Source organism: Bos indicus x Bos taurus, chromosome 29, assembly GCF_003369695.1.
Source record: "Bos indicus x Bos taurus breed Angus x Brahman F1 hybrid chromosome 29, Bos_hybrid_MaternalHap_v2.0, whole genome shotgun sequence".
Lineage (NCBI taxonomy): Eukaryota > Metazoa > Chordata > Mammalia > Artiodactyla > Bovidae > Bos > Bos indicus x Bos taurus.
Window position 1 is genome coordinate 1499008 of NC_040104.1, and position 135868 is coordinate 1634875.

The 135868-nt window shown below is 60.6% G+C and overlaps 7 protein-coding genes and 1 long non-coding RNA gene across 46 annotated transcripts; 5 read left to right on the plus strand and 3 right to left on the minus strand.

Moving 5' to 3' along the window:
- The first annotated feature begins 5528 nt into the window (after window positions 1–5528).
- Window positions 5529–12236, plus strand: SYT8 (synaptotagmin 8). Its single transcript, XM_027532961.1, is given in 12 exon segments — window positions 5529–5723; window positions 6960–7034; window positions 7169–7263; window positions 10002–10126; window positions 10211–10377; window positions 10723–10777; window positions 10780–10820; window positions 10931–11284; window positions 11370–11475; window positions 11570–11703; window positions 11813–11870; window positions 11873–12236. Coding segments are annotated over 12 exon segments (1680 nt in total). The 3' UTR covers window positions 12148–12236.
- A 1208-nt stretch (window positions 12237–13444) lies between these two features.
- TNNI2 (troponin I2, fast skeletal type) lies at window positions 13445–16068 on the plus strand. The gene is made up of 8 exons (XM_027532431.1): window positions 13445–13520; window positions 14083–14112; window positions 14286–14292; window positions 14820–14861; window positions 14953–15081; window positions 15226–15315; window positions 15591–15767; window positions 15879–16068. Exons 2-8 carry the CDS (start codon window positions 14105–14107, stop codon window positions 15972–15974), a joined length of 549 nt encoding a protein of 182 aa, XP_027388232.1. The 5' UTR covers window positions 13445–13520; window positions 14083–14104; the 3' UTR covers window positions 15975–16068.
- Window positions 16069–24880: 8812 nt separating this feature from the next.
- Window positions 24881–63690, plus strand: LSP1 (lymphocyte specific protein 1). Of its 6 annotated transcripts, none has more exons than XM_027531260.1 (11): window positions 24881–25005; window positions 50235–50372; window positions 53092–53262; window positions 54839–55034; window positions 55387–55476; window positions 55681–55724; window positions 57728–57809; window positions 58550–58684; window positions 58961–59038; window positions 59133–59235; window positions 63266–63690. In XM_027531260.1, exons 1-10 carry the CDS (start codon window positions 24938–24940, stop codon window positions 59220–59222), a joined length of 1092 nt encoding a protein of 363 aa, XP_027387061.1. In that variant the 5' UTR covers window positions 24881–24937; the 3' UTR covers window positions 59223–59235; window positions 63266–63690. The 6 variants fall into 6 exon arrangements, with proteins under 6 accessions (XP_027387061.1, XP_027387062.1, XP_027387059.1 ...); XM_027531261.1 differs by lacking the exon at window positions 24881–25005 and adding an exon at window positions 37657–38269; XM_027531258.1 differs by lacking the exon at window positions 24881–25005 and adding an exon at window positions 41490–41551.
- LOC113885709 (proline-rich protein 33-like) lies at window positions 59672–66159 on the minus strand. The gene is made up of 2 exons (XM_027531257.1): window positions 65934–66159; window positions 59672–62327 (listed from the first exon to the last, which is right to left on the minus strand). Exons 1-2 carry the CDS (start codon window positions 66096–66098, stop codon window positions 60723–60725), a joined length of 1770 nt encoding a protein of 589 aa, XP_027387058.1. The 5' UTR covers window positions 66099–66159; the 3' UTR covers window positions 59672–60722.
- Window positions 66160–67883: 1724 nt separating this feature from the next.
- TNNT3 (troponin T3, fast skeletal type) lies at window positions 67884–83554 on the plus strand. 34 transcript variants are annotated; one of them, XM_027531265.1, is made up of 18 exons: window positions 67892–67970; window positions 71037–71069; window positions 71180–71193; window positions 71599–71616; window positions 72714–72731; window positions 72869–72910; window positions 73889–73909; window positions 74111–74125; window positions 75633–75665; window positions 76269–76287; window positions 78802–78847; window positions 79449–79565; window positions 79683–79760; window positions 80008–80121; window positions 80199–80308; window positions 80395–80485; window positions 81375–81415; window positions 83355–83554. In XM_027531265.1, exons 2-18 carry the CDS (start codon window positions 71053–71055, stop codon window positions 83407–83409), a joined length of 849 nt encoding a protein of 282 aa, XP_027387066.1. In that variant the 5' UTR covers window positions 67892–67970; window positions 71037–71052; the 3' UTR covers window positions 83410–83554. The 34 variants fall into 34 exon arrangements, with proteins under 34 accessions (XP_027387086.1, XP_027387068.1, XP_027387066.1 ...); XM_027531264.1 differs by lacking the exon at window positions 81375–81415 and adding an exon at window positions 82020–82060 and having other exon boundaries at window positions 67895–67970; XM_027531267.1 differs by lacking the exon at window positions 74111–74125 and having other exon boundaries at window positions 67889–67970.
- An 18422-nt stretch (window positions 83555–101976) lies between these two features.
- Window positions 101977–111826, minus strand: LOC113885903. Its single transcript, XR_003509344.1, has 3 exons — window positions 107214–111826; window positions 106848–107090; window positions 101977–103003 (listed from the first exon to the last, which is right to left on the minus strand). It is a non-coding gene; the product is annotated as an uncharacterized LOC113885903 (long non-coding RNA).
- Window positions 111827–118005: 6179 nt separating this feature from the next.
- Window positions 118006–121259, minus strand: LOC113885902 (ataxin-2-like). The gene is made up of 5 exons (XM_027531702.1): window positions 121173–121259; window positions 119935–120106; window positions 119200–119243; window positions 118776–118816; window positions 118006–118102 (listed from the first exon to the last, which is right to left on the minus strand). The coding sequence occupies exons 1-5, from the start codon at window positions 121243–121245 to the stop codon at window positions 118097–118099; spliced, it is 336 nt and encodes a 111-aa protein (XP_027387503.1). The 5' UTR covers window positions 121246–121259; the 3' UTR covers window positions 118006–118096.
- MRPL23 (mitochondrial ribosomal protein L23) lies at window positions 120211–126780 on the plus strand. The gene is made up of 5 exons (XM_027531701.1): window positions 120211–120298; window positions 121956–122078; window positions 122901–122983; window positions 123547–123620; window positions 126567–126780. The coding sequence occupies exons 1-5, from the start codon at window positions 120282–120284 to the stop codon at window positions 126729–126731; spliced, it is 462 nt and encodes a 153-aa protein (XP_027387502.1). The 5' UTR covers window positions 120211–120281; the 3' UTR covers window positions 126732–126780.
- The last annotated feature ends 9088 nt before the right edge of the window (window positions 126781–135868 follow it).

The window sequence follows — 135868 nt, forward strand, 5'->3', positions numbered from 1 at the left end:
GCAGGGGACCCGCGTGTAAACATCCTGCAGGACGGTGAGGGAGCGTGGGAGCCAGTGGCCATCGCGGGGCCAAGACGTCCCTGCCCCACAAAGTGTGGCCGAGGTGGACAGTGCGGGGCAGCAGGGCACGCCGCCTGGGGGTGCGGGGTCCTGGGGGCCAAGGTGGCCTCTGGACAGTCAGGTCTCGGGAGCTGCGTGTGCACACGTGGGCGTAATGTGCACCGTGGGTACGGATATACATGTGTGTGTAGGTGTGCTGGGGTGTGCACTTGCCCACACATGGAGCTGGGGGCCCCCTGCACGTCCCGGGGGAAGCTGCAGGCTCCGAGGCCCCAGCGGGTGCAGGGCGGTGGTTTCAGGACCGAGGGGAAGGGCCGCTCCACAGCCTCCCAGCCGGGCCCACCAGAGCCTGAGGCCCGTGCTCCCCTCCAGCCCGCCCCGAGGTGCCCAGGCGAGCTCCCCCTTCTCTGCCTCCCCCCGCCCAGCCCTTGCGTCCTCACAGCTCCTCCTGCCCATCCCATCCGTTGTTCCATCTCGCCTCGCGCCCCCCAGGGCTGCTGTTTGCCCCTCTGTCTGTGGGCCGGTGGGACGAGCTGAGATCAGGGAGATGGATCTCTTTCCCAGGTGATCCCAGACCCCCTTGGGGGCCCAGTGAGCCCACACAGAGCGTGTTTGGGGAGGGGGTGTCCAGGGTGGAGAGCTGCTCACAAGGGGCCTCAGTTAAGGCGTTCTGCACAAACCAGGCCCTCAGGTAGCGAAGCCTTTTATCTGGGAGGAGGGTTCTGTGCAGAGGGGTCTGGGATGGGGCGTCTCAAACTCAGGGTCCCGAGGCCGGCCTCTGGGAGAAGGAGGGTTAGGACAGCGGAGGGGGGCCCAGCATGAGGCCTGTGTACGGAAGGGGGCGCCCACACGCCTGCCTGCTAGGCAGCCTGCCCAGGGCTGGGCAGCAGGCTGCAGGCGGAGCTGGGCAGGCTCTGGGGAGGGAGCTGGGGTCCGGCGGGGGTAGGAGGTCAGGCCGCCTCCAGGAGCGGCCAGCGGACAGCAGGGGGAGCTTGGAACCCGGCTGATCTTAGCCCGACCACCTTGGCCCTGGCCCTGCCGTCAGGCCTCCCAGGGAAGCTGTTGATGGGCACCCCCGCTGCCCTGGGGGTGACTGCCTGGGAGGCCGAGAGCAGGCGGCATCTGTGGGAGCCCCAGGCCTTCCGGCCTCACCTGGAGACCGAGCAGGAGACCCTGGCAGGGGCCGGAGGGACCAGCTGCCCATGGGGAGGGAGGCAGGGAGACCATGGCCGGCCTCGGGGGTCCCCCGGCCCAGAGTGAGGACAGAAGGGTGGGTGGCGCCTTCCAGGGCGCCTCAAGCCCCCAGGCCCGGATCAGAGGCCCTCTCTGCAGCTGCTCCCCAGTCTCCCGCTGTGAGTCATCACGACCCGGTGGGGTCCCTGCCAGCTGCGAGATGGGCAGTCACCGCGGGCTCGGGAGGTGTCCCTGGAGGACACCCTCACAGCAGGGGCCTCCCCGCAGCCCAGGGACTGAGAGGCCATGAAGGAGGCGGAAGTGACCTGTCTGCACGCCATCCCCAGGCCCTGTCCACACTCCCAGCTCGGGCCCAGAAATGGGGTATGGGCCTCGGGGCCCACCTGGCTGACCTCAGGGCTGCCCACCCACTGGCCGATTGGGAGGAAGGCCTCAGATGCCCCCACCGACCTCCAGACCTGAGTGAAGGGGCTCCTGTGCATATTGCCAGAAATGGGGGTGGGTCCACAGTAGCCCTGGGAGCCTGGGGAAGGGTCAGGGGCTGGCGCCCGGCCCACAGAGAGCTGGAGTGGCCTGGATGGCAGTGGTGGGGGGGAGGCCAGGACCCTCCAACCAGGGGGATGCCTGGACCTCTGGATCCTGAGAGAGGAGACCCCCACCCAGCAGGCCTGCCCAGAGAATACACCGACCCTCACCCAGAGCTTGGATCAGGCCCTCATGTGGGGCCCTAGAAAGTGGGGCTCAGGTCCTGGCCCCCGTGGAGACTTCTGGGAAGCTAGCACGCTCCCTGACCCCCAGGAAGCCCCTGGGCAGGACATGTCACATGCACACCCCTTTACATCCTGATGTGAGGTGGGAAGAGTGGGGTCAGCCCCAACCGGGGCCTGATGGGCCCCATCCCCCTGGGGCTGTTAGCCCTAGAGCCATGGCGGGCAGTGGCCAGGGTCATGGTGGGGGCTCAGGGGTCTGTGGCCCCCAGAGGTGGCATTCCCCTGCACCCGCTCAGCCTGGGCCCCTGGGCCTGCCTGGAGGCTCCCCCCTTCCCAGGCAGGCAGTGGCGGGTGGGCCGGGGGTAGCCTGGGCAGGAAATGTCAGCTCCAAGGAGGGGTCTGGAATGCACGCTCAGCCGCTGGCAGCCCGTCCAGGACACGCACGGTGGAGGGAAGGCTCCGCTGGCCTGCTCCCAAACCGAGGGTCCACACTCTCCCTCCATGGCCATTCCCCACCCCTGCCCCCACGGCTCCCGGTGCCAGCGATACCGGGGTTTGCATTGGCTTCCAGCCAAACCCCGGAATGCGCCTGCTGGCTGCGCGGCAGCTGTTCCTGGAATTGGGGCGACAAAGCACCGCCTGTCTCGGAGTCGGGGCGGACGGGGCGAGCCCGCCCAGCGCCACGCATGAATAGGGCACAGAGCCCCGGGCCGAGAATGAATGGGCTCACAGACGCCCAGACACCCGTGAATGGGCCCCAGGCGTCCAAAGACGCAGTGGAACTTGGAACCGGCCGTGGGGCCCGGAGACCTGGGATGTGGGGTGCAAACCTCTCAGGATCCATACTGGTGAAATCCTTGGTGAAAGGAGAACAGAGCCCCCCAACACCCAGACTCACGGCACGTGGGACTCGGGCACTTGGGAGCGGGGTGCAGGGCCCTGACACCCGGGCGAGTGCTGGACACTCGCCATCAAAGGTGCCCGGAGACTCGGAGGTGCAGGGGCCGAGGCACCGCTGTCTCAGTCCCAGGGTGTAAGGCCACGGCCTTCTGTGAACAGGGTTCCTGCCCCTCATGTGCTCCAGGGACGGCGGAGGGTCCAGACCCCCCAGAAGGAGCCTGGAATCCCTGGACCCTTGCACAGCAGGGAGCCGCCTGCCTGGAGTCACGGGTTAGCCCAGTGGAGACACCAGGCCAGGATGAACGGACTCACAGAGGCCCAGACATCCGTGAATGGGCACCGGGCATTCCAGTGGGATTTGGAACCAGCCACTGGGGGCCCGAGATCTGGGACGTGGGCCTCTGCGAGAGGCAGGCAGTGGGGTCCTGGGTCCCCGAGACCTTGATGAATGGAGATTCAGGCAACTGGAGATAAGGCCTTGGGAACTGGAGGATGGACGTCACCTAGCACTTCCAAGAATGGCCTGGCCGAGGAGGGGAACGATGGTGGGGACGACGGGAGGGACGATGGTGGGGACGACGGGGGGGACGACAGGGGGGACGATGGGGGGATGATAAGGGGGAAGATGGGGGACGATGGGGGGGATGACAGGGGGGACGATGGGGGGACGATGGAGGGGACGATGGGGGGGATGACAGTGGGGACGATGGGGGGACGATAAGGGGGAAGATGGGGGACGATGGGGGCGGATGATGGAGGGGACGATGGAGGGTGAACAGTGAGGGGGCTGGACGGTGGGGGTGGATGGCCCAGAGGTCCTGGAGACAGGGGTGGCAGGGTACCCTTCAGGTTGATGGTTGGAGTCCTTGTTACCAAGGTGATCAAAGGAGTGGGATATAGGCCACCCAGATACTCAGAAAACTGTGGGTCAGAACATAACGGCAGGAGCCGTGGGTTCCTGGGGCCTGAGGCTTCATGGGAAGAGCGGACAGACTGCAGCTACACCCAGAGGGTGGTAGGGCGGGTGGGTGAGTGGTCTGGACTCAAAACAGAGGAAAGGGTGGGGAGAGTCAGAAAATGAGGCTCATGGTAAAAAAAGCAGTGGATGTGTCAGTCGCTCACTGGCCGACTCTTTGGGGCCCCATGGATCACAGCCCCCGCCAGGCTCCTCTGTCCATGGGATTCTCCAGGCAGGAGTACTGGGGTGGGTCGCTGTGCCCTCCTCCAGGGGATCTTCCTAGCCCAGGGACCAAACCCAGGTTTCCTGCATTGCAAGCAGATTCTTTACCATCTGAGCCACTAGGGAAGCCTGAGGTGATGGTACCTGGCCTGATCTATCTGGATAAACGAATAGACCGGCCGGCCTAGGTGAGCTGGTGCAGACACAGGCAAAGGTACCAGTCCCCCAAGGATGTGGAGACACACCGTGCTGAGTTTAGGCGCTGGGCTGCCAGCTGAGGCTCTGGGACAGGGCAGCCAGACCCTCCGACGGAGGAGCAGGAGACAGCGTCTCACGGGGCTGGTGTGAGCGCCCAGGACCGTGCCCATGTCGCCCGATGCCCAGCAGGCGGGCGGCCAGGTGCCCAGTGTCCTGGTGCATTTGGTCAGGACGACCGGATGACAAGGAACACATCCTGGTTCTCCAGGGAATGGGGTGAGGCCCCAGGGCTCCAAACCAGAGCCTGCCAGGACTCGCCCCCGAGGTTCCCGCAGGCTCTCGGTCTTAAAGGGACGTGGACTGGACAGTTGAGCTCTGCAGCAGATGGGACGGGGGCCTCAGACACTCCAGTAACGGGGTAGAGGACCCAGACACTCCGACCCCTGGGGTAGAGGACCCAGACACTCCGACCCCTGGGGTAGAGGACCCAGACACCCAGACTACAGGGGTAGGACCCTGACATGTCTCTCGGGTGGCGTCCAGCTCTTGGGAAGCGTAGGTACAGCCCCGGACACCTGGCCATGTGGCGAGCACAGCCAGCATGGGAATGAATAGCGCAGAGTGGGGTCAAGGACGAGGGGGCATGCACGGGTGGGGGCTGTGAATGGGGCGCGGGGCATCCAGACCGCAGGAGCAGGGCCGCGGGGCTTGAACCGGCACTCAGGCCAATGAGAGACGTGTCTGGGGGACGGTCCAGGCACCCAGGGGGCCAACTAATGCGCACAGGCTTTCCAGGAACCAGGCGACCACGGAACAGAGAGCCCCAGTGTCCAGACCAGCAGGGAACATGCCCCCGGCACCTTGGTGTGGGAGGAGAGGCTGCCAGGAAGCGCAGAAGCTGAGTGTGTCTCCAGGAATCCCCAGGAGTGAGGAAACGATGCTCTGACGGTGGGGGTGCCCCGATGAATAGATCTCCCAAGGGAATGTGAATGGGGCCCCCAAAGCTGCAGAGGAACCATGGGTCCCAGAGGCCCTTTGGAGACGCAGCTGACGCGGGGAGGGACCGGATGCCTGGGTCACAGAGAACCCCCGTGTTCTGACATGGGTGCTGCCCTCACTGCACACGCAGCTGATGCCGGGCACAGGCTGCCTCAGTCTCCAGGAGGACGGAGTGTAGTTCACCCGGATGCCCCAGGAAGCAGGGCTTGCATCCTGGGGAGACCCAGGCTCAGAGTCAGCAGCCAGGCCCTCCGCTGGAGAGGAGCTCAAGGAACCAGCTCCACGCGATGCAGGCCTTCAGCGGAGAGGGCAGGCTCCTCGGGCGCCTGCGTGACATGTACAGGACCCCTCACACTCAGATGATGGGGTGCAGGCGTCCAGATGAAGAAGGCACAGTTAGCCCGAGTCGAGGACCATCGGGGCACCCCCAGGCTGGGACCCAGAGGATGGGCACCGGGTACCCCAGCCCACGGAGGCCCGTGGTAAGCTGAGCGCCCACCCCGCGCGGGTCGGCGAGGGTGGGGTGCACGCGTGCTGCTCCAGCACGTCTCATGGTTCCCTGCCAACAGCTCCCGGCTCCCCCACGCTGGCGACTGCCATGAGTTCCAACCTCAAACATTCCCCCAGCAACCTCAAAGGAAGCATCCCGTCCAGGAGCCCCGCCAGGGTCTCCATGTGGCTCTTGGCTGCCAAGCCGCCGTCTCGGGGCCGCGGGGCTGGCCTGGGGCTGCCAGCTCTGTTTGGTTTTCCCCTTCCTGCCCTGGAACCTCAGACGCCCGTCTGGCCGTGGAGGCGCCCAGATCCTGGGAAAGGCACAAAGGCCCTACACAGTTGGCCTGGGGAGAGCCCCTCGCGGGGCAAAGGCTGCAGGCGGCCCCGCACCCCCGCGCCCCTATCACGCCCACCCACGCACCTCGCCCCCGCAGCACAGGAGCTCCAGCAGGCCTCCTCTTGGCCCCAGAGCTGTTCCACTGCTCCTTTCGAGCCTGCATCCCCAGGTGGGACAGGCAGAGGGACCCGGACCTTATCCGGGGGAACACGTGCCCAGAAGGACATGCACGTTCCCAAGCGCCATGTGCCCCCAGAGCCACACGTGGCCAGCTGGGACACACGTGTGCCCACGCCTGCACACGCATCCCATCTGTGCTGTCCCCAAAGCGGCCTTGGCACCTGGGCCCAGTGTCCCGGAAGTCCTGCCCAACGAGCCCTGCGGGCTGGCTAAGCATTACCCAGCCCCACGTCCGGCCGTGGGTTGATAATGGGTTGGGAGACACCCTGACCTGGGTGGGCCTGTCGGAGCTGGACCCGGGGAGGGACCAGACCCGGAGTGACTGGACCAGATAAACTGGCCAGAGCAGAGTGGAGCTCCGATGACCCGCCCTGCTGGGCCCACTGAAGCAGGAGGCACGGAGGGTAGAGTGGAGCAGGACTTCCACCCGCCGCCTCCACAGCCAGGGCCAGAGGCTCGAATAGAGTGGCCTCCAGAAGGCTCCCCGGGCTCTGGAAACCAGCAACGGAAGGGCCGACAGGCCCGGGCAGTCCCCAGGGAGGGCGCCTGGCCCTGCTCACTTTGCTGGGTGCCAAGTGCCCCCGGGTTCAGCTCCAGCGGACCCAGAAAGTCGCTCGCCTCCAAACCCAGGCGTCCTCCTGACTAGGAACACATCCCCCGGTGTAGACAAACCTCATGCAGCCCGATCTCTCCACTGTCCCACCTGAAGGTCAGCCCAGAGGGCCACCGCCACCCCCGGCAGGACCTTTGGGAGGACCTGCGATGCCCCAGGGGAGTCCTGCGGGTGGGGGCCTGGGAGGGGCCCTCCTCCCAAGGGAGTTTCCTGGCCCCTGAGGGCCAGCAGTTCCGGCCCTGAGGTGGGGCTCCCCGAAGCCCTGCCTCCCACACCCCGCCACCCCCCAACCCCACCCCAAGCAGAGTTTCCAGCCACTGGAGGCTGAGCAAAGCCGCGCGCTCGGGCACTGTCTTCCAGCGCCCAGGGCCGAGGGGGAGGCCGGGAGGCCAGACGTCAGGTGAGAGTGTGTGGAGGCCGGGTGGGCCTGCCGCCCCCCGAAGTCCGGGGGAATCCTGTTCTTCTGGACGGAGGTGCACAGAAACTTTGTTTCCGGGAAGAATCAAGCATTCCAGTTAGACCAAAGGTGGAGGGGTCAGTCAGCGCAGCTTCGGTAGGTGCCCGGCCCCAGGTTGACAGGGAGGCCCTCCCCCAGGGACGGCGGGCGTGCCCCACTGGGGGAGGACACAGCGTGGAGCCCAGCGTCGCTCCTGCGGGTCCCAGGGCCCGGAGTGACGGGGAAGGCTTCCTGGAGGAGGGGGCTCACTCAGGTCTCCGAGGCCAAGCAGGATGGGGAGAGGGCGGCAGTGGGAAGGTCATGGAGCAGGAGGAAAGCTTGGCAGCTGGGGGAGCAAACGGACCTGTGCCGGGAGGTGGGGAGGAGGATGCACACTGCCCAGAGGGAGAGAGCAGGGTGGCCTGCAGGGAGCCATGGAGGAGGTGGCGGGGGCTGAGACGCCGCTGAGACACCAGCCCCCGCTTCCTGGGAAAAGCGGCCTCAGCACCCGGAGGCTTTCCCCAGCAGGGCCGCAGAAGGTACACTCCAGGAGGAACTTCCTGCCTCCTGAGTGGCTGGTCGGGGGTTGGGGGGGGGCACTGCCCAGGCAGAGAGGGCATCCAGAGGCCGATGCGGGGACAGGGAGGGCTGAGCGGGGCCCATGGGGCCGCCCCTGGGCCACCTGCCCTCCTGGGGCCCCCTCGAGTGCACCCCAGGACCCCAGGCCTGGACACAGGCTGGCGGCCCAGCCCGGCCGGTGGAGCAGACAGCGCCACCTGGTGGCCGCATGCAGGCCGGAACCTTAACCACCGCGGGAACCGGGCAGTCCAGGGGGACCCTGAGCCTGCCCAGGCCTCAGGGCCCCCATCGCTCGTGGCTGGTGTGCCCAGGGGCCCGCAGTCCTCTCGGGTCCGCTCCCAGGCCCCTCTTGCAGTTCTGGGACTCCCCTTTCTTCAAATCCCGGCGGTTCGAGGTCCATGGCTCTCCGGTCAAACAGGAGGAGGACACCAGCCAAGCGGGGTGCGGGGAGGGCACACGCATGCACACTCACGAGTATGCACATGCACCCACACACACACACAGGTACACACACAGATGGGAATTCTGGGCTGACAATGACCACCAACCCCGTATTCTCAACCATGAGAATCACGAAGGAAGCTGTCTTAACCCCAGGACGCACTTTGGCTCTGACATTTCAGCAGGTAAAGGTGGGCTTTCAGCCCCACGTGGGAGCTGGGACTCCACGTCGACCGCAGGGCTGCTCCAGGGGCCTGCGGGCCTGCGGGCCTGCGGCTCTGGCCAGCCCACCCAGGGCACTCCACCAGCCGGCACAGGAGTGGTCAGAGGGGCCGCCCGGTCCTGTGAGCACCCCGAGCGCCCCTACACTCCACCACCAGGGCCTCACCAGTGGCCCCCCAGCCAGGACCGGCTCCACAACTGTGGGGCTCACGCAGGGCTCGTGCGGCCTCTTGCTCCACACCTGAGCTCACCAAGCTGGCAGCGGCGGGAATTAGAGCAAGCCCGGCCTCCGCTCTGAGCCCCGGCTGGCCTGAGGTCCCCTCCTCATGTGGGTGGCTCCCGGACGCTGGGGCCTGCCCGCTGCGGTTGGACAGCTCTTGTGGGGACGAGACAGGCGCATTCGGGGGGAAGCGGAGACAGCCAGGCTGTGCAGCAGGACCCCCGCAGACAGGACACCCTGCTTTGACTGTGGCCCCTCCTTCAACAGGTTGGGCCGGTGCTGGCAGGGGGCGCTGAGACTGTTAGATCTCAGTGGGGCCCTCTTCCGACCTTCCCCGCACTTTGCAGCAGGGTGGGTGGGGGGCATGGTAGTGTGAGGTCCAGCTCTGATGCCTGCCTGTTCCTGGGGGGCTGGGGCTGGGCTGGGTCCTATGACGAGGCCGCCGGTGCCCCCGGAGGAGGGGAGCCCAGGACAAGCTGTTGCGGGGAGACTCTCATGGCCTGAGGTCTCAGTGTGCGGGCTGTGGAGGTCCCTGTGGGGGTCCCTGTGGGCGTGCTCCTCCTGAATGGTGGGCTGTGCCGGCCCCGCCCTCCACCCCCCCAGCAGCATAGCTGCTGAAGGGTCGGGGACAGGTAGGCGGGCAGGAATGCCGGCCGCGCCCGGCTGCACCCTGCCCTGCCTGCCCCCACCTCGCTGTGCCCCTCGTGGCACGTCCTTTGGCCCAGAGGAACCCCTGCTGACCCTGGGGGTCCGAGCCCCACTCCCACCCCTCCTGCACCCCGTGATCCTAGCACAGCCCCGGCCCCCCATTTGCTCTGGGGCTGGTGACCCACAATTGAACACGCTCCGCCCGTGTCACCAGCAAACCGTGGTGGGCTCAAGGGAGCCAGGGCCCAGGGAGAGTGGCCAGGTGGGAAGGGGCTTCCTGGAGGAAGGCGGTGGAAGGCTCTCGGGAGGCCGGTGGGGGCAGGGTTAGGCTGCCCAGGCTGGGCCTGCTTGCGGGGCTGGGGAGGGGGTGGTGGCTGGAAGGCTGGGCCCACAGGGGCGAAGCCAGCTCTTTGGCCAGGGCCCAGAGCCTCCCTCCACCTGGCGCCGCTCGGAACGCTCGCCCTGGCCACCCCAGACAGCCTCCGTGCCCGGGCAGACCGAGCTGGCTGCTGCTGGGCAGATGGGATGGTGGGCAAGGTCCCCATGGGTCACCCTCATGAGTGACCTGACCGCCCCGGCCATTTGCTCCAAGGCAGCGGGACCAGGAGATGGAGCACCCTCCAGACACCCACAGTGCCCGCACCCCGGTGGGCACCACAGCCACGCCTGGGCTCACACTGGACCTCGCTACCCCTATCCCTGTGAGTCTGGGGGCCTGTGGGGGACAGTGCAGACGGCCCAGGGGGTGGGGGGCGGTCACTGTCCACAGTGGCATCTCAGGCCGTCTCTGCGCCACCCCAGGGCTCCGCTGGGCTCTCGTGGCCGCTACCATCGTAGCGGGCGTCCTCCTCACATCCTGCCTGCTCTGCACCGTCTGCTGCTGCCGCCGTGGGCGCCACAGGAAGAGGCCCAGAGACAAGGAGGCTGTGGTCCTGGGCACCACCGGGCTCACCACCACCACCCACCTGGTGAGAGGCGGGCACCCAGCTCCCTGTGGGCCAGGGCCGGGGCAGCTCCGCCCCCAGGGTGGTCTGGTCTGCCCAGGGCAGAGGTGGGGGCCTTCCCCGCAGGGGAGGTGACGAACAAAGGTGTGAGGGGCTCGGGCCACGGGGAGCCACAGAGGTTCCGGAGGAAGGCCGTGGCCTGAGAGGTGGATTGGGGGGCATGGCGGCCAGTCTCACAGGGCTGAGAGAAGGGTGGCCTTCTAGTGGCCTGGAGGTCTGCTCCGCCGTGGACCTGCTGCCTGCGGGGCGAGGGCTCCGATGGGCACAGGGTGCCCACACAGCGGTCAGCATTCTCGTGACACCACTCAGGTGCAGCCGGAGTTGGGTAACGTGGCATCTGGACCTGGGGGTGCCCAGCAGTGGGGTGCATGCAGCTGTCCCTGGAGTATGACTCTGGAAGCCAGGAGGTAAGGGGGTCCCAGAGGATGCGTGGGATTTTGGAGGGGTGACGAGTGAAGGGCGGGCGCCCAGTGCTGGGTGGCGCAGGGCTGACCGGGGAGGGGCCCCTGCCTGCTAGATCAGGGTGGGCCTCAAGCAGGCTGCGGACCTGAGGCCCGGGACCCCGGGCAGCACAGCGGACCCCTATGCCCGCCTGAGCCTGTCCCCGGACGCCGGGCGCACACATGAGACAAAGGTGCACCCTGGCACGCTGTGCCCCGTGTTCGAGGAGACCTGCTCCTTCCACGTGAGTCCGGGCTGGGCCCGGGGGGCTGGGCGGGGTGGCCGGGCGGCTCTGCCGAGCTGCTGCTCCTGGCACAGGCGCCTCTCCCAGCACGGGACACTGGGCACGCTCAGCCTGCCACTGGGCTCCGTGGACCTGCAGCACGTGCTGGAGCTCTGGCGCCCGCTGGGCCCACCCGCCGCGGCCGAGGTGAGCCCGCCTGCCCCCGGCTCCCACCCTCCCACCCGGCTCCGCGTGCTGGGGGGCAGCTGAGGCCCTCTCGTGCCACCCGCAGCCTGAGCAGACCGAGGAGCTCTGCTTCTTGCTCCGCTACGTGCCCGGCTCCGGCCGGCTGACTGTGGTCGTGCTGGAGGCCCGAGGCCTGAGCCCGGCGCTGGCAGGTGAGAGCTGGACCCACCGCTCCACGTGGACAGAGGAAACCCAGGGCTCAGCCCTCAGACCTGGGAGGCCCTCTGACCCCTTTTGCTCTCCCAGACCCCTACGTGAAGGTCCAGCTCCTGCTGAACCAGAGAAAGTGGAAGAAGAGAAAGACATCGGCCAGGAAGGGCACGGCCACCCCTTACTACAACGAGGCCTTCACCTTCCTCGTGCCCTTCAGCCAGATCCAGGTGGGCTGCCTGGAGGAGGGGGCGGGGGGGGGGGCGGTACCTCACTCAGGGCCAGACTGACCACTGTCTCTCTCCCCTTCCTCCCACACCTCTGCCTGCTTCTACCCAGAGCGTGGATCTGGTGCTGGCCGTCTGGGCCCGGGGCCCACAGCTGCGGCCCCAGCCTGTCGCAAGGTGCTGCTGGACTCCCAGCGCTGGGCAGACATGCTGGCCCAGGCCCGGCGGCCAGTCGCCCAGTGGCACCGCCTGCAGCCAGCCAGGGAGGTGGGCCAGGCCCGGCCTTGCAGTCCCGCCTGCATCTGCCCTTGCCCGGCTGCTGAGGGCAGCCCTGGGCCTGGGTGTCCCCGTGTGCGCTGCCCCAGGGCCCGCCGTAATAAACGCCTCCCCCCTGTATCATGTGTCCTTCCTGAACTCCGCAGGCATGGCAGGGTCAGGGGCTCCTGACACCGTCACGGCCCCTCCCGTGGACAGGGAGAGGGTCTCCTCTCGTGGCTCAGCCAGGCCTTGAGGCCTCTGACTGGCGCCTGACAGCTGAGTGAGGGCAAAGGGGCCCCTCCAGGCCCACGGGGAAGACCCAGGAGATGGGGCCCCCATCTGTGACTAGACAGTTAGAGCTGGGCCCCTGGGGACACACTGGGCAAGAGGCAGACGTTTGGGGGTGGTGACAGTGGGCGGAGGGAACCCCACTTCCTGGGGCCACCCCAGTCTCCCACAAAGCCCCCAAACTGACGACGGTGGTGCGAGGCCTCCCCTGCACGCGCAGCAGGGGGCAGTAGTCGCCTGCAGAAGCCACCCTGGGGCCTTTGGGGGCTCAGCCTGGCCCAGAAAGCGGCTCTAATCCCCACACATCTGGACGGCTTTAGCTTTCCCTGACCCTCCCCATGGCCGAGAACCCCCAGCTCGGAGGATGCCAAGTCATGGTCGTCCGGATGCCTCTGCTGGGTGGGGGCCAGGGCGGGGGGCCGCAGGCCCAGGGCTGGGGTGAGGAGGGTAGAGCTGGGCCTGCCTGAGCAGCCAGGCGGGCCCTGGGCTCCTTCGGGTCAGGGAGAGGTTCCCAGGCGGGTGGCGCCGAAATCCTGAGTTTGAAGGACATATTCCGAGCAGTGCGGGGAGCCAGCCCAGGGGCAGGGTGGTCGGGCAAGGCTGCACGTCCATCTGGGGCCTCCGTCCTGTTCTGGGAGGAAGGTGGGATCCAGCCCCTGGAGGGCAGTCCCCCAACCCTAAGCCCAGAGCCCCTAGTGCTGCTGCAGGCCCCAGACACGGCCTCTGGTCCAGCCTGAGGCAGGGAGCACGTGAGCAGCTCTTGCCCAAGCCGCCCACTGGGCTAGAGGGGACTGTGGGCAGCAGAGTGTGAGCAGGCTGCTGTTTCCCGGGGGCCCAGAGGCCTGGGGAAGCCGAGGGGCCCCAGAGAGGACCCTGAATCTGGGCAGACGGGGCTGGGCCGGAGTGACCCCTCGGCTGACCTCTGAGCCGGCACCATGGCTGCTGAGGCCATCACGCTGTCCTCAGGCTCCTTGCAAGATACGAGGGAGGCAACTCGAAGTCGTCACCTCGCCCTAAATAGACCAACCCAGCCTCAGCACCCCCTCCCAAGACTTCTTGGCCTGGATGGCGGCGGCGGTGGCGGCTGGGCCAGGCCAGGCGGCTGGGCAGGTGGGGAGGTCCCTGTGCCCCCATTGGTCTGAGGAGGACTCCATGCCCTTTCTGAGCGGGGGCCCAGCCCGGGGGAGGCCATTTATAGCCCTCCCCTGGACCCACCAGCCCGACTCGCCGCTGCCGGCCTGACCTCGGTCCCAGCACCGCTGCCCAGACGCGAGGTGAGGCCGGCCCGGCCCGCCGAGGCCAGCACGGGCGTGTCTGGGGCGCGCTCGCAGAGGGACTTCTCCAGGGCTAGGGTGGGGGTCCGGGGTCTGAGGGCTTCTGCAGAGCAGAGGGCTGCAGGGAGATGCCTCTGGAGGGGGCTGGCGTGGCATGGGGTCCTGGACGGCACGGTGACAGCCAGGCCTCAGCTGTGGGCTGTGGGAAGGGGACTTCACAGTGTGAGGGACCCCAGGCCCTACCGGGGGGCAGCATCTTGTGTGCACTTGGGCCAGAAGCCGAAGGAGCAGAGTTAAAAATAACCGGCGGCTCAGGCGGCCACCTGTGCTGGCCAGACCCACCCTCCCGTGGGGACAGCTGCAGCAACTCCAGGCCCGCGGGGACATTTCGGGCACACTTTCTCCTCTTACTGCCCACCCCCCCCCCCCCCACCGCCCTGGGGAATTCCAAGACGTGGCCCTGAAGGAGGTGGGGGTGGGGGGCGGGTTGGTGCTCTCCTGGCCCCACTGGGTATAGGGCTGGCGGGCAGGGGCCCTGACCCCCCACCTTTCTCTCCCACAGGCTATCAGCTCAGGAGCGCACGATGGGGGAGTAAGTGTAACCCTCAGCCCGCTGCCCCCAGGGCCCCCACCCCCCAGTGCTGGGTGGGGGTCTCCGCATGTCCCCACCTGGCCATCCCGTGTGCCCACCCGTCCCATCACACAGCCCCATGGCCCTAACCTCTCTTCTCTCTCCCCCACCCCCTGCCCGCCCTCTGGGGACAGTGAGGAGGTGAGTACCGGCTTTGGGGTAAAACGCTGAGGGGGTGGGACCCTCAAGTCAGGACAGGCCTGAAGCTGGAGCTCCAGGGCCCAGGGAGACTGCCTGTCACCCTGCGGGTGACACTGCCCCACCCCACCCACAAAGACACTGGCAAACAGAGGAAGTGCCTCCTCTCGGGCCCCTCCCACGGGCCAGGGGAAGTGGGGCTGCGGCCTGGTCACCGGGGAGTCGCTTCTTCTTTCTCATGGCTGCACCCCGCCCCCACCCCTGGTGCCCGAGGGTCTCCCCTGCCCTCCTCTCGCCCTCCCTGTCTGAAGTCTCTTCTCCAGACCCCAGCGCTCCCCACCAGAAGGGCTGCCCCAGCAAAGGGTCACCAATGCGGCCTCGTGTCCCGGGCTGGTGTCCGCCCACCAGGCCCAGGCCCCGCCGTACCTCGGGCAGGACGCAGGGCTGGCCGGGTGGGCAGGAAGGGGTGCGGAGTGCTGGGACCCCCCACCGGCTGGCCCTGACTGCGCCTCCTCTCCCCTGCCCTGCAGAAACGCCACAGGGCCATCACGGCCCGCAGGCAGCACCTGAAGGTAGGTGCCGGCCCGGGGAGGGCGGCCCGGGGGCTCGGCGGCCTGGCCAGCTGCGCCCCTCACCGCCCGCTGCCCGCCACCCCACCCCCAGAGCGTCATGCTGCAGATCGCGGCCACCGAGCTGGAGAAGGAGGAGGGCCGCCGGGAGGCGGAGAAGCAGAACTACCTGTCGGAGCACTGCCCGCCGTTGCACCTGCCCGGCTCCATGTCTGAAGTGCAGGTACCCAGGGCCCCCCGCATCGTGGGCCCCGTCCCCAGCCTGGCCCGGCCTCCCCCTGGGTCGGGAGGACGAGCGGGGTGGTCAGAGCGGGTGGATGCCAAGCATGGGGTCGCCTGCCCACCCACCCGCGACCTCCGCCGCCAGGAGCTCTGCAGGCAGCTGCACGCCAAGATCGACGCGGCCGAGGAGGAGAAGTATGACATGGAGATAAGGGTGCAGAAGAGCACCAAGGAGGTGAGGGCAGGGACGGCGCATGGGCCCGGGGCGCGGGCGCCCTGACGGCGGGACCCAGGGGTGCGGGCACCCTGATGGCGGGGAAGGCGCGTGGGGCCTGGGGCGCGGCTGCCCTGGCGGCAGAACCCATCCCCGACGCCCGCCCGAGGGGCAGGGAAGGCGCGTGGGCCCGGGGCGTGGGCGCCCTGACGGCGGGACCCAGGGGAGCGGGGTGCCTTGGTGGCGGGACCCAGTCCCCGACACCCGCCCGCCCAGCCCTGCTGCCTGCCCTGCAGCTGGAGGACATGAACCAGAAGCTGTTCGACCTGAGGGGCAAGTTCAAGCGGCCCCCACTGCGACGCGTGCGCATGTCGGCCGATGCCATGCTGAAGGCGCTGCTGGGCTCCAAGCACAAGGTGTGCATGGACCTGAGGGCTAACCTCAAGCAGGTCAAGAAGGAGGACACTGAGAAGGTAGGGTGCCCCCGCCAGCGGCGGCAGGCTCAGCCCCGGGGGCCTGCCTGCAGGGCCGGACGTGGGGGTCAGGGAGGCGGGGCGCCGCCCTGAGCCCTGTCCCACCTGCAGGAGCGCGACCTGCGGGACGTGGGCGACTGGAGGAAGAACATCGAGGAGAAGTCGGGCATGGAGGGCCGCAAGAAGATGTTCGAGACCGAGTCCTAGGCCCCTCACCCCCGGCCACCGCCCGGCAGCCCTGCAGCCCGCGGGGGGCCCTGAGGCTGACTTGGCGCCTGTCAATAAAGGATTCCAATCCCCACGCCTGCGCCTCCCTGCCCTGGTCCGGCGCCGCCCTGGCCACAGGCCGCCCTGGGAAGGCCCTCAGACGGTGCCGGGGCTTGGCACTGGGGAGCCACACGCGGGCTTTGGGGGTCCCGGCTGTCCTGGGAGGGCCGTCTCCAGGCCAGTAGTCCTCCTCCTCGCCCTTTCAGAGCGACACCCTGAGATGAGCGTGCGTCTGTTGTTGCTGTCGTCACAGAGGCCCCCTCGGGGCCCAGAGACACTGTCCTTGAGGCCCTGGTCCACGCAGGAGCCTGGGGGGCCTCCCTCCCCGTGCACGCAGCCCATTCCTACCAGCTGCCCTTTCCCAGGCCCCAGGCCCCAGGCCCCCACAGGGGCTTGGGGGGCGGTCCTGGACCAGACTCCTGGGGGCCTCAAGGGGCTGGGGTCTGTCTCCCCCTGGAAACTGGTGACGGAACAAGCCGGCCCTCTCTAGGCCCAGCAGGAGGCCTGGCCCTCCTTCCTGCCTGCCCCGGCCCTGTCCACCCCCACATCAGGGACGATGACCCTGGCAGGCCCAGACAGGACTGTCACAGCAAGGCCGCCTTCAGCCTCCTCTTGAGGGATGACGGCGTGGTCTGCGAAGGCCCTGCACTCAGATCTCTGGTGGGGAGGCCAGGCCGCAGTGGTGATGGAGTGGCTGTCCACCCTGCCCTTGCCCTCGGGAGGCCCCCGTGACTGATGTGTAGGGCCCCGGAGCCTTGAGCCTCGAGGGAGGGACGTCAGCCCGCCCGAGGCCTTGGCCAGTCCTGCTGCCCGGCCCTGCTGCTGCAGCGCGGGGACTGGGCTCCGTCCTGCGAGCACCTTCCTGTGGGCCCTCCTGCTTGGCTACCCTGTGACTCGGGGCGGGCCCAGCGCTGGCGCTCCCGACGGCGGGAGGCTGCTCGCCGAGTGCGGAGCCCAGCACGGGCAGGTGGCAGGCAGTGGGCTCCAGGACTGGGTGGGCTGCGGTGGCCAGAGCTCCCAGGGCGGAGGCGGTACCTGCCCCCCACCCCGCGGGGCTGAGGGCGGGGCCCCCCAGGGATGCAGCCCCCACAGGTGGGACCTACTCCGGTGGGTTTGGGGAATGATCTTCTTGCAAGCAAATGCCAAACACGAGGTTCCAGAGGGTGACTCCCTGGGCTGGGGGCAGTGGGCGTGACGTGGCGCTTGGGGCAGGGCAGTAGATTTACGGGTGTGTGCGCTCACTTGGGTCCAACTCTGCGGGACCCGCTGGCGTGTAGCCCGCCAGGCTCCTCTGTTCACGGAATTCTCCAGGGAAGAATACTGGAGTGGGTAGCCATGCCCTCCTCCAGGGGGTCTTCTCAACCCAGGGATCGAAGCCACATCTGCATTGGAGGCGAACTCTTAACGGTCTGAGCCACCTGGGAAGCCCCCAGACTTATGGGTACAGAGGGCCACGGGAACTGAGCCAAACCGGCAGACACCCACCCAACGCAGCTTGGCTGGCCCCACACCCCTTGTGACCCCCTGAGGGTGGCACCCCTGGGTGACCTCACTAGCCGTGTGGACATGGGCCCAATCCAGGAAGCACATAGTCCAGCAGCGGGCAAGTATTGAGGGCTCTGCCTTCTAGAAAGTTCTCTGCAGCGTGGAGAACGGTCGAGGCAGGATGGGAGCCGCTGTCACTCCCTGGGGGCGGGGGGAGAGCGGCTTTGGGTGCAGAGAGATTCGAGAGGCAGAGCCCCCAGGACGTGGCGGACCAGGGAGACGGGGCACCCAGGCCTGTGCCCAGAGCGGCTGTGGGGCTGGCTCTGCGGGGGGGAGGACGTGGCTGCTTCCAGACAGACAGCTGGGCGCAGGGGCCCGGGCTGAAGACGGGGTCTCAGCGTCCTCAGCTCTGGGCAAGGTCCCTGGCAACGGATGGGGAGAGGCAGCGACTCCTAGAACGCCCAAGCTAGACGCTGCCCAGAAGGAGCCCCGAGGGCAGGAGGAGGGCAGCAAGACGTGCAGAGGACGTGCCCACCCGGGGGTGATGCTGGAGGTCAGGGAGGGACGCGGCCACGGCAAGTCCCGGGGGACCTGGCTCGGCTGGGCCGGGGGTCCGGGTGAGGCTGGCGGAGACTGGCTGGGTGCTCCCTGGTGGTGCGGGGTGTGTACGGGTTTGGGCCTTTAGCTTGCTCCATCCTGCCCTTGCGAGGGTGCCCAGACACCAGGGCCTCAGTCCCTACACCAGCCTCCAGGAAGTGACCAGGGCTCAGGGGCGGACGGCTGAGCCCAGGGGCCGTGGGTGCACAGAGACCCAGGACCGTCTGGGGGTCAGAAAGGAAGACGGCAGAGCGAAGACAGAGCACAGCAAGTGAGGGGAGGTGGTCGGCAGGCACGTGGTGGCCGGTCAGCGCTCGGCGGTAGACTGAGGTCGAGTCTGTGCTATGGTCAGGGGAGAGAGCTGCTCCTGTTTTAGGAAAGAGACCGTGAGTCCTCAGGAGTAGAGGAGGCTGGAAGAGGGACAGAGAGATGGCAGGTGGCGGAGCTCAGGATGCGCAGGGGCTCTGAGGGTCAGCCTTAAAACTTTTCTGCCTGCTTGAAATAATTTCCTCCCAATTAAACCGTTTAAAAAAAAAAAAAAAGTCAAACCAAGAAAACTCTTAAACAATGGCAAAATGGTTGTTCTTCAGTTGCTCTGCTGTACCTGACTCTTTGAGACCCCATGGACTGCAGCACGCCAGGCTGCCCTGCCCTTCACTGTCTCCTGGACTTTGCTCAAATTCATGTCCATCAAGTCAGTGATGCCATCCAACCATCTCGTTCTCTGTTGCCCCCTTCTCTTTCCCAGTATCAGGGTCTTTTCCAATGTGTCGGCTCTTTGCATCAGGTGACCAAAGTACTGATGCTTCAGTCCTTCCAATGAATATTCAGTATTAATTTCCTTTAGGATTGACTGGTTTGGTCTCCCTGCTGTCCAAGGGACTCTCAAAAGTCTTCTCCAACACCACAGTTTGAAAGCATCAATTGTTCGTCACTCAGCCTTCTTCATGGTCCGACTCTCACATCAGTACATGACTACTGGAAAAACCATAGCTTTGACTATATAGATCTTTGTTGAGAAAGTGATATCTCTGCTTTTTAATACCCTGTCTAGGTTTGTCTAGCTTTTCTTTCAAGGAATAAGCACCTTTCAGTTTCATGGCTGCAGTCACCATCTGCAGTGATCTTGGAGCCCAAGAAAATAAATCCGTCACCTGATGGTGGGAGGTGGGGGACCCAGACAGGGGTCTTGGGAGGGTCCCGGGCCCACCCGTCTTCAGCAGGTCGGGCGAGTGCGGTGGGCCGAGGAGACAAGGCAGGGCAGGAGGTGCCAGCCTCAGCGACAGGCGCTGCCAGGGGCCACTCGGGAGGGGACAGAGCCCTGTGGACTAGGACGGGCTGTGGCCCCTGCGTTCTCTGCACCTGAGGCAGGCTTCCCGCCCCCTTCACCTGCACCTCACCCGGCCAAGGGAAAGCAGAGGGGCGTCCACCGGGGGTCCCACGGGGCTGCACCTCCTTAGCTTAGCCCCTGGCAACCTGTCCACATCTGTCCCCCCGGCCCCCAAATAACAGCTTCATCTGCGCCCAGACCTGCTCCCCCTCCAGCTCCAGCCCTGGGCCTCCTTGTCACCCTCCTCCCTAACCTCCACTCACTCTGCCTCACAACAGCTTGGCCTCGGTTTACCCAACTATGAAATGGGTTTGCAGGTGAGTATACCTGCCTCACAGGACGGACAGGTGAGGACGGAGCTCTGACTCCTTCTGGGAGTCTTCCCAGCTTCCCCAGTCACTGCTCCATGACGCACCTGCCTCAGCGCCAGGCCGGGAGATCTCTCTGTCCTGGACTCCGCTAAGAAGCCTTCGGTGAGCCCTCGGGGCTGAGGGCACACGGTCTGGGCCATGATGACCTTGTGTAGAGGGGAGATACCCTCAGCTGGGGCAAGAATTTGCATGCCTGCTGTCCACACTGGGCCCCCAAGGCTCTGCTCATGTCTGGCCCCCACTCCCGACCACCCCATCACCAACATCCTTGCTGGACTCCTGGCCTTCGTCCTCCGTTGTCCTGGGGGGTCTGGGGAAGACCCCCAGATGGCCTTTCCTCGCTGTGAATCAAGATGTCTGGGACAAATATCAGTAACCTCAGATACGAAGATGATACCACTCTAATGGTGTTACCGTGGACCCTCCACGTGGAATCCTTCACGGCCAGCCTGGGGGCCTTCCCCCTCCTCACAGCTTCTCCTTCCAGAGGTCTGCTCCTTGAGGTTCTCGTTCCGTCGCTCAGCCATTTCCAACTCTTAGGGACCCCGTGGAGTGCAGCACGCCAGGCTCTCCTGTTCTCCTCTATCTCCTGGAGTTTGTTTAAACTCATGTCCATTGAGTTGGTGATGCCATCCAACCATCTCATCCTCTGCCCTCCCCTTCTCCTTTTGCCTTCAATCTTTCCCAGCATCAGGTCTTTTCCAACAGGATGTCTCTTTGTGTCAGGCGGCCAAAGTATTGGAGTTTTAGCTTCAGCATCACTTCTTCTAATGAACATTCAGGGTTGATTTCCAAGGGACTCTCAAGAGTTTTTCTCCAGCACCACAGTTTGAAAGCATCAGTTCTTCGGTGTTCGGCCTTCTTTATGGTCCAGCTCTCACATCCATACATGACTATTTGAAAAACCATAGCTTTGACTATTCAGATTTTCGTCAGCAAAGTGATGTCTCTGCTTTTCAATCACACTGTCTAGGTTTGTTATACGTTTGCTTTAAACAAGCAAGCGTCTTCTAATTTCATGGCTGCAGTCACCATCTGTGGTGATTTCAAGCCCAAGAAAACAAAACTGGCCACTGCTTCTCCCACCCTTCTATTTGCCATGAAGAGGTGGGGCTGGATGCCACGGTCTTCATTTTTTGATGTTGAGTTTTAAGTCAGCTTTTTTACCCTCCTCTTTCACCCTCATCAAGACACTCTTTAGCTCTTCTTCTCTTCCTGCCATTAGAGTGGTATCATCTGCATATCTGAGGTTGTTGATATTTCTCCAGGCAATCCTGATTCCAGCTTGTGCTTCATCCAGCCCAGCATTTCACATGATGTACTTAGAATATAAGTTAAATAAGGAGGGTGACAGCATACAGCCTTGATGTATCCTTTCCTGATTTTTAACCAGTCTGTTGTTCCATGTCCAGTTCTAACTGTTACTTCTTGATCTGCATGCAGGTTTCTTAGGAGACAGATAAGGTGGTCTGTTAGTTTCATCTCTTGAAGAATTTTCCACAGTTTGTTGTGATCCACACAGTCAAAGGCCTTCTTGTAGTCAATGAAGCAGAAGTAGATGTTTTTCTGGAATTCCTGTGCTTTTTCTATTATCCAACGAATGTCGGCAATTTGATCTCTGGTTCCTCTGCCTTTTCTAAAGCTCATACATCTGGAAGTTTTTGGTTTACATACTGCTAAAGCCTAGCTTGGAGGACTTGGAGCATGGCCTTGCTAGCACGTGAAATGAGTGCAACTGGACGGTGGTTTGAACATTCTTTGGCTTTCTGGCAATTCCAGGCTCACTGAAGCTGCCTCCCTTGCAGGGAGACCCAGCCAGGTGCCCAGGGGTCCCAGCCACACCCCTCGGCCTGACCCCCAGCCCCCATCAGGGGTCGCGTGCGTGCACAGACACCCTTATCTGTTCCCCTGTCTTCTCAACCCTCACCTGTCTCCGATGGCTCCTGTAGCCCACCTGCCGCTCCTGGGCCCCCACCTGACCTGGCCTCTCGGTGCAACTGCTCAGTGTGGACACACCCTATCTGCCCGACGGTCATCCTCCCTGGCCTCCCTCTGGCCTGCCCCGCTCCCGCTTGCAGACTCCCTGGCCCTTTCTGTCCCCAGGTCAGGACCCCAGGGCCCAGCTCACCTGATGTGGGAGCACGGGGTCGGGGGAGCTGCACCACCAAACCCTGAAGCCTCTCCCGAGTAAAGCCCTCCCAGCGTGCGCGAGGAAGCCTGAGAGCAGGAGGAGGTCACAGTGCAGCTGGAGACCCCGGGCCTCCCTCCGGCCTGCTCACCGCCACCCGTCTCTCTCCCAGCATCTCCCTGCTGTGCCCACACCCACACAAACCCCACAGACGCCTCTGCTGGGGTTTCTGCAGTTGGCATCCGTTCCAGATCCTCCTGAGACCCGACCTTCTCCCGCCTCCTGTCTGTGCTCACCCATGCCATGCCTGGGTCCCCAGCACCTCCAGGAGCCCCGACTTCTCAACCCCCATCCCCAGCCTCTCTCATGGTCTCTCCACTCCTCCCCTGCCAGCCGGTACTCCGAGGTCCTCAGAGGAGGGGCCTGGGGCCCCAGGATGAGTGCGGGCCCCCTCCCCTCCCACTGGATGGGGCTGAGAGTGAAGCACTCTCGGCGCTGAGCCCCGAGGTGTGGGGCTGTTTCTTACAGCCACTCCTTCCTTCCCTGGCTGGCACGTCCCTGAGTCAGCGTCCAGGGCACCGACAAAGGTGAAGCACAGCCCGGCAAGTCCAACAGCAAGACTCACGTCTCCAGGCCTGGAAGCCAGAATCCCAGATCCAGGTGCGGGCGGGGCTTGCCTCCTGAGGCCCCTCTCCTGGGTGTGCGGGTGGCCGTCCCCTCCCCGCGTCCTCCAGGGTCGCCCTCTGAATGTGTCTGAGCCCTGACCACCTCTTCCTACAAGGACACCGTCAGCACTCCCACCGGATCAGACCTGCATCACCCTCTTCTGCCTTGACCTGGCCCTCCGCCGACCACTTCCCTGATTTTGACCCCTGCTCCTCACTCTCCCCACCCACTCTCTCATTCACCACCTGCGCCCCCAGCGTCTCATCACCGGGTCATTGGAGGGTGTGGTCCTGACCCTGCTTTCCCCAGGCCTCACCTGGGCCTCAGAGGCCGCCTCGTCCGTGGCGCAGCCTCCCCGGGGCGGTCTGCCTGGGCGTCCCACAGGCAGAGTCAGCGCACCTGGGCCCTTCTGCCCCCGTCTGCCTCGCCCAGACCTCCTCCCAGCCAGCCCCTCAGGACCTGCACACCTCGGCTCAGCACCTCAGGGGCTAGAGGCCTCCCTGGTACCCACCCCACCCTCCCGCAGGACTCATTGTTGCCCCCGGTCCCTCTTTGTGTCGCTGGAGACTGCGCTGGGCTGGAAGCGAGCAGGGGCTGAACGTGGCCTCTGCCTCCTGAAGGCCCCTCTGGAGTCTGTGTGATCGACGGCATGTCTGCTTCCTGGGTGGACCCTGAGCTCTTCCGAGGAAGGCCAGCTCTCCTCACCTGCCCCCAAGTGGGGCATAGGGGCCCTCGGACTCGGACGCTGGGTCACCAGGGGTGCCGTCTGCCTCTCGCACATGGGCTGGACCTGGCAGAGTGGAGGAGGGGGTGGAGGTGTGAGGTGGGCGGGCCCGGGGCATTTCTGCCTGGCACTGTGAGGTTCTAGCACACGCACGCAGAAACGGGGTGAAGGGAGCAAGGGAGGCTGGAGGCATGGTCAGCAACTGGCCGGCCCCGGGACATGGGGGACAGCTGAACGTGGGGTCGGGCAGAACCTCAGGGCAGGAGCTGGACCTCAGGAGGGAAGAGGGTGGCAGAGCGAGATGCAGCCAAGGAGGAGAAACCTGGTGAGCGAGGGGATGCTGCCCCCATGGGCCCCAGAGCCCTGGGGCACCCTCGGGTGCGGCTGCCATGGGCCCCCACCTCCCAGGCGTGGAAGCAGGGTGTCTCTCACCCTCCGGCTTCAGCAAGTGTTGGGGCCTCTTTGCTGGACACACAGCAGGAGGCAGGGGTGTGAGCTCCTGGAGCGGCTCCCACACCTCCTGTCCTGGAGCCCGAAGGTGGGGACCCAGTTGTCACAGGGGCTCCTCCTGGCCCCTCCCCAGTGGCTGGTGGTTTCCTGGGGCTTTTCGGTTTGAGACGCACCACCCCCACCTCGCTTTCATCTTCAGTTGGCGTCTCCCGACAGGCCAGAGCCTGCCTCCAAGTTTCCCCTTTCTGTACAGACATCAGTCATCCTGAATTATGACCTAGTGACCTCATCTTAACTGACTGCATCTACAATGACCCTATTTCCAAATAAGGTCCCGTTCTAGGGTGCTGGCCAGCGGGACTCCAGCCTACAGGTTTGGGGACACAGTGCAGCCCCCCCCACAGGAGGGGTCCGCTGTTTCTGGGCCTTCGAGTGTGGGGATGAGCAGAGAGGACGCGCTGCGGAGGGCCCCAGGGTCTGGTGAAAGCTTGGTGGTGCGGGCCAGTCCCGAGTCCCCCGGCCACGGGGCCTGGCAGAGTCCAGGGGCAGCAGAGAGGCCCCGACAGTTGAGGAAAGTCAAGAAAACTGTGAGCAAACACGGGGGTGGGAGAGGGGGCACCTGTAGGCAGGGCAGCTCAGGCTGGGCCCCAGAAGTCTGGAGAGCAGGGAACGAGGGGTGAGCCAGCCGATGGCCCAAGGCTCGGGAAAGGGGACCATGCTCTGGGCGTGCACCCAGGAGATGCCACCCGGGGAGGTCAGCAGGCTTCACGTGGAGGCTTCGGGACCGGGCCCTGCCCTCTGCCTGGGAACAGCAGCCGTGCAGAGGTGGACTTCGAGGCTGGGACTGCGGGCGGGTGGGGGGTTCCCGTGCGGGGTCCCAGCCCCCACACCCTGCACCTGAGCCTCACCTCCGCCTCCGGGCCCTCCAGGCCCCTGCAACTTGCTTAACGCTTCCTGGTGACTCGTGTTTTTTTTCTCTTCTCCTCTTGCAGCAACAGATTAGAAAACAACACCCCAACCCCAGCCCCGATGCGCTCCAAACCTCAACCTGCAGCCGGAAGGGGGAAGTGAAACCTGGCTGGGGGTGGGGGCTCCAGGGCGGCCGCCCCAGGAAGCGCCTAGAGCTGCAGCTCACACGCACAGTGAGGACCGATGGCGGAGGCTCCCGGCCATCCCGGCTCCGAGGAGCGGCGGGAGCTGCTGGCGGAAGAAGACACAGGGTAAGGCCCGGCCGGGCCACACACACGCCCAGGCCTGCACAAGCCTTTGCATCTGCATGTTGTGGGGCTGCGCTTAACCCGAGGTCTGTGGCACCGCGGGTCCGGATGCGGCTCACAGGCTGCAGGGCGTCTTCCTGGGTCCCTGTCCCCACCCCGCCCGGGCAGCTAAATGCCTCTTCCGTCTAATGCTGCAGCTGGGCCTCGCTGGGAAAGGGGGGTTCACCCACCCGCCAGCGGGATGCGAACCGGGCTCCAGGCAGGCTGGACGCCCAGGGAAGAGCCCGGGCCTAGGGCAGGCAGGGCGGAGACTGTGAGGGCAGGAGGTGGGGTGGGTCCTGTCCAGGAGGCCTGGCCAAGCGGGGGTGCTCAGCCTCGGGAGCCTCGAAGCCTGTGCTGGGAGTCTGACCAGGCCCTCTCCCAGGCCGCCCTGCTCCGCTGGGGGTGAGGAGGCAGAGAGCACTGCCGTGTCTGAGTGTCCGGCAGGCGGGGCTTTGGGTGGGCTGCGCGTGGGCACAGCCGGAGATGGGAAGGGACGCTGGCAACCCAGGCATCTGCAGGAGGCCTTTGGGCTCTGTGGAGCACCCCCACCTGAGATGGGGGTAGGCAGGGTCCCTGGCTGTGGGGGTCTGACTGTCCTAGGGTGCAGGGGCTGCACACAGGAGTGGCCAGGGCTTGTGGGCGGACAAATGGTTGAGGCCTGGGCAGCCGTGTGGAGAGAGACCACGGGCCCAGCGGGAGGATGGCAGAAAGGAAGGAGCAGAGGGAAGGGGTGAGACGCTCAAAGCCACAGGACTGAAGTGGACCTGACCAGCCACCCCGACTTGCTCCAGAGCCACTGCGGGGGGTGGGCGAAGGGAGAGCCAGCCGGCCCACTAGGACCCCCGCTGGCCAAGCCACCATAGGCTGGGCTCCCCGCGGCCGCAGGGCTTCCTTGCAGAGTGGGTGCTGCCCCCAGCTCTCCCATGGGAGGCTGGAGGCAGTGGTACCCGGTTCCACGATGATGCATTTATTGAGGAGGAAGGGATGCTGGAGCTGATGGTGAGGCACACGCACAGGCAGGTGGAGGCGGTGCGAGGGCGTCTCCTCCCGGCCGAGTTCCAGGGGAGCCCTGGGTGGGGGCGTGGGGCTGAGTCCTGGGGGGCAGGGGCAGCTGGGGTCTGGGGGGGTCAGGGCGCACCTGCCCGCCCTGGGCTGTCAGGGTAGCCGGGGGATGCCGAGCAGGACCCGCCGCTTGCCATAGAGGAGGGGAGAGAGGCATGACCCAGGCTTGGCGCCCCAAGGGGGCAGCCCGTCCTCCTGCGGGGCCAGCACGCCGCATGGAGCAGGTGATAGGAACAGCTGTGTCCTCGCTCGGGAACGGCTCTTCACGTCAATGCCACCCAGCCCGGGCTCCCATGCGCCTCCGGCCGCCGCATGCCCATAGAAGGGCACGACTTGTGCGGCCTGGCAGGGGCCTGCCCACTTCTTGGCCCCATCCTTGACCCCTCTCCTCAGCTGTCGCACACGCGGAGGAGAGGGGGCAACGGAGGCAATGGCCACTAGCCCCGGGCTGGGCGGCTTGCCGGGGCCTGTCCCTGGGGCTCGGGGTCTGCCGGGCGCTTGGAGGGAGGACCAGTCCAGAGACACCCCCTGCCCAGGAGCTGGGCGCCCCCAACATCCACCCCCTGGCACGGTGCACGTCCTGACCTTTCAGAATGAAACTGAGACCCAGGGCGGGGGGGTGGGAGGGGCGGTTCTCGCTTCACAAGGTGACGAAGGGAAGCGGGGATTTTTCTGTCTGTGGTGACAGAGAAGTCCCCGACGCCTAGGCAGGGGACCTGCAGCTGGGAAGCCCCTCCCGGGAGCCCCCCGGAGGGCCAGGGTCTGCTGGGACAGAGAGCAGAGCTCAGAGATGGCCAAGGTCTGTCTCCCAGCCCCCACTGGCCGCCCACAGCAGAGCCATCAGGTCGGTGGGTCCAGGGCAAGCCGTCCCCTCAGACTGCTCTAGCACGAGACCGGCTGCCTCAAACCACCCCAGACACCTGGGAGCCCTCCCCGAGGCCAGGCCGGAGCACGCTGGTCCTCCCTGTGCCTGCCGCCACCCGCAGGCAGCATCCCGGGCCCCTCCCCACCTCCCCTGCATCCCCCAGCTGCAGCCCTGCGCCTCCCCTATTGGCTGGGACACAGGGTGGCCTGCAGACCCCTGCCCCTTCCCTGGCCACGCTCTTTGTCCACAAGCCATGGGACCATGTCCTTCCACCGGTGGAACCGTGTGCCACGGAGCAGCATGATCCATACCCTGGCGTGGCCACTGCTGCCCCGGTTGCACGGCCCTCACTGCCCCACAGCCTGGCCTTCCCAGCCCTTCCGCATTCTGGAAGGTGCCGGAATCATTGCAGGGATTTTTTGAACAGGGTCCTTTGAACAGGACCCTCCTCAACCTCCCTGGCAGCCTCACTCCCTCTCCAGGCTTCCAAAGTTTCCTCTGAGCTCCCCTCCCCGGGTGGCCCCTACCCCAGGTTCCCTTTGCATCTGCCACTGCCCACAGTGGGGGCCCACGTAGAGCTTGGGTCTGTCCCCTCCTCGGCCAGGGCTGGGATAGGGTGAGCGGGTGTGTCCCTGACCCCCAGGCCACTGTCCCCCTCCAGATAGGGTGTGACCCCCACCCAGGTGACGCTGCCCCCTCACTGCTCCGTGTGCCCAGCTCAGGGGGCAGGCGGGTGGCGGGGGGACAACCTGCAGGCCCCCTCTCTGGGCCATCTGTCTCTACAGGCCCTGTCGAGCCTGCCCTCTGCACTGCAGGATCTGCAGGACAAAGGCCGCTGGTCCCCATGAGGCAGCGTGCAGTGGAGGAAGGGTCGAGCTGGCCCGGAGGCCTCGGACATGTCCGTCCGGCCAAGGGAGCCAGGGTGGGAGGGGCCCGTGGCACCGGAGAGGCCCTGGGTGGGGACCCCCAGGCATCCCACGACTGTCCCCGTCACCCACTTGCCCTCCCGGCAGGCCCAGCACCACCTGATACAGTTGGGTACACGGCCTGGAGCAGCGAGTGGCGCCAAAGCCCGCTCAGGAAGGCGGACGGCCCCCCTCAACTGTGCGGGCTGATGGGGCGGAGGGATGGGGGCCACACACTGGGGCTCCTCTCCCGGCCTCCGGCCCAGATCCGGGGGCGGCAGTCAGAGCTGGGTCAGGCCTCAGGACCCCCAGGTGGGCCTCATCTCCTCCTCCCCCAGGTCAGGGGTCTCGGGCGCCCGGAAATTTCCCAGGGGAGTGGGAAGGCTGAGCTCAGCGCAGATGATGGATGCCTTCCTTCTGCGCCTCCTCCCGCCTCCATCTGGACCCTTCACATCCCCTCCTCGGTGCGGGGGAGGGAGAGGACCTTCTCACACACTTGGGGAAGTCACTGCAGGGCCCACCCTGCAGACTTGGGAAGCCGGAAACCCTTCCCTGCCTCCCCACCCCCTTCCTGGTCCCCATCTGCCTCCTCAGAGAACAATCCTGGAGCCGCAAGGGCAGAACCAGGGGGGTCTTGGGGCCAGGATTGGCGGCCCCTGCCAGAGGGGTACCGTGGGTCAAAGCAGAGCTGGCCTCCCCCCACGCCCCCCACCCCAGCCCGCCTCTGCAGCAGCACCCCTCGCAGGGCCCAGAGCGAGGGCCAGCCCCCTGGGCAGTGGCAAGAAGCCCCCTGGCCCACCTCTGCCGCAGCACTTCTCGGAGGGCCCAGAGCGAGGGCCAGCCCCCCTGGGCAGCGGCAAGAAGCCCCCCGGGCCAGCCCTGAGCGTTGCCTTTGCCTTCCTGGGTTCTGACCCAGGGCAGGGGCTGGGTGGGCCCCAAACCCCAGGGCAGATGGCACCAACTGCTGCACCTGGCCTGGGACTTTCTGGGGTGACTGCACCCCACCCCGAGGTCTCAGTTTCCTCAAGGGCACAGTCTTCACTCACACCCTGCACCGGCCTCGTTGAGCACTGGAAACCAAGATGCTCACTGCCCAGCCAGGCAGGCCAGTGCCAGGGCCCCCTTTCCACAGGCAGAGCTGAGGCTTGAGGGCTGCACCCACTGCTGGAGGGCATCTGGGCACCAGCTCTGAGCATCTGCTTTCCTGCCGGGGTCCAGGTCCCCTGAGATCCAGTGAGGAGTCAGGGGGACCCAGAGCTGGCTGGGATGCCCTCAGAGGCCCTCAGAAATCCCGCACACTGGTGCCTCCTGAGTTTTCTGGGACGTGGAGAGCCACCCCAAATACAGCACAATTCAGAAGACACCCTGGGGTCCATCCCCAAAGCAGAGATGGGGTTCAGCACCGGCAGGGAGAGCAGGTCCTCTCCAGGGCCCCCTGGAGAGGTGCCCACAGCTTCTCCCCCAGGCCCAGCCCCAGCCCTGTGCATCTCGGGGTCCTCTTTCCACTGGCTGCTCAAGGCCTTCTTGGAGAAGTGGGTGGGGAGGGGGCCTGGGCCACAAGGCCACCAGTGAGGGCAGTTCCCAAACCTCCCCAAGCCTGAGTCAGACTCGATGCCATGATGAGTGGAGATCCAGCAGGGAAGGCACAGGCGGGGTGCAGGCCCTGGGAAAGCTCAGCCAAAGGGAAGCCCCTCACACCTCCCCTCACACACGCGAGCCTGGAGGGAGGGGGCTGGGCCGGCCTGTGAGGGTGTGGAGTTTACAGGAGATAAGGGGATGGGGAAAATCAGGCCTCCTCACCGGCCAGCACGGCCCTGCAGTGCCAGACACAGGCAGATAAGGGGTGGGGGGTGATGGGAGAGGAAAGCCCTGGCCCTTTCCTGGGGTCAGGCCCGTCTGTCAGCTCCCCGCCTCTGAGCCAGGAAGGTGGGAGCGGGTGGGTGGAGGAGGGAGCACTGTCTGGTCCCCTGGCTGGTGGGGAGCGGCTGTCTGGGAACCTGGGAGCTGGGTGCGCCTCGCCCCGCAGGAGCCTGGAGCAGGGCCAGAGCCGGGGGCAGGAGGACACAGTGGTCAGCAGGCAGAGCTGGCAGGGAGTTCGGGGGGTGCAGCCTCAGCCTCCCCACTGTCCCCCGGGTGAGTGAAGACTGGGAGGGTCGCTGCCTGACCCTGTGCCTGGGAGGTGGGGCCTCAGACGCTGCTCCTTTCCGTCCCCTGGGGGAAAACACAGCCCCTCACTCCAAAGGGGTCTGTGCCCCTCCGGGAGAGGACCTGCTCTGCAGACGGCTTCCCTTCTGGGTCCCAAGGCTGCCCATGCACCCTCTCCTCTTTAAAACAGAAGTGGGACTTGGGACAGATGGATCCAGCCAGTTGATTCTAGCGGGGTCTGGAAAGAGCGCGGGCCTTCCTCCTGGTCCCAGCCCCTCCCCAAAGCCCAGCCTCATGGGATTCCCACCACAGCACGCGGGCCCCTCTGCCTTGCTGGACTGAGGCACACATGAGAGATGAGCTCCCAGGAACACTGCTGCACCGAAGTCACCCAGGGGCCACTGCCACTGAGACCACCAGCCCTGACCCCCCTTCACACTCCTCCCTCACGGACTCTCACTGTCTGGTACATCTTTTTTAAAAAAAGTTCACTGATCTGGCTTTACTGGGCTTAGTGGCAGCACGCAGGATCTTCAGTGATCATGTGAATCTTTCGTTCTGGCGCACGGACTCCCCAGGCAGCACATGGGCTCCGGGGCCTGGGGCTCAGTAGCTGCAGTGTGGACTTAGTTACTCTGCAGCATGTGGGATCTTAGTCCCTGGACCCGTGACCCCCGCACTGCAAGGCGGAATCTTAACCACTGGACCACCAGGGAAGTCCCCGACGCACCTTTCACTGAGATACAGCTCTGTAAGCATGCGTGTGTGTGTGTGTGCGTGTGTGTGTGTGAGAATGTCTAAACAAGAGGACAGATCCCTCCCTCCCCAGTCCCTATTTAAGTTCTGTTGTGGCACTAACCTTACTGGGGAGAGGGTATGCGCCTTTATCTTCTATAGCCACAAGTTTATGAACCACGTCTTAGTCACAGAAGAAAGAAAAAAGGATAAAAAGACTCAACAAGAGAAAAGTATAAATGAAAAGAAAGGTAGGAAGCAGGAACAACTAGCTGGTGGATGGATGAATAGATGGATAATAGGTGGACGGAGAGATGGATGGATGAGTGAGGAGTAGATGGATGGGTGGTGGGTAAGAGGATAGAGGTGTGGATGGATGGGCGGATGGATGGGTGGATAGATAAATGGTGGGTAGGTGGGTAGATGGATGGATGGATAAGTGAATGGATGAGTGAATGGGTGGATGGAAGGATGAGGGGTGGATGAATAAATGGATGATGGGTAAGCAGATGATGAGTGAATAGGTGGATGGAAGGACAGATGGACGGACGGATGAGTGAATAGGTTAATGGATGAATGAACGGCTGAGTGGATGAGTGGGGGTTGGGTAAATGGGTGGGTGGATGAACGGGTGCAGAATGGTGGGCTGGCTGGCTGGGTGGATGGTGGTTGGATGAGTGGATGAAGAGTGGGTGGATAGATGGATGTCGAGAGGAAGGATGGTGGGATGAATGGACATGTGGACGATGGGTGAATGAGGGGACGGAGAGAAGGAATAAGTGATTTATGGATGAGAGAACAGTTGGATGGGTGGGTGGATGGATGGATGGATGGATGGATGGACGGATGGATGGATGGATGAGCGAATGAGTACACTGATAAATGCATGAACGGAGGGATGTCTGGATGGATGGATGATGTGTGGATTGATTGGTGGGTAGGTAGATCGCTGGATAGCTGGATGTAAAGATGGATTGATCATGGGTGGGTGGATGGATGAATGAATAGGTGGGAAGATGGAAGTTGATTAAATGGATGGGTAAATTATGGGTGGATGGATGGGCAGATGGTGGGTGGATGAGTGTGTGGATAGATGTGTGAATGAATGGATAGGTAGATAGATGATGGGTGGATGAGTTTGCAGATAGACGTAGGAATGGCATTAGTGTATGGGTAAATAAATGTAACGTTATAGATAAATAACTGGACAGATAAATGCAGATGGATATACACAACTGGTAGATTTTTATGAGTGGCAAATTTAATTCAAATGACCGTTAGGTTTACTACTGTGGGCAAGAATCTCTAGAAGAAATGGAGTAGCCCTCATGGTCAACAAAAAAGTCTGAAATGCAGTACTTGGGTGCAATTTCAAAAATGACAGAATGATCTTGGTTCATTTCCAAGGCAAACCATTCAACATCACACTATGCCCTAACCACATCTATGCCCCAACCACTGATGCTGAAGAAGCTGAAGTTGACCAGTTAGCACTGACACCAAGAAAAGATGTCCTTTTCTTTACAGGGGATTGGAATGCAAAAGTAGGAAGCCAAAAGATACACAGACTAACAGGCAGGTTTGATCTTCAAGTACAAAATAAAGCAGGGCAGAGGCTAACAGAATTTTGTCAAAAGAATACACTGGTCATAGCAAACACCCTTTTCCAACAACGCAAGAGACAATTCTACACATGGATATCACCAAATGGTCGATACCAAAATCAGATTGGTCATATTCTTTGCAGCCAAAAATGGAGACGTTCTCTACAGTCAGCAAAACAAGACCTCAAGCTAACTGAAGCTCAGATCATTAGCTCCTTACTGCAAAATTCAGGCTTAAATTGAAGAAAGTAAGCCATGCAGCTATGACCAATAGGTCATTCAGGATTGACCTAAACCAAATCCCTTATGATTACACAGTGGAAGTGACAAATAGATTCAAGGGATTAGATCTGATAGACCGAGTGCCTAAAGAACTATGGACAGAGGTTCATAACATTGTACAGGAGGTGGTGACCAAAATCCCAAAGAAAAAGAAATCCAAGAAGGCAAATGGTAATCTGAGGACGCCTTACAAATAGCTGAGAAAAGAAGAGAAGCTAAAGGCAAAGGAGGAAAGGAAAGATATACCCATCTGAATGCGGAGTTCCAAAGAATAGCAAGGAGATAAGAAAGCCTTCTTCAGTGATCAGTACAAAGAAATAGAGGAAAACAACAGAATGGGAAAGACTGGAGATCTCCTCAAGAAAATTAGAGATACCAAGGGAACATTTCATGCAAAGATGGGCTCAATAAAGGACAGAACGGTATGGCCCTGACAGAAGCAGAAGATATTAAGAAGAGGTGGCAAGGATGCACAGAAAAACTGTACAAAAAAGTTCTTAACGACTCAGATAATCACGATGGTGTGATCACTTACCTAGAGTCAGACATCCTGGAGTGTGAAGTCAGGCGGGCCTTAGGAATCATCACTACGAACGAAGCTAGTGGAGGTGATGGAATTCCAGTTGAACTGTTTCAAATCCTAAAAGATGGTGTTGTTAAAGTGCTGCACTCAATATGCCATCAAATTTGAAAAGCTCAGCAGTGGCCACAGGACTGGAAAGGTCAGTTTTCATTCTAGTCCCAAAGAAGGACAATGCCAAAGAATGCTCGAACTACTGGACAACCGCACTCATTTCCATGACAGTGAGGTCACGCTCAAAACCTTTCAAGCTAGGGCTGAGCATTACGTGTACTGAGAACTTCCAGATGTAAAAGCTGGGTTTAGAAATGGCAGAGGAACCAGAAATCAAATTGCTACCTGTTGGATCATAGAGAAAGCAAGGAATTCCATAAGAACATCTACTTCTGCTTCATTGACTACAAAAAAGCCTTTAACTGTGTAGATCACAACCAACTGGAAAATCCTTAAAGAGATGGGAACACCAGACCACCTCATCTATCTCCTGAGAAACCTGTGTGCAGGTCAAGAAACAACAGTTAGAACCTTACATGGAACAGCTGATTGATTCAAAATTGGGAAAGAAGTATGTTAAGGCTGTTTATCGTCACCCTACTTATTTAACTTATTCAATTCAGTTCAGTCACTCAGTCGTGTCCGACTCTTTTCGACCCCATCGACTGCAGCATGCCAGGCTTCCCTGTCCATCACCAATTCCCGGAATTTACTCAAACTCATGTCCATTGAGTCAGTGATGCCATCCAACCATCTCATTCTCTGTTGTCCCCTTCTCCTCCTGCCTTCAATCTTTCCCAGCATCAGGGTCTTTTCTAATGAGTTGGCTCTTCGCATCAGGTGGCCAAAGTATTGGAGTTTCAGCTTCAGCATCAGCCCTTTCAATAAATATTCAGGACTGGTGTCCTTTAGGATTGACTCGTTGGCTCTCCTTATAGTCCAAGGGACTCTCAAGAGTCTTCTCCAACACCACAGTTCAAAAGCATCAATTCTTCTGCACTCAGCTTTCTTTATGGTCCAACTTTCATATCCATACATGATAGGCAGAGTATATCATGCAAAATGCTGGGGTTGACAAATCACAGGCTGGAATCAGGATTGCTGGAAGAAATATCAATAACCTCAGGTACGCAGATGACACCACCCTTATGGCAGAAAGTGAAGAGGAACTAAAGAGCCTCTTGATGAAAGTGAAAGAGGAGAGTGAAAAGTTTGGCTTAAAGCTCAGCATTCAGAAAACGAAGTTCATGGCATCTGGTCCCATCACTTCATGGGAAATAGATGGGGAAACAGTGGAAACAGTGGCAGACTTAATTTTGGGGGGCTCCAAAATCACTGCAGATGGTGATTGCAGCCACAAAATTAAAAGACACTTGCTCCTTGGAAGGAAAGTTATGACCAACCTAGATAACATATTGAAAAGTAGAGATATTACTTTGCCAACAAAGGTCCGTATAGTCAAGGCTATGGTTTTTCCAGTGGTCATGTATGGATGTGAGAGTTGAACTTTGAAGAAAGCTGAGCGCCGAAGAATTGATGCTTTTGATCCAACCACTGCATTCTGAAGGAGATCAGTCCTGGGTGTTCATTGGAAGGACTGATGCTGAAGCTGAAACTCCAGTACTTTGGCCACCTGATGCAAAGAGCAGACTCATTAGAAGACCCCGATGCAGGGAAAGATTGAAGGCAGGAGAAGGGGATGACAGAGCATGAGATGGCTGGACGGCATCACCGACTCGATGGACATGAGTTTGGGTAAACTCCGGGAGTTGACGATGGACAGGGAGGCCTGGCGTGCTGCGATTCATGGGGTCACAGAGTCGGACACTGATGGGGAAAATAATGGATAAATATGCGTGTGTGTGGGTGCATACTCAGTCGCTCAGTTGTGTCCAGTTCTTTGCAACCCTGATGGACTGTAGCCCACCAGGCTCCTCTGCCCATGGAGTTTTCCAGGCAAGAATGCTGGGGTAGGTTGACAGTTCCTACTCCAGGGGATCGTCCAGATCCAGGGACTGAATGCACACCTCCTGCATCTCCTGTACTGGCAGGTGGGATCTTTACCACTGTGCCACCAGGGAAGCCCAAATACGTACACGAGAGGACAAACACATATGTTCTCATGCACGAGTGGATGAGGACTTGCTAGGTGGGAGGGTGGGTGGGCATACGGATGGATGGATAGGCAGATATATAAATGGAGATACGAATGGGAAAGATAGCGAAATACTGATATTAAATGAATGTAAGTGCAATAGAATGTTTAGAGAGAGAGAAGGATGTATAACAGAATAGCAAATAGTTCACCAGCTGGGTACCAGGGCAAACGGATATACAAATTGGTGAACGCATGGATAATAGTAATTGACATATGCTCAGCAGTTATTTTGTTCAGAATGGAGGGATACCAGCTAAATGCTTCTTTTAAGGGTTTTACATGTTTACATTAAGACCTTTAAGTACATGGATGGATGGACTTATGGGGCATGGATGGATAGGTGATGGATGGATTGAGTATGGATGGATTGATGTTGAACGGAAGATGGATGGACAGATGAATAGGTAGATGATGGATGGATGATAGATGGTGGAGGATGGATGGATGGAAGGATGATGGACGGAGGACACATGGACAGGGGGACGGATGGATGGATGGAGAGAAGCGGCGAAGCTGACGTCGGGTGCTCTGCCCTGTGGTTCCTGTTGGGACGCGCCCCAGTTGTGAAACTGTGAGCCCTCGCCGCGGCATTTCAAGTTCTGCTCTTGCTATTAATCCCTCCCACCCATCAGTCCAATAAGTAATTGTGCAATTCTATTTAAGTTTCAGGGACAGGAAACTCCCACCACCCCAAGGCAGCCCTTTCCCCTGTGGAAATATTTTTCCTTCTTTTGAACCGAAATATGCTTTGGCACATTTCATTCCTGGCTGGCTGTGGCTGGGATTCCAGAACTAAGAGCAGGGGGCAAGGAGGATATGGCCAGTTGAGATGGGAACAAAACGCAAGCTTCCTTTCCCGGGGTGATCTGGCTCAGCCCGCAGCCCAGCCCTGCCGTCCCCCTCTCCCCCTTCCTCCTCGCCCCACCAGCATCTGGGGGTCTCTGCATCTCTGGCTGGGGGCTGGGACGCACAGTGGGCACAGCGGCCTCTACAGCACACCCCGCACAGTCTCCAGCCCCTCCTGGCTTGTGCAAGGGAGGCGGTGGGTCACAGGACGCAGCCTGATGCGTGGGGGCCGGTCTGAGCCCGAGGGCCCACCGCAAAGTCTCCAGCGGCCAGCACCACACCGGGTTACCGAGGACCCGTGGCCCACGTGGAGTCTCTCCGAAGGCTGCTGCTTCCTCCAACACACAGGGATTCACCCCACGTCCACCCACTCTTTGGTCTGATCCCAACCTTACTCTTCGTCCCCTCGCACATCCGCAGGAGCTCCCAGCCCCAGCAGCCCGGTGCAACCAGAGATCAGACAAGTTAGGGAGGCAGAGGCCGTGGAGTGGCGCTGGGGTGGCTGGCAGGCTCCCGGTGGGCTTGGTTCTGGCTCTGCTGGGCCCTGACCTCAGGTACCAGTCTGAGCCTTGGTCTTCCCACCTGGGGCACGGGTCTATGGTGGCATCTGCTTCTCAGGGTGGTCGAGGGCGTGGGTGAGCCTAGGGAGCTGCTGGATACGAGGCGGCCCAGCCCAGAGCTGGCCCTCGGTGACTCCCAGAGGGCGAGCTGGGTTGGGCCCTCCCCGGTCAGGCCAGTTGCCCGCTGCGCTCCGCAGTGAGTCACCAGGGGCGCCTCAGCCCAACCGGAGGAACAGTGGGCTGGGCTGCTGCTCCTGGGGCCTCGGCCAGAGCCCGGGGGGCAAGGGGGGCTGCCGGCCAGGCCACCGCGCTGACCTCGTGCCACTGGCCACTGGTGGGGAGGACGGCTGTCCCGCCCCGACGGGCGAGCCTGCAGTGGCCTCAGGAGCCTCGGTGCCCTGAGCCGCCTGGGGCCGTCTGTCAGAGGCAGGGGTGGGCAGCAGCCTCCCTACCGGGGAGCCGACGGCATTCCTGGGGTGCCCTGGCCTGCCCCTCGAGGTGATAACAGGAGCAGAGGGCTGGGAAGAAGCAAAGGGAACATGGAGACCGGGGAGGGACAGGAGGAGGGTAGGGAGGACGGACGGGAGGAGGGAGGGGGAGGAGGGAGGGAGACAGAGATTGAGAGACACCAGTGGGGAGAGAGGAGGCTGTGGGGCCAGGGGGCCGGAGGGCATCGAGCAGGAGGCGGCGGGGCCTGGCCTGGGACGGCCGGGCGGGGGGCGAGGGCAGGGAGCAGAAGGCCAGGGCCAGGCCCCGAGAGGTGGGCGAGGATGGGGGCCGGGGCACAGGGGCAGGGGGCCCCAGGAGGCGGGGGGCGGCTGGCAGGGGGGCGAGGGCAGGAGGGGGCACCAGGAGGCGGGGGGCGGCCGCCTGCCCAGCACAGGCCTCCCAGGTCTTGCTCAGGCCCCAGGCTGCCGCGTGGCGAGGGTTTCCCTCTGACATTTTTACTAGTCTCAGAAGGAGCCAGGGGATGGAGGTGGACGAGGCCGAGGCGGGTGGAGAAGGGGGCTGCGGGGGACCAACGTGAAGCAGCTGCTGAGTGTCCTGGTGCAGGAGAGAGGCCTGGAGCCCCGGAGCCCATGAGGCCGTGCAGACAGGGCCATTCGGGGTGCCTGGGGCAGCCAGCGGGCAGCCCACCCAGGTGACCCCCAGGGGCCAGAAAGGCCAGGACAGACGGATGGAGGGTCACAGACCTGCAGACAGAGAGAGGAGCAGGGAGGGGGTGTCAGAGCCGGAGGCCAGCTGGCCAGACAGAGGGAGAGACAGAGCAAGAAGGGCGTCGGGTGGGTAGAGAGAGGAGGGCAGAGGGTCCCAGGGCAGGAGGAGCCAGGGCAGCGGGAAGCAGCCTCTGAAGAAGCAGCCGCAGCCTCTGGCCCCAGGGCGGGGGTCAGGCCAGGTTGCCGGGCAGCCGGGCACCCACAAGCATCATGAGCAGCTCTGCGCTCCTGAGGAGAAGTTCTAGGAAACAGGGCCGGGAGAGCCTCCTGAGGTAGGTCCCTCCGCCCAGGCCGGGGCGTGGAGGGCAGGGCAGGGTGCCCGCGGGTGCCTCCCCGGGCGCCTGCGGCTCCGACCCGTGTGTGTGGGCACCCGCCCGCCTGCCCACCGTCTCCTCCGCCGCTGTGTCCTGCCACCAGCCCCGCACCCCCTCCGGTGACAAGCACGGCCCCAGTGAGGCATCCCCCACCTTCTCTGGTCCTGCTGGCCCCGGGGACCATCAGGTCACCCCTTACTTTGTAGAGGGTGAGGCTGGACTTGGCCCCACATCCCCCGCCCTGGCCGGCCCCTGGCGCACCTGCCCCGGGGGCAGGCACCGCAGGCCGCGTGCACGCTTGGAGTCCGGGCTCCACAGGCGGAAGCCGGGTCGGCGTCCGTGGACTTGGGGCCAGCGCCCTGCCCTCTCTGAGCCTCAGTCTCCTGCTCTGCACAGTAGGGGCATCGTGGCGCCTGCCTCACAGAGTCCTGGAGAGCAAGCAGAAGCGAAGGGCCATGGGTGGGCTCAGAGCCCCCGCAGCGCTGGGGCCTCGCCTCACGTCCCTGTGAGCCGCCCACAATGCCCTTCTCCTCCTCCACCCTTCCAGGCACCGAGGCCGGGGAAACGCGGCTTTCTCCACCTAGCCCGCCTCTGCTTCTCCCGAGCAGGGAGGGCCTCCTGCTTCCACAGGGCTGCTGGCCTGCTCCCTGCCTCCTGACAGCCTGTTCTCCCTGGGCAAACTGCTCGCTCCTGGGAACATGGGTGTTCCTCAGCACCCCAGGTCCACTGTGGCCCTGACTTGGGATGGGGCAGGGGCGAGGTGTGCGGGTGGGCTCCGCAGCCTCTGAGCGGAGCCGGGAACCCTGGCCCGTCCCGCTCCGGCTCACGGGGTCTCTGCAGACACAGGCATGGCTCTCTCCCCATCCCGCCCGGCCGGGCCTGAGGGCCACAAGGCCAGAGTTGGGGCCACGCAGAGTGCTTGCGTGCCCGCGGAGCTCGCCGAGCAGGCAGACCCTCGAGGGTCCGCCCCTGGCTTCACACCTGCCCGTTACTGGCTCTGCTGGCCTCCCTGGTGCCACTCACCAGGGGCCCCTCAGGCACGTCTCGGGGAGGACTCCTGGGCAGCTGGGAGGAGTCGCCACTGTCCTCCTGTGCCCAGCTTGCGGCCCGGGGGTGAAGGGGTGCCTGTCGGTCCTGGAGGTCCAGCAGTAACAAGCCTGTAACAAGTGGGGAAACAGGCCAGGAGGGACATTGTCCAGCCCGGTGGGGCGTGGCAGGGCCTGCCTGTATGCACACCTGTCATCCAGGTGTTTCTTTGGCTTCATCCCCAAACCCAGTGCCAGGTCGCTGCCCCGGGCATGCCGGGGCACGCTGGAGGTGCTGCTGGAGCTTGGACGGTGCAACGGGGCCGAGTGCACAGGCAGGCCTGGGTGTGAGCCCCACAGACCTAGACGGCGAAGGCGGGCCTGTGGGTGACCGGCCGGGGCGGGGACAGAGGGCAGTCTGCCTCTGAACCCCCTGGGGACGCCTGCCGTGGGGGGCGGGGAGGTCCCTTGTGAACGGTGGCGGAGATAGTCTGTCCACCCGGCCGATGGCACAGGCCTGCATGCCCTCTAGGCCCTGACCCAGTGCACGTGGGCCCTGATACCTGCACGCCCGTGTGAATGCCACTCCCAACTCCGAACCTAAGAGGCTTCTGGCTGGCAGGCCCTCGCCTTTGGAGGGCGACAGAACCAGACTCACAGAGGTTGCGACACCACAGGTGCCCCCACGAGTGGGCAGCCACCCGCCTCGCCAGGCGGGTCACCCTGGGCCCTCCCCCAGGACGCCTGGGAGCAAGGGGCGGGGCCGCAGAGGGCCCCGGACGTCGCTGTCACGAGCGCTGGGAGGGTGTGCTGGGCCAGCTGCGGCCAGGGTGCCGGGCAGCTGAATCCACCCGGATCCTCAGCGAAGCCTGGCTTGTCCTGGCTGCGGCCGCGAGGCTGTGTAGAGAGCCAGCAGGAGGCTTCAGGCTGGGGGGCCGGGACCCCGGGGCTCACCCCCTTTCCCTGCTGTGTGCCCATGCCAAGCTCTGCCCCTTCCCAGGTGGCAGGGAGTTACCCCCAACCCTCCAACAGCCCCTGGGGGTCTCAGTGCCCGCCTCAGGCCCATCTCAGGCCTGGCCCATGCGGTAGACCGTCAGGGACAGCCAGGGTCCCTGGGCCCATGCACTTCCAGAGGACTCTTGGACTCAGGGCATCCTGTGGGCCATGCAGCCATCCAGGGCCTGGCCTTGTAAGGCGAGGCTGAGCTGATACAGGGCCGGGTGGCTCCCAGTCTGCCCAGGGAGACCTGTGGGGCGGGCTGTCCGCCGCGCTCAGCGCACATCCGTCTCGGACGCGCCGGTCATTCCCACGCCCGGCTCTCCCGCCTGAGGAAGCCTGGCCCAGGAGGCCCTGAGGGGCGGCCAGAGGGCAGGGAATGTGGCCACTGCCTGCCGAGCTGGCCCGAGGGCACTGGGAAAAGCCAGGCCTGCAAACCACAGCGTGCGCGGGGCGGGGCTGCCTCAAGCCCACTCAGGGCCCCGCGTCTGGGGGTGGGCGGCCCCTGCCCTGGCAGGGCTGGGTGCCCGGGGGGTGGTGCTGTTCCGGCTGCAGGTGGTCTGGCGTTCAGAGCGAGTCCTGTCCCAGGAGCCTGGTGAGCCAGCAGGAGGGGGTACGGGGATGGAGCAGCCCAGCCCCTGGGCAGGCAGTCAGGGCCAGAGCCCAGAGTGCCGAGGCTGAGGCCAGGCTCCAGCCCTGACCTGCAGACCAGCTGGGGTCAGAGCAGCCAGTGAGCGCGGCCAGCGTGCCGGGCACCTGGGGCTGGCACCCCGTCTCCCCGGGAGCCTCAGGAGAGCGCCTCATGGCTCCTGGGTATCAGAGATGGCCAGATGGGATGTGGACCCTGGGGGCATCTCCTGGGGCTTGGAGCAGCTCAGTGCAGGTTGGTGGGGGGGGGGCTGACCCCCTGTAGGTGACGGTTCAGGACAAGAACCCCAGGCGGCCTGTGGACCGGTGGGGTGTTGGGGCCCTGGCCACGTGCAGCCGCTGAGGGGGACAGACTCTGGTCCGCCCAGGAAGGCGAGGGCATGGGGCTGTGAGGGCTGGCCGCTGCCCACGACACACGGGGCAGTTCTGAGGCCATGGAGGGGAAGCTGCAGCCAGGCGCTGTGTGCCCTGCGGTCCCAGGGCTCCTGTCCTGTTGGATGAGGGGAGCAGATAGGAGCGGAGAGATGGACCAGGCAGGGTGGGGGCAGCGGGACCTCCGTGAAGACAGAGAGTGAGTGGGAACAGGAGGGGTCAGGGGGCACAGGGCCGTGAGCAAGAGGACGGGGAGGCCGCAAAGGAGGGGCCGCTTGGGGCGGGAGACGGGGTGCTCGAGGGGTCCCAGGACCCCTGGGCCAGGCAGTGTGTGTGCGAGTGCAGGAGGTGGGGGCAGCCCTGGCCAGCCGGGAAGGCGGGCGGGGCAGGCCGGCGAGAGCAGGATGGGAGTGGGGGAGCACACAGAGAAAAGCCCACCGTGCGGAGGGTGGGGGTCGGGGGCCCCTCCCGCCCTTGAGCGAGACTGCCTGGGTGCTGAATGGGGACTGTGGAGTTGGGACCCCGGCTGTGTCTCCCGGGATGGGGGACCCCCAGTGAGTCTGCGCCTCGGTTTCCTTGCCCCTGGAGGGGTCACTTTGCCCCTCTAATGGGGCCATCCCGGCATAGCCCCCAGATCCCGGTGGAGCCCTTGGTGGGCAGAGGGCCAGGGCAGGGCCTGCAGGCTGGTGGAGGCTGGCTCCAGGCCCCCATCTACGTGGACAGAGAGTCTGAGGCTCAGGGAGGTGGGGTCTTGTCCCTGCCCTGGGGCACAGGCCATGGGGTCTGCAGGGTCAGAGGACGCGAATCTGGGGTGGCAGGGCAAAGCGAGCATTAGGGCCAGTTCGGTGGCAAAGCCCCCCACCCCTTGAATGACCCACCCCGAGGGGTCAGGGACAAGGTGTCCTTTGGAGGAGGGGCTGGGGGCCGGGCAGAGGCTCTGGTGGCAGAGACAGCGAGGGTCCCGCTGCTCCACATGCTTGGGGCCCCAGGGCCCTGCGGGAGGGCCAAGCCGGAAGCAGACAGACAGGCGGCCCGTGCCAGGCTGTGCCTGCCCCCCAGGGGGGCAGCCGAGTTTAAACAACAGGCAGACCCCTGGACTCTGCTGAGCACATGAGCCCCTTTAGCATCGACTGTGGGCAGAGTCGTGTGTGGGGGCGTTGGGGAGTGGGAGGTGGACCCGTGGCACCAAGCAGGAGACGGGAGGGGTGGCAGAGGCTCCAGCCGGTGCCAGCCACCGGTCGCGTGTCCCGGAGCGTGCCAAAGCCTGGCCTCGTGAGCGCTCCGAGGTCTGTGCCAGGCAGTCCCAGCTGGCTTGGGAGCGTCCGGCTCTCCTGGAGGGCTGTCCAGCACCAGGAGGAGACCGGGCCGGTCCCGGGGCTGCAGCTGGAGCTGCTGCTCGGTGGGGGTGCTGGGCGGGCGGGCGGCCCCCCAGGCCCGTCCCCCGGGAAGTCGGCCCGGGCGAGGCGGTGTGTAGGCGTGGGGGTGGGCAGGGCGACTCACTGAAGGGTGGGGCGGGGGCGCCCGGGGAGGTCTCCTGGGCTGCCTCGGCCCCGGGCCAGGCCCCTGCAGCGCTGTGGTCAGTGACTCGGAGGAGAAAGGAGGGACCCAGGCGTGCGGGGCGCGGGGCAGAGGAAGGAGCAGCCTCAGCCCTGCCGCGCACCCCCAGCCCAGACGGGCAGGCTGGTGAGAGCCGACAGGGGCAGAGGCGTGGGAGCACCGTGGCACGGAGGCTGGGCACGGAGCGCATCACGAGAGGTAGGGCGTGCAGCCAGGGGAGGTGACGGGCTGGGCGCCGGGGAGCCCGGCCTGGGGGTCAGAGGGGAAGCCTGGCATCTGGAGGCTCAGGGCCCGAGTGCCCACTTCCCACTCTTGGCAGGGTCTTCCAGGGTCACGTGTGGCCAAGCTGTAGGGGTGGGTGAAGCCCCCACAGGGAAGGTCACAGACACCCTTCGACGGGAGCCTGAGCACCTGGGGTGCCCGATTCCCATCAGGACAGGACACCCTCACCATTCGGGTGTCCGGGTGGCTGGTGGGAGTCTGCCTGGCCTGCCTGGACAGCTCTAGGGACGGCGATGTGGTGGGTAGGCCTGACCTGCGGTGCCCCCACCTGCCAGCATCAGAGCCCGGACCCCCAGGAGCCGCGTGGGTCCCGGGTCTGGGGTGAAGAGTACAGCAGGAGCCTCAGGCAGCAGGACAGTGGGCAGTGGCTGTTAAGAGGGGGCCGGGGTCTTGTCCAGAGTCCGGGGCCAGGGGTCTTACACCTCTGGCACTGCTGCCTCGCAGGCAGTGGGCAGCAGCCAGGCAGCCACCCCCGGGAATGGCAAGCAGCTCCAGATGGGGGGCTGGGGCAGGAGCAGGGAGCCCCATCCACGGGGATAGAGGCCCCTCCCACAGCGCTCTCCTGGAGGGGCGAGGACCAGGGAGCAGCCCCTAGGAGGCACCAGGACTGTGCGTCCCCCGGGAGGGGTGGGCCTCCCCCTGGGCTCTGGGGAGGATGGACGGGCAGAGGCAGGGCCATGGGGGTCCCAGCTCTGAGGCCCACACCCGCCCATCTGAAGGCCCCTTGGCCGAGACCTCCGTCGTGTCTCCCGGGCACCACTGTCTACTTGCTAACCCGCCCCCTCCCAAGGGCCTCCTCCCACCATGGCCCCTTGTCCCTCCAGGCTGGGTGCAGGCACGGGGTCCTTCATCCGAGAGGATGCCCCCCTAAATGAAGCTCAGAACAGGGGTCCTCTTCTGAGGCCCTGGAGCCACGCTGTGGGGCCAACATGGGCTTTCCTGCGTCCTCTAAGGGCAGCGAGGGCATCTCACCCATCGCTGGGTCCCCAGCACCTGACTAAACAGAGTGCTGGCTAAATAGAAGGGGGGAGGGAGACCCCGGCAGGCCGGGAGAGCGGGCTGCGCTGGCTGGAGGGAGGTGATGGAGCAGGTAGCAAATGCTGGGGTGTTGTCTGGGGGTCCCGGCCGGGGCGAGAGGCCGGGGCGGTGCCGGGCAGCTGTGGTCCCCTCTCCCACCTTCCCAGGGAGACCACAGGCCCTGCAGCCTCACGCCTGCCCTATCTTCAGCTGTAAGTGGGCACTGAGTCTGCTGAGACCTCGGCAGTGGAGCCGTCCTGCCTGGAGACGGCAGAGGGGGCCCAGGTGCCAGTGGGGTAACGGCCTAGAGGAGGCGTGGGGTGGGGACTGGGCTTGGGGGGGCCCTGGGGCTGGAAGGCTAAGGCAGGGGTGACTCCTCCCTAGTTTGCCCGAGGGGCTGGCTGGAAAGTCATGCAGAAGGGGGTCCGAGGCTTTGGGGGCTCCGGGTGGGCAGGCAGCCACGGGTCCCCCAAGCGAAAGGCCACCGTGTGCCGCCCCCTGCGGGAGGATGGAGGGTGACAGGCAGGGAGGCTCCACCTGGGCTCTGAGAGGCAGCGGTGCCCAAGGGGAGGGGCCAGTGCTGGGGTGGGCTCTGGACCGGGGGCGCTGTGGGGGGAGGGGGCCAGTGCTGGGGGGCGTCTGGACTGGGGGTGCTGGCGGGGAAGGGGCCCATCCACAGGGGCCAGTGCTGGGGGGCGTCTGGGCTGGGGGTGCTGGCGGGGAAGGGGCCAGTCCACACACTGCTCTGGCCTCGTCCCCAGGGCAGAGGGCCCTCCACTCCCTCAGGCGGGGCAGCCAAGGTCCTGGGGAGGGCAGGTCGCTCTGCCTCTGTCCCTAGGCCGCCCTCGGGTGCTGTGGAAGCCCTGCAGGGCTGGCCTCTCTCCCGTGAGCTTTGGGCTCCCATAGGTTGCAGCTGTGCCCCCCACACACCGGGGGTGCAGGCTGGGTGCCCTGGAGACGTGGCAGCCCCTCCCGCACCCACAGTCTGCACCTCTGTGGTGCCATTCTCTCTGTGGCTGCGGGGAAGCTAGTTTGCAAGCTGATGCCTCCTCCTCCAGGGAGGCTTCCCAGATGTGACCTGCCCACGGGGCCAAGAGGACATGCTGTGGGTGGGGGGGTGGTGGGAAGCCCGGACCCATGAGGGCACTTCAGCCTCCTTCTTGGGGACAGGGTCTGCCATAGTGCCAGCCGTGAGGAGCGGGAGCTGGGCCCGCCTGGCCAGGGCTGTCCTCAGTTCTCACCTTGCCAAGTGGGGTCAACATCCCTTTTCACAGCTGGGGAGCTGGAGACTGGGCCTGGGGTCTGGCTTGGGAGGAGGGTCAGAGAGGCAGAGTTACAGCTCCTCCCCAGGGGCCGGCAGCTGCCCCTCCTGAGGCGGCCTGGGCCCTCCCCACCCCCGGGGGGGCAACAGCCCACCTTCCGCACCCCTGAGGCCTCCGCGGTCACCCCAAGGGCGGCAACAGGCTGCCCACCTCCCGTCCCCTGCTCGGAACCCTCGGTATCCCTGGGCCCACAGCTTAGCCTCTGCACTCAATCTTGCCTGGACCCCCCGCGGCCCCCCGCCCCTGAGTCCTGCTCCAGGTCTTGCCCCCCAGTGCTGGGGGCACAGCCGTGGGGAGAGTCAGGAAGAGCTGGCACCCTGCACCCCAGCAGAGGGGGCACCCCGAGGCCCCCAGTGGCGGCTGGTGTTGCCAGCTGGGCCTCAGCTGTGGACAGCAGGCCCTGGAGGTGCCCGTGGGGCGGGCGGGGCCGGAGGGAGGGTGGCAGGAGGGGCTCTGCCTGCGGTCACCAGGAGCTTGGCACCCCCAGCTTATCGCTGTCCGGTTCCTCCGGCCGCCGTAGGGGCTGCTTATCCCCGGGTAGGCCGGGGCACCCCATCTGCCTCCCTCCCCACTGCCCTGTCTCTCTGAGATCCCGGAGGCCCCCAGGCCTGCCTTGGCGACCCCCAGGCTGACCCCTCCCGGGTTCCCGCGTCCCCCCTCCGGGGGCCTCTGGACGCCTGCCCCTTTGCCTTGTAGTCCTTCCGCCTTCCACCCGCCAGCTCCCCACCACGTCTGCCCCTTCCTCGCAGCCCAGCTGGGCCTCCTTCCCAAATGCTGGCCTGACACCACCTGTGCCGCTGTGGGCTCACCTGACTCTCCCCAGGGGACAAGGGCACCGCCCCCCAGGCACAACCTCCACCCCCCTGCCCCAGCCTGGCCACTCAGCTCTCCCGTCCCCCCCCATCTCTGCTTTTCCCTCAGCCTCCGAGGCCCGCTCTCAGACCCCTGCTCTCATCCTCCAGACCCAAGCGCAAGGCCACCTGCTGAGCGTCCCTGAGCAGGGCTCGGGGCTGGCCCTGTGGGGTGCCTCCCAGGTCTAAGGCGCAGCACAGAGACACCAGGAAGGTGCTGCTGGGGGTGGGGGGTGGGCCAGGAGGGGCTGGACCCGCACCAGGGTGGTCAGGAGGGTGGGGGCCCGGTGACCCGCCGCTCCATGCCAGCCCCCACCGGGGCAGTCGCCCTCACCGTGTGCCACCACCTACTCGGGGCTCCCGCGTGCTCCGGGCTCAGCCCTCACGCTGCCGCGGCACCCTGGGCCCCCGCGGACCCTCCCTGAGCTACACCCAGGGAGCGGCTCCCCTCGGGTCATGGGGCGCAGGTGCTGCCCAGCCTCCCGCCCCGTCCCGAGCCCCCCGGCTGGCCCCGCCCCTCCTCTGGACCATCTGGCTGGGGGCGCGTGCAGCCCCCCAGCCTGGAAGCGGGCTGAGTGGCCTCCGAGTCCTTCCACCTCTGTCACTTGCACGCATGGGCTCTGTGGTCACTTGAGGCACCAGTTGCTCTGCGGCATCCACCTGGGCGAACGAAAGCCCTGGGAAGGGGGTCACTTGACGGGACTGGACGCCTTGGTGGTCACAGGCACACAGGCTGACCATCCCAGCTCCCCAGGATTCCCACCCGTGGTGTCCAGGGGACAGTGGTCAGGCGGGTACTTTGCGGGTCTCTAGAAGGAAAGGCCCCCCACGTCAGCCTGGCCCAGCCTGGCCATTGTCCCTTGAGCCCCGGGCCCCAGGCCCCCAGCTAAGCCCCTGGGCCTTCCCAGGACTCTGAGCTGAGCTTTAGGGCCCAGAGATGGGCGGAAGGTGGGGGGCAGACAGGAGCTGCCTGCAGGGGGCAGAGCTGAGACAGGACCGAGGCTTGACTGCCTTCTGGAGCCGCCAGGCAGGCCGGGGAGACCAGAGCAGGCCTGGCATCGCCGGAGCCTTGGTGGAGACCAGGGGGCTTCGGAGGAAGGGGAGGAGGGGCCCCCAAGGTGGTGGACGTGGCCAGCGGGGGCAGCTGCTGGACTTGGGGACCCCCGCTGAGAACGGGGCCTGTACACGCTCATGCGCCTGGAGGGGCGAGGCTGCTTAGTGGAGCGTGACCGGGCTGGGGAGCGGAGCCCCGTTCCGCGGCCCCTGGGGCTGAGCCCTGGGCGCGCCCGGAGCCAGAGCAGACGCAGGAAGGAGATAATTGCGTTTGTGCAGGAACACCAAATCCCTCGCAGCTGCGCGCGGGCCGAGCCAGGGCCACGGGCGGCCGCGCCAGCATCCTGACAGCTCCGCCTGGCGTGCCAAGGGGTCTGGGCCGCCGGCCGGGGGCGCCTTCCCAGGCCAGAGGCCCCCACCCCACCCCAGGAGAGCCGCCCCCCTCTCAGTTCCCAGAATGCGGCCCAGCTGCGGAACAGCGAGGGGGTGAGGTCATGGGAGGGGCCCGGGCCCCATGACTCACATCCTGGGGTGGAGGGAGGGGGGCCGGAGGGAAGGGGCCCGCGCCACGGGTCAGGGCCCGGGGCAGCGCGGCCTCTCCCCCAGCAGGGGCTGTGGGGAGCCCCCGAGCCCCCTACCCTGCGTCCCCCGGTCTGTCCCTGCCCGAGGGCTGGGGAGTCACGTGCGGACCGCCGGGAGCAGGGCTGACCTTCGGAGGGGCCTCTTCTCAGGAGCGCAGTTCTCAGAAAACATGCCTTGGCCTCGGGCCAGGGCCGTTGTCAGGACGATGGCGGGAACAGTAAACATGCTCTGGGGCACCCTGGCTGGGCTGGGGGGCCCGGCCTGCCACCTGGCTCTCACCTGGTTCTTGGGCCTGGGTCTTGTGGCACGTGGACCCCGGCGTGGGGTGCTGGGACCCACGTGGGCCCGAGGGTCCGGCTTAGGAGGAGGTGCGTGCACCCACTGTGTGCCTTCCTGCCGTGTGTGCACGTGTGTGTGTGTGGCAGACAGGCCCGTCGTGCTGGCGGGCCTGGGACCAGGATGGGGCACGGGTGGCGTGGGGCCTGGTGGCCAGGACACATGGCCCGGCTGTGGGTGAGCAGTCTGCGTGGCCTCTGCACTTAGCTGTGCCGGCGAAGGGTTCCTGAGGCTCGGGGAGGGGGCTGGAGTTACAGCCTGAGAGAGGCCCCACCTGGGTGCATTCACCCCCACCGGGGCCCACGCACACACATTCAGCCCCACACGAACACACCATGGGTGCGTGTGCGCAGCAGCCAGGGGGCCCATGGCTGGTCTCGCCCCTCCGAGGAGCACCCCAGCCCCAGCGCCTTCAGGAGGGGTCTATGGACACCTCTCCATCCCACGGCCGGGGGCCCGGCCCCGCTCGCCTCCCACCCTCAGCCTGGGGACTGTGGGTGCTCACGGGAGGGAGGACCCCTGGACCCCGGCCCCCCATCCTCAGGATCACCCAGGCTCTTCCCCCTGACAGGACGCGGCCCCCGGCCCCCGCCGAGGGCCTGGGGCGGGAGGCTGGCTCTGCTGGCCGTGTGATGGGGCCAGGTGTGGGGGATTAGGGGCTCCCTGGAGCTCAGGGGGGGAGTCGAAGGCACTTCGAGGCGCGGGGGTAGGCGGGCGGGGGGCGCTGAGGTCTGAGCGGGAGGCTGGTTTGCACGGCTGGGGTCCCCTGCGGCTGCCGCGGGGGGGAGTGGGCCTGGAGCTGGGGCTGTGGAGGGGCCTGGCTTTTGTCTAGGAAGCTCCGGGGAGACCTAGGAGAGATTAGATCATGTGTTGGCAGGCCTGCCGAGACCACAGAGCCGGCCCACCCTGGCCAGGGGACGGGGCCCTGAAGGAGCGGGCTGTGGGGTCAGGCGGGGGACACAGCAGGGAGGCGCTGAGACCCTGGCTTGGGAGACCCAGGACCCTCCTCTCGGGTTCTGGGGGAGCCAGGGCCGGCAGGCTGGGTGCCTTCTAGGTGCCAGCAACTCGAGAGCTGCTGGGCCAGGGCCGGGGTGGCCAGGCCCCAGGCCCCCAGTCTCAGGCCTCCTTGTGTAGCCTGGGTGAGGGACCCTGGGAACACGGGCTCAGCAGGCCGGCGGGAGGAAGCTCTCCGGGGCCTGGCTCCGCGTGGGCCTCAGTTTCTCATGGACAGCGCGGTCTGGAGTGAGCCTGCACCGGGGCCTGAGGTAGAGGGTGGCCCTGAGTGGGCTGAGGGGTTCAGGCCCCAGCTGAGGGCAGCCCCTCCCAGATCCTTTAATAGGGCCTCCCTCTCCCGATGCCTTTTACTCATGGTTGGGGGGTGGCAGGAATGATCGCCCCCTGCCCAAGAGGGTCTCCTGAGGGGCTGGGCTGCCTCTGACCTGACCCGCCCAGGCTACCAGTGCCTGACTGACCGAGGCTATGGCCACTTGACTCAGGGAGAAGGAGGGACACCAGCTGTCCAGCGGCCACAGCCAGCTCTTTGCACCTCGGCTGGAGGTGAGGTGCCACCAGGCCCTGCCTGGAGCCAGAGCTGCACTGGCCAGTGTCCGGCTGTGATGAGGGCCAGGGAGCCATGCTGCTGGCAGGGGCGGAGGGCCTGTCCCCGTCCCTGGGGCTCCCCAGGCCCATCTGACTGTAGACCCCTCATCACCAGGAGGCACGTGGACGTCCAGAGGCCAGCTCCACTAGCCGAAGGCACCTTCCTGACCCTCTCTCGTGGTCTCCGCTTTAGAAATGGGGAAACTGAGGCCTCGAGGGTCCCCAGCGGGCCTGCTTGGGTGGGAGGCGGTGGCCCCCAGTTGACCCCTTCTCGTGCCCCCAGGCTCGCCGCTCAGTGGAGTGTGGAGGATGAGGAGGAGGCCGCCTGTGAGCAGCACCGGCGCGACACGGAGCGGCAGCTTCGGGCTCAAGACGAAGACGAAGGAAGCCCGTCCCCGGAGCAGTCGGAGCAGGAGAAGCTGTGAGCCGCCCCCCACCAGCTCACCCGTCCTGCCCTGCTGGGCAGAGGGGGCTTCTGGGCATCAGGACCCCCCCAGGGCTGGAGACCCCAGAGCAGAGGGGACAAGGAGGCAGGGGGAGGGCTGCCCCGGAACCTGGGCACGGTGGGGATGTCCTCGGGGTGAGGGTCACTGCAGTGCCGGGGGCCAGGGAGCACTGCTGCACGTGGGCCGCTGCCCCTCCCCACCAGCCTCCCGGGGCCCTGACTCAGCCCCCGTCCCCCTGCGTGGTCCCCCTGCTTGGACCGATTCTGAGCGCAGCTGTGGGGCCCTGGGCCCCGAGCCCCCTGCCCCACTCCTCGCAGCCAGTGACTCACAGAGGCCACGTCCAAGTTGGCGGCCGAGGCCGGCTCGTCCCCTCCCGGGGCCCGGGAGGCCGCTGTGGCTGGGCTGGGCTGTTTTTCCAATAATGTCCCCCCCTCCTCCTGGCCCTGTTTCGTTCCATTTTCTCTGAGTCAGCAGCTATGGGTGGGGTGGTGTGTTGTAGCGGTCAAGGCCCTTCGAGCCAGGTCCCGTCCTAGCAGGCAGAGACCACCGTGGCCGGGGACTCCAGCCTGAAGCAGGGAACAGGGTGCGGGGCTCACCCTGCTGCCCAGGGAAGCAGCCTGCTGCCAGACCCTGCTGGCTCAGCTGAGGGAGCAGAGGGGGGCTCCTCACCCATACTTGGAGACCCCAGGCTGAGGGGGGAGGCCCGGCCCAGCACTCGGGGAGCCCCAGACTGATGGGGGAGGCCGGCCCAACACTCGGGGAGCCCCAGACTGATGGGAGAGGCCCGGCTCAGCACTCGGAGAGCCCCAGACTAATGGGGGAGGCTCAGCCCAGCACTCGGGGAGCCCCAGACTGATGGGGGAGGCCCAGCCCAGCACTCGGGGAGCCCCAGACTGATGGGGGAGGCCCAGCCCAGCACTCGGGGAGCCCCAGACTGATGGGGGAGGCCAGCCCAGCACTCGGGGAGCCCCAGACTGGTGGGGGAGGCCCGGCCCAGCACTCGGGGAGCCCCAGACTAATGGGGGAGGCTCAGCCCAGCACTCGGGGAGCCCCAGACTGGTGGGGGAGGCCCGGCCCAGCACTCGGGGAGCCCCAGACTGATGGGGGAGGCCCAGCCCAGCACTCGGGGAGCCCCAGACTGATGGGGGAGGCCAGCCCAGCATTCGGGGAGCCCCAGACTGATGGGGGAGGCCAGCCCAGCACTCGGGGAGCCCCAGACTAATGGGGGAGGCTCAGCCCAGCACTCGGGGAGCCCCAGACTGATGGGGGAGGCCCAGCCCAGCACTCAGGGAGCCCCAGACTAATGGGGGAGGCTCAGCCCAGCACTCGGGGAGCCCCAGACTGGTGGGGGAGGCCCGGCCCAGCACTCGGGGAGCCCCAGACTGATGGGGGAGGCCCAGCCCAGCACTCGGGGAGCCCCAGACTGATGGGGGAGGCCCAGCCCAGCACTCAGGGAGCCCCAGACTAATGGGGGAGGCTCAGCCCAGCACTCGGGGAGCCCCAGACTGGTGGGGGAGGCCCGGCCCAGCACTCGGGGAGCCCCAGACTGATGGGGGAGGCCAGCCCAGCACTCGGGAGCCCCAGACTGATGGGGGAGGCCAGCCCAGCACTCGGGGAGCCCCAGACTAATGGGGGAGGCTCAGCCCAGCACTCGGGGAGCCCCAGACTGATGGGGGAGGCCCAGCCCAGCACTCGGGGAGCCCCAGACTGGTGGGGGAGGCCCAGCCCAGCACTCGGGGAGCCCCAGACTGATGGGGGAGGCCAGCCCAGCACTCGGGGAGCCCCAGACTGGTGGGGGAGGCCCAGCCCAACACTCGGGGAGCCCCAGACTGATGGGGGAGGCCGGCCCAGCACTCGGGGAGCCCCAGACTGATGGGGGAGGCTCAGCCCAGCACTCGGGGAGCCCCAGACTGGTGGGGGAGGCCAGCCCAACACTCGGGGAGCCCCAGACTGGTGGGGGAGGCCCAGCCCAGCACTCGGGGAGCCCCAGACTGGTGGGGGAGGCTGGCCCAGCACTCGGGGAGCCCCAGACTGATGGGGGAGGCTCAGCCCAGCACTCGGGGAGCCCCAGACTGGTGGGGGAGGCCCGGCCCAGCACTTGGGGAGCCCCAGACTGATGGGGGAGGCTCAGCCCAGCACTTGGGGAGCCCCAGACTGATGGGGGAGGCCCAGCCCAGCACTCGGGGAGCCCCAGACTGGTGGGGGAGGCCCGGCCCAGCACTCGGGGAGCCCCAGACTGATGGGAGAGGCCAGCCCAGCACTCGGGGAGCCCCAGACTGGTGGGGGAGGCCCAGCCCAACACTCGGGGAGCCCCAGACTGATGGGGGAGGCCGGCCCAGCACTCGGGGAGCCCCAGACTGATGGGGGAGGCTCAGCCCAGCACTCGGGGAGCCCCAGACTGGTGGGGGAGGCCCGGCCCAGCACTCGGGGAGCCCCAGACTGATGGGGGAGGCCAGCCCAACACTCGGGGAGCCCCAGACTGGTGGGGGAGGCCCAGCCCAGCACTCGGGGAGCCCCAGACTGATGGGGGAGGCTCAGCCCAGCACTCAGGGAGCCCCAGACTGGTGGGGGAGGCCCGGCCCAGCAGTGGAGTGCTGCGTCTGTGCAGACGGGGTCTCCCACGCTTGGCGCCCAGGGTTTGAGAGCCCCCGGCCCACTTTCAGCCCGGCCCTGAGACCCTGCTTGCTCTTCCAGCCTCAGCCCGCAGCCCTCGGAGGCTCCTGAGCTGGACGAGGATGAGGGCTTTGGCGACTGGTCCCAGAAGCCAGAGCAGCAACGGCAGCAGCACTGGGGGGCTGGGGAGGCCCCGGATGCTGGGGACCCCTCTCGGGGCGAGAGTCTGGAGGGGACGCAGGAGGACGACAGGCAAGTGGGGGTCACAGCCTGGGGGCGGCGGGCTCCCTCCAGCCCCCTTACCTGCGTCTGGCCTGTGCCCTCTGCACCCCTCCCCAGCAGCCCCCCAAAACGCCCCTGCGGCTGTGGGGGCAGGAGGAGGAAGAGAGAGAGACGGGGGCGGCGGGTGGGGCTCACTCCGGGCTCCCAGGGCCCCGGCCCGTCCAGACCAGCTGCGGCCCGATCAGCACGTGTGCAGCCCGCTGACGTCAGGGAGGCCCCGCGCCCCCGGGCCCCTTCCTCCCTGGGGGCGGCGCGCTCTGTTCCCACGGAGGGGAGCAGGTATTTCCAGATGTTTGAGGCGGCCTGGGGGACAAGCTTTCCAGATGCACAGACGCTGAACCGGGGCCGGCGGGGGAAGGGGGCCTCGCCCCCACCCGCCTCAGGGGGCTCTGAGCCGGGCTCCAGGCCCTTGGCCGTGGCCAGGGCCCAGATGGGCTTGGAAGCTCCATGCTTGGGGCCCTGGCCCCCTCCCCGGGCCATCTCCGGTCCCCCCACCCCGAGGTCCCTAAGAGCCCGAGCTCTCACTAAGACCACCCCCCACCATCACTCAGTCACCCCTTTTCCTCCTGCAAGCGGCCCCCACAGCCAGAGCTGGCTGCCTGGCGGGGCCCTGGTCCTGCTGTGGCCCTCTGGCCAGGACCACCCTCCAGGCCTCGGTTCCCCTCATCTCTGCGAGTTGGGGAGCACCCTGCATTTCTGAGCTGGGGTCGGGGGCAGCAGGGAGGCCCACCTCCACTGCTCTTGGAGTGGTCGCCAGCTCCCTTTGTCCCTGGCTGCCTGGCCACCAGCAGGGGGCACTATGGCTCTTCTGTGGACCCTCCTGGGCGCCAGGCCTCCCTGCCCCCCGCACCTGCCTGGCCGCCCGCAGCCGGGGCTGAATGGGCCTCTGTGAGCCTGCTGCTGGCTCCGACCCCGGCGCACCTTGGGTGGTGGGTCTGGGTCTTGGCTGGCACGAACACCAAGGGGCCTGAAATCATGGAAAATGCGAGAATTTCCCATCTTCTTCTCCAGGTTCAGTCCCGCTCAAATGCAGACCCGCATGGGCTGCCAGCGGCTGGCCTCCCCTGCCCCCAGCCAGCCGTGTCCGGCCCGCTCCTCTGGGCTGTGGTCCCAGCTGTGACCCCAGTTCTTTCCTCGTCTACCACTGCACCAGCCCCCAAACCCCCCTCAGACCCCTCCTCAGGCCCACTGGACGCCCAGGCCTGTCGCCCCCACACAGAGCAGGCAGGAGCAGGGACCCCGCCTAGGCCGACCAGGCGGACGCTGACAAGCAGGACACAGGCCCAGCCTGGGGCCTGGGAGTAGCCTCAGTGAGCCAGTGGCCCTCTGTCCATGCGGCAGTGGTCACTGGTCACCACGGGGCAGGCGCTGAGGTCCTTGGCCTCACTTCCCCAAAGATACCAGGGTCTTGGGATTCCTTGGCACTCGGCTGGTCTGAGGGTCCTGACTTACAGACGGGGAAACCAAGGCTCGGACCTGGGGAGGCCCTCAAAACAAACCATCGGATGACATCTGACTGATCGGATTGCCTCCCCCACAACCACAGGCCCCGCCAGTGCACCTCTGGGAGCCAGGGTGGTGACAAGCTGAGTCCAGCTGAGGTCTGTCTGGAGGAGCTGCATCTGAGCCCTGACTCAGAGCCCCGGGAGGGGCTGGCACCAGAGGCTTCAGAGCCCAGCGGGCCCCAGGAGCCCATGCAGGGCAGCCCAGGGCTGGCGGAGACCAAGGAGGCAGAGGCACAGGTGTGGGGGCTCCCACAGGTCTGGGTGGCACTCTGGCCCCGGGCTGATTCTTTCTCTGCTGTCCGCATGCCCTGTGGGCCTCACGGGACGGCCCAGAGGGAGCCATCACCCCGCCTGCAGACAACAGCCCCTGCAGCCCTAGAAGGCGGTGGGGCTGGGGACCGTGGGATGGAGCAGCACCTTCCTGGACTCACCAGCTCCTGTGGCAGAGAACTCAGAACCAGAGCATGTCAGGGCGGGAGAGGACCTGAGGAGGCCCAGGGAGGGGCAGTGTCCACCGGGGCCCTGGGGGGGCAGGAGCGGGGGCGAGGGGGCGGTGGTCCAGCCCTAACCCCGGACATTCTGCTCCCAGCACCAGAGCTGCCGGCAGCCCAGGACACCCAGCCCCCTGGTCTTGGAGGGGACCGAAGTGGGCTCGCCTCCCCTGAGCCCCAGTACCAAAGTAGGTTAAGCACCAATGCCTTGTCTTCTGTCCTGCACAGGCTGCTGAATCCCTGCCATGCGGTGTTTGGCAGGGCCTGTGATGGGCATAAGCTGGGCCGTGGGACTGGGAGGGGGGCGCGGCACGCAGGGGGAGCAGCTGCGGGGCGGGGGCTCTGGGCCCCGCTCCGGCTTCAGAGGCTCCATCTCCGCCTGCCCTCCACAGCTCAGTGACAGGACCGAGTCCCTGAACCGCTCCATTAAGAAGAGGTATGTCTGGCTGCTTCCTAGGCAGGACCCAGTGTTCTCCAGGGGAAGAAGGACCCAGGGTTCTTCAAGGGGAGGCAGGACCTAGGGTTCTCCAGGGGAGCAGGGCCCAGGGTTCTCCAGGGGAGCAGGGCCCAGGGTTCTCCAGGGGAAGAAGGACCCAGTGTTCTCCAGGAGAGGCAGGACCCAGGGTTCTCCAAGGGGAGGCAGGACCCAGGGTTCTCCAGGGGAGCAGGACCCAGGGTTCTCCAGGGGAAGAAGGACCTAATGTTCTCCAGGAGAGGCAGGACCTAGGGTTCTCCAGGGGAGCAGGACCCAGGGTTCTCCAAGGGGAGGCAGGACCCAGGGTTCTCCAGGGGAGCAGGACCCAGGGTTCTCCAGGGGAGCAGGACCCAGTGTTCTCCAGGGGAGGCAGGACCCAGGGTTCTCCAGGGGAAGAAGGACCCAATGTTCTCCATGGGAAGGCAGGACCCAGGGTTCTCCAGGGGAAGCAGGCCGCAGGGTTCTCCAGGGGAGCAGGACCCAGTGTTCTCCAGGGGAGGCAGGACCCAGGGTTCTCCAGGGGAAGCCAGGCCCCAGGGTTCTCCAGGAGCACAGGACCCAGAGTTCTCCAGGGGAAGGCAGGACCCAGGGTTCTCCAGGGGAAGCCAGGCCCCAGAGTTCTCCAGGGGCACAGGACCCAGTGTTCTCCAGGGGAAGCAGGCCCCAGAGTTCTCCAAGGGAAGGCAGGACCCAGGGTTCTCCAAGGGGAGGCAGGCCCCAGGGTTCTCCAGGGGAAGCAGGCCCCAGGGTTCTCTCCAGAGGAAGCAGAACCCAGGGTTCTCTCGAAGGGAAGGCAGGCCCCAGGGTTCTCCAAGGGAAGCAGGACCCAGTGTTCTCCAAGGGGAGGCAGAACCCAGGGTTCTCCAGGGGAAGCAGGACCCAGGGTTCTCCAGGGGAAGCCAGGCCCCAGGGTCCTCCAGGGGAGCAGGACCCAGGGTTCTCCAAGGGGAGGCAGGACCTAAGGTTCTCCAGGGGGAGCAGGACCCAGGGTTCTCCAGGGGAAGCAGGCCCCAGAGTTCTCCAGGGGAAGAAGGATGCAGTGTTCTCCAGGGGAAGAAGGACCCAATGTTCTCCAAGGGGAGGCAGGCTCCAGGGTTCTCCAAGGGGAGGCAGGACCCAGGGTTCTCCAGGGGAAGCAGGCCCCAGGGTTCTCCAGGGGAGCAGGACCCAGGGTTCTCCAGGGGAAGCCAGGCCCCAGGGTCCTCCAGGGGAGCAGGACCCAGGGTTCTCCAAGGGGAGGCAGGACCTAAGGTTCTCCAGGGGGAGCAGGACCCAGGGTTCTCCAGGGGAAGCAGGCCCCAGAGTTCTCCAGGGGAAGAAGGATGCAGTGTTCTCCAGGGGAAGAAGGACCCAGTGTTCTCCAAGGGGAGGCAGGCTCCAGGGTTCTCCAAGGGGAGGCAGGACCCAGGGTTCTCCAGGGGAAGCAGGCCCCAGGGTTCTCCAGGGGAAGCAGGCCCCAGGGTTCTCTCCAGAGGAAGCAGAACCCAGGGTTCTCTCAAAGGGAAGGCAGGCCCCAGGGTTCTCCAAGGGAAGCAGGACCCAGTGTTCTCCAAGGGGAGGCAGAACCCAGGGTTCTCCAGGGGAAGCAGGACCCAGGGTTCTCCAGGGGAAGCCAGGCCCCAGGGTCCTCCAGGGGAGCAGGACCCAGGGTTCTCCAAGGGGAGGCAGGACCTAAGGTTCTCCAGGGGGAGCAGGACCCAGGGTTCTCCAGGGGAAGCAGGCCCCAGAGTTCTCCAGGGGAAGAAGGATGCAGTGTTCTCCAGGGGAAGAAGGACCCAGTGTTCTCCAAGGGAAGGCAGGCTCCAGAGTTCTCCAGGGGAGCAGGACCCAGGGTTCTCCAGGGGAAGGCTGAAGAGGGGGTCCATGAGGTGGAGATCTGGGGCCTGAGAGAGCTGTGGCGGCTGCTCAGGGTGAGGCCCAGAAGCTGAGTGAGGGCTCCTGGGCAAGACCCTTCTCTCCTCCAGTAACAGCGTGAGGAAGTCCCAGCCGGCCCTGCCCATCTCCAAGATTGATGAGCGGCTGGAGCAGTACACCCAGGCCGTCGAGGTGGGTACAGGCGCCCGCACTTTCTGCTGAGCCCTTGCTCCATCCAGCCAGAGTCCCTCCACTGATCCTACAGCCCCCAGCCAAATAACACCCTTTTATTCAACTAACCATCTTTCATCCGACCAACACTACTCCACCCTTCCACATTCTTCCATCTAGCCCTTTATCCATCCAACCAAGGTTCCTCCATTGATCCTATCTCCACCCCCACCACCCCCATCCAACTAACACGTTGTTTATTCAACTCTCTCTTCCATCCAATCTACACCACTCCTTGCAATCAACACCCCTTTATCCAACCAATGACCCTCCAGCCAACCAATGCCACTGTGTCCAACCAACATCCTTCCATCCAACCAACACTTTTCCATTCAAGTGATGGCCCTCCATGTTCCTCTATCCAACCAACACCTCTCCATGTAACCAATGTCCCTCCTCTAATTCCACACCCCTCTATCCAACTAACACCCTTCCATACAATCTGCTCCCCTCCACCCAACCAATCCCCCTGCATTCAGCCACTGTCTTTCCACCCAATTTCTTTGTTCAATGGACGTTCTTCTATGCAACCAACGCCACTCACCCCGACCCACACACCTCCATACAACCTGTATACCCTTTCACCCAACTAACTCCCATCCACCCAACCATCACTCCATCCACCAAGGCCCTTCCGTTCAAGCCCTGCTCCTCCAACCCCATGCCCGAGCAGAGCGAGGATGGTCCTGTCTCCTCTGCAGATCGCAGGCAGGACCCCCAAGCTCACCCGCCAGCCCTCCATCGAGTTGCCCAGCATGGCTGTGGCGAGCACTAAGAGCCGCTGGGAGACGGGAGAGGTGCAGGCTCAGTCGGCCGCCAAGTCCGCCCCCTGCAAGGTAGGCGTCCATCCTGGGGCGGAGCCGGGCCCCCTCGGCACAGCAAGCGCGGGCCGTCCGGGCTGAAGAGCGGGCTGCAGGGCCCGTGGTGGCCGGCCTGGTCCCTGGGGAGGGCTGGGGGCGCGGCTTCCGGGCCTCCTCTGTGGGCGCTCCCCGCAAGGGGGCACGTGGGCCGGCCCTGCGGCCCTGGACCTGCGAGGCCGGCGGGTGACGTGCCCGGGGCTCCCAGCTCCCCCAGCGGGGGCCCGCAGCAACGCGGCTTCCTTCTGCCCCAAGGATATTGTGGCCGGAGACATGAGCAAGCGGGATCTCTGGGAGCAGAAAGGAGGCCCCAAGACTTCGTCTACGGTCAAGGTGCGTCGGAAGGCGGCAGACCAGTGGGTGGGCTGGGAGAGCGGCTGTCTCCCTCCGCGGCTCTCACCTTGGCCCCGGGCCTTCTTCCTGGCAGAGCACCCCGTCTGGGAAGAGGTACAAGTTTGTGGCCGCCGGACACGGGAAGTACGAGAAGGTGCTTGTGGACGAGGGCTCGGCGCCCTAGGCCTCTCTGTCTGGTGAGTCCGCAGCAGCGGCCCGCGTGTGATGTGTTGTGCCTGAAATTTGCTGCCCGGGCGCCTGGTGGCAGAAGCCAGGAGGAGGCTCCTGAGGGCAGAGCGCCCGGCTCAGGGCCGGCCGGAGCCTGCCCCTCTGGTCCCCCTGCCCACCCCCGTCCTGGGGTCCTGCCCCGCTCCCCCTGACAAAGCTCTGACTCCCTTCTGGGAGGAGCCATGATGCCCTGTCTGCACCGCTTGGGCAGGCGAGGCCTTCCAGGGCACTGCAGGGCGAGCGTGGCCGGAAGGGGAGTCCTGGAGGCTCGGTTCCCGCCCATCAGTGGGCTCAGGGTCTCGGAGGGGCCAGAACCTTGGGCGCTCCCTGTTATCTCAGTGGGAGCTGCTCCTGTGGCTACCGCCCGCCCCATCGCCTGGTGGAGGCAGAAAGACAACCGCAGCGTGGTCATGCACACTTTTATTAGTGGCCTGGGTCCCAGGATCCATGTACAGCTCCCGTCACGTCCCCCTGCCAACCACCTCCTTCCCTGCCGAGTCCTGCCCACAGCACCTCCGTGTTTCTCCCCCACTGCTGGTCAGAGCCCCAGTGGTCCTGAGTCAGACCCCCTCTGAGGGCACAGTGCGGGCCCCACGGCTGTATGAGGCCCTGGGCCCCCTTCCCCACCTGTCCAGGCCACGGCTGGTCCTCGCTGGGCCAGGCTGCTCTCCCCCAGTCTCCTCATCCAGCCTCGAGGCTGAGACCCACCTCCTGTCTCATCAGCAAATCCTCCCTGAACTCGGCCCTCAGTCTGGGGGAGCAGAAGCCACAGCACAGGGCGGCAGTGAGGGGCCGGCTCCCCCCCCGGGCCTCGACCTGCTCCCAGCGCTGGCCAGGGCCCTGTCCTCGGGCGGCACAGCCGCCAGGGCAGCCCACGGAGGTGACCCCGCCCAAGCCCAAGCCCCCAGCCACTACCCACCCCCACGGAGATGCAAGTCTCCCCCACTTTCTAGGCAGAAGGGAGCGGCCCCAGAGTCCTTGTCCCGGCACGTGTCAGGACTCACCACCCGGAGCTCCCGGGGTTAAACCCAGCCCAGCTCCCTGGAGCCGGGCAGACCCTCCTGAGCAGCCATGGCCCCTCCAGGCTCTGCTGGTGACCGCCCCCTGCAGCCCCTGCCCCAAGCCCTGTGCAGACGCCCAGGCTGGCCCTGCCCTGCGAGGTTACTCAGACAACCCTGACCTCGAGGCGGCCTCCTGAACTGTCTGCCTCCCCAGAAGTTCACCCCCAAAGCCCCCACACTCTACCGCAAAGCAGACCTCTCTCTGCTCCTCTGCACCATCCAAACCCGCCTCCTGCTTAACCCCCTTCTCCCGCTGTGGTCCTTCCTGCTCCCGTCCGCCCCACCGCCCCTCCGGACCCCCAGGCCGCCGGGTTCTTCTCTTGAACAGCTTCAGTTTCCCAGCTGGACACTCAGCCCCTCTTGTCCACCCCACAGCCCTGGGGTCACCCAGCTGTTCAGTGGAGCCTCCAGCCAGCCGCCGTCCGGTTGAAGTTCTTGGGCTGGGGGTTCAGGACCAGGACTGGGGAGGTCACAGGATGGGGTCGGGCAGCCACCTCCTGCAGCTTCCGGGCGTTGAAGCGAGGCCGGTAAAGGAAGGGCAGGCGCCTGAGACCGGCCAGGGTGCACACCCCAGCTCCAGGCCCCGCCTGGCCACTGCGGGACTCGGCCACGGACACGCGGTAGAGCACCGCGTCCCACATCTTGGAGGCCCGGGAGGCGGGGGGCCGGGGCTCCAGGCTGGCAAGGGTGGTCTCGCCCTGGTCCACCTGCCCCGGGCTGGGCTCCGGCCCTGGGAACTTGGGCTCCTCCGGCTCCTCCAATAGCTGCTTCTTGAGGCGCATCCAGCCGCTGAGCTGGGGCCTGGCTGCGGCTCTGGGGGCCGGGCAGGGGTGGGGGCCTGCCAGCGGGGCGGGGGGCGAGGCCCCGCGGGAGCTGGAGACTCTCTCAGCCTCAGTGGCAGGGCCAGCTGTGGGGGGCTCCTCCAGGCGCCCGGGTTCGGGGGTCCCAGAGCCTGGCCTGAAAGGCGAGGGTCCCGGCGAGCGGTAGGTGGGGGTGATGGGCACCACCACCCGGGTGCCAGCCTCCCTGGGCACCGAGGCCTGCAGGCCAGAGGGAGGCCTGGGCACTGGGGATGCCGCAGGCCAGGGACTGGCCACCTGCGTCCCAGTGGGCAATGGGCGGATGTGGGCCACGGGGATCAGGGGCTGAGCCCCGGGAGGGCAGGGGGCCATGTGCTGACCCTGGGGGGCTGCCGGGGGGGGCTCGGGGGTCCCGCCCTGCGGGGATGGCACCAGTCGGACATGCACTTGGCTGACGTGGCTGCCCCTCACTGCAGGGGCCACTACCTGGGTGAAGCCGCTGGGGCACCGCGCGGGTTCCGGGGCCAGGGCTGTGAGCTGGGGGCCCGTGGCCCTGAAGTGGGAAGCCAGGCTCCTGCGCTGGGCGAGGCTGAAGGAGAACGTGGACCTCTGTGTGGGGGAGGCTACGTGGTGGATGACAGGGGTCGGGGGGCAGCGGGGTGTGGCGGCCACAGCCACTGGGGCCTCGGCAGGGTGTGGGGCCTCGGCAGGGTGTGGGGCCTCAGCCGGATGGTGGGCGTCAGTGGGGTGCGGGGTATCAGAGGGACGCATGGCCTCTGCTGGACGCGGGACCTCCACCGGATGCGGGGCCTCCAGGGGATGCAGGGCTTCGGTGGGGCGTGGGGCCTCTGTGGGATGCAGGGCGTTGGCTGGGCGTGGGGCCTCCCTGGGATGCAGGGCCTCGGTGGGGCGCGGGAGCTCAGCTGGACGCGGGGCCTCCATGGGACGTGGGCTCGGGGCCTCCTGGTCACGGCTGGCCTCGCTCACGGGGGACAGGGAGGTGCGGAAAGCCCCGGGCGGAGCGGGGGGCCCGCCCCCGCCCATCCTCTTCCGGGCCGCCTTCCTCAGGAGCTTCTGCAGGCGCAGGTTGTCCTTTCCCGGCTTGGGCAGCAGAGGTGGCGGTGGTCCAGGGGGCCCCGGGCGGCACGGCCCAGCCGTCCCAGGGGCCACGGAGGCAGCTGAGATGAACATCACTGCTCCCTGGGGCGGGAAGGAGGAGGCGGTGATCCCAGCCCTCTGCCCGGAGGTCCCGCCCCTGAGGGGGGCACACGGCCCCCTCGTCTGCAGGGGGCCCCCAGGTGCACTCTAGGCGGCACGTGTGCAGCATCCATCAAGGGGGCGGCCCCAACATCACCCCCAGACTAGAAGTGAGCCCACCGCGGCCCAAGGTGCCTGGTGGGCACGCAGAGGGGCCGGGCCGGGAGACCCACGGGCGGGCGCTAAGCTGGGGCACGTGCTGGGCCGGCCGCCCGCAGAGGCAGGAGGGGCGGCCGCCCACAACCGTGAGAGCCGCCTCGCCGTCGCCGGGCTGACCACAGGCGCGTCCGCTGCGAGCCGCGGCGAGGTGGCGGCCAGCGGCCGGGAGGCAGGGGCAGCGTCCCGAGCGGTCGGCTGGGCGGAGGCGGGAGCTGCTCCCGCCGAGCTCCGGCTAAACGGGATGTTCCCGCAGGCCTCCCGGCGGGCTGGTCCCGGCCAAGCCACCCGCCCTGCTTTGTGGGCGCCACGTGCTCACAGGGACGTTGACGGATGGCGCCCGGGCAGAGCGGGGGCCACTGGCTGGGAAGGGGGAGGCCAGGGCTGCGGCCGCGGAGCCTCTCTGTCAGGCAGGAGCTGGGGGGCCCGGGAAGGGGTCTGCTCCTGGCTGCTGCCTGCAACTGGAGGACTAGGACCTCCTAGGGAAGAGCGGGGTGCCCAGGCCGAGTCCTTCCACCCTGCACCCTGAGCAGGGTCCAGGCGGCAACGTCGGGAGCCAGCCTCCAAGTTGGAAGGGGACCAGGGAGGCTGCTCCTGGCAGCCGGAGGGGTTGGAAGAGCGGCCCCCAGAGAGAGGCTGCAGGCTGCAGCGGGCAGGGTGGTGGGCCCTCCTGGGCTGCGCCTGACGCCCCCCGCCACACACACACCTCCCCATGTGTGTTTCAGCTTTCCCAGGAGCAGGGCACAGGCAGCAGCAGGTCCTGCTTCCCCGTCCGCACGCCCAGGGGAGAACCCGGCCAGATCCGCCCCCCGCCCCCCGAACCCGACCTTGCTGAAGAAGCTGCTTCTCACGCCTGCCTTCGCCCCGAAACCCTGGCAGCTCTTGCTGCGGGGCCCTCCGACCTCGCCCTCCAACATGGCACTCACTGCCCCCCACAGTTCCAGGAGGAGAGGAACTCTGGCTGTTGGTTGGTGAAGGGACGCCCTCCAGAGAAGCCGCAAGCTCCCAGGGAAGGCGCCGTCAGTGCTGGGAGCGGCCACGTGCCGGGGTCTCCAGGTCAAGAGCCACAACCCCTGCCCTGCCTGCATTGCCCCCCGCCCCCCGCTGGCAGCCCCTCCACCCTGTCCAGTAAAGCTTCCATGTATCTCCACGTGCTGGCTCTCTGGGCTCACTGACGGGGGCGGGGAGGGAGCATGGCTGTCTGGAAGGGCCATCCACCTTGCCCAGTGGTGGGGTCCAAGCCTCTTGTCTTCCTTCAGACTTGGACCCTGTCCTGTCCAGTAGCCTTCTGCGCGTGGGGCTCTGGGGTCTGAGGGGTGTGGCGGCCAAAGTCAGGGTGCAGCTGACCGTGGGCTCAGTCCTCCTCCGGCGCATCTGTGGCGCTTGCCCCCAGAGTCTGCAGCCCCCGAGACCGGGCACATGCCACTGCGCCCCTAGGCTCGGCCTCCTCTGAGGACGAGACGTTCCTTAGGGTTATCCCCATCCCGGTACCCAGGAGATTTGGTGGATAGGTGGATGATGGATGGTGGATGATGGACGGATGGAGGGTTAAGACGCATGGACAGATGGAGGGATGGATAGATAGGTGGAGGGAGCGATGGAGGGAGGGATGGATGGAAGGAGGGTTAAGGCTGACAGACGGATGGATGGGGAGGGAAGGAGAGGTAGATGAGTGGATGAATGGATGGATGGAGGGTCAAGGTTGATGGACAGATGGAGGGATGGATGGATGGATGGATGGATGCATGGGGAGGGAGGGAGAGGTCAGTGGGTGGATGAATGGATGGATGGAGGGTCAAGGTTGATGGACAGATAGATAGAAGGAGGAGGGGATGGGTAGGCAGATGGACTGGTATGGAAACGAGAGGTGAGGCCTCCTTGGGTGATGGATGGCTGGATAAAGAGCAGGTGGAGGGCGGGCCTATAGAAGGATGAGAGGTAGATGGCAAAAACACCACTGTGCAGAGTAGACGGCAGAAGAGACAAGGCAGTCAGACCATGCCTGCTTCAGGGGCACCGGTGGGGAGGACGGGCGGGCGGGTAGACGGATGGGTGGGCGATGGGAGATGGGAGTGAAGGAGGGAGGGGAGCAGAAGGCGACTGTGGCGTGAGCGGGCACCGAGTGCATGGATGGGCGGGGGTGGGGTGCAGGCTGGGGCTGTCCTTCCGGGCCCGTGCCCGCCCCCCGGCCTGCATGCGGGCCCACCGCGGGGCCCTGCTGCCCTCCGTGTCAGGGGAGCCCCTTTGAAGAGCAGGCCCCCTGGCCCTCTGGCGTCCCAGGCCTGGGTCTGCTCAGAGTCCGTTTTCTGAGGTCTCCTGAAGGGGAGCACAGATACGGGCGGGCCAGGAGGGCTAGAACCTGGGCACGTCACATGGCCTGTCGCCCATGGCCCCTCCGAGAGGGCGTCCAGGGCTGTGCCCACCAGCTGGGGGGGCATCTCCCAGGGAAGGAGGGCTTCTCGTCCACCCGGCTGGATGGGACGTTACGAGGGCCACAGGCAGAGGCGGCCCCCTTGGTCACTGGTCAGCGAGTGGGGCCCCGAGGGCCAAGGGGTGGGCAGGGCGGGGCAGGAGAAGCAGCCGGCCACTCAGCCCACACTCAGCCCAGCCCCTCTCAGGGTCCTGGCCTCAGGGGCAGGAATCCAGGGCTTGTCTCCTCTGCTGCAGCAGCATTGTCAGGGCCTGCCCACCGCAGCGGTCAAGAGGCTCGGAGGGGCCGCCACCCGGTGTCCGGCCTCTGCCCTCCATCTTGACTGCCTCAGTGGCCCCCCAGGCAGCCCCCTGCTCCCCAGTTCTGAGCACGGAGTGCCAGCCCCACACAGCGCAAACCAGCGACCCACTACAGAGCCCGCAGAAGCGCTCAGGGTATGTGGAGGTGGCCGCCCAGGCTGGGAAGGGCTCACCCCGAAGTGCTGTGTCAGCGGCTTCTATCTGGGGCCTGGCAGGGCCTGAGCCCATGGGCTGGGCCGACTGGGAGCTCAGACTGGCACTGGAGTGGGCACCCAGGTCAGCTCAGGGCTACCAGGCGAGGTTCAAGGTCTCTGGGCCCCACCATCCCCAACCATGCACATGGGGGGCCCTTGCCCTCCCCCACACAGCTGGAGGCCAACCCTGCAGGAACCTGAGGGGGAACAGGCCCCCCACAGCCTCCTCCCTGCTCCGTGGCTCAGCTCAGCTTTGCTTGCTTGAGAAGCCCACCCCAGCCCACCCTACTCTGTCCCTGGGCCGAGGCCCTGTCCCGTCAGCCCTCAAACTCTTCCTGGGGTTCAGTCAATCCCTTGCTGCAGCCCTGCGCTGGGCTGCCCAGTCCGTGCCTCCAGCCCAGGTCCCCAGGCCCAGGGGGAGCCCAGCCCTGCCCCCTCCTCCTGGCCTGGCACATGGGGTGTGGGTTACCTGTTGCAGGCCCTGGGCAGCCGGCGGCCGTACAGCAGCACCCGCTCGACGCCGTCCTGCAGTACCCCCGGCCTGGCGCCCCAAGAGGGAGGTCGCCGATACCCAAAATAAAACCTGCCGCGTCCCTCTGACCTCAGCGCCCGCTCTCTGGCGCTGCCTGCTCATGGGCGCGCTCCTGCCAAGGCCAAGGCCGCTGAGCGGGCAGCCACCCTCCTCTGCTGGCCGAGCAGGGTCACTGCAGGGCCGAGGAGTGCCCACCTGCGGGTAAAGACGCCCCAGGCCTGGGCGAGGTGTGGCCAGCCGCTCCGGGCACCGGAGGCCGGTGGGGCCAGACGCACACGAGCCCCTACTGTGCTCACCCCAGCGTCTCCCTGCATCTGTGTCCAGGGGGATGGGGTCACTGTCAGCAGAGCATGGGGTGCCCGCCTGAGAAGGGCTATCAGCCCCCACCATGGGGAGCAGATGGGGCAGGGGGCCCCCAAGAGCAGCCCAGGGCTCTCATTCAGATGTGTCTTTACAGCTGAGCCTGCTGGACATAGAGTTGGTCAGCATTATCCCAGGGTCAGCGCTGTGTGTGGCCTGTCCCAGGATCCGGGCTGGAGGAGGGGTTCAGAGTCCCTGCGAGGGAGGCAGGACAACCCGGCGCCTCTGCTTCGGGGGCTCCCCACCCCCAGGGGCTCTTGGGGGGCGGACAGGATGGGGGCTCCATCCACCCCCTGGCTGAGGATGGCGGGCCCACCCTGCCTGTCTCGAGCCCCACGGCCTTATCTCCGGCTTGCAGAAATTGGATGAGGTGCTGAGGGAAACCTTCCAGAAGGCTTGGGGGACCGGAGCAGGGCGCAGAGCCAGGGGGCTCCAGGGCTGGGGTGTGAGGGCGGCCGTCCTGACACCCCTGGCCCTCAGCCTCCGGAGGACAGGACCCTCATCTGAGTCTGCTGGGGACCACCCCCCGGCCTGGCCCCTGGCCCACCAGCCTCGGCTCTGGGTCAGGCCTGCATCCTCGGAGCAACCACGGCCCCACCGAGCCTCTTGGATCTTTCAGACCCCTCTCCCCTGCTCTGCATCTCGGCTCCCCTACCCAAGGGGCAGACCCAGAGGAGCATGTGGCCTCACTGGCCCACGAGGGACCGTGGGAGGCTGTGGGCACGACGTCTGCCGACTGGACGGTGCCGCCTGGAGTCGTGAGGAGAGAAACAGCGGGCTCCACGGGCGAGTGGTGGAGCCCGCCGTGGGCAGCACGCGGAGCCCAGCCTGTGGGCAGGAGACCCGCAGGATCTGGACCCCGAGGTGGGAGCTCCTGGGCCGACTGCAGAGATGTGGCCCCTGGCACCGGGAGGTGCCAGACCCCATGCGTCAGACTCGGGCGAGCATCTCGCTCGCCTGCTGATGCTGTGTGTTCTCAGCGCGTCACCCAGGGGACCTGGTCTGGCCACTAAATGGGCTCCAACCCACTGGGGGCCTGGCCGAGGACTCAGGCCCTCCATTCCACGAGGGTGCGGAGACCTCAGGCCGGCCCCTCCGACGAGGAGGCTGGGTGGGCCCGGGGCCTGGCTGGACAGACAGCAGACCCCCTTCCTGAGAGGACCCCCTCTCTGGGCAACTCCTTGGAGGGAGGGGCAGCTGCCTGGGAAGTCAGGGCCCCAGCCCTGGGGACTCCAATCCAGCCAGGCCCAAGGAGAGTCCTTGGCTGCCTCCTCAGAGCCACCCAACACCTTCTTCACCCTCCTCAGCCCATCAAGAATGTGCCCGCTGTCGGGGGAGTAAAAATAGAAGCTGACACTTGGCGGGGGAGGAGGGCGCCCCCGACTCTTCGGACGCAGCCCCCTCCTTGGGCCTCCTCTGCTATTCCCATACTTGGTCGGGGGCCTTGGGGCACGGCCCTGTCCGCCCGCACGCGCCCGGCCACCGAGCCCGGCCAATGGGCTGCCAGGCAAGATCGAATGTCACTATAACTCGAGGGCGCGCGGCCGGCGGGCAGTGCCTGAGCCGGTCCTGTCCACAGCGAGCTCCTGCCCGTCTCTCCAGACCCAGCCGCAGGTCAGTAGAACCACGGGCAGCCCCGGGCCTGGGCCGGCCTGCTGTGTGCTGGCGGCCTGGGGTCCCCGGACACGGACACCACGCCTTCCAGCCTCTCCACTCTAAGCACAGCATCTCAGAGACACCAGGAAGCCACCCCGGGGTCTCGAGGGTCTGGGATGTGGGCACTGTGGGGTCACATTCACTGAACACTGGATGTAGAAGAAGCTGTTTTATACCCAAGCACAGGATCTGGGGAGGGCCAAGAGGGAGGAAGAAAGGGGACCCCTGGAAGGCCCAGGGGGCAGTCCCCAGGCAGACAGCTAGAGAGAGCTGAGGATGTGGGTTGAAGAGGCAAGAAAGGGGCTTTGTCCAGGCTTCAAGGCCACCCGCTGCGCTGGGGCCACTGCTGCCCAGTTGGCCTTGGCCAGCGTTTCCTCGGGGGCTCAGGCTCTCGGCCCAGCGGCCACTGCCCCCGACGCCGCCATCCGTAAAGACGAAGATGAGGGTGGGGCTTGTGTGATGCCCTGCAGAGCAGGTCTGTGCAAGTGGGCGGCCGGGACCCCTGCAGCCCGGGAGTCAGTGTCCAGTGGCCAAGGCCAGGAGTGGACAGGACGGGAGGAGCAGGGCAGCCGGCAGAGGGAGGAGCGGGCAGCCGGCATCTGTTCCGCCCGCCCGCCTCGGCCTGGGCAGAGAAGCACGTGCTCCCAGGAGCCCCGGCCCGAGCTCCCCAGCCCCGGCGCCCCCACCGCCTTTCCTGTGCCCCCTGGGGCTGGGGCCCAGCCATCCTCCTGACGTCATGGGATGGGGCGCCCTCGCTAGGCAGCAACCTTTCTGGTGCCCTCGACCATTCTGGGAGGAGACGGCTGGGGAGCCACAGCCACACGGGACGGCGGGGGCCCGGGGGTCATGGAAGAGGGTCAGGGTCCCACGGCGAGCGAGCGGCAGGGCCTCCTGGCTCCCCGCCCACCCCCACCCCCCCCTTGTCACTTGGGAAGGAAGGAAGGAGGAGGGGTCCCCGAGGAGCAGTGACCTCAGAGGCTGTTTGCACAATGGCCCCTCTGAGGGCAGGACATGAAATGGACAGCTGGTTTCCTTCTCAGCTGTCGAAATGCCACCCTGCCCCCAAGCACACCCCACCCCGGGCCCCTCCCCAGCGGCAGGGGATGGGGGGTACGGAGGAGCCGCGGTGTCACCCCCAGGGCTTCACTGGGCAGAGCAGCAGGGGCCCCGAGGGCCCTCAGTTTCCCTGTTTGGAGGGTGGGCACCCTGCCTGGGGTGCAGGACGGAGTCCTCCGGCCCAGAAGACAAGAGGGCGCAGGGCCTGCAGGGGAGCTGACTGAGGGGTGGGCGGGCCAAGACCTGAGCCGGTGGATGTTCGCAGCCCCCCTCCCAACATCTTGGGTTTCTGGGCAGAGGTGTCTTGGCTAATCTGGGTGCCTATTTCTGGACGCCTCAGCTGCCACTGACTCCTTAAAAATAACCCACCCTGGACGCCAGCCATGACCACCCCTCTCAAGGCGGTGACAGGTGTCAGGCGCTGCCAGGGGGAGAGGTGGGCACAGCCAGGGCATGACGGCAGCCTGGGTGGGGCGGGGGCCCAGCACCCAGGGACAGGGCTCATGGAGGGCCGTGGGAGCAGTGTGCTGGAGGAAGCAGGAGGCTGTGACTTGAGGGGGCAGCAGAGCCCCAGGAAGGGAGAACAGGCTGGGAAAGCGCCGCTTGGCTTCCTGGAGGGGGTTAGCAGAGACCCATCCGCTGGTTAATTTTGCATGGAGCTTAAATTGCTTTGGGAAAATTAACATTCTTGACAGAGGCTTCGGAAAACTGTTCCCACCTTAGCAATGCGATGTAAATGCATTTTTCGATGATGAACTGGTGTTTTTCTTATACAAAGCTCCCGGGGGGACCAGAACTATTGTCTTCAAGTGGGCTGTAGCGTGTTGTCATGAACTCTGTTTTTCAAAACCCCGGGCCAACATTCTGATGCAGCTGCCCCGAGTGTTCCCAGGCCCTGGCTGCCTCAGGCCTGCACGGAGGCCAGCTCACGGAGAGATGGTCCCCGAGCGCGCTGGCCCAGAGCCGGCCGCACCTGGATGCACACATCCAGGCCCGGGCAAGAGCTTCTTTGCAGACGTTGACAAATTCAAGAGCGTCTTTGGGGCCTGGGAAAGCAGGCTGAGAAGGAACGGGGTTGTTCGCTCAGTTCTCAGAAGGCATGTGGGCCTGACAGGGGCGCCAGGCTGGGGAGGGGTGGCTGCGTGGACATTCAGAAACAAACCAGACCCATCCCGGTGAGCTCAGGGCTCAGTCTGCTGGGGCAACAGGAGATGGGAGGGAATGGATGCCTAGTACTCTCTCGTGATTTTGAAAAGGGCTCTGCAGAGGGCCGTGAGGGAACCCAAGGAATCCCTGGGTGCCCCCATCAGAGGACGCAGCATCCTCATGGGAAACCGTGAGTGGGAGAAGGCAGCATGGCTCATTCCCGCGGAGTGGGCCTTGTAGGGACGGCAGGCGGGCAGGCCAGGGAAGGTCCACGTGGCCCATTCTGAGGAGCCAAGCTCTGCAATTCAGAGGCTGCCTGGGAGCCCCCTCCTCTCCCGCCCCACCATCTAGACCGAAGAGCAGAGACCGCCAAGAGGGAGGTTTTGAGCAACCTCAGCAGGGCCTCGCTGGGGCCCGGAGCTGCCAGGAAGGGCCCCCCGCCCCAGCCTGCTCAGCCGCGTGCTTTCTGGATGATCCTCCTTGGGGAACGCTGCAGAGAGCATGTCGGCCCAGCCACCACCTCCCAGCTCCCGCCCAGCTCCAGGATTCCAGGCAGCAGGCCGGAGCCAGGCCCGGAAGGGGGGCGGAGGGGGATCGGATCTGGGGCGAAGAGGGCTGGGGGCCTGGGGCCTCGGAGGAAGCAAGGCAGCCTGCCGAGGAGGCCCTGCGCGGGTGCAGCCCGCCCAGGCCAGGGAGCTGGCCCTCGACCCCTGTGCAAGGATGGCCCCCCACAGTTGGCTTGCTGAGCCCACCCCCACATTCCTGCACCTCGAGACCCAGGCAACTCCTCACTCACACCCTGTCTCCCCCCACCCCCTGCAGAAAGCACCCAGCCGCCATGTCGGACGAGGAAGTGTGAGTATCCGCCAGCTTCAAGACCCCCGGGCCTCGTGTGCTCAGAGGCCAGAGGAGACCCCCCCTCCCTGCAAAGAACTGACCCCTCACCACTCCCCTTCTCCCCACAGCGAGCACGTGGAGGGTAAGTGTGGACGCCAGACTCTCTCTGCATCGGCTCTAAACAGAAAGCCGAGGTGGGACGGGGCTCTCCACCTGCAGCCAGCGCCTGGCCCGGGGAGCCCCCCGGAAGCCGCGGGCATGTGGATGCCCCTCTGCAAGCAGGCCCCCACCCCTGCCCCTGCACCTCTTTTCAGAGGACAGATCCCCAGCCCATGGACACCCTGCCCCGTGACACCCTGCTTGCAGAGGGGAGACCGCGCTCCCACTGCAGGACCAGGCCTTCGAGGCTCAGAGCCCTGCCCACGAGCCTCTGCGTCTTCGCGGTCCTCCCCTGACAGGGGGCGAAGGGCAGGCTGGCCCCCGCCTCTGTCCAGGCTGGCCCCCCGCCCTCTAACCGCTTCCTCTCCTTTGTTCTACCCCCTTGCAGAAGAGTACGAGGAGGAAGGTAACAGAGGTGACCCCCAGGCGCCCTCGCACCCCAGGCCCCCGCCCAGCTCACCCATTAACCGTCCACCTCCGTGGTCATTAATCCCCACCTCCTGCACCCCTAACAGCCGCCTCTTCCCTCCATTGAGAGGCGGTCATTAATTGTTCATTAATACTCCTGCATTATTATGTCTCACTTATACGTAATAATCTCACGGTAGCCCTGGTGTGTGAGGTTAGCTGGGATTTGGTCATGAAGACACTAACAGCAAGCCTGGTGCGCGCCCACCTGCCTCTCGCTCTGCCTCTCTGTGTCTCTCTGTCTCTCTGTCCCTGTCTCTCCCAGCTCTCCCCCTCTCCCTCCCTCTGGGAATGGGGACCCCAGGTGGGTCAGGAGGCCCCTCCCGGTGGGTCGAGCCCCTGCAGGCGGGGAGCCCAGCCCCGGGAAGAGTGTGCGGGGTGGTCCGCAGGCCCGATGGGCACCCCTGGGCCTTGCTCTGCCGCGGCCAGGCTCTCTTGAGCTCCATTGGGCCGGCTCTCCTGTGGGGTGTTCTGAGCGCTGGGTTTTGAAACTATTTTGAAAACACTTGGCTACCCTAACAACACGAGCAAAACTCTTCTTTTTTCTGCTGAAAAGGTGGAGAGACTTCTTTCTGAGAGGGAACCACAGTCCCGGGCGGTGCCCTCCCAGGGGAAGTCGATGGGTCGTGTGGGCAGGTCCCCCAAGTGGGCTTCTCCAATGCCTGCCTCTGCCGCCCGCCGCCGGGCCCCCTGAGGATGCCAGCCCACACCCGTCTGGGTTTTCCCCTAACACCTGTCCCCACCTCTGGGACCTTCAGGGTCTGTTACTTAGCGAAACCCTCCGGAGTACAGACACCTCAGTCCAGCACCCGCTCCCCAAGGAAAGGGGAAGGCGGGACCCCCAGGACCCGGAGCAGGCTGCGCTGCAGAGGCCCTGCGGGCCTGCGATGTCTGCCAGCCTCTCTGGTGCCTGGAGCGCCCACTGCCCGCGATCCCCCTCCCTGGGGCTCCTCCCTTCCCGGCCGCCCCGTGCTTGGCCCCTAACGACTGTCTCATTCCCTCTCTCCCTTCTGCTCCCTTTGGTTCCCACTGCAGAAGAGGCCCAGGAGGAAGGTAAGTGGGGTCCAAGACCCCGGCCCCCAGCCACCCGCCAACCTTCTGTCCCCTGACCCCGCGTGCCCCACCCTCTAAGGGCGTGCAGTGCGCTCCCGGCCTAACCTCTCCTCTCTCCTTCCACCCTGCACACCCAGCGCCCCCCCCGCCTGCAGAAGTCCCTGAGGTCCACGAGGAAGGTACGTGGACGCAGGACTTCTGGGCCCCATGTGGGGCCCGGGGCTGGCTGTGGCACAGCAGGCCGGGGAGGGGGCGGTGAGGTGCCAGCCAGCCAAGGGGCCCCCACATGTGGCCCCCACGTAACCCACTAACCACGGCCAATGCTTGACCAGAGTGGGCCGGCCCCCCGAAGGGCCAGCACTGACCCCCCGACATGGGCCCAGGCGCCCCCTAGCCCAGGAAGTGTGGGTCAGTGAGGAGACCGCTGGACCAAATGAGACCTAGCTGTCCTGGGGGCATCCCTGAGGCCTGCCTCCTGCCCCAAGCTGGGTACCTGAGAGTCCTCGGCACCTGACCCCTCCACGGGGGTCTCGGGGCAGCCCAGGGTGATGGTGGAAAAGCCCCTGCAGTCTGTGCCCCCAGCCAGGCAGCAGTGCCCCGCACGGGCCCCCTCTAGCCTGCCCCAGGGAGCTCCCTCCCGGGTCAGGGGCGGGACTGGGGAGTGGGAGGGTTGGGAACCCTGGGGTTGGCACAGCAGACAGGGCAGCTGAGAGCTGGTACCCAACACTCAGGCTCCTCCGTGGGCACAGAGAGAAAAGGCAATGGGTGCCCCGGCCTTGGGCCGGTAGGAAGCTTCCCTTCCAGGCCCTGGGGGACCACCCTCCAGGCCACAGCCCTGCGCCCATGGAAGTCCTCGGGGGCCTGAAGGAGGTGGGAAGTGGCGCGGGGCGGGGTGGCCAAGCGAGGCAGGACCCCAGTGGCCCCTCAAGCAACAGGCGTGCCCTGAGATAAGCGAAGCCCGGGGGCAGGCAGGGACAGGACGGGGGGCGCTGCCCCGGCCAACATTGACCTTGTCTCGCTCACTCCCCGCACGCTCCCCACCCCCGGGCCTCGGCCACTGACCCTCCCGTGGCGACCGGCTGTTTCCATTAACCCGGGATCCTTTCTCCTTTGACCTCTGACCCACGCGTTGCCTCTTGTTCCATGGCCCTCCTTAGTCCATGAAGTTCATGAACCAGGTATGTGCCATGACTTCAGTCCCGTGTGGGTGCGTGTGCACACGGGGTGTGTGTGGGTGTGAGCCGCAGCCTGGCCGACAAGGAACAAGAGGGGCCACATAACCCACTCACCTGCTTGCCCACCGCCCGCCCTCAGCCTCTGCCTGAGGTTCACAGTGGTTCTCTCTCCCCCGCCCCACCCCCCCGGTGCTGCTTCTACAGAGGAAGTCCAAGAAGGTACGCTCGCTCCCCATCCCCTGCTGAGGCCTGAGCACCCCTGCGCCTGCCTGACCCTCCCCGCTGCCGTCCGGAGGGCTGGGGCCTGGTGGGACGCTTAGGCCAGGGATGGGGAGGGTGGCTGACAGAGGGTGTCAGACGGCTGACAGGCAGCGAGCGTTCAGGGCTGAGGGGGTGAGGCTCCGCCCGGGGTCACTGCAGGAAGGTGGGGTGGCCAGGCCCGAAGGGCCTGACAGAGGGGTGCTGGGAGGATGGTACTGGGGTCCATTGGGACCCCCTGGACCCACCAGGCTAGGTGGAGAAGGGCAGAGGGGGAGAGGCAGGGCCCCAGACACCAAGGAAGGCAGAGCGGAGAAGTCGTGGCGAGGAGGGAACAGTGGGAAGGAAAGTGGGGTGAAGCAGAAAGTCAGGCTGAGGCTGAGGTGGGGGCCCACGGGCCTGGAAGCGCCGGGGCCCCCTGGGTGGAGCATCGGGGCCCAAGTCAGAGCCCCCCGCCTTCACATGGCCCTCGCGGGGCTGCAGAGGGCCTCCTCACGGGGCCTGCACCCAGAGCACAGGCTCCAAACTGTCTCCCCTCCAGGGGCCTTGGGGGGACCCCCTGCAAGACAAGGGGCCGGCGGGGCCCGAGGGCCGGGAGGCCACCAGGCCACCCTGGAACCAGGCCTGGGGCTGACAGACCAACAGACAGGCAGGCTGGGGATGCCAGCTCGCGTCCTGCTTGCCCGCCGGCCGGGAGCTTTGCCGCCTGGCGCTTTGCCGCCCCCGCTCCTCGCCCCCCTCCCAGTCCCCCACCAGGTGCCGGGGGGTGGGGGGCATTGACGCCAGGCCCACCTGGAAGCCGAGCAGCCCCAGTAGGCGCAGGAGGCTGCGCAAGTGCAGGCCGGTTGCTAAGCAACCTAGGGATCCTCGCGCTTAGGAAGGGGATGCAAGGGAGACCCTGACCACAGCCCACCCGCCCTGGCCAGGCCTCCAAGACGGGGCACCGGCAGCTCAACGTGGACCGCCCTGTCCTCGCCACCAAAGGCCCAGGAGCAGGGGCGGGCGTCTGGCCCGCAGGGCCGAGCTGATCCAGGCTCCTGCGCCCCTCGGGGCTGAGCCTCAGCGCTCTCGTCCCCTCGGCTTGGGACCTCAACTAGCCAGGCTTCCGCAGGTCTGAGGCCCCAGTCTTGACCAGCATCAGGGTCGAGGTGTGTCATAGCTTTTCTTCCAGGGAGGCCACCCCAGTGGAAAGGCTTAAGGAAGCCCGCAGCCAGCACCCACGGGCCCCCAGCGGCCCCTCCAGCTACCGCTGGCCTTCTGGGGCTGGGGGTCTCCCGGGCATCCTGGCCCCGCAGTTAGCTCTCGCAGACCCTCCCAGACAGAAGCCCTGCAGCCCTCAGCGGGGTCACCGACGGGGCCCAGGCCAGCATCCACCCAGGGGAAGCGGGTCCGGGCGTGCCCGGCTGCCCGCCCCCAGCCCGCGCCCGCGCCCCGCCGCTTTCTCTTGCATGTGCGCTTCCGCCCGAAGACGCAGAGCAGGAGGACTGGGAGGACCAGGCAGGTAAGGCCAGGCCCCTGGCCGCACACGGTGCCCGTGTGGAGTCTGGACAGACCCTGGCAGAGAGGCCCGCCCACCCGCCCGGGGTCTGTCTCGAGGGCTCTCCGTGCCTCTGCTCGGCCGCCTGCCCACCCGCCCATCCTGCTCGTCTGACGCCGGGGCCTCCAAGGGCCAGGCCTTGCTGCTTCGAGCTGCGTCTGCTGCGGGACTTAGCTCTGTAATGTCCTGAGCTTCCGCCCCACACTGACACTCGGGGGTCAGCAGGGGCCCAGCGGGCACGTCAGGAGGCGGGCAGGAAGGCGCTTCCTCCACCCGGCCCCCAACCTCAGTCTTGTCTCTGCCCCGAGGGTGTGGCACCCCGGGACCCCGTCTCTCCTCTCCACTTGCCCTGCCCTGGGCCCTGCACCCACTCTCCTCCTCAGAGCCCACAGGGGCTCCCGCGTATGGGCCCTGGGGGGGCAAGTCCCCAGCCCCTGGCGGGCAGGGAGGGCAGGTTCACTGTAGGGGGCCCCGGTCAGGCGCGCGGGGACCTGTGGGCTGAGCGAGCTGCCCTCTCACCTGGTCTCTCGGTCTCCTCTCTCCCCCTGACGCCACCCTGCTGACCAGAGGAGAAGCCGAGACCCAGGTGAGTGCAAGGCTGGGCCGGGCGAGGGGGGCCTGTGAGGCCTGGCACTCGGACGGGGCCCGGTCCCGCGAGAGAGGCCGTGAAGCTCGTTAGGCCCTGGGGACCCAAACCCTCGAGGGGCCACAGCCACTCGTTTGCTCCTAAATTCGGGGTCCTGGATTCAGGGTGAGGCTCGCCCAGGGAACGGGGTCTCAGGGCAGCTGGTGCACTCCTCCGGGGCAGGCTTCACCCTGGGGACGGTAGGGATGGACTCTGGAGGTCCAGTCCATGCCCAGACCATGCAGACTAGAAAGGATGGCTTCCTGCAGGAGGAGGCCCTGGGCGAAGGAAGAGAGGGGGCAGGAAGTCGGGGGAGTTGGGCACAGAGAGGGAGGCCCCGTGGAGCCCCTGTGGCCCTTTCCGGTGCCCAGCCTCCTGGCCACACTGCCCCCCGCATCTCCCGGGGCCCTCGATGTGAGCAGTGGGGTGCTGGCAGGGAGGCTCTCGGCCTTGAAACCCGCCTGGGAACAAAGCCTTGACCGGAGCCCCAGTCCTCCCCTTCGTGGGGACCTTGAGCCCCCGGGGGAAGCTTCGACCTCGTTCAAAGAGGCTTTCTCTCGCTCATTTGTCTCGCGTGCTAGTGGTTCAGAGGTTTCTTGTTTTAATCTGGCGTTCCTGATTTTCTGTTTCTGATAAGTACATGTGAGCCCACGGCCCTCTGTACGTGCTTCACCCCCCGTCCTCGGGGGACACGCGCCTCCCCTGCTCTGCAGGGGAAGGCGTGTCAGCGCCTCTGAGCGCAGGCCAAGTGCTCGCTCCCACTTAGGGGAGCCCTGCGGACTCTCCACAGAGGACTGGAAATATGTGAATGTGTAGCCAGCCCATTTCCATCCGTTACACTTTATTTTTCAGCAATTTTAAAGAAAGCTGCCGGGTCACAAGATATTTTCTAGTTTTAAAAAAATGTTTGTGTTTTCATTATGAAAATAAAACACCTCATTAAGGAAAATTTGGAAAATACGTAAAAGTCCAGTGAAAAAAAAATCATCTATAACTCTCCTACCCCGCCAGCCAGACTGCGGAAAAGAGGAGAAAGAAATAAAAAGGCTTATTTCTTCCTACTCTTTTTCCATGCATAGGACTCGGAAAAAAGGATTGAAACTCTGAGCTGTTTTTCAAACATCGTCTTGTCTATACAGACTTGAATTCTGCTTTTCTAAAATACAGCGCTGTTCCTAAGTATTTTTCCATGTTTTTACATAGTCTTCTTAAATATTTTGAATGGCCACATAATATTCCATCAATTGGACAAACCATAATTTTCCTAACCATTCCTCTATTGCAGGATATTAAGGCTTTCCCCAATATTTTACTATCATAAATAACGCTGGGTGGAAAGCATTTTCTGTCTTTCGGGTTATTTCCCTAGGCCGCATTCCCAGAATGGAATTACTGGGTCAAAGAGTAGGAACGTTCTTAAGGCTTTTGATGTCCTCTGCCAAAAGGCTTCCACGAGGGCGGCCAGCGCGGTCTCCACACCGCATGCCCGGGCCCGCGACGTGCCTGCACACGGAGCCTCTGACGGGTGGATGAGAAACGGCCTCTCTGGCTTGTTTTCGTTCACATTCCTTTGATGGCTCGGGAGCCTCTCCCACGTGTGTTGACTGGTGGTCTTTCTTCTCGGGGAGCTGCTAGCGTTCACCCTCTGCCCATTTATCTAACGGCGGGGGCGTCTCTATGTTTTCTTAATCATCGGTTTGCATAAGGATATAAGTCTTCTCTGTATTTGCTGAAAATATTTTTCTAGTCTGGTTTTCCCCCCCTTCCACGCTGTGCCTTTTTCCATAAGTTTTTCATTTGTATGGACTCCTCTGGCCATCTTTGCCTGAGTGGGACCTTGTGAGCTCAGAAAATCGCTTCCCTCGCCAGCATGCCGATCCACGTTCAGTCCCACTCTCTTCTTTTTTGAAGAAGCTCTTGTTTCTCTTGTGGATTTAACTCTTTGCTCAGTCTGAGATGTATGGGGGGAGAGGGAGGGCCATGGCCGTCCCGGCCGGAGGGATTCGAGAGGGATCTCATTTCTCCTCCGCACGGTGTGCGTTCTGCCCAGCACTCCCTCCTCTGGGTCCCCAGAAAGAGAGGTCAAAGAGTGACCAGAGAAACGCAAAGGGTCAGCCGAGATGGCCGTTCCTGACCGCAGAGGCCAAAGACCCGGGAACGGTCTATGGTGGCCGCCTTGCCTTCTTTTGTTTGAGAAAGAGAGCAAGGGTGAGCAGGGCTGAAACAGCCCTTGAGAGGCCCAGGAGTGGGCAAGACAGAAGGACACCAAGAGGCTGTAAACTTCTAGAAGGGTCAAGCCACTCTGGGGACTGTGGGCTATATAGTTGATAAGAACAAGATCAGGCCATATGCCCTCAACTGGGTGCCAGGATGAAGGGCAGGAGGGTCAGCCTGGGGCCAGGCCAGGTTGGGTCTAGTCAACCATCATGGTGGGGACCTGTTCACTGTACTCATGAGCCCCTCTCTCTTCTTCAGACTCACTGCTCCTAAGATCCCGGAAGGGGAGAAAGTCGACTTCGATGTAAGTTTACGGGACCCAGGTTTACACAGTCTCCCCAGAACCCCAGCCTTCAGCTCCAGGCTAAGCCTGAGAAGGTCACATCCTCTAGAGCAGCCAGAACTGGGGCTTCCTAGTTCCACGCAATCCTGCTGTGATTCATTCCCGGATCAGAGGGAACTCGTCTGGGAATAACACCTTTCTTCCTTCCTCCCCACTCATCCATCTCCCCATGTCCCCATCTCTCCCCATCCATCCAACCACCCACCCAACTATCCATCATCGATCTGTGCCTCCTCCCATCTGTCCATCCACTCATCCATCCACTCCCATCTACTCGCTCATCATCCCCCACTCACTGTTACACCCATTCACCCACCCCTCCATCTATGTATCCATCAGACTGCCTCGTTCCCCAATTTCCTCTCTGTCCAACCCACCCAGGCATCTCTGGGCTTAACAATGAGGCCAAGTCAGAGGTGGTCCATAGGGGTGCTCACTGACCTCAGGGCTCTGCATGGCCTGGACTCAGCCACAAGGAGGGTGCCACTCTGACCCCGTGGCTGAGGGAGCAGGCAGCCCAAAGTTCGAGAGGAGGGCGGGTGTGACGGGCCTGTCCCCACAGGACATCCAGAAGAAGCGCCAGAACAAAGACCTCATGGAGCTCCAGGCTCTCATCGACAGCCACTTTGAGGCTCGGAAGAAGGAGGAGGAGGAGCTGGTTGCCCTCAAGGAGAGAATCGTGAGTCCAGTCCTGCGGAGTCCAGTCCTGTGCCCTGGGCGGAGGGCAGGCTGGTGGATGTGGCCGGGGGTCCAGGGGAGGGCCAGGCCAGGCTGACCCGCTCCCCTCTGGCCTCAGGAGAAACGCCGAGCAGAGAGAGCCGAGCAGCAGAGGATCCGGGCGGAGAAGGAGCGGGAACGCCAGAACAGACTGGCGGTGAGGCAGCCCCCCACCCAGCCTGGCCCCCCGCCCGGCCCCCAGGCTCCCGGGCCTCCCCATTTCTGACATTCCCCTCGACACTGGCCTAGGAACCCAGACCATCAGCCAAGTTCCCCCCGCCCCGCAGAACCCCTGTGAGAGGGCAGACCCGACAGGGACCGGGACCTTCCAGAAGGTTCCCAGCCCAAGCAGCTCCTCGACCGCTGCGCTGAGGTCTTGGTTGGGGGCGGGGGTGTCCCCGCAGGAGGAGAAGGCCCGGCGGGAGGAGGAAGACGCCAAGAGGAGGGCTGAGGACGACCTGAAGAAGAAGAAGGCCCTGTCCTCCATGGGCGCCAACTACAGCAGCTACCTGGCCAAGGTGAGCACGGGCGCGGGGCCACGCTGCCCACCGCGGCCCGGGGCCGGCTCGACGCGCCCCCTTCCGCGTCCCCGCAGGCAGACCAGAAGAGAGGCAAGAAGCAGACGGCCCGGGAGATGAAGAAGAAGGTCCTGGCCGAGCGGAGGAAGCCCCTCAACATCGACCACCTCAGCGAGGACAAGCTCAGGTGAGGGTGCACCGGGGCAGGGGGTGGCGCCCAGACCCTCCTGCCGGGGCTGACCCGCCAGCCCCTCACCCACGGCTGCCCCCCAGGGACAAGGCCAAGGAGCTCTGGGACACCCTGTACCAGCTGGAGACCGACAAGTTCGAGTACGGGGAGAAGCTGAAGCGCCAGAAATACGATGTGAGTGTGGTGTCCTTGGCCTCACCCGCTGGCGGGCACCGGGTCCCCGGACCCCGACCGAGGCCCCTGCCCTGCGGGGGGCCCTGCCCAGGCTGGCCTCACGTCAGCACGGCGCTCAGGGCCAGCGGGGGGTGCGGTGGGGCAGAGTGCCCTTGTTTCGGGGCAGGGGTCTGGAGACCTGATGTCCTGAGCCCACCAGGGGGGCACTGAGTTCCTCTGGGGAGGGGGTTCTGCCTCACCCAGCCTCCTCTGCAAACCCAAGTTCCAGCCAGGCCAGCCCTGGGGACTCAGAGCTGGGGAGCAGGCCTGGCCGGTGCCTCCTCCACCCTGGGCTCACAGCTCAGGTCGGCAGCCCTGGGTAGACAACCGCCTTGGAGTCAGCACAGGCCGGGGGTGGGGCTGGGTATGGACCCTGATGATAGACCCGCGACAGACCCTTCCCTCCAGCCTCCGGTGTCCCCTGAGGAGGACCGTCCACTCTCAGGGCCCCTCTCCCACTGGCCCCTGAGACAGAGGGTGTGGGTGACCAGTGTTGACAGCTGGAGGAGTTCTGTCTCCTTCTCAGGAGCCTGGGGTCTTTGGGTGGGTTGCCTGGTCCTCCTGCACTTCAATTTCCCCACCTCCCTCTGGGGAAAGACCCTCCCCCAGGGGACCAGGTGAGGGGCACCACTCTCTGTGCCAGTGCTCCCAGCTGGCTCTGGAAATGGGCTTCAGAGGGTCCAGACTGGCCGCACTCGTGCTGAGCCAGGAGAGCAGGCCCTGACAGTGTGCACAGTGGTCCCTGGGAGCTTGGAGAGCCTCGAGGGCCTCGGACCAGGCTGGCCCCGACACACAGGGTACCGAAGCCTCGGCCACCCACCCCGCCCCCTAACCATCTCGGTCTTTCTAGATCATGAACGTCCGGGCCAGAGTGGAGATGCTGGCCAAGTTGTAAGTCGCCGGGGTCCCCCCGGACCAGGCTCTAGTGTTCATGCACGGCGGGCCTTGCGCATGGCAGAAACCTGGGTCGTTGCGGGTGTCGGCGGCAGCGGGCACGGAGACCCTGGAGGACGTCCCTGGGTCCTCCCGCCCGCCTCCTCCCCCTTGCCTGCCACCTGGGGGCTTCCGAGGCTGACCCACTGCCCTTCGTCGGCAGCAGAGGCTGGCCCTTGCCTCCTGAGCCTCCCCCGGGCAGTCAGCAGGAGGGAGCAGCTGGGCCAGGGAGTGAGATGGCCACGGGGCTCTGAGCTCCAGCGGCCAGGCGGGGGCTGTACTTGCGAGCCCACCTCCGACCCGTGCCCCTGCCCCACATCCTGCAGAGGTGGGCAGGTAAGTGGCCAGCTCTGGCGCTGTGGTGTGTCATGGCCCAGGTGTCCAGCTCAGTCCACCAAGAGTAAGTCAGAGACACAAGTCTCAGCTCCTCCAGACCAAAGGAGCCAGGACACAGTAAGAGCACTGAGGCCTTCCAGGGCCACCGAGGGGCCTGCGGGCAGGAGGCCATCATGCAGCCTGGCCCTGTGCAGATGTACAGGTAAGTCCCCTGTGTTGTTTGCAGATCACCAACCTCAGGAGCCGCATCGACCAGGCCCAGAAGCAGTGAGTAGCCCTGCCCGCCCCATGCTCTGCTCCAGGCACGCAGCCTCACGGGGTCGGCTGCCACTGCCCCCAGGGGCCCGGAGATGTTAGCCTGTGCTGCTGGCAGGCGGCCCTCAGCAGAGCAGTAACAGGACTAACCAGCCGGTCCCTTGGGCCAGCATGTTGGGCCCTGTACCCCGGACCTGCAGCCTCCTGTCTCCCCCATCCCCAGGGTGACCTGCGCAGGGACTCAGCAGCCCCTGCACAGCCTGGCGTGAGACCCCTGGTCTGGGGTTGATGAGCCTGCTGGGTCCATGGGACCCTTTGCAGCAGCTGTCAGGAAGGGCTGGCGAGCGTGGGCCCAGGTGCCGCCTGCTGGGGTTCAGTGCCCGAGACTGGAGGCTGAGCTGGGGCCACCCCAAGGGCTGCAGAGAGGGCTGGCAAAAGCGCACGCCCTCCGCCCCGGGCTCTGTGGTGTGAGGCCGGGGTTCTTACGGGTCACTTGGCTAGGTGTCTGTGTGTGCATGAGCGTGCAAGTGTGTGCATGTGTGTGGTCCAAAGGGCTCTCAGGCTGGCTTCCGCTGAGGGACCCGGGCTGTGAGCAGGGTCCTCAGAGCCAGGCTTCCCGCTGAAGCCTTGGGAGCCGCAGGGCCCATTCCAGCCTGAAGCTGCCCATGAAGAGCGCGGATGACCGCCCCCTGGCGGCCTGGCTCCCCGCCAGCTCCTGGCTGCCTGCTGCGCACAGGGCTCAGACAGATGGGGTGGGCTCCTGAGGACCCCCGTCGCCCGAGGTCCTGTTCTCACTGGTGACCGAGGGGCTGAGATTCTAGAACAAGACGGAGGCCTCCCAGGTCCCGAGTCTGTCAGGCTGGACTGCTGGCCTGGAGTGAGGAACCGGAGCCGCCCGCTGCCCCTGCCCATCCTGGCCGGGGGGTGGGGGGCCCGGCTCTTTTCAGGCCAGAGTTACTGGGAGAAAGGCGGCTACCAGCAGGACAGCTGCCCGGGCAGGCTCGGGTCTGCCTGACATAAGGCCCCGTGCCCTGAGTCCCTCAGGTGGGGAAGGGAGGGAGAGGGGCCCAGCTCTTGCCAGCACCCCCTTAACCTCACTAATGCCCCCGGTACAAAGTCACCCAGGCCCGCGTGGGCAGGCACAGGTGAGTCACTGTGGCTGGACCAGGGCTGGGGATGCCGCTGGGCTGCTAGGGCTGGGCTGGGCCGAGCTGCCAGGGTCTGGGGTCTGCTGGGGGCTGGGGAAGGGGTCGGCTAGGGTCCCAGACTCCCTCATGCTCAAGACCAACTTGCTTCCCATTTACAGCAGCAAGAAGGCCGGGACCGCGCCCAAGGGCAAAGTCGGCGGGCGCTGGAAGTAGAGCGGCCAAGGAGGTTCCCAGAGGCAGAGGCCCTCAGCCCGGGGGTCCACGCAGCGGCGCCCGGCCCCCAGGGGCTCCCCGCGTCCCTGTCCTCACTGCGTCCATGCTCTGGGGCCTGCGAATAAAGCGAGCAGGCTCCCCTCCACTGCGTGTGCACTGGCTCATCAGTGGGGCCTGCGGGTGGGCAGGGCGTCGTGGGGGCTGCTCTGCAGCTTGGGGACCCAAGGGATCCAGGTGCTGACCTAGGGGTTGGCCCAGGAGACCCCCGGCGGTGGTCTTCTACACCCCAGAGAGCCCCAGGTGCCCACGGGCTCTGCCAGCAGCTTCCGCTTGTGTCAGCAGACCATCGCCCTGTCCCCACCCCGCGTGCGAGCCCACTCTGCTGGCCCCCAGCCCCCCCGGGTCTGCTCTGAAGCCAGTGTGGGGCAACAGAGCTTGGCTTTTGCAGAGCATCCAGAAGGCAGGCCTGGGGCACGAACGTCCCCCAGAAACAGGGCAGAAGGGAGCCTGGAGCAGGGGATGTGCACACGGCCCCAGGGAGGGGGGAGAGCACATCTCAGGGAGAAGTCGTGGCAACACAGACCGTTCTTTCTATATTATACGAGAACAGAGTGCTCCCTGTGTAATAAGTCTGAAAGGCCTGACCAAGTAGAATTACGGAAAATATAAATCACAAAAATTGGATCAAGACACAGAGCCTTGCTCAGCCAAGTATTCACGGAGGAAGCTGCCGAGCCCGGATGGCCCCCTGGGAGGGCTCTGCGGAGTGGAGGGAAGTGGGGAGCATCCCGGCTCAGGCTGCTGCGGGGCGCCAGGCCCCCGACAATGAGCTCGCCCACCCGGATGGTACGTGCCCATACACAGCGTGCACCCCAACACACACACACACGTCCACAGACCCTTGGGCACCCCACCCCCGCACGACAGGGCTACGTGCAGTCAATGTGAATACTCTGCGCCCGGCCACTGCGCCCTCCTGCAGCGGGGGACTCGAGGGTGAGCAGCACCTCCATGTAACAAACAGCGAGGTCCCCCGAGCCCAGCACTGTCCCTCCACGTCGCACAGGAACGACGGGACGAGAGCTGCCCTGGGGGGAGGCAGTCAGCACATGGGGGCGGGGGGTTCAGCTCACGGAATCGCGTAGGTTCAGAACAACGTGAGCTGAGTCACAGATGGTGGGAACGCTGGGGAGGAAGAAGTCGGGGACGGGAGCAGGAGAGTTTCAAGCACATCTAGGGGTCAGGGAGTCAGGAAGATGGAAGGCGTGGGGGTGGGTGTGAGAGCTCCGAACAGAAGAATTAGGCCCGACTGAAGGACGCCGACCGGCCACCGTCCCTCTGAAGGAGAGTGTGCGTGGGAAACATGGCAGGAGCAGGCTATAGACGGGGCTTTGCAGCAGCTTCAGGCTCTAACGGATGTCTCAGCGAACAGTCAGCCCTCTGCAGCCAGTCAGAACCGATGGCTGGCAGCTTATGAGCGTAGGTTTAGAAATGCAAAAATGCACTCTGAATAGTTGATGGATCCCAGAGGAGATGGGGAAGACACTTAGGAAGCACCTTAGAGCACCGTCACAGAACAGATCCTGCCGACTCGGGACCTACAGTGAGAGGTCGGGCCCGACATCTTCTGTTAGAAAAGGGAGGGGAAGAGCCACGTTTGCAGTGGGTTAAACGGCTTCCCGGTGGCCCAAGTGGTAAAGAACATGTTCACAATGCGGGAGATCTGGGTTTGATCCCTGGGCTGGGAAGATCCCCTAGAGAAGGGACTGGCAGCCCACTCCAGTGCTCTTGCCTGGAGAATCCCATGGACAGAGGAGCCTGGCGGGCCACAGTCCACGGGGTTGCAACGAGTCAGACACGGCTGAGCGACTAACCCTGAAACGTCACAGCCAAGAAGTTAGCAACCGAACAAAACACAAAACCCGAGGAGGAGAGAAGCATGGATGCGAGTAAGGAAGACAGAAGAAGGCAGTAAAATAGACAAGGTCACCAGGGAACGTCAGCAAAGTGAAAACCTGGCTCTTCTGAAGGAGGCTGATAAAATGTCTGGTGTGAAAACCGAGACGATCAGGCAGGAAAGGGAGAAGGCACAGACCACGCTGAAACAAAGAGGGAGCATGCGGCAGACGTGGCAGAGCAGTCTATGATGCCTTTTCTGTGATACAATATTTGAAAATGAGATACAATGGTCAGTTTCCCGGGGAGACGAACTTATTTCATTGAGGCTTGAAACTTGAATAGGCTGATTTCACGTTAAAAATGTTGAGCCAGTGATGAAATCCCTCCCCACCAAAAGCTTTAGAAAACTACACCATGACCAAGGGGGAATCCCCTTGAATGCAAACATAATTTTATACTAGAAAACTGAGCAATGTGACAATTTATGACACACAGACATAAACCACTCAAAGGCTGGGAAGAAAACTGGGTGCTCCGGGGCACGGTCCATGTCTCCTTAGTCAACCTAGAAGGCAACTTCCTCACCTTGAGGAAGGCGTCTTCCAAAACCCTACAGCAAATCATCCTAATAGTGGACGCTTGGAAGATCACCCTGAGGATCAGGAGTAAGGCAGGAACGTCAGCTTCCCTGTTTTCTTGCCTACTAATCCCTGCAGAGAAATGACCGTTCATCACAATCAGATAACTGTCTATAAAGAAAACCAAGGAAAACTGCTATTTTAAGTTGTGGATGTGACTGGTGATGGAAGTAAAGTCCAATGCTATAAAGATCAATATTGCATAGGAACCTGGAATGTTAGCCCCATGAATCAAGGTAAATTGGAAGTGGTCAAACGAGGAGACGGCAAGAGTGAACATTGACATTTTAGGAATCTAAATTTAGTGAACTAAAATGGTCTGGGATGGGTGAATTTAATTTAGATGACCATTATATCTACTACTGTGGACAGGAATCCCTTAGAAGAAATGGAGTAGCCCTTATGGTCAACAAAAGAGTCCAAAATGCAGTACTTGGGTGCAGTCCCAAAAATGACAGAATGATCTCTGTTCGTTTCCAAAGCAAACCATTCAATATCACAGTAATCCAAGTCTATGCCCCAACCAGTAATGCTGAAGAAGCTGAAGTTGAATGGTTCTATGAAGATATAGAAGACCTTCTAGAACTAACATCAAAAAAAGATGTCCTTTTCATCATAGGGGACTGAAATGCAAAAGTAGGAAGTCAAGAGATACCTGGAATAATAAGCAAGTTTGACCTTGGAGTACAGAATGAAGCAGGGCAAAGGGTAACAGAGTTTTGCCAACAGAATGCACTGGTCATAGCAAACACCTCCTCCCAACAACACAAGAGGCAACTCTACACATGGACGTCACCAGATGGTCAACACCAAAACCAGATTGATTATATTCTTTGCAACCAAAGATGGAGAAGCTCTACAAAGACAAGCAAAAACAAGCTGACTGTGGCTCATTTCCGATCATGAACTCCTTATGCAAAATTCAGACTTAAATTGAAGAAAGTAGGGAAAACCACCAGGCCATTCAGGTGTGACCTAAATCAAATCCCTTATGGTTATAGAATGGAAGAGACAAATAGATTCAATTATCAGATTAGATCTAATAGAGTGCCTGAAGAATTATGGACGGAGGTTTGTGACATTATACAGCAGGCGGTGATCAAAGCCATCCCCAAGAAAAAGAAATGCAAAAAGGCAAAATGGTTGTCTGAGGAGGCCTTACAAGTAGTTGAGAAAAGAAGAGAAGTGAAGGGCAAAGGAACTCTGAATGCAGAGTTCCAAAGAATAGCAAGGAGAGATAAGAAAGCCTTCCTAAGTAATTATTGCAAAGAAATAGAGGAAAACAGTACAATGAGAAAGACTAGAACTCTCTTCAAGAAAACTAGAGATGCCAAGGAAACACTGCATGCAAAGATGGGCTCAATAAAGGACAGAAACTGTATGGACCTAACAGAAGCAAAAGAGATTAAGAAGAGGTGGCAAGAATGCAAAGAAGCACTATACAGGAAAGATCTTCATGACCCAGATAACCACGACGGTGTGATCACTCACCTAGAGCCAGACATCCTGGAGTTCAAAGTCAAGTGGGCCTTAGGAAGCATCACTACGATCAAAGCTAGAGGAGATGATGGAATCCCAGTTAAGCAATTTCAAATCCTAAAAGATGATGCTGTGAAAGTGCTGCACTCAATATACCATCAAATTGGGAAAACTCAGCAGTAGTCGCAGGACTGGAAAAGGTCAGTTTTCTTTCCAGTCCCAAAGAAAGACAATGCCAAAGAATGTTCACACTACCACATAACTGCACTCATCTCACACGCTAGCAAAGTAATGCTTAAAATTCTCCAAGCCAGGCTTCAACAGTACGTGAATCATGAACTTCCAGATGTTCAAGCTGGATTTAGGGGAAAAAAAAAAGAGGAACCAGAAGTCAAATTGACAATATCCATTGCATCATAGAAAAAGCAAGAGAGTTCCAGAAAGACATCTACTTCTGCTTCATTGACTACACTAAAGCCTTTGACTGTGTGGATCACACAAACTGTGGAAAATACTTCAAGAGACAGGAATACTAGACCACCTGACCTGCCTCCTGAGGTCAGGAAGCAACAGTTAGAACAGGACATGGAACAACAGACTGGTTCCAAACTGGGAAAGGAGGACGTCAAGGCTGTATATTGTCACCCTACTTATTTAACTTATATGCAGAGTACATCATGTGAAATGCCAGGCTGGAATGAGGATTGCAGGAAGAAATATCAATAACCTCAGATACGCACATGACACTGCCCTTATGGCAGAAAGCAAAGAGGAAGTAAAGAGCCTCTTGATGAAGGTGAAAGAGGAGAGTGAAAAAGCTGGCTCAAAACTCAACATTCAGGAAGCTAAGATCATGGCATCTGGTCCCATCACTTCCTGGCAAATAGATGGGGAAACAAAGGAAGCAGTAACAGACTTTATTTTCTTGGGCTCCAAAATCACTGAATGTGGTGACTGTAGCCATGAAATATAAAGACACTTGCTCCTTGGAAGAAAAGCTATGACAAAGCTAGACAGCATGTTAAAAAGCAGAGTCATTACTTTGCCGACAAAGGTCCAGATAGTCAAAGCTATGGCTTTTTCAGTAGTCACGTATGGATATGATATTTGGACCATAAAGAAGACTGAACACTGAAGAATTGATGCTTTTGAAATGTGGTGTTGGAGAAGACTCTTGAGAGTCCCTTGGACTGAAAGACGATACTAGTCAATCCTAAAGGGAATCAATGCTTAATAATTGTTAGATGAACCGATGCTGAAGCCGAAGCTCCAATACTTTGGCCACCTGATGTGAAGAACTGACTCATTGGAAAAGCTCCCGATGCTGGAAAGATTGAGGGCAGGAGAAGGGGACGACAGAAGATGAGACGGTTGGATGGCATCACTGATTCAATGGACGTGAGTATGAGCAAGCTCTGGGAGTTGGTGAAGGACAGGGGAGCCTGGTGTGCCGCAGTCCATGGGGCCGCAGAGAGTTGGACACAACTGAGTGACCGAGCAACAACAAGTTTTAGAATTTAGGGTTAGGATGTGTGTCAGTGAGCACAGGAAAGAAAAATTGAACGTTAATAACAGGAGGTAAGGTTCCCAGATGTCATTTAGAACAGAAATGTAAGAAACACAATAAGAATAAATCTAACAAAAGACACACAAGATAGAGGGGTAATAGAATCCCTTTGTTGAAAAGTATCGCAGACGATCAACATTCCTGGAAAGGTCACCCCTGCTCGACGAGAGGAAGATGCAGTATCTTTAAAATGTTCATTATCCCTAAATTAATATGTGAATTCAGGGCAACTCACCCACATTCCAATATGGATTCCCAGATAAACCGACATTAATTCTAAAATTCCTGTGGAAGGAAATAGGGCCTGGCCATCAGAAGACTGAGGTCGGGGGAATCTTTCCTACCAGCTACGCTTCCGTGTAAAGCTGGGTCCTCTAAGCCGGTGGAGTGGGTGTTCCTCGATGGACACAGAAGTGTGGAGCCCCACACACAGGGAAACCTGATGGGCGGGACAGGCGTGGTAGCAGAAGGAATGGGGACAGGATGGGCCGTGTGGGCTGAAACAGGAACCTGCAACAGATGATCTGTGACTTTCAGTTTTATTTGCGGGTTACTAAGGACTGGGGGCCCACGTGGCTCAGTGGTAAAGAATCAGCCCGAGCATGTAGGAGACGTGGGTTGGATCCCTGGGTCGGGAAGATCCCCTGGAGTAGGAAATGGCAACCCCCTCCAGTATTCTTGCCTGGGAAATCCCAGGGGTGGAGGAGCCTTGTGGGCTACAGTCCATGGTTTGAGTCGGACACAACTGAGCGTGCACGGTTGTACGTGTGTACACACACCTCGCACACACAGCCTGAGCAGCAGCCTCGTGGCAGCTCTGAGGAGCTGGTCCCAAGTGCTGGGGGTTGGCGATCAGTATAGCTGTGATTTTGTCCAAGGGTCCCTGCAGCCAAGCTCCTGTCTTGGTAGAATGTTGCTGAAGGTCATGAGGAACAGGTATCTGAGTTAACAATTCTAGTGCTTCTCTAAGTATGAGGAGACGCAAGAATCCGGGTTCATAAATTTTCTCCTGAAAATGTCTAACTAACTGAGGGCCTGTTCTGCCTGTTTCCCCAGAGCACAGAGTGTCTTGTTCCTGGTCTCTGCATTGAATTCCTTCCAGGGTGTGTTGTAGGTGGGACTGGGTGGTGGGCAACATTCTTCTCAGCTGAAACAGCCGCACACCCACTGGGAGCAAACCCAAATACCAGCACTGCCCTCCCTCGTGGTGGTTTGCGTTCAGTCACTGCCTCGCGTCTGACTCGCTGTGACCCCGTGGACCGCAGCACAGCAGGCTCCCCTGTCCCTCACCATCTCCCAGAGCTTGCTCAAAGTCACGTCCACTGGGTTAGTGATGCCATCCAACCGTCTCATCCTCTGTCGCCCCTTCTCCTTCTGCCCTCAATGTTTCCCAGAATCAGGGACTTTTCCAGTGAGTTGGCTCTTCTCATCAGGTGGCCAGAGTCCTGGCGCCTCAGCATCAGTCCTTCCAATGAACATTCGGGACTGATGTCCTTCAGGATTGATGGGTTTCAATCCTGGTCACCGAAAGCTCTACATCTAATAAAGAAGACATTTGAACTTTTAAGAAAAAAGTATAGGAGAATCACCAGGAAGCTCAACTATCAAGGAAAATGTCTTAAACAGGCACAAACTCCACAAACCGTAAGACAAAAGATCAATACATTCAACAAGAATAAGGTTTAAAAAAATAAACTTCTCTGCATTTAAAGACACCGCAAATGAAAACGCAAGGCATCTCTTGGGAGGAGGTATTTGTAACACACACACCGGTGATGAAGAATTAGCGTTCAGTGTGTACAGTAGGTCTGCCTCTGGATTCAACCTGCCTCAGATCGAAAATACTCAGGAAAGAACATTCCAGGAAGTTCTCAAAAGCAAAGTTTGCATCGCCGCATGTCAGCAGCTATTTATGTCCTATTTACAGCTAGTCACACAACATGTACCTTGAGTTGTTGCTGTTGCTGTGGTTCAGTCACTAAGTCGTGTCTGACACTTTGCAACCCTGCCAGGCTCCTGTGTCCATGGGATTTCCCAGGCAAGAATGATGGAGTGGGTTGCCATTTCCTTCTGCAGGGGATCTTCTCTACCATGGGTTCGAACCTGTGTCTTGCACATCCCCTGCACTGGCAGGGGGGTCCTTTACCACTGAGCCACCAGGGAAGCCCTTCCCATTGTATTCGGTATTATAAATAATGTAGAGATGATCTGCAGAACATGGGAGCATGTAGGTAGGGTGTATGCAGAAGTGTCACTGTTTTATATAAGGGACTTAACCATCCCTGCATTTTGATATCTGTGGGGTCTCAGAACCAATCCCCCTCACACACCGAGGACCGCTCTGCAAGAACTTGAGGACACCGTCAGGAAGGCAAGCAACTGCACAGAAAAGTGGGCCAAATTGGGAGTAGTCAGCCACAGAAAAGAGACCCTGAGCGATCACAGCAAGTGGAAAATCAAATATAGATGAGCACCGATGTCAGCTCAGACCAGCGAGATGAGCAGAACACAGATGCCAGCGAGGGGAAGGAACGAACGCGATCCGTCAGTGCAGAGGGAGTGCTGGACGGAGGGGCTCCTCTAACGTGATACCTGACTGAGGCAAAGGCCAGCACTGGCTGCAGACGCGCCTGGATGAAAAATCAGCGCGCACAGAACACTGTCTCCGCGTCACACCTGCTGATGACTTAGGCTGACAGAAATACGCGCACCATCTGCCATGGGCACGGAAAGGAATTCCGAGCCAGAGGACTATAGCCCGGAAGGCAGCCTCTCGGATGACGCTGACAGACCGCTGCCCGGAAGCGTGTTTTTCAGCCCCGTTTTATGTCTTCTCAGAACAAAGAACATCAAACGAGTCAGGGGTACATTCCTTCAAGGTTTCGAGCAAAAACAGACCAGCACGCACGCAGTGAGTCAGGACGGCCTTGGCGCCTGGGAAGGCGGTCTTATCACCAAAGGAGCGCCGGCGTGGGCATCCCCGGGAAGGAAGTGCTTGTCTTTATCTGTAACATGGACATTCTTTACCTCTGGTCAATACGCCCTTTTCTCGAATGATTAAAGCAGATGCGCGGTGCCTGTGGCATAGGCCACAAACAGGCCGTTGTGACTGAGCATAAAGTTTAAACTGAGTCGTGCATAAGCCGGAATCATTTCTCCCAACCCTGAATACGCCAAAATTACTTTCATTATTTCTCTCCTTGGATCGTACATGTCTCAGCAGAAAGCATCAGTAACCAAGTATTTGCCCCTTGATGGCAGGACGCTCACTGTCCACCCTGGTCCATCCTGCCCCCACGTTAGGCCTCTTTGTCCATTTCCATGTGTGTAGAGATTTGCTTAGCTACCCGCGTAGGGTGGACACTAATCAGCCTCAGCAAACAAGCAAAGAGTCTTGCTAATGGGGAAACATTTCACAGGCTATGCATTTTATCAACCACGCTGAACGGTCACATAAACATTTAGCAGTAGACTTGTGTCATGAACGGATTGACAGGAAAAGACTGATAAATACATGTTATGAAAATAATAATTATCTATAAAGCAGACTGGGAAAAAATTGCTCATGCCTGCAAAGAGCCAGCTAAGCAGGTCATTTAAGGGGTCAGTTTTTCTTACATCTTGGGAAATTCCTTCTAGGCGAGTCTCAGCTGCTCCGGAGGTAAATGTAACAAGAAGTTTTCTCCGTAGCACAGACGCCCCCCGTCCTGCCAGCATCCAGGGCAGCCCTGTTATCTAATATGACCCGGGCGAGGGAGTGGAAGGATGTCTGTTTTGCTTCAATGCTTTTTGCAGCCTCCTCAGCTATTTGACCAGTGGTGCCTGATGGGTTTCTGATCATGTTTACACACATTCCTGTGTTAGGAATTCGTTTTTCTAAGAGACTTTGCCACCACTGTCTTGGTATCCTGCTGACACAGATCTCTTGACTCTGTAATGGGGAGAGTGAGGAGGACCGCTTATTTCCTTGTGTATTGACAGTGGGGGAACTTAATAAGCCAGTGGCCATAAATCTGTTTGCCAGCTGTTGAGATGTTTATGTGCCCATCCTTGGCAAGGTGGATCATTTCCAGCACCACACGTGAAACAGAACCCTGGGAAATGAGCGTGATTCCTCCCCGAGAGCCCTCATTGATAGCCTCATTAATTGGGAGTTTTGTTAACACGGTGTTAAGCCATGGGTCATTTCCTCCACAGTCTTTCCAAACGCCATCTGCGATGGTGTTTGACAGGAGGAGTTGCTGGCTTCATTTACTTGTGTTTTTCTCTTGACAACACTTGTTAATTAAGAAAGGGTCAGAGTGGGGCTGGGGGTGTCCTAGGGAAGTTGTGCTCGGTCTCTTAAGAACAGAGGGAAATATCAGACAAGAGGAGGACACATTCATATGCTGAAGAATTTGAACCTGAAAGGTCAGGCCAGAGGGAGGTCTGTCTAGCTGAGCGGTTATCTGCGGAGCATCTGAAATGTCAGTGACAGCTGCTATGAGACGCCTACCTCAGTCTTGCGCTGACCAAGGAATTCGATGACAGGTCCGATGGTCAGTTACTTTGCTCGCCCTAGAGGTACTTACTGACAACTTTACCAAAGAATTTTCTTTCCATCCCGAAACTGGGGTAAAAGCATAGCCAGAACAGTAACTTCTTCCTTTGCTAGGGAGACAGACATTTGCATGGCAGTTCAACGGAATTAACAGGGTGGGTCGTGCAGGCCTGGCCCGGATTCCTGGGCAGCTGTCCCCACCGCAGTCATAGGCTCTTGTCCTGGTGGCCATTTCAAGGTGAGTTCGAGGTCAACAGTCCTCTCTGCAGACCAGCCTGATGCAGAGGCCTTTGTAACGTGGGAAATGCAAACTCAGGAGTCGATTCCCTTCAGTCTCACTGTGCGTGAGCCCGTGAAGAGTGCCTGGTGAGGGCTCTTCCATCCAGGTTGGAGAGAAAGTCCTTTAAATGATGTCTTTTTCAGTCTACACAATCTCCTGGGTGTGGGGCATAGGGTGTCTGACCTTCATCCAAAGTTAATCAGCCTCAGAAAGCAGCTTAGAACATCCTAGGAGTCATTTAGGAAATGAGTTTTAAGCAGAAAATAGCAAACCTCACAGACAACAGCACCAGAACTTAGCATCCACAAAGGTATTCTGTTGAAACATGTCTGGTCTCTAAAATCATCCTGATTTCCATCAAGTGTAGGCAGATTAAGACTGTTTGCAAAAAATAAGTCTGGTTTCAAGAAACGTGGCCTGATTATTTACCTACAGTTAATTGAACACACAGGCTCTCTTTTTTACTGAGGGTTAGTTGATTTGCAATATTATATTAGTTTCAGGTAGGCAGCATAGTGATTCATCATTTCTATAGATTATACTCCACTCCACTCACAGTGATCAAAAATAGTGCTTGTATTTCCCTGCGCTGGACAGTATATCCCTGTTGGTTATCTGCTTTCCACTTTTTTCTTTGCCACACTGTACAGCTAGTGGATTCTCAGCTCCCTGACCAGGGCCCAGCCTGGGTGCCCTGCGTGAGCCGCACGGAGCCTCGACTACTGGACTACCGGGGAGACCCTGGTGATTCACTGCATTCTCAGCAGTCTGTGCCTCTGAACCCCATGCTTCTATCTCGCCTCTTCCCACTGATAACCACTAATTTGTTCCTTATATCTGTGAGTCTGTTTCTGTTTTGTGATGTACACTCATTTGCTGTATTTTTAGGTCCCACATAAAGATGATGCCATAGACTATTTGTCTTTCTTTGTCTGACTTATTTCATTAACCATAAGATTCTCTAAGTTACTCCACATTGCTGAAAAATGGCAGAAGTTCATTTTTATGGCTGAGTAATATTCCACGGGGGCTCCCCTGGTGGCTCAGTGGTAAAGAATCCACCTGCTAATGTGGGAGAGGTGGATTCAATCCCTGGGTCAGGAAGAGCCCCCTGGAGAAGGAAATGGTAGCCCACTGCAGTGTTCTTGCTTGGGAAACCCCATGGAACGAGAAGCCTGGCAGGCTACAGTCCACGGGGTCACAAGAGAGCCGGACACAACAACAACAACAAAGCCTTCCACTGTGTATATTAAATATATAGAATACATACATACCCCACATCGTCTTCAGACACTCACCCATCCACTGTGTATATTAAATACATAGAATACATACATACCCCACATCGTCTTCAGGCACTCACCCATCCACTGTGTATATTAAATACATAGAATACATACATACCCACATCGTCTTCAGACACTCACCCATCCACTGTGTATATTAAATATATAGAATACATACATACCCCACATCGTCTTCAGACACTCACCCATCCACTGTGTATATTAAATATATAGAATACATACATACCCCACATCGTCTTCAGACACTCACCCATCCACTGTGTATATTAAATATATAGAATACATACATACCCCACATCGTCTTCAGACACTCACCCATCCACTGTGTATATTAAATATATAGATACATACATACCCCACATCGTCTTCAGACCACTCACCCATCCACTGTGTATATTAATATATAGAATACATACATACCCCACATCGTCTTCAGACACTCACCCATCCACTGTGTATATTAAATATATAGAATACATACATACCCCACATCGTCTTCAGACACTCACCCATCCACTGTGTATATTAAATATATAGAATACATACATACCCCACATCGTCTTCAGACACTCACCCATCCACTGTGTATATTAAATATATAGAATACATACATACCCCACATCGTCTTCAGACACTCACCATCCACTGTGTATATTAAATATATAGAATACATACATACCCCACATCGTCTTCAGACACTCACCCATCCACTGTGTATATTAAATATATAGAATACATACATACCCCACATCGTCTTCAGACACTCACCCATCCACTGTGTATATTAAATATATAGAATACATACATACCCCACATCGTCTTCAGGCACTCACCCATCCACTGTGTATATTAAATATATAGAATACATACATACCCCACATCGTCTTCAGACACTCACCCATCCACTGTGTATATTAATATATAGAATACATACATACCCCACATCGTCTTCAGACACTCACCCATCCACTGTGTATATTAAATATATAGAATACATACATACCCCACATCGTCTTCAGACACTCACCCATCCACTGTGTATATTAAATATATAGAATACATACATACCCCACATCGTCTTCAGACACTCACCCATCCACTGTGTATATTAAATATATAGAATACATACATACCCCACATCGTCTTCAGACACTCACCCATCCACTGTGTATATTAAATATATAGAATACATACATACCCACATCGTCTTCAGACACTCACCCATCCACTGTGTATATTAAATATATAGAATACATACATACCCCACATCGTCTTCAGACACTCACCCATCCACTGTGTATATTAAATATATAGAATACATACATACCCCACATCGTCTTCAGACACTCACCCATCCACTGTGTATATTAAATATATAGAATACATACATACCCCACATCGTCTTCAGACACTCACCCATCCACTGTGTATATTAAATATATAGAATACATACATACCCCACATCGTCTTCAGACACTCACCCATCCACTGTGTATATTAAATATATAGAATACATACATACCCCACATCGTCTTCAGACACTCACCCATCCACTGTGTATATTAAATATATAGAATACATACATACCCCACATCGTCTTCAGGCACTCACCCATCCACTGTGTATATTAAATATATAGAATACATACATACCCCACATCGTCTTCAGGCACTCACCCATCCACTGTGTATATTAAATATATAGAATACATACATACCCCACATCGTCTTCAGGCACTCACCCATCCACTGTGTATATTAAATATATAGAATACATACATACCCCACATCGTCTTCAGGCACTCACCCATCCACTGTGTATATTAAATATATAGAATACATACATACCCCACATCGTCTTCAGACACTCACCCATCCACTGTGTATATTAAATATATAGAATACATACATACCCCACATCGTCTTCAGACACTCACCCATCCACTGTGTATATTAAATATATAGAATACATACATACCCCACATCGTCTTCAGACACTCACCCATCCACTGTGTATATTAAATATATAGAATACATACATACCCCACATCGTCTTCAGACACTCACCCATCCACTGTGTATATTAAATATATAGAATACATACATACCCCACATCGTCTTCAGACACTCACCCATCCACTGTGTATATTAAATATATAGAATACATACATACCCCACATCGTCTTCAGACACTCACCCATCCACTGTGTATATTAAATATATAGAATACATACATACCCCACATCGTCTTCAGACACTCACCCATCCACTGTGTATATTAAATATATAGAATACATACATACCCCACATCGTCTTCAGACACTCACCCATCCACTGTGTATATTAAATATATAGAATACATACATACCCCACATCGTCTTCAGACACTCACCCATCCACTGTGTATATTAAATATATAGAATACATACATACCCCACATCGTCTTCAGACACTCACCCATCCACTGTGTATATTAAATATATAGAATACATACATACCCCACATCGTCTTCAGACACTCACCCATCCACTGTGTATATTAAATATATAGAATACATACATACCCCACATCGTCTTCAGACACTCACCCATCCACTGTGTATATTAAATATATAGAATACATACATACCCCACATCGTCTTCAGGCACTCACCCATCCACTGTGTATATTAAATATATAGAATACATACATACCCCACATCGTCTTCAGGCACTCACCCATCCACTGTGTATATTAAATATATAGAATACATACATACCCCACATCGTCTTCAGGCACTCACCCATCCACTGTGTATATTAAATATATAGAATACATACATACCCCACATCGTCTTCAGGCACTCACCCATCCACTGTGTATATTAAATATATAGAATACATACATACCCCACATCGTCTTCAGGCACTCACCCATCCACTGTGTATATTAAATATATAGAATACATACATACCCCACATCGTCTTCAGGCACTCACCCATCCACTGTGTATATTAAATATATAGAATACATACATACCCCACATCGTCTTCAGGCACTCACCCATCCACTGTGTATATTAAATATATAGAATACATACATACCCCACATCGTCTTCAGGCACTCACCCATCCACTGTGTATATTAAATATATAGAATACATACATACCCCACATCGTCTTCAGGCACTCACCCATCCACTGTGTATATTAAATATATAGAATACATACATACCCCCACATCGTCTTCAGACACTCACCCATCCACTGTGTATATTAAATATATAGAATACATACATACCCCACATCGTCTTCAGGCACTCACCCATCCACTGTGTATATTAAATATATAGAATACATACATACCCCACATCGTCTTCAGGCACTCACCCATCCACTGTGTATATTAAATATATAGAATACATACATACCCCACATCGTCTTCAGGCACTCACCCATCCACTGTGTATATTAAATATATAGAATACATACATACCCCACATCGTCTTCAGACACTCACCCATCCACTGTGTATATTAAATATATAGAATACATACATACCCCACATCGTCTTCAGACACTCACCCATCCACTGTGTATATTAAATATATAGAATACATACATACCCCACATCGTCTTCAGACACTCACCCATCCACTGTGTATATTAAATATATAGAATACATACATACCCCACATCGTCTTCAGACACTCACCCATCCACTGTGTATATTAAATATATAGAATACATACATACCCCACATCGTCTTCAGACACTCACCCATCCACTGTGTATATTAAATATATAGAATACATACATACCCCACATCGTCTTCAGACACTCACCCATCCACTGTGTATATTAAATATATAGAATACATACATACCCCACATCGTCTTCAGACACTCACCCATCCACTGTGTATATTAAATATATAGAATACATACATACCCCACATCGTCTTCAGACACTCACCCATCCACTGTGTATATTAAATATATAGAATACATACATACCCCACATCGTCTTCAGGCACTCACCCATCCACTGTGTATATTAAATATATAGAATACATACATACCCCACATCGTCTTCAGACACTCACCCATCCACTGTGTATATTAAATATATAGAATACATACATACCCCACATCGTCTTCAGACACTCACCCATCCACTGTGTATATTAAATATATAGAATACATACATACCCCACATCGTCTTCAGACACTCACCCATCCACTGTGTATATTAAATATATAGAATACATACATACCCCACATCGTCTTCAGACACTCACCCATCCACTGTGTATATTAAATATATAGAATACATACATACCCCACATCGTCTTCAGACACTCACCCATCCACTGTGTATATTAAATATATAGAATACATACATACCCCACATCGTCTTCAGACACTCACCCATCCACTGTGTATATTAAATATATAGAATACATACATACCCCACATCGTCTTCAGGCACTCACCCATCCACTGTGTATATTAAATATATAGAATACATACATACCCCACATCGTCTTCAGACACTCACCCATCCACTGTGTATATTAAATATATAGAATACATACATACCCCACATCGTCTTCAGGCACTCACCCATCCACTGTGTATATTAAATATATAGAATACATACATACCCACATCGTCTTCAGGCACTCACCCATCCACTGTGTATATTAAATATATAGAATACATACATACCCCACATCGTCTTCAGGCACTCACCCATCCACTGTGTATATTAAATATATAGAATACATACATACCCCACATCGTCTTCAGGCACTCACCCATCCACTGTGTATATTAAATATATAGAATACATACATACCCCACATCGTCTTCAGACACTCACCCATCCACTGTGTATATTAAATATATAGAATACATACATACCCCACATCGTCTTCAGACACTCACCCATCCACTGTGTATATTAAATATATAGAATACATACATACCCCACATCGTCTTCAGACACTCACCCATCCACTGTGTATATTAAATATATAGAATACATACATACCCCACATCGTCTTCAGACACTCACCCATCCACTGTGTATATTAAATATATAGAATACATACATACCCCACATCGTCTTCAGACACTCACCCATCCTCTGTGTATATTAAATATATAGAATACATACATACCCCACATCGTCTTCAGACACTCACCCATCCACTGTGTATATTAAATATATAGAATACATACATACCCCACATCGTCTTCAGGCACTCACCCATCCACTGTGTATATTAAATATATAGAATACATACATACCCCACATCGTCTTCAGACACTCACCCATCCACTGTGTATATTAAATATATAGAATACATACATACCCCACATCGTCTTCAGACACTCACCCATCCACTGTGTATATTAAATATATAGAATACATACATACCCCACATCGTCTTCAGACACTCACCCATCCACTGTGTATATTAAATATATAGAATACATACATACCCCACATCGTCTTCAGGCACTCACCCATCCCACTGTGTATATTAAATATATAGAATACATACATACCCCACATCGTCTTCAGACACTCACCCATCCACTGTGTATATAAATATATAGAAATACATACATACCCCACATCGTCTTCAGGACACTCACCCATCCACTGTGTATATTAAATATATAGAATACATACATACCCCACATCGTCTTCAGACACTCACCATCCACTGTGTATATTAAATATATAGAATACATACATACCCCACATCGTCTTCAGACACTCACCCATCCACTGTGTATATTAAATATATAGAATACATACATACCCCACATCGTCTTCAGACACTCACCCATCCACTGTGTATATTAAATATATAGAATACATACATACCCCACATCGTCTTCAGACACTCACCCATCCACTGTGTATATTAAATATATAGAATACATACATACCCACATCGTCTTCAGACACTCACCCATCCACTGTGTATATTAATATATAGAATACATACATACCCCACATCGTCTTCAGACACTCACCCATCCACTGTGTATATTAAATATATAGAATACATACATACCCACATCGTCTTCAGACACTCACCCATCCACTGTGTATATTAAATATATAGAATACATACATACCCCACATCGTCTTCAGCACTCACCCATCCACTGTGTATATTAAATATATAGAATACATACATACCCCACATCGTCTTCAGGCACTCACCCATCCACTGTGTATATTAAATATATAGAATACATACATACCCCACATCGTCTTCAGGCACTCACCCATCCACTGTGTATATTAAATATATAGAATACATACATACCCCACATCGTCTTCAGGCACTCACCCATCCACTGTGTATATTAAATATAATAGAATACATACATACTCCCACATCGTCTTCAGACACTCACCCATCCACTGTGTATATTAAATATATAGAATACATACATACCCCACATCGTCTTCAGACACTCACCCATCCACTGTGTATATTAAATATATAGAATACATACATACCCCACATCGTCTTCAGGCACTCACCCATCCACTGTGTATATTAAATATATAGAATACATACATACCCCACATCGTCTTCAGACACTCACCCATCCACTGTGTATATTAAATATATAGAATACATACATACCCCACATCGTCTTCAGACACTCACCCATCCACTGTGTATATTAAGTATATAGAATACATACATACCCCACATCGTCTTCAGACACTCACCCATCCACTGTGTATATTAAATATATAGAATACATACATACCCCACATCGTCTTCAGACACTCACCCATCCACTGTGTATATTAAATATATAGAATACATACATACCCCACATCGTCTTCAGGCACTCACCCACTGGTGAACGCTTGGGTATATTAAATATATAGAATACATACATACCCCACATCGTCTTCAGACACTCACCCACTGGTGAACGCTTGGGTAGCTTTCATATCGTAAACAATGGTGTTACGAACACCGGGGTGCACGTGTCTCTTCTCATTCTGTGGATATATACCCAGAAGTGGAATTGCTAAATTATATGGAAGCTCTATTTTTAGTTTTTTTAGGAGCCTCCATACTGTTCTCCATAGTGGCTGTACCAACTGACATTTCCACCAACCAGGCCTCTCTTTCGGCCATGTTTTTGCCAACCACTGTCGCTGGGGTCTTTTTGACGATGGCCATGGTGATGGGGGCGAGGCAACGTCTCACCGGGGTTTGACTTCTGCTTCTCTGGTGACTGGTGGTGTGAGCACCTTTTCATGTGCTGTTTGCCGACAGTACGTCTTCTTTGGGGTTAAAGTGAAAGGCGCTCAGTCACGTCCGACTCTGTGACCCCATGGACTACACAGTCCATAGAGTTCTCCAGGGCAGAATACTGGAGTGGGCAGCAGTGATCCCCTTCTCCAGGGGATCTTCCCAACCCAGGGATCGAACCCAGCTCTCCCACATTGCAGGTGGATTCTTTAGCAGCTGAGCCACCAGGGAAGCCCTCTTTGAGGTTATGGGCACTTTCAAATTTGGCTGTGTTGAAACTAACTCATAAAGAATCTCAAATTGGACTTCTCAAAGGCCTCCCGTGGCCAGGAAAGCTTTGCCACCAGACTCTGCCAGCAGCACCTACAGGTTTGTGTGGACTCCTGTCTTCTCGAGGTCCAGAGAGTTTTGAGGTTGCTGTGCCTGCCAGGAAGTGGCCTTCCTGTTCACCCGGAAAGGCTGCTGGACACTTGCGAGTTTCCTAATGCTGAAGGGATCAGGTAGAGAGAAGAGATCAATGCTTCAACTCTGTTTACAAAGGTGGTAATTCACAAAATTGTTTCCAGTCACAATAAGCTTAAGGGGAGAGGCTCTTTTCCATCTGGAAAACAAAGATTAAAAGCCAGTAACATGTCAAACAAAAAGTCATAAAAATTGTAATCATACTTATCAGGTCACTCAATGCCTGTAGTTAGTTTTTGTCCTGTTTGAGTCCAGGTTTTCCGTTAGCTTTGTTGACCTCGCCTGATGATTGAGGGTGATAGGAATACAGATAATTTTAAGACGTTTGTGAGGCTTTTTTTGTTGTTTTTAAGACTCGTATGATTTGCCCAGTGAAGCGGGAGCCTTGATTACTGGAGATTGTGGAAAGGAAAGGCCAAGAGGAACACACATTCTTAAACTGTTTCTTTGTCATCGTGAGGCCATAAGCCTTGCGTCAAGGGAAGGTTTTACTCCATCAAATGAAAAATAGGGTTTGTCAGGGAGACGGGAGGAAGCACGCGGCAGTCTTGGGTTTCCCACAGCCTGATTGTTCACTTAATTTACAGCGGTTGTTTACCATCTTGGTTTCTCCGATTCAGGAGCAGGTTATTACCATTTTACAAGGTCATCAGGATGGGAAACGTCTGACGGCGAGGGCTGAGTTTTGTAGACGCAGAGTGGACTTTGTCTACACGTGCCATAAACTTTACAGATTCTGTTTTTTTACCCTGATTCTTGGGTTCAGCCCCTTCAGTGGGAGCCTCAGTTTTTATGTCAGATAACATTTTATGTCAGGACACACAAGGCTTCCAGGAATTTCATGTAATTTCTGGAACACATAATGTATAATATATTTATATAGACATAACATAAAGAAGGCTTAATGTTGTTCTTTGTTTGATAATATTTCCCATGTAATTTAACATCCTAATAAGCCTAATTAGTTTAACGTCTTTATTTTTTAAATTTATTTATCTTTAATTAAAGGATATTTGCTTTACAATATTGTGCTGCTTCCTGCCACACAAAAATCTCTCTTTGAAATTCTTCAGGACAACATCACACTCTTTGCCCTTAATTTATTGCCATTTTTCACACCTTATTTTACTGAAAACATGCATCTTATTATTTTCCTTTGTAGATTCCTCCTTGTGTGCTGAAATGTTTCCCTTTTTAAAGTAGCTTTTTAAAAATGTATTTCTTTTTAACCAGGGGACGACTGCTTCACAACGCTGTCTGGTCTCTGCCGCACGGCGACACGGGCTGGCCACAGGCATACGTGTGTCCCCTCCCTCCGCCTCCTCCGTCCCCCCCCTCCAGGTCGTCCCGGAGCGCCGGGCTTGAGCCCCGGCCTCACGCGCGGCGGTGTGCACGTCTCCCGCCTGCTCCGTCCACGCGTCCCGCCCTCGCGTCCTCTGGGCCCACAGTCTGCCCTCTACACCTGCATCTCCGCCGCTGCCCTGAGAAGGCTTCATCAGCACCATCTTTCTGGACTCCACGTACCCGCGTTGATATACGATAGTTGTTTTCCTCTCCTGGCTTACTTCACTCTGTATAACAGGCTCTCGGTTCATCCACCTCATTAGAACCGACTCCAGTGTGTTCATCTTTACGGCTGAGTAATATCCCATCGTGCGTATGTACCACAGCTTCTTTGTCCGTCCATCCGCCGATGGGCATCCGGGTTAAAGTAGCTTTAATTATATATATACTATAATTTGTAGCCCTTAAAAAACCTGAATCTTTAGCAAAAACCAAGAAGCAAGCCATCGTGAACTGTTCGTCATCACGATGTCTCCTGGCAAACTTGTAAACCTATTCTGTAACCTCTAGAAACGTCCGTTCCCCCTCAGCACGATTTATTTTCTCAGTGTGGTATAAGACGTGTGTCCAGGAAACGCAAACAGCTTTAGTTCTCTCTGCTAAGAAGACGCAGCAGGTAAACTCGGACTCGCTTAGCGGTTTTGTTTTAGCGCTGTATCTCCGTTGGAAGCGGTCTGGCTGTGTCATGAATTCCCATCATTGAATGTAATCCAGCAAAACTAAAGTTTCAAACTACCGAAATCTGGAGAATCTGTTTTTAAGTAGACATACCATAAAACACAATTATCCTTTTTCTTGATTTTTTAAGTTTTAAATTTGTGGCTGCACCCCACAGCATGTGGGATCAGACCCACACCCCTTCCACTGGAGGCACAGAGCCCTAACCACTGGACTGCCGGGGAGCCCCTCAGGTTTAAAATGAAGTGTAGTTGATTTACAGTGTTACGCCAATCTCTGCTGCACAGCAAAGTGACTCAGTTATACGCACACACAGATTCTTTTCTAATATGCTTTTCCATAATGGTTCATCATAGGCTATTGAATGTAGCCCCTGTGCTAGCCCGCAGGGCCTTGCTGTCTATCCATTCTCTGTATAATAGTCTTCATCTGCTAACCCCAAACTCACCCTCCATCCCTGCTCCACCTCCCTCCCCCTCGGCAACCAGAAGTCTGTTCTCTTAATTATACTTAATGTCCATGGCCCTAAGGACATGCCTGTGGTAATCAAACCAACAACTTACATTTATCTTCATTTATTGAAGATCAATCCTATATCACATGATTCCTTCTAAAAACTTAGTTTTTTGTTAATTTAGAAATATTTACACATTTAGTGTGTAAGCACTCGTGCGTGTGTGTATGTTCAGTTCAGTCGCTCTTTGCGACCCCAAGGACTGTGGCCCACCAGGCTCCTAAGTTCTTGGGCTTCTCCAGGCAAGAGTACTGGAGTGGGTAGCCTTTCCCTTCTCCAGGGGGTCTTCCCAACCTAGGGATCAAGCCCAGGTCGCAGGCAGATTCTTTACTGTCTGAGCCACCAGTGAAGCCTGTACTGTAAGTCATCTAAATAGAGCTCTTTTACAAATTAATTTTGGTAATATTAACCACAAGTAACAAAGGCCCCTTTTCATAAGTATACAAAGATGTACGTACATCCAGATAGACACAGACAAAGATCTCATAGTTTTCCTGATTCAATTTAAAAGTTCCCCCTTGTTTTTTTTTTCAGTTTTATGTTCTTCTAGGACAGAGTCAGCACGACTGAAGTGACTTAGCAGCAGCAGCTGAGCCAAGGCTACAGTCACAAGCAATGGGGGTTGTGCTTGCATTTCAAGGGCGTGATAAGAGCTCTAACTCCAAGCTTCCTCCCGGGAGCACTTCTGTTCTCTCAGGGTCAGAATCTTGAGAAAGGGATGTTTTACAGAGCTAGCCTTCTTTAACTATAAGTGCAAAAAAAAAAAAAAATCCATTTTGAAATATCCAGAGTCCCCATCCAGGCCATTTTAGGGCCAGACAAGGCCTGGCAAGGACGGGATTTGTTCCAGGTATAGAAGCCAGCCAGGGCTCCTGTGGCCGCTGCCCATCTGATGGGAGCTGGTAGCACAATTCCCCACTTCTTTTTTAAAGTTCCATTTTACTATAAAATGGGCCTCCCCGGTGGCTCAGATGGTAAAGAATCCGCCTGCAATGAGGGAGACCCAGGTTGGATGCCTGGGTCAGGAAGACCCCCTGGAGAAGGGCATGGCTACCCACTCCAGTGTTCTCGCCTGGAAAATCCCACGGACAGAGGAGCCTGGCAGGCCACAGTCCATGGGGCTGCAAAGAGTCGGACACGACTCGGGGACTAAGCGCACACCCAGCGAGTCAGCGTGGCCTTGGCCCCCGGAAGGGCGTCTTGTTGAAGGAGGAGCAGCACTGGTGTCCCAGGAAGGGAGGTGCTTCATCTCTGTTTTAACACGGACATGCTCTCCTTCTGGTCAGTGCACCCTGTCCTTGAAAGATTGAAACAGACATCGAGTGGACGTTTGATAGGCCACTGACAGGCTGCTTTCATTAGCATAAAATTCAGGCTAAATCAGAATGAGCGCCTCGCACCCTAGAGGTGAACATTTCTCCCATTATTTTTCAAGTTAAAATTGTACCTGGAAACAGAATACTGGTGAGCCTCATCTGAAGCTGGTGATCAGTCTCAGCACCATCACCAGCGAGAGCCTCAGGCCTCGGGCACCTGGCCATGAAGAGCCCAGAGGACCCAGTGCCACTGAGGCCGTACTCTGGCCCCAAAGTTCAGCCTGGGTCTGACCGTGAAGAAACTGTCCAGCCAATTTGATTGTGAGATCCTCTTCAAGAAAACCGGCCCAGACTCTTCACAGCTGTCACCGATCCTTCAAGGCAAAAAAGAACGAATGAATGACAAGGTCCTACTGCGTAGCACAGGGACCTGTATTCAATACCCTGTGATAAAGATAACGGAAGAGAATATTAAAAAAAAAAGAATGTGTACGTACGTATAACCGAATCACTGTTATACAGCAGCAATGGACTCAATTTTATAAACCAACCACACGCCCGTGAAAATACGTAAATGATGCACGCTGGGTGCTACAAAATATAGCATTCACACGAGGACGCATACACTTTGTTTGCTGTCTGTAATCTTTTTACACTTGGGTTTACCATGAACGTGGGTGGAGGAGCAAGGAAATACCATGTGAAAACAACGGTTTCATCACAGCTACTTAAGAGAAGAATGGCTATCTGGCAATGTTATGTTCAATTGTAAACAAACAAGAATGTTATGACACTGGCATCTGAAAAGTTAATAAAGTGACTGAGAAGAGCAACAAAAAAGTGATGACCTCTGCCAGACCAAGAGAGATGAAAGGGCCGGACAAGCGGGGTGCGTGGCCTTGATCGTGTCCGGAACGCTGGAGGCCCCGTGTCGGTGCTGTGATCCGGGGGCGTGATCCAGGAGGGGGGCCCTGTCTCACAAGACTCCTGTCTGCACCTCCCTCTTGGGCTTGGGGAGAGAGGTGTTCGCTGAAGCGTGCTCGCTCATCCTGGGAGAAGGCGTTGGAGGATGAGACCTGGGAGACTCATTTGTCCGCCCCTGGGCAGCTTGCAAAGGCCCACTGGTTTCTGCTGAGTGCACACTCTTGTTGGTAATTACGGAAAATTAGAGCAGCTCCAATCCTCCACCAAGAGGAGGCTTGCTGGGGAGTATCTGTGAGTGGAGTTGACACGGTTGAAACAATGACCCAGAGCTGCATGCATGCCCTGGCAGAGGTTCCCAAACAGTGCTGGGAGCGCTGAGAAAGGCACCAGAGGAAAAACACAGGGCCATGGGACTCCCCAAATGTGGTTCAATACATGGACATAAGTTCCATAGGCCTGCCTGTGAGGAACACACCTCTCAGATGAACGGTCCCCTCTGCAGGGGAGGGCTTCTTTGGTGAGGGGTCACTCAGAGCCCCGGGACCCTTCCTCACGTCCTTCGTCTTTCTTAAGCCAAGTGGTGGGCGGCAGACGCAGGTTCTTCCTACTTTTATTTATGTTTCTGGCAGGTCTTAAATAGTTCATGATCATTAAACATCGGGGGAAGGATCTTTGCTGAAAGTCAATCCTTATTTCTGAGAACAAAACACCAAGCTCAATAAACTATAGAAAATTATAAATAAGCGCTTCCTTTATCTACCCGGGACGGTGGGACGCAGAGGCATCCGCAGCCCAAGACAGGAACCAAACAAGGACGCCTGCTTTCATCATTACTGCTCAGCCCCGCTCCATAAACCGAAGACAATGCAAAAGATGTTAAACGGAAATAAGATGTGCAACTTCTGGAAAGGAGGAGACCAAAATACCACATTCCTAGGAGCCCCGAGAGAGCCAGCGGAAGAGAGCTCAGAATGGATGAGAGAATTCAGGAAAGGCGCCAGATGCAAAATACACATTTTACATTAATATTTTTATGATTTTCTAGCAACCACCAGTTATAAGATGAAGCAGAATTTTAAAAAATGTTATTCTCAAACAAAAAGGAGAGGGGGTGCAAAGAACATAAAAAATACTTTGCTAAAACCTTCTTCAGAAATGTTCAGGATCTGTAGGAAGAAAACAACACACTTTAATGAGAAATAAAAACATGAAGTCTGAAAAAGAGAGAAAGAGAAAACACGCCACGTTCTTGGGTAGGACGTTTGCAAACATCAGATCTTCCCAAATTCATGTATAGGTTCGCCAGATTTCCAACCAAAATTCTGATAGGATTTATTTGGGGGTGAGGGGTGAGCCAGGGGTGGGGAGGGAGTTGGCAAGACAAACCTAAAATTCGCATACAAGGAAAAATAGGCAGGAAGAGCCAAGAAAATTTTGAAAATTAAGAGCAGATTTCAGAAGTGGAGGCAGCATATCTGATGTGTGTGGAGGGCTCCCTGCAGACCAGCAGCCAGGCAGAGCGCCTCGCCTTTGTCTCTGGAAACCCTCACAGGAGCCCCAGGAGGCAAACGCTCCCATCACTTGCATTTTCCAGAAGAGCAAACAGGGTTCAGGGTGGGCTGAGCTGATGCCAGGGTCACACGGCAGCAGCAGAGGCGCCAGGCACAGGCCGCGGTGTGCAGCCCCTCGTCTTCTCCTGTAGGTCGCACACGTTATTTCAATTCTACAACATCTATCATCCTGATGACCACGAAACCGTAAGAATCTGGCAGCACCTCCATCAGAGGTTGCAGGATATTTAATCAGGAGGTTGAGAAAAATCAGAAATGTATTCAGGACGAGAAAAAGGGTAATGAGATTTTTTTACTCCAGGCCCAAATATACCAAATATCAGAACACAAGCCAGGAGAGTTACAGAAGGTCAGTATGTGAGGGAAAAAAGTTTAAAGTAAAACTAGAGAGAAATATAGGTATGTATTTATCTGCTTTCATCCTGGCAACAGTTTTCTAAGCTTACAAACAATGAAAGTATCGTAGAAGAAAAGACTCAGTAAATTTCATTGCTTAAAAGGTTTGTTTCTGTATATCAAAAAATGCTCATCCAAATTAAAAGGCAGACATTTGCTTCTGGGCAAGATGGAGAAACAAGGACCACGTTTATCCTCCTGCCTGGAGCAACTCTCCAAAGAAAACAACATCATCAAGAAACCATATATGTACACGAAACAGTTTATTTTTCAGGACAGTAAACATCAGACAGTTAAGAACATCGGTCCCTAGGAGATGAGAAGCAAAAGCTTCAGGCTCAGAATTGCTCAACTTGCTTCCTCGAGAGGAAGGGGAAGTGGGGGGAGCCCAGTGGGACCCTTGAACTGATGAGAAAGAGCTGAGGGTCCAGGGAGACCCAGGCAACGAAAGTTCATGGCACAGAGCGCTGGAGAGGAGTGCGTGCGTAGGGAGCCCTGGAGGCCCGCAGAGGGGCCCACTCACACACCCAGTCGGGTAAAGAGCAACACGTGCCTCGGAGGAAATTCTTCAAGGCTTGGAAGAGAACCACCAGGAGGGGCGGGGGCCCATGCCCACTGCTCAGGCAGGGCTGGGAACAGGGTCCGTTCCCACCAACCAGACTCAGAAAATGGACACTTCACGGGGCCTTGGGCACTTGGAAAATTCCTGCATTACCCTGGGGGCAGTTAACCCCGAATGGGGCACTTCCCCAGGCCCACCTTACAAACCCAAAAAAATCCAGACCAGAGAGGATCAGATCATGGCCAGGTGACTTAACTGCTCCCCAGAGCAAAGCTCCAGAACGTTCGTAGGAGTAGAAAGAGGTCCTGCACGAACGAGGGGGAAAACACACAATGTCTGGCATCTGATCAAAAATTAGCAAACAGGCAAAGAAGCAGGAAAAAGCGAGCCATAAGAGGAGGAGAGCCAATCAATCAAAAACAACTGCGAGAAGTCAGCACTGCAAACCCCTTAAAGCCAAAGCAGCAACACAGAAAGGCCGAGCAAAGGAGATAAAATGGAATTCAGAAAACTCTCGATTGACGCAGAAGAGGTAAGAGGGAGAAAAAAAGAGACAGGACCCACAGAACACGGGTGAGAAACGGTGCACTTGCTTCCTTCCGCGGTCAAGCACGTTACGTGCAGCTGGTCTAAACGCCCCAGTTAAGAGGCAGAGATGGTTATACTGGGGTTAAAGAAGGAAGAATCCTCCTGTGTCCTGCCTACAAGAAGCACGGTTTAAGTATAAAGACACACAAAGGTTAAAGGAATCACAGACCTCTGAAATATACATAAAGCTAAACGGGCTGTAACTGGCAGGGTAGACATGCACAGTTACACTCCGAGACTTCAGTACCCCTCTATCAATAATTAATTGGAAATTAATGATTAATTGTTTAGTGCAGAAAAATCAGCAAGAAGTTAGGAGACTAGGGCAGTACTTGACTTGATTGACATTTATAGAGCATGCCATTCAAATACACATTCTTTCCAAGTGCACATGGAACATTTACCAATACAGATCGTGTTCTGGGCCATTAAACAAGGCTTAATAAGTTGAGAAGGATTCAAGTTACATAAATTATATTCTTTGACCATAATGGAATTAAATTTTAAATCAATAACAGGAAAAAGTCTTTGGGAAATTCTCAAACATTTGGAATTTAAATAACACACTTCTAAATAGTCCGTGAGTCAAGGAAAAATCAAAAAGGAAATTAGGAAGGATTCTCAACAGAATGAAAATATAAAGACAGCACATGGGAACTTGTGCAAAACGGTTAGAGCAGGACTCAGGGCGGAATTTCTCCTGCAAAAACGCCTACATGGAAAACAAGCGAGCGCTGAAATCAGTGACCCCAGCTTCTGCCTTAAGAAAAATAGGAAAAGAAATGCAAATCAGCCCAAAGTAAGCATGAGAAAGGAAATAATGCAGACCAGGAAGAAGTTGATGAAACAGAAAACAGAAGAACAATAGAGAAAGCAGGAAAGCCAACCCAGAACTCTGTTGTTTGAGAATACCAATAAAAACTGATAAACCAGATCAGGAAAAGAGAAAAAGTGAGAGATGAAGTGCCCGACATCAGGAACGAGGAGGTGACATCAATACAGAGTGTGAAAGTCGCTCAGCTGTGTCTGACTCTCTGCAACCCCATGGACTGACAGTCCATGGAATTCTCCAGACCAGAATACAGGAGTGGGTAGTCCTTCCCTTCTCCAGGGGAACTTCCCAACCCAGGGATCGAACCCAGGCCTCCCGAGTTGCAGGCAGACGCTCTCCCAGCTGAGCCACCAGGGAAGCCCCAAAAGACTGGAGTGGGTAGCTTATCCCTTCTCCAGGAGCTGAACTGGGGTCTCTGCATTGTAGGTGGATTCTTTACCAACTGAGTTATCAGGGAAGCCCAACAGAGATTGTACAGCTATTAAAAGAATAACCAAGGAAATATTGTGCACAACTTTATGACAATAAACCTAACAAGTGAGATGAAAGTGTCTTTCAAAACAAAATACCAAAGACCAATCAAACAAAGATAATCTGAATGACTCTGTATCTATTAAAGAATTGAAAGTGTAACTTAAAACCTTCCCACAAAGAAAGCTCCAGACCCAGATGGTTTCCCTGGTGGGTTATACCAAATGGCTAAAGAAAAACTAATAGCAATTACATCAATCCTAAAGGAAATCAACTCTGAATATTCATTGGAAGGACTGACGCTGACTCTGAAGCTCCAATACTTTGGCCACCTAATGTGAAGAGCTGACTCACTGGAAAAGACCCTGATGCTGGGAAAATTGAGGGCAGGAGGAGAAGGAAGTGACAGAGGGCGAGATGGTTGGATGGCATCACTGACTCGATGGACATGAGTTTGAGCGTGGAAGGGAAGCCTGATGTGCTGCAGTCCACGGGGTCACAAAGAGTTGGGCACGACTGAGCTACTGAACGACAATGCACAAATTCTACAAAAATCGTCGACTCGTCTATGAGCCAGTGTTGCCTTGATAACCAAAAGCAAAGACAGTGCAAGAAGAGAAAATCACAGGCCACTGTTTCTCATGAACACAGACAGAAAAGTCCCAAACAAAGTTTTACAAACAGAACTCGATATGTGTAAGTCGATACAACATCAAGACCAAGTGTGCTTTACCCCAGCAATGCAGGGCTGGGACAACATTGAAAAGTCAGTCAGTAATTCACCGTTTTAACAAACTGAAAAATAAAACCCATATAATCATCTCAGTAGGTGCAGAAAAAGCATTTGACAAAATTCAACACCCATTCCTGATTTCTTAAAAAAAAAAATAAAGCTCTCAGCAAACTTAGGAATACAGGAAAACTTCCTCTGCCCAACAAGCGTGTCTAAGACTGAATGTTTTCTCACTTGAGCCAGGAGCAAGACAAGAGTGTCTTCTCTCACCACTTCCATCCAACTTTGTACTCGAGGTTTTTGCTAGTGCAATCAAGAAAGAAGAAAAAGCCACGTAGGCTGAAGAGCAGGAAGGAGAAACTCCTTAATTCATGGAAAACTTGATTATCCACAGGTGCAGGGCCAATTCAGTGCAGAAGTTACAGCCTTTCCAATAAATCAGATATCCACAAGCAAATGAAGGGAAAAAAAAGAGGAGGAGGAGGAGGACTTGGATTTATACCTCATACTACATCCAAAAATTAACTCAAAGTGAATGAATCATAGACCTACATGTAAAACTAGAGCCATAAAAACTCAGGGGAGAATCTCTGTGAATTCAGGCAACGCGAAGGTCTCCTACATTCGATATGGAAAGCATGAGCCCTAAAAAAAAAAAAAAAAAAAAGAATGGATAAGTTGAAATGCATCAAGACATTTTAAAATGTGCTCTTCAAAAGGCATTGTAAAGACAATGAAAGCATAAGCCACTTTTTGCGAAGCACACATTTCATAAAGGGCTGATCCAGAGTAGATAACGAACTTTCTGAAAACACAACAGTAAACCAACTTTTGAAAATGGGGAAAACGCAGTCTTAGAAGTGACACTTCACCAAACGAGATAATTGGACGGCAAATCAGGATGTGAAAAGTGCCCGGCACCATCGGTTACCGGGGAAAAGCAAAATGGAGTCACAGGACATCACTCTAGGAGAGAAGCTAAAGTCAAAAGGACTGACCGTCCAAACGGCCAGCAAGGAGGGGCCCCACGTCTCTGTTGGAAGCATAAAGCAACCCAGTCTGGCAGCGGCTCTTTTTCTGTAAAAGTTAAGTGTACATGTGATCTTGTAATCCCACTTCTAGGCATTTCCCCACGAGAAAAGGAAATGTTTGTCCTCACAAAGACTTTCACATGAATGTAAATAGCAGCTTTATTTTTAATTGACAAAAACTGGAAACAAGCCAAATGTCCATCAGCAGATGAACGGATAAACAAAATTCTTTTTGTATCCATACGATGGCAATCAGAAGGAATGTCCCACTGATGCATGAAAAGGCACGGATGAACCTCAAAATAGTCATGTTGGGAGACAGAGGTCAGGCAAGAAAGAGTACATGCTACGTACTTCCATTTATAGAAAACCCTAGAAAATGGATATGGACACAGCCGCTAGTTATTAAGAACTGGGGGTGGGGCACAGCATGGGGGGGTGGGGGGAGAGGCTGCAGGGCCCAGAGGACACTCTTAGAGGTGACGGACGTGCCTGCCATCCTGACGGGGGTGACGGTCTCACGGTGTCTGCACAGGTCAGCACTTGGGACGTTTTAGAACGGGCAGTATACTGCATTAACACGCCGACTACACCTCAACGGAGCTGTCTTTGACTAAATGGCAAATGAGAAAAGCGGGAAAATATTTGGGCTAAAATGTGACAGACCAGGGGGTGATTGTTGCTGCTCAGTCACTAAGTCGTGTCTGACTCTTTGTGACCCCGTGGACTGTAGCCCGCCAGGTGCCTCTATCTGTGGGACTTCTCAGGCAAGAATACTCGGGTGGGTTGCCATTTCCTTCTCCAGGGGATCTTTCCCGTCCAGGGATTAAACCTGTGTCTCCTGCGTTGGCAGGCAGGTTCTTTACCACTGAGCCACCAGGGAAGCCCCGAGGGGGTAATACAATTAATACATTAAATGCACTTGGAAATCCATAAGGAAAACATTAACACCTTCATTAGTTTGCTAGGTGACCATGACAAAGGCCCATGGCCTGGGCAGCTTCAACAGCAGACATTTATTGTCGTTCTCCTGGAGGCTGAAACCCGAGACCCAGGTGTGGGCAGGGCTGGGTCCTCCTGAAGACTCCCTGCTCTGCCTGCAGATGGCCGCGCTCCCCCGAGTCTTCACGGGGCCGTCCTGCTGCGTCTGTCTGTGTCCTGACCTCTTGTCACAAGGACCCGGGTCCCCCTGCAGCAGGCCCACCCTAGTGACTGCCTTGTCACCTGACTGCTTGGGCAAAGGCCCCGGTCCTAACACAGCTGCGTCCTGAGGTGCTGGGGGTCAGGACCTCCAGAGCACATCACAGAGCCTCAGAGGGGACCGTGAGCAAATGACGGCGGTGACAGAGTCAGAAACACGGGTGACCCAGCCACACGCCAGAAAGGTGTGCAAAGCAAGTGCGAGTGCAGACAACTGGGGCGTCGAGTCTCCCCACGGCTCCCACCCCCGCTCCCTCCCTGCTGAGGACCCTGGTGCTTGTGTGCAGACCCCAGCGAGAGGCGACCCCTCTACCCTCCAGGAAGCCAGACACCTGGTCCCACAACGGTGCCAGGACCTCCTGGGGACAGACCTGCGGGGCTCAGCGGACGTCCTCCAGCCAGGCCACACCAGTACCTCTCAACATGGACGGCAGACACCTGAGGAAAAAAATTCAAGTTCTCAAGCAAGGCAAGGAAAATTTTAACATGACATTTTTTTTCCCCTGCCCTTTGGCCTCCCCGCTCCCCTCTGGCGGGCATTATGCATCTGCATTATGCATTAACCAGACCTCCCCAAGGAAAGGAATACCTGCTCAACCATAAAAATCTATTTTTCTTGTCTTGACGTCAACCATGTAACTCTTTAGAAGATAACATTCCTTTCTCCATCCTGTAAGGGGTCATGATGGCCCACCGCTGGCCTCGGACGTGCAGACATCTTTGGTGGACTTTATGAGCAGTGTATCATTTCCCTTAAAGATAGCAACTGGTACAGAACAGACTGGCCAGATGACCGGGGGAGATACAGGGCCACGCCTAACATTCTGAGCTTAAGGACGTGCTCGTGACCTTATCAACGCCCCTCGTTAAATTATGTGTATTCGGCCCATTTTACAAGACGATTGTTTCTTTGATCAAAAAGAACGCGATTGAGCCTCAGATAAAATGAATGACGACTACAGACGACTTGAAAGGATTGACCAGACGGACAGTTCAGTCAGATCAGTCACTGTATCCAAGGAAAACTCTAGGGGCAGGAAGAAGCGGCGAGAGAGGCCCGTTTCCCAGCCCCATGACAGAGGAGTCAGACTGGGGGTCCCGAGGCCTGGGGTAACAGGGTCCAGTCCAGTCACATAACCCGAGCCACCCGTCACGGAAATCCTCGCCACGGAACAGGCTGGTCACGCGGCGCCCTCGGAGACTTGACTCAAGTGAAGACGGAAGAGGAAGGGATTGTAAAATAAGGAATGTTGCCCACCATCCAGTTCTACAGGAATGAAGTCATCACCCACCACCGGCGCTGGCCAGCAACACGCCCTGCAGGAGCTGAGGACAAAGGGCAGGATGAGGCACCCTGGGAAAGCTGGCAGGACTGGCCTGCAGACCGCGCTCCAGGAGAACATGCTGTAAACCCGGCTTCCTGCATCTCCTCATGCCTAGAAAGGGCACGAGAACCATTGCAAACGTCTTCCACGAGACGTGTGCTCGACTGCACGTACCTCCATCGGAGGGTACTGGGCTCCGCCTCCCTCTTCAGAATGGCCCTCGGAACTTTCTGGAACATTCGGAGTCTCCCAGGTTACAAGACCAGGCCGTGATGCTGAGATTCATGAGACCCGTATGTCTGGTGTTGCCCCCAGCCCCCGGCCCACACCTCCCTGCCCTGAAGCCCCCAGCAGTGAGATCCACGACAGCATCACTGGTCACAGCGCCTGCTGTCTTCTCCCCAGCTCCTGAAACTCCCGAGAGTCGTGAAGCAGACATGGGTGCCTAGTCGTTTATGCTCATAGCAAGTCCCTTTTCTGTGCTGCTGGGGTGACGTTCACAGGGAAGCTTTGGGAAAAGACCCAGGGAAGGGAGCTGACAGCAGGAGAGCCTACCCTGAGTCGGGACTGACTCCAGGACCCCCACCGCCTCGAGGAGGCGAGACAGGCCGGAGGGTGAGCGCACGGTCAGTGGCCAGTGATTTACTCATTTGTATTCTGTGATGAAGCCCCCCTCCCCGACCCCAGGAGGGAGAGACCCTCTCGGCCTCGGGGCCTGTGAACCTGGGGAGACCTGCGGGCCCAGGGCTCGCCCCTCCACCCCACCCTCTGCCTGTGTCACGTGACTGGGGGCCTTCGCACGCAGCCTCTGCGTGCCCTGGGAATGCCGGCTCCTCCGTGAGGCTCTCTGACGGCCTCCTGTAAAACCACAGCCCCCTCCCACCTCTGCCCCCCTGCTCCCCGCACCTTCCCCAGCCGGTCCAGTGCGTCTCACTCTTGCATCTTTTTCAGGCACTGTGGTTCTCAGCAGCAGCCCCAAGGCACTTCCAGGCTCGTCTTATCTTTCCACCCCACCGCCGCACCGCCCAACTTGGAGCCCTCCAGGGACGCCCACTACTCTCAGGAAGAAGCCCCCGCTCCCCAGTATGGCGTGCAAAGCACAGCGGGCAGGCTGCCCCCTGGGAGGGCTCCTGCCCACCCTCTTCCTCACCTGCCTGTGGGGGCGCCTCCTCCCCTGGGCCACTGCTGGGCCTCCCTGGCACCAAGCTCTGGAGTGGGGGGGCCCATGTCAGGATGTCAGATCTAACACAGGAAAACGTTTGCCTAAAATAAAAGAACTATGTCCCTACACATCTGTAAGGCCCAAACCAAAACACTAACACCAGCAGATACTGCCTCGTGGCTGGTGGGAGCGTGAGGCGGCGTCCTACGACTCGGCACACACACCCACCCCGGTTCAGCCACCGCGATCCTTGGTTCCTAACCCCAAAGAGCTGAAAACTTCAGACCATGCAAAAACCTGCTCCTGGATGAGTCCGGCAGCTTATTCATCATGGCCAACATGGGGAAGCCTCAAGATGCCCCTCAGTGGGGGAGTGGGTACCTTTCCGCAGTACATCAGGTGATGGTGTATCAAGTCAGTTCTGTTCAGCCGCTCAGTCGTGTCCGACTCTTTGCGACCCCATGGACTGCAGCACGCCGGGCCTCCCTGTCCATCACCAACTCACGGAGTTTACTCAAACTCACGTCCATCGAGTCGGTGATGCCATCCAGCCATCTCATCCTCGGTCGTCTGATGCAGTGTCATTCAGCTCTAAAGGAAAAGGCGCGGGGAGACCGTGAAGAGATGCAGAGGAAGCGTAAATGCAAGAGAGAGAGGCCAGTCTGCAAAGGCTACCACGTGGGGCCCTAACTGGAGGACAGCCTGGCAAAGCAGACCCACGGAGACAGCAGGACAACCCACGGCTGCGGGGGTCAGGAGCGTGGTGGACAGGAGCCGCTCCGCGGGTTTTCTGGGCAACAACTCTCCCCCTAGGTGCTGGCACATGGACACATGTCACTGAACATCTGGCAAAACCTGTAGAATGCCCACCAAGAGTGAACCTCCAAGCCAACTATGGACTTTAGCTAATAACAATATATTAGCGTTGCTCCATCGGCTGCCACATGCGTGTCACGTTAGTGTAAGTGTTAATGCTATGGGAGAAGCTGAGTGTATGGGAATCCTTTGGACTTTCTCAGCAATTTCCCTATAAACTTAAAATCTTTCTTTAAAGACGCTATTAAAAAACAATAAAGACAGTTGTTTATCTGAGCTTTGAATTTAATTGGCATCCTCTCCTCTGTTTGGCAGACTCAGCCCCCGAAGCTGTGTGTTGCTCAGGAAGGGGGGGAGGTGATGACCCAGGCTGGGGGAAGGGTGGGGGGGAGCGGGGTGGGAGGCCACCCACCGGCTTCCCGGGCTGTGGGGGTCGAGACTCACCCACCTCACACTCACAGGTCCCAGGCCGGAATGGGAAGAATCCAGCTGGCAGACAATCAGAGAAGGGGTCTAGTGTTGTGGGGTCCGCACCGTTGAGACCCCATCGAGGACCTCCACGCTCTCAGCCTGACTGATCAGAGTGTCGCCTACCAAGGTCCAGCAGGACGCCGACCCATGCCGCCTCCCATCCGCGTGTTCTAGCCACGTTAGGAGCGACATGGAGGCTTCTGGGTTGGCACGTGGCTGCTTAGTGAAAGCTTTACAAATGAAACAGAAAGTTCCCCGGCCTCCAGGTTGGGGGACCCCCGTCCTCCAGCTCCCGCCCTCTCCCCACCTCCGGGGCCCTGCCACAGTCACCATCAGCCTCGCTGGGCCCTGGCTGCGGCCCTCCCCTGCCCTCCCCCGCAGGCACGCCGCCCCCCACTCACAGCTGAGCCCTCCAGCAGCAGCGCCCACCATCAGTCTCTTCATCCTAGAAGAGCCCACTTAGGGTCTCCAGCACCAAGCATGAGAGTGAGGGGGGGCCCTCCAGGCCCTTCCCGCCCCGGGGCCCCCAGGAGCAGCCCCTGTGCCCTCCCAGGCTCCCCTGCTCTTGCCTCCTTGCCGTCCCGCCCCCAGCCTGGAGCCCCACTCCCCCCGGGTCTGCCCGTACATGGGGGTGGGGGGAGCAACAGAGGGTCTCTGATCCCGCTCTGTGACGGGGCCCCAGTGAGGGCTGTGCCAAGGCTGGAAGCAGGGCGGGCCAGCTGCGGCCTGGAGAAGCCAACGGCCTTAGGGAGGCTGGGGGGGGGGCGGGCAGGCATGGCTGAGGGTCCCTGGCGGTCGTCTCAGGGCATGAGAAGTTGGCCATGGGGTGGAAGGACTGGGCTGGGGCAGTAGAGTTCCAGGACAGAGGGAGGCAGCCACAGGGGCCAGGTGGAGAGAGGTGGTGGTTTAGCCGCTCAGTGGTGTCTGGCTCTTTCCACCCCATGGACTGTAGCCCACCAGGCTCCTCTGTCCGTGGGATTCTCCCGGCAAGAACACTGGAGTGGTTGCCATTTTCTTCTCCAAGGGATCTTCCCAACTGAGGGATTGAACCTGGGTCTCCTGTAGTGGCAGGCGGATCCCTTACTGACTGGGGCCTCCCACGAATTCACACCTTCCCCACTCCCCCAGTCTCCCACCTGGGCCACCAGCTGGAAGGGTGGCAGGCTCTGGGTGGTGAGTGGCCAGCAGGGTCCCTGGGCACTAGGCTGGAGTCTTGGGGGCATCCATGGCGGTATCCGTGGTGGCCCACTGGTGCGCTGGGCTCCGGAGCGGAGGGAGGGCGTATGGGCCTGGTGGCACGAGGGTGTGCTGCGGGGCACAAGTAGGGCGCTGAGTGTGCAGGGCTTGGGGCCCAGGTGGGGCCCAGGTGGGGCCCAGGTGTGCGGGCGGCGCGCGTCCTCCCGGGCGCCAGGGGGCGCTGCGCCGGGGGGCGGGCCCGGCCTGGGCCCGCCCCTCCTTCCGCCCGCGGCCCCGGAAGCGGGCGATGGCGCGGAACGTGCTGTGAGTGGGGGTCCCGGCGCGCGGGGTCGGGGGCGTGGCCGCCCCCAGGCTGGGCTCGGGGCCCCGGGCCGCGGACTCGGGACCCGGGGCCCAGGCGGGACGCGCGGCGTCTGGGCGCCCGTGGGGGCGGGGCGGGCCCGGGGCGGGGGTCGTTGCGGGGCCCGCGTGGCCCGGGCCTCCCCCGGAGTCGAGCCTGGCCTTCGGCGAAGGCGGGCGGGAGGTCGGTGCGGCCGGTCCGCGCCAGCCTCGGGCCTCGGGCCCCGCGGGCTGCGCGCGCCCCCCGCCCCGGCAGCTCCCCAGGGGCCCGGAGCGTGGCCCCTGCAGTGCACGCGGCCGGTCACCAGGGGGAAGAGGCGAGCCCGGTGGCCACTCGCCGGCCCGGCCCCCACGAGGACAGGGCGAGGCTCGGTCGTGGGCCGGCCCGCCCGCCCCGCGCCCGACGCTCTGCCGTCGGGAGGTGCTGCTGCTGGTGTCCCGGCAGCTGCCACGTGCGACGGGGTCACGAGGAGACCCCAGTAAACGTCAGCTGGCACTCAGCTCAGCGCTGGTCTGCTTGCGAGCGTCCCGGCCTGTGTCAGGGCCCCCAGCCCCTGCCACCCTCAGGATGCCCCACCCAGGACCTCGGCCCCTGGCCCGGTCCTACTCCCCAGAGTTGTAAGGCCCAGAGGCATCATGGGACTTGGCTTCACTGGGCCCCCCTTCCCTTGTGCTTGCTGCTCCCCCAGATCAGAGGTCGTGTGCCATGCTGCAAACTGGTCACCAGGACCCTTGATGGCATCGTCAGCCCCTGTGCCCACCCTCCACCGAAACACCTCTCCTGGGCTCCCACTGGACCCCTGATCCCTCACAGGCCCTGCCAACCTTGGGCCCCCACCTCCTTGGACCATGAGCCCCGAGGCCTGGTTGGGTCCAGTTGGCAGTGTGGCCTCCTCGCCCACCAGGCCCATGGGGGCGTAGGTCCAGTTGGAATGGGTGGGGTGGAGCCCAAGTGGTGGCTGCCCATGCATTCTAGATGTCTCTGCCCCCCTTTGGGGGTTTGAGGGGTGAGGGAGGTGGGCAGTGAGCGTGACCGCTGACCTGTACACACTGCTCGCCTGAGCCCCTTATCTTGTTTTCCCTTTGTTTGTTCGCCCTTTATCGTTTGATCTTCACTCTTGTCAAGGATGAGCTGGCGCTTCCAGCACAGGGGGAGCAGGGGCGGGGGTGGAGGTGGCCCTGTCCTTGTCCTCTCACCGGGGCTGAGCCAGTGCGGATTAAGCTGGTTCTGACTGATCCCACCTCACCTGAGCGGAAGGGAGCTGGGGGCCCGTTCCGGGGGGACAGCCATGCGGGGGCCGAGTGCCTGTGCGGCTGGCACTTTGAACAAACACGTGACTCTGAGCCTTTCGACAGGGCAGGGTGGGCACGTCGTCTGTTCGTGAATCATTCACTGGTTCTTTCCAAAGGCCGACCTCGAGGGTCAACAGGCCACACTGCCCTGGGGACGGGACTGGCTGCCCCACACCGGGTGAGGGAAGGGCTGACCTGAGGGTGACTGCCCCCTTGGCTCTTCAGCCCCGTGGGCGTGATGACCTGTGGACCCTGTCGGGGCGTCCCGGGAGCCTCGTGTTCTGGGCGTTTGACATGACCCCTCTCCACCCCCCCCTCCGCTTTGCAGGTACCCTCTGTACCAGCTGGGCAACCCCCAGCTCCGGGTTTTCCGCACCAACTTCTTCATCCAGCTGGTGCGGCCCGGCACGGCCCAGCCCGAGGATACCGTGCAGTTCCGGATCCCCATGGAGTAAGCCTCCCCCGCCCCAGAGGGATTCAGGCCGAGGGGCCCACGACTCTGGAGGTGCTGCTGAATCCCGCTCACAGCAAGGTTCTTCCCACCACAAAAACTCTACAGGCAGCCCTGCACCAAGGCCTGGTGTATGCAGAGCCTCGGGAAAGGGTGCCTTGGGCTCCTCGCCACCCTGGGGAAGTCCAGCCTCAGAGACCCAGCTTCTTTCCTTGCATCGGCCTGGCTGCCTTTCCCAGGAGGCTGGGCTCTGACCCCGGCTCCCAAAGCCTCCGCCCTTGGGTGGGTGCTTCACAGAGGCCCCCGTTGCTGAGGAGACACAGATTCTCTGCACCCCATGCTGAGGCCTCGGGGCTCTGGCCTCAGCTCGAGCCTCCATGGGAGCTGAGGGTCATGCCGTCTGCCTCGGAGGCCAGGGCAGGAGAGGCTGGGCCCTGTCGGGCAGAGGGGACAGCACCGCCACCGCCTTGGCCATCCTTTCTGGGAGATGCCTGCGGGGGGGGGGGGGGTGGGTGCCGTGGACAGGGTGGCAGCTGTGGAGCGGGTGACTCCCGGCAGCCAGAGGGCACTCGCAGACCGCCCCTCCCCTCCGCTCGTCAGCTTGCCCCCAGGCAGGGCAACAGGACTGAGTCCTGGGGGCTGGTCCCCTGTCACCCCCACGTCGCTGCATCCAGACGCCTCTGCAGGGTCAGCAGGGCCCGGCCCCAGCCCCGGCACCCCTGGCCAGCTCCCGCCCGGTGTCTGCACTCAGCAGCTACGCTGCCCGGCAGGCTGCTTCCTTCTCCACCCTGCTCAGAGCCCCCCTCTTTCCCTCCTGCCCAGGATGACCAGAGTGGACCTCAGGAACTACCTCGAGCGCGTCTACAATGTGCCGGTGGCCGCCGTGCGGACGAGGGTGCAGCACGGTGGGTCCCGGGCCGGGGCTTCCGCCCCGAGCTCAGCAGGGAGGCTGCCAGCCTCGCTGGCCTGGCCCCCGTCAGCCCCTCTAGCACGTGGTCCTCTGCACGTGAGGAAACAGGCCCGCCGGGGGAGAGTGGGCCTCCTTCCCGGGGCTGGGACTCGGAGGCCTGGTTCCCGCTCAATTCTCAGAGCAGGGCCCCCGCCTGACGCCCCCACACTGGCGTCGGTCCGCGAAGTGCTCATGTTACTCTGCTGGGCTTTCTCATTCCTTCCTGTTGACCCCTGCTTCCCAGCCCCTGGTTGCCTAGTTGTAAATATGACGACCCTCTGTCGAAGGGAGGTCAGGCTGCAAGAGCCTCCATGACACCGAGGGAAAGCCGGCTCTCCGGTTGTCTTAGGCCCGTTTGGGTTTGCACCGAGCAAAGGCTGGTGCCCACAGGCGTGCGCCTGCTGCCCTCAGAAGTGGGTGCCCACGTGTGTCCCTCTTTCTAGAAAGCGGGTTCCTGGGGTAGTGGGCTGAGAGCTGCTTGCTGGGAGTGAAGGCTTCTGTCTCTCCCGCTTCCGACAGGTTCCAACAGGAGGAGGGATCACAGGAACGTCAGGATAAAGCAGCCAGACTATAAGGTGGCCTACGTGCAGCTGGTGAGCACCCAGCCGCGCCGTGCCCCGGGCGGGCGGAGCCCGAGGCCCAGGCTGGCCCTTGGTTCTGACCTGCACGGAGCCCCTGGAGGAGCTGGGGTGCAGTTCAGCTGGGGTGGCGGGGGCCGGGCGGGCTCTGGGGAACTTCTCGGGGGCCAGCTGAGAATGTGCTGAGGGCAGAAGCAGGCTCCCTGGCCTGGGGGTCGGCTCAGACAGTAACCAGCGTCCAGGCCAGGGAGCGGTCGGTGCCTGGGGTGGAGGTGGCTGCAGGGGCCCCCGTCTCCGGGGCAGACCGCGTGGGGAGTCCTGGTCCTGACTGACCCCCTCTCCCCTGGACTGGACTGTGGGGTCTGCCTTCCCCGACCCCGGCCAGGGTCTTGTATGGTCTCCTGCCTGGCAGGGGGAGGGAACGGGGTCCAGCACCCAGCTCAGCCTTTGCTGACTGAAACCCCGAGCTGGTGAGACTAAGACCCACGTTTCCAAAGCCCCTCTCCGCCCTTCCTGCTGGTCTGAGCTGCCCCTAGACAGAGAGCCCCTGGAGTCAGGATCTGCAGCCTTGGCCGCCGGCACCGAGGCACACGGGCTCCAGGTGGGATCCCTCTGATGGGGCAGGTGACCTTGGACCCGCGCACGGAGGGCTAGCTGCCGCCTGAAACCCTGGCGTGGGTGGGGTGGGGGCAGGGGTCTGCCAACCCCTTCCGTTTCCCTGTGAGCGGCCTGGTCGGGCGGGCGGCGCGGGCCGGCCGCTAGGTGGCAGTGGTGGTGCTATGAAAACGCCTCCGCCCAGGGCCCTGTTTCGGGCCTTAGGAGGCAGTTGGTGAAAGACCCAGTTAGCATGGCAGCTTTTCTGAAAACCAGTCACAGTTGTTCTAAACGGGGGCCCCCGTAATTATTTGGCCTAATATTTGCCGTGCATAAAATCAGCCAATCCAGGCCGGGAGAGCAGCCGTTGGCCTTATAAAGACGCCTGTGTCCTCTGCGTTCAGCCGGGCCATCTGTCTTTGTCATGGCAGCCGGTTGACACCCCATATGTCGGCATTCGCCACGAGGCCCTTGAGCGGGGGCTATAGTTACAAGTGGCTTTTGAGTCATCCGAGCCCCAGCGTTCCCGGCCCCACCTCGCTCTGGAAGCCGAGCCGCGTATCTGCAGCTGCCACCCGGCCGCCTTTCTTCCCTGTGAAATCCCAGCGCGTCCCCACCGGGCACGCTTCCCTCTGCTCCAAAATTAAATTCGTAACGGACTCCCTCCCTGCTGACTCCAGCAGATCTCTGCCTGGAAACCGGCCGGGAGGTTGGGCCCTCACCCCCTGAAGGGCTCCCTTTTCTGTCCCCCACGGGTGCTTGGAGGCCTCCCTCCTAGCCCCTCATCAGAGCTGATGGTGGAGCATGCCGAGCGTCGGCCAAAAGGACGAGTGAAGTCCCCAGACTCGTGTGGGGTTGGTTGCTTTGAGAAAGCTGGTGTCACAGAGTGAGGGTCCCAGAGTTCCCCCCACAACCCAATAAATGTCTTTCTGGTGGAGAGTTGGGGAGCTGGCGAGCCTGGGTCACCCCATAGCAAGGAGCCTCGGCCCCCAGCTGCAGCTGCAGCCTGCCAGGGACAGAGGCTGCGTGTTCTTGGAGACCCCTGTTTTGTAAAGAAATCTGGATTTGGCCCCCACCCCCTCCTATGCTTTTCTGCTCATCAGCTTCACGAGGGTGGAGAGTGTTATTTCTGAAAGCACAGGGTGACCTTCTCTAGGCAGGGAGCCCCGTCGCGGGGAGAGGCGGTGGGGGACTCTCCGTGGCGCCCTCCATCCCTCCCAGGCTGTTGCGGATTGCCGTCTTTGTATTTATAGTTAAAAATGTCACTTTGGGTTCCCCACCTCAGAAAACTAGCAGCATCACCTCGGTATATTAAACATAAATCCCCCATTCTGGGCAAGCAGCCCTGCATGTAAACTGTTGCCCTTTGGTATTTTAAAGAAGAAGAAAGAGAGTCTTGAAGTGTGTAAGCGACCCCTCCTGCAGGCGGGCTACCGCGCGCACAGGCGCGGCCTTTCATGGCTCAAGGCCTGCGCTCGCCGCGTGAGCGGGCTTTGTGAACACCCCACTCTCGGGGCCGGCGCTGTGGGCTGCTGCAGATCACGCTTGGCCGCCTGCCCGAATCCAAACTTCTTCACAAAACAAGGGTCTCCAAGAACCAAGTTCACTTCACTGATTTTACTTATTAAAATTTTCCAGATCCGGGTGCCGGCCCCCCATCCCTCTCTGCCCGTCCAGAGGTGGACGGTGTGGCACAGGGAATATCGCTGGGGTCCCCCCCAATCTTTGGAGCCGCTTTGCTACATGCCATGTGCGGAGGTGGCCCCTCACTTCCCGCCATTGGGGTCCCCTCCTCTCCCCGGCCCCCTGAAGGGCGGGGCTGGTGTACCCCGGCCGTGTGTTGGGGTCCAGGCTGGGACTTAGCTGGCCCTCCTGTATTCTGAACTTTCAGTGAAAGATGTAAAACCAGTTAATTTGCAAAGCCGGTCTTGATTTGTGGACTACTTGGCACGTACGTTTCATTGTATATTACATGTCTTTTGTTTGCCGAGCTGAGCCGGGAGGGGTCTTAGTCTTTAACGTGGGTGAGCCTGTAGGTGCTTCGGATAGGAAATGTTCCGGGGAGGCAGCAGACGCGAGTCGTGCCCGTTTTCCTCGCCCCCTTGCCTGCAACCTGGCCTGGCAGCTCCTGCCGGGAGTAGGGGCTTTGCTGGACTCCCCCAGTGCAGACACTCCTCCAGAGCCAGCCTCAGTGAGAAAGGGCCTGTCACAGCAGTGGCTTCCGCTGCCGAAGGCCGAGGCCTGGCCCGTGTACCTGTCTTCTGGCTGTGCGTCTGTCCTGCAGGCGTGGGGCGGGCAGTTTAGTCTCCCCGTGGATGGGACCTCCCCGCGGGGGTCCCTGGCTGAGCCCGTGTGTTTTCTCCCCAGGCACACGGGCAGACCTTCACATTCCCAGATCTGTTTCCCAAGGGGAAGCGGCCCGGCGGCAGCTCCGCGGACGAGGACCTCCGGGACCAGGTGCTGGAGGAGCAGCAGCAACGTCAGAGCCCCGACCCGCGGCGCGGGGGCGTCCCCAGCTGGTTTGGCCTGTGACGGGAGCCAGCCATCACGCTCAAATAAAGTGCGGCTTGTGGAGACGGTTCGGGCCTGTGTGCTCCGTGCTCTGCCCCCGCCCCGCGTAGGGACCCGCCGTGTGTGCAGGCCTGTGTCCTCCTGCAGGCCCCGGGACGAGCCAGGCTGGCCCTGAACTGCCCCCCCGCAACCCCCAGCGGCAGGGAGGCCGCCTGCCCCGGGCCCTGAAGTCACCCTGAGCCACTCCATTTAAAAAGCCTGTGTTCATGCCGTTTGGTGGTGGGGGATTAGAAAGTGAGTGTTGAGGGCAAGGGTCTGGGTGACGGGAGGGAGCCCGCCTGGCTGGGGGGTCCCATGGGACACAGTCGGGGGTCTTGGCGTGGAGGGCGGGGTTCCAGAGGAAGCAGAGCTGAGTCCAGAGCAAGGCGGGTCCCCGGCAGGAAGCAGACCCCGCTGGGTAGGTGGCTGTGGCCGAGGGCTCCCGGATGGGAAGTGGTCAGCACCCAGGGGCAGGCAGGAAAGGAGGGGTTCTGGGGACCGTGGGGCGGGGGGCAGAGGCGGCCGGGCCTCCAGGAGCCTGCTGCCCAGGAGCTGCCCACGGCATGGTGTCTCCTGGAACCAGGCTGCCGCTGGAAGCCGCCTCAAGTGCCCCCGGGGGGTCAGCTGGGCCTGGCTCTGAGTGTCCGCGGGCCTGGGGGTCTGGGAGATGAGCGGGAAGGCATCGCGGGTGCTCTGGGAATCAGGTTGTGTTCTCCCCGGGTTGGGGGGTGGGCAAAAGCCACAAGGGCTCGGGGACCACCCCCTGTGCGGCCTCCCGGGTCCCCAAAGCCCGTCCTGGGGCTGGGCTGTTCCCTCCGTGGGGAAGACAGTGGGGAGCCAGCCCGTCGGCCTCCCCCGCCCCGAGGGACCCCGGAGGCATCACGTGGGCCTTTGAAGCTCCCCTCGCCCGAGGCTGAAGGCCCGGGCAAGCTGCAGCCTTCAGCGCTGATTTAACGTGGTGGGGAGTCGGGAGGGGGCCGAGCGCGGAGGCAGCGGCGCTTTCCTGAGAGATAATTCATGGGGCCTCGCGGCCCCGAGGACCCCGACTCAAGGCCAGGGGAGGAAGCCCATCCTTCATCCGCTGCACGTCCAGAGCCGGCGGCCCCCGGATGCGGGCCCCCAGACCCCCCCCGCCCGGCGGCCCGCCGCCGCGCTTGCGGGGGCCCCCACATCCCCCAGGGCCCGGCATCGGCAGGTCACGGCCACGGAGGAGGGGGCCGCCCCCCACCCCCAGTCTCCTCGGCACCCCCAGGACTGGCGGGTGGGATGGCGTGACCACGGGCCCGCTGGGACAGAGGCGGGAGGGAGGCAGGCAGGGCGCGGGTGGCCAGGCAGGAGTGGGGGTTGCCTTGCAGGCCGCGCAGGAACAGGAAGCCAGTGGGCCTTCGGCCGGGGGGCTGCCCGCCCCATCCCCCGTCACGGAGCCTGGAGAAGGGGCTGTGTGACCCCCCCGCCCCTCGCCGGCTGCAGGCTGGAGGCTGACCGAGACAGCCGGCGCCTCGGGAGGCCCTGCCCCAGGATGCGGGCCCCATGCTGCCTTCTCCGAGACCTCGGCTCCCACTTCCCCCCACAGCTGGGAGACAGCAATGCTGCAGACTGCAGGCCCTGCAGCTTGTTCCCCTCTGCTCCCCACACACAGGGCCTGCGGGGGTCTCAGGAGCCCCTGGGCTGGGCCTGCTGGGGCCTCTGCTGGTAAGCCTCGTGGGGGGGGTGTCCTCGTCAGCAGTGGACCTGGACTCCCTTCCCTGTGGAGACAGCCCTGCTGGGAGCACCCTGGGCCGACGCTCAGGGAGAGCCCTTCACGCTGCCCCCCAAGACCCCATCTACTGTGTGACCGCACAAGCCCGTGAAGGGAGGGGCTGGGGGCAGGGGCTGGGGCAGCCACTTTCTCGGCACCTCGGGCAGTGCTGGGTCCTGCCTGGAGTCCGCGGGCCTCTGCCGCTGAGTTACGGCTGCAGCAAGCCTGGCCCGTGGCCCCCGGGATGCATCCCAGACCCCCCAGCAGCTCCAGGTGAGGCCCGCCCGCCAGGCAAGGCTGCCAGGATGGAGCGGAAACCCATCTGGCGGCAGCCCCTCCGCCAGCGTCTGGTTTTCCTCTCCCAGGGCCAGGGTCCCCCAGGGGCTGCCCCACACTGTCCTCACCCCACGCACGTGGCGGGAGTCGCCCGCTGCAGGTGCCCGCCGCTTGGCTGGCCCCTCACTGCTCCTCCTGCCACTGGGACCCCTGCCTGAGTCCAAGGAAGCCTGCCTGTTGGAGGCTCTGTCCACTGTGCTCTGGGTGGGCTCCCTGGCCGCCCCGCCGGGGGCCCAGGACAGGGACACAGCCGTTGCCCTTGCCTGCCCCCCCCCCGACTCCGCGCCCCCCCTGCCCCCTGCCAGGCCTTAAAACACAGAGGGGACTAAAGAAATCAGATCAGGGGCCTCGGTGGGCCTCTGGCGGGGTCCCCCCCTCCCGACTTCCGTGTAATTCTGAGCTCCATGCACAAAGGCCTGAGTGTGTGTGCTCCCTGGCCGGTCAGCCGCCCAGTCCTGCACGTCGGCTAGGCCACCCAGGAGAGCCCGGCCTGGGGTCCGGGTGGGCCCCGCCTCCTCGGCCCCCAGCCACGGTTTTCACTGCGGATGGCGGCTGTGGCTCCTGCCCCCCAGCTGCGAAGACCAGGCCTCCCCCTCCTCATATCACGCAGGAAGGAAGAGCCCACCAGGGTTGTTTTGTGCTTCCAACAGCTTTATGGAGGTGCGGTTCGAGTCCTACAATCCTCCCCTCCACGGAGTGTTCAGGCGGGGTGTCTCCATGGCTGACGTCACTTTGAGCAGTTTGGTGTCACCACAGAGCAGCCCTGCACCCGCCCCGGCCCCTGCCAACACGAGTCTGTTTTCTGTCTCTGGACCTGCCTGTCTGGACATGGCATGGCCGTGGAGTCCCGGCGGGTATGATCTCCTGTGTCTGGCTTCTGTCACTCACCGTCACGCCCTGCAGGTCCACCCAGGCTGGGAGGTATCAGGGCTTCCTTCCTCTTTGAGCTTGAGGGACACTCCGCTGCGTGCGGGAGTGGACTTCACATGTCCTGTTTGCCCATGGGTGCTCGGCGTGCGTGTTCTCCCCGCTCGGGGGGTGGGAGCTTAGCCTGGAATGTTTCACGGCAGGCCGGGCCTGTCTCACCACCACCCAGGTTATTTATCAGCCTCTGAAAGTCCCCGAAGGCTGTGGGGAGAGGGGCTGAGTCCGCGGCTGGCTGCAGAGGCCTGGATGGGGTTTTCACCCCAGCTCACCACCTCCGGGGCCTGGGAGCTCCACTGGGCCAGGGGCAGGGTCGGGGGGCTGGCCTGGGGAGGGGGCTTCCAGCCATCCCCGGGCCGGCATTCCCGGGCCCCTCTCCCTGCCTGCAGTGCCACACCCCGGGTGCAGACCACACTTGGCTCCGGCCCTCGGAAGGCCTGCCAGCCCCACGTGTGCTCCGGCCCTCTTCTCCTGCCTTAGCTTCGTAACCCACGCCGAGTCCCGTCCTGACAAAGGTGCCCACCTCCCCCCAGAGCCACGCTGGCTCTCCCTGCGTGTCCTGCCATCCTCAGGGTGCTCCCACCCCGGGCAGTTCCTCCACTTCGCCCGGCTTGTCTGGGGGCGCTCAGCTCCCTGGGAGAAACGGCACGATGTCCCAGAGCCTGGGTCTCCTTCCCAGCGTCCCACCCGCCCCGGCCAGGGGGAGCCTTGCCCCACGTGTGTGGCTGGACAGCCCGAGGCAGACGCAGGGACCCCAGGGCCACCGGCTCCCTGCCCGGCACGCATGTCGCTCTTTCGTGCCTGCGATCGCCCCCAGCGCCTGTTGCCCCGGTCACTTCGTTCTTTCTCTGGCCAGGGCTTTCCCTGCTCAAAATGATCAACACTTCTTGTGCTGCTCCCACATCTGGCTTTGATTGGCCCCCGCTTCCTCAGGCGGGTCTGGACCCCTGAGTGCGGCGGAGGGAAGGAAAGCCAGCCCGCTCTCCTCCCCAGGGCGCCCGGGAGACCCTGTCCTTCCCCCCCATATCTGCACCCTGCCTGGGCCCAGCTCTGCAGGCGTGTCCCCGGTCCTGCCTCTGCAGAGCTGGGGCCGAGGCGCCCCTCACACCCAGACTCTCCCTACCCCATGGCCCCCATGACCTCCAAGGGGGGCCCTCAGACCCGGCCTCCATGTCACCTCGCCAGGGTCCTCCTTTTCCCCTGGGTGGGTGCTCCTGTCTCCATGAAGGCACTCCCAAGAGTGTCCTCGAGGAGCGTCCCGGTTTGGGGCACCCAGCAGGCCACTCTGCAGGCCAAACAAAGTCAGCCCCTCTTTCTTCTGGCCTGCCCTCCTGGGTGACCCATCCCTAAGTCCTCCCAGCCCAAGTCCCAGGAGCCGCTCACGCCCCGAGCCTCTGCCCCGAGCCGGCCCTCCTGCTGCTGAAGCTGGCAGAGGGGACAGCACAGGCTCTAACAGGAGATGCTGCTGTTTGATCGGGAGAACACGCAAGTGCCCGCATGCTCGTGGAGTCGGCACCGACGGTGTTGGGGGGTTCTGTGCCCCCGCCCCGCTCCTGATGTGCATGTGGAGCGGCTCTCTGGATGCCCCCCTCACTGTGCCTCCTCCAGCCCCGTGGCACGCCACGTGGCCACAGACCCTGGCGACAAGCCTCTGGGCCGCGGGCACAGAGGCGGCAGGATGGTGCCGGCCTGCAGGAGGGTGCCCGCCGACCACCCGGCAGGCCAGCCCTCGGAGGACGGCCTCTGGGCTGAGCCTCGCGTCCCATCGGAGGCGGGCGGCGTGGGCCTCACAGACCACCCCCACCCAGGCCACGCCGGAGCCCTGACAGCCGGGACGGCTCACGCTGCTGCTGGGGTCTCTCTGGACTTAGCTGGTGGCCAGAGCCCTAAATAACTTTTAGAAAAACCGGCGTCAGCCCCAAACCGTGGGATATCTGATTTGTAGCCCTAATAAAACCCCACGCCTGCGGTCAGAGGGGGAGCCGTGTGAGGCCAGAGGGAGAAAGGCCGCTTATCACGCGGGTGTGTGTGCGCGTGTGAGCGAGAGTTTGAGTGAGGGGTACCGCGGCGTGTGGGCCCTCAGCTCCGAGCCCCACTGAGGCCTGCCATGGGGACTGGGATGGGCGGCCCCTCGCTCTGGCGCTTCAGGGCCTCGAGGCCCAGGCGTCCGGCTTCCCCCGCGAGATGCTGGCCTTGGTGCCGGGAAGCCCGGGCTGTGGCCTCGTCCTTCTCCGACACCCTTCTCCACCCGGATGCGTGTCCGCCTGCAGACCCCTGCCCAGCCCAGGGCTCCGTCCCCACGGCTGCCCATCACTGTACCCCGGGTCCCTGCCAGGTGTGGTGCCCTGGGGCGTGACTCCCGCACATGGCCATGGAGTGGCGGGGTGGGCACGGCAGAGGCCCCAGGAGGTCAGTGGAGCTGTGGGAGGGCCCATGGGGCATCCAGGCCTGGGACAGTCGGGAGAGGCTGTGCCGGAAGTGGGCACCTGGTCACCGCCCGGCGTGGCGGCCCCGAATCCGACATGGCCCTGGAAGCGCCACCTGTCCTGCTGGTCTAAGAAACATCCCTTCTCGCTGGCCCGTGACCTTCTCGCTGGCCCGTGACCCCCACGGAGCCTTGGCTGCTGGTCCCTCCAGAGCAACTTCCAGGGACTCTGCTCTTGCAGACCGCGGGCAATCTAACCCGCGTACAGAGTGTCCCTGGGGGTGCCCCCAGCCCCTCGCGCTACCGCCTGCTGCCCAGCCAGCCACTGGCACTCCCAGCGCCCCAGCTGCGCCGCCCTGTGGTCCGGGGAACCGCCTGGTGCCCTGCTTTTCCCCAGTGGACTCCGTGCTGCTGTTCGTTCTGCCTCCACCTAAGAAGGCCCTCTGTGCCTGGGCTCCTTCCTGCTGTCTCCCTTGGCCCCAGGCGTCCCTCAGCTCTGGGCTCATGAGTTTCCCCTCCCACCGCCCTGCCAGGCTTCCCCCCGGGCCTCGAGGGGCTTCAGGACAGACGCCAGCCCTCGCCTCCCGAGGTGCAGGTGCCGCTGAGTGTGCTGGGGGCCATGTCGCTTGTCCCCAGAGACCACACCTGGCGTGCCCCCCCCCCCTCCACGGCACCCAGGTCTCCCTGGGTCAGGGGCCGCCTGCTGCGTGAGCACACAGGGCTTGTCCTGTGTCCCCAAGAAGAGACGGCCCGAGTGGTACAAGGTGTCTCCTAAAAATAACGGTCGGGCACGGGGCCCTCGGGGCCGGTCCTGAAGGAGGCCAGTGGGATTAAGACCAGCTGCCACTCCCGTCCCCAGCCTGTCCTCACCTCCCGAGCGTCCCCGGCTTCCCCGTCCCCCGGCCTCACCCCAGCTAAATCCACCTTGGCCCCTCGGCTGGTACAAAACAGGAAAACTGTGCGTTCCGAGCCTCCTCTGGGGCTTAGGGGGTAAGGGGAGCCGCAGCTGTGAGGAGAGTGGTGAGCGACGCCCTTTATCTGAAAATATCGAGTTGCCGCCGGGATGCTAGGCCCGCGTGCCAGCCCGCCCGGCTCCTGCTGAAATTCAAATAGCTTCAGGAGGTGGGTCGCAGCTGTCCACGTCAGTCAAGATGACCCCGGCCGGAACGGGTCCCAGCTCCCCTGAATGCAGGCTTTGCCAGGGTGCTGGAAGGGCCCCCGGAGAGGCCCCCCAGAGGGGAGCGAAAAGTGACCACACCGGCCACCCCCAAGCCCTGGCAGCAGGCCTGGCCTCCATTCCCAGGGCCGGCCGACGTCCTCCCGGTCTCTCCTCTCCACCCAGAGACCCTGTGCAGGCCGGAGTGTTGGACGCCGCCCTGGGCAGAGCCCTGGCCACTGACTGTGGGGCGGGCTTGGGACCAAGGCCATGGGGGACCACAGGGCGTGGGGGGCAGGAGGGAGGCAGGATGGGAAGTGTCGCCCGGGGTCCGTATGCAGGGACAGAGGGGTAGGGAACCAGGAAGGCCCTCACAGCAGGAAGCTGGGACCCAGAGCAACAAGGAAGAGGCCGCAGGCCGCGCGGTGACCCCGGGGCAGGAGGGGGCCAGGCGCCGGCCGGGCGCGCTGGGCCTGGCATGCGGGCCACATGCTTGCCCACGGGGCTCATGGAACATTCTTGCAGGGGGCCGGGGCCTGAGGTGTGTGCATCCCGAGGTGGGGGGCGGGGGGCGCCGGGCGCTATAACGGGAGGAACACACACACTTAGTCACCTCTGAGGTATGGCTCCCCGGCCGCACCCCGTGTCGTTGCCATGGCAACTCCGGGAGGGGCTGCAAACAGCCCCAAACAGAGTGGCCCCCTGACTCCTGGTCGTCCCCTCGAGGGGTGGGACACTCGGAGAGACACTGCCAAGTTTGGGAGAAGGAGCTTGCAGGCTGGCCTCGCTCCAGCCCTGCCCTGGGATGTGCGCACCCCATCCCAGCCCTGCCCCGCCTGGCCCAGAGCCCGGAGCCACTCGGGGGCCAGGGCATCAGGGCTGAGGGGCTGGAGCCAGGTGGCCAGGCCCCCCAGGTTCAGGGCACCCCAGAATGTTGGGGCTTGTCTCTTTGTCAAGAGAGGGGCCTGGCTTGCTTCAAACTCAGATTCCGGGGGCTTTTGGGCCCCATGGCTCATGGATAAGCTCCTTCCCAGCACTCTGCCTCTCCTTCCGTTAAAATAGGGATGCAGTGATCCCAATGCAGGTCCCCCTGCCACTCAGGCTGTCAGGATCCTGGGCCATCCGAGCATGCCTGGAGTAGGGGGAGTCCCAGGGTGGCCGCCTGGCGAGGCCGCAGTGTCACACCCTGAGCGCGTTCGGGGCCAGTGTTCAGCCTGGGGGCCCTGTCCCCCAAGAGAAGCCCTTTCCTACAGCCCCCTCCCCAGGAATGCGGCCCGGGGCTTGGCACCCACACGCCCAAGGAGCACCCACCCGCCTTTCTGGGGTGCTGGCCTGGCCTGAGCAGTGACCTGGGCATTGATTGGCCAAGGGCTGAAGAGGAGGCTTTGGTTCAGGGCAGAGACCGCTGGGGACCACCTAGAGGGGTCTTTTCTGCAAAGCGGGGAGTGTGCCAATGGTCTGGGCAGCCTGGGGCATCTTCCATGCCCCCCAGCAGGCTGACACCTGGGCCGACCAGGGCAGCCCAGAGCCCCTGCACCCGCCGCACCCAGGGTGGACCCCTGGAGGGCTGACGGCCTGGGTGGACCCAGCGCCAGGGCTCGGGTGGGAGACGGTGTCTCTCAACTGTGCGTGCGTCATGCCCCCCACGGGCGGCGCTGTTGGCCAGGAGGGAGCCAGGCCCTGCTCGGAAAGGTCGTGTGCGGTGACGGCTGCGCTGCCCTTCCCGGCCCAGCTGTCGGCAACCTGAACCCTGCGCGAGGCTAAAACAGGGTCTGACGCAGGGGCTGAGGCATCACAGGACGTCCGAGCCTCCGTGGCCACAGGCGCGTCCAGCAGGGCAGCCAGCAGCCACATGCGTTTCCCATCGTGCTCAAGCGTGCCCGCCGTGTGGACGCCTGGCCACTGAGGGCCCGGGCTCAGCCCCCTCCCCAGCCCCAGCCGGCCCCCAGCCCCTGCCTTCCGGCCTGCGTCGGTGCTCCGGGTTAAGGGCTCGAGTTCAGCCCTCCTTGCACGGCTGCGTCTTATCTCTGGGAAAGAGATTATGGTGTTTCTGACATTAAATTTTCATGCTGAAGTTTTCAGCATGTAGTTTGAAAAGTTTTTTTTTTCCCCCAAATAACACCTGGAGGGGAGGACAAGAAGGATGTTAAGTCTGCTAAAAAATGACTTTGAACCTGGGGGTGGGAGGGACTTGCCATCCGTCAAGTCTCGCTCCCTGCCGCGCTGCCCCTCCCCCTCCCCAAACTTGAGTTATGGATTCCGGCCACACAAACCTCCTCGCTGGGGCTCGGCTAGAACCCCTGCAGCCCTCCGAGTCCTGCCAGCTGCCGGTCCCTGGACTCGGGGTGGATGCCTGGGGTGGCGTGAGGTCGCAGGGCTTTAGCATCGCACCTTGTTCTTCATCCTGGGCGCCAGCCCCAGGAGGCCACACTCGCATTTGCACGGGATGCAGGCAGCCAGCTGTCCCATACCCCCCGCCCCCGGCCCCAGGAGAGGTGTGCTGAGGGAGCCTCGGGCTGGAGACCGCGCTGTGCCCCGGT

Excerpts from the sequence above, each read along its gene's own strand:
- MRPL23 (XM_027531701.1), top strand. Across the intron at positions 122,984-123,546 it reads GCGGACGAGGGTGCAGCACG|GTTCCAACAGGAGGAGGGAT; the intron begins GTGGGTCCCGGG and ends CGCTTCCGACAG. Across the intron at positions 123,621-126,566 it reads AGGTGGCCTACGTGCAGCTG|GCACACGGGCAGACCTTCAC; the intron begins GTGAGCACCCAG and ends TTTTCTCCCCAG.
- LOC113885902 (XM_027531702.1), bottom strand. The coding sequence starts at position 121,245 with ATGGGCCTGGTGGGCGAGGAGGCCACACTGCCAACTGGACCCAACCAG. Across the intron at positions 120,107-121,172 it reads GGGGCTCATGGTCCAAGGAG|CACACCCTCGTGCCACCAGG; the intron begins GTGGGGGCCCAA and ends TGTGCCCCGCAG. Across the intron at positions 119,244-119,934 it reads CCTTCCAGCTGGTGGCCCAG|GATGAAGAGACTGATGGTGG; the intron begins GTGGGAGACTGG and ends GGGCTCTTCTAG.
- TNNI2 (XM_027532431.1), top strand. Across the intron at positions 15,082-15,225 it reads GCTCCATGTCTGAAGTGCAG|GAGCTCTGCAGGCAGCTGCA; the intron begins GTACCCAGGGCC and ends CTCCGCCGCCAG. Across the intron at positions 15,316-15,590 it reads TGCAGAAGAGCACCAAGGAG|CTGGAGGACATGAACCAGAA; the intron begins GTGAGGGCAGGG and ends CCTGCCCTGCAG.
- TNNT3 (XM_027531265.1), top strand. Across the intron at positions 80,309-80,394 it reads CTCAGCGAGGACAAGCTCAG|GGACAAGGCCAAGGAGCTCT; the intron begins GTGAGGGTGCAC and ends GCTGCCCCCCAG. Across the intron at positions 81,416-83,354 it reads GTGGAGATGCTGGCCAAGTT|CAGCAAGAAGGCCGGGACCG; the intron begins GTAAGTCGCCGG and ends TCCCATTTACAG.
- LSP1 (XM_027531260.1), top strand. The coding sequence starts at position 24,938 with ATGGCGGAGGCTCCCGGCCATCCCGGCTCCGAGGAGCGGCGGGAGCTG. Across the intron at positions 55,725-57,727 it reads AACCGCTCCATTAAGAAGAG|TAACAGCGTGAGGAAGTCCC; the intron begins GTATGTCTGGCT and ends TCTCTCCTCCAG. Across the intron at positions 57,810-58,549 it reads AGTACACCCAGGCCGTCGAG|ATCGCAGGCAGGACCCCCAA; the intron begins GTGGGTACAGGC and ends TCTCCTCTGCAG.
- LOC113885709 (XM_027531257.1), bottom strand. The coding sequence starts at position 66,098 with ATGAGCAGGCAGCGCCAGAGAGCGGGCGCTGAGGTCAGAGGGACGCGG. Across the intron at positions 62,328-65,933 it reads CTGCCCAGGGCCTGCAACAG|GGAGCAGTGATGTTCATCTC; the intron begins GTAACCCACACC and ends TTCCCGCCCCAG.